The sequence below is a fragment of the Salvia miltiorrhiza genome, chromosome 1, assembly GCF_028751815.1.
Source record: "Salvia miltiorrhiza cultivar Shanhuang (shh) chromosome 1, IMPLAD_Smil_shh, whole genome shotgun sequence".
In the NCBI taxonomy this organism is placed as follows: domain Eukaryota; kingdom Viridiplantae; phylum Streptophyta; class Magnoliopsida; order Lamiales; family Lamiaceae; genus Salvia; species Salvia miltiorrhiza.
The window spans coordinates 27,269,079-27,413,257 of NC_080387.1; the positions used below are offsets into that span (position 1 = coordinate 27,269,079).

The window sequence follows — 144,179 nt, forward strand, 5'->3', positions numbered from 1 at the left end:
ATCTATATAATACTCCCTCCGTCCATGAAAGAACTTCCTAGGAGGGAGTGGCACAGGTTTTAAGAAAAAATATTATTGAGTGTATTGAGAGTGGATAAAAGGTAATTGAGTGTATTGGGAGTGGTGAAAAGGTGTTATAATTAATATTGAGAGTTGTGAAAAGTGAAAAGTAAGAGGATTATAAATGGTGGGGTATAGTTCAAAAATAGGTAGGAAGTTCTTTTGTGGACATCCCAAAAAGGAAAGATAAGAAGTTCTTTCGTGGACGGAGGGAGTATATAAAAAAGGAGTTTTTTCTCTCTATTTTTTTTCCTCTTTTTTTCTCTCTCTTCTCCCACCAATTTTTCTATATTTTTTCTTTTTCTTTTTTTGTATTTTTTTTAAACATCGTCAAATTTAATTTATGAAAAAAATATTCATATGCATCTTTAATTTAATATAGTATAATTGTATAAACATCATCAAAAATGAATTTAAAATGAATAAGTTATGAAAATTTTAAAACTTAAAATATTTTATTTTTTCTCTCTTCATTGAAATTTTACAATTTTTTTATTTATGTTTGTGTACGAAAATATTTATTTATTTATTACGACATGTAATACTCTACAATAATAATAATGTGTAATGCTATTTTCATTATCGAATAATTTTTAAAATTTATTTAATAACTATAATTTTCATTACACTTTATACAAAGTTGAAAACTTATATTTTGTATTTCGGGATTTTATTGAATAATTGATGTGGATTTTTTAAAAACACATATTTTGATTTTATTTACTATTTAAATTTATTTATTTAAAGATATCATTTAATTTCAATGTTTTTCGTGCATCGCACGAATGGGCGTACTAGTTAATTTTAAAGCTTTAAATGATTATAATTTTTTCATTTTAAATTTATTTATTATAATTTTTACATCAAATTAAAGATCTTGTTATGATCTCACTAATTTAGGAATCAATTTGTGAGAGAGAAAAAAATAGTAATATTTTGGGAGGGAAATAATAGAATTTCTATTGATATAGTATAAATTACATAAATTATTTATGGGTGGACGAAATTGATAACGAATTTGTGTAAAAAAAATTATAGAATTTCTATTGACCTCTAAATTCGTTATTTCATTGTAATGTTTTAAATTTCATTTACTTTAATTAATTTTTATTTTTGGATCATAACACTATTGCTCGTAATATGAATAAGGAAATAATGAAATAGAAAAATGAAATTTATTTTTCTATTTAATTTTTGTTATAAATATTATATGTCTTTATGATAAATATATATTTAAAATTAAATAGAAATTAATTTTTTTCCATTATATTATGGTAGGAGGAATAATATGAAATTGATATAAAAATAATTTTAAATCGATATATTAAATTTCGAGAAAAAATCGATACAATCTTCATCCCTAAATTTCGAGCAATAATCGGATATCTAAATTGTTTATATGAATTTTCATGGTATGGAGGGAATTACAAAATTAAGGAGGGAAATAGTATGAGGGATAAAATAGGCACATCAACAAACTCCTACAAAACCATTTTTCACTCACTAATGCTTGAACCCATTTTTTCTTAAAAACCGGCAGTTGCTTAGAAAGTGTGTTTGATATATAAATTGAGATAAAGGGTGATAAATAAAACTTAGACAAATATTATCAGGGGAGGAGATATTAAATTTCCCAGTGGAACAGTAATATAAGAGCGGGTCTCTCGCTTAATGCGAGTCTTCTTGTTAATCAATATTGCTATCAAACGCTTAGATAATATATGATTATTTATCTATCTTGCTTTATCTAGGGCTATCAAACATAGTGGCTAAAAATCACTACCCTAAGTAGAATTTAGGATCCGCATGATTTATGGTTAACAAACCCACACCGTTAATCTTTAACTCGTATATGGTGTATATAAGTTACTAGTTTTCATTTTAAGAAAGGTTTGTATATTAACCATATTATATATATTTTTAACCATATTCTATATAATATCCCTTTTAGGGGTACTATATATATCCAAATTTGAACTACACTTTGTTTACATGGACACATACAAATGCGAACGGAGACAATTAAAAAAAAAGCGAAGGAGTCATATATAAAGACATTAGTTTTGAGAGAAAAAAAAATGTGCAAGGGCATTAATAAATTCAAGTGAATCCCAAACTTATGCATATTTTGATTTTTTGAGATGACCACCGCGCGGAACACAGGAGCGCCCGCCCCCGGCTTGGCATCCGCCATCTGCTCCTCGTCTTTGACGTTACAACACCGACAATAACTCTGGCAGCGATAGTGGCAAGAACAAGAAAAATCACAGCAGAGAAGAAAATTTCGCAGGAGAGAGAGAGAGAGATGAACATATACTTCATATATTCTTTCGATTTATTCAATTAATTGAGTTCCTTTTTTTTATAAAAAAAAAAAATCAAATATAAATTTGGTTTGATGTTTAGCAAAAAATCGAACCGAAAACCGAATGCACACCCCTAGGCAACAATGGTGAAGGGAACAAGAAAAATCACAATAGAGAGGAGAAGAAAAGTTCGCAAAAGAGAGAGAGAAAAGAGCAGATCACAAGAAAGAGAGAAGAAAAACAAATCCAAGTAGAGTGGCGAAAAAGAATAGTAGAAAAGAGAGAAAAGATAACAGATAGCAGAAGAGGGAAAAGATGAACAATCATAACGGGAGAGGAGAAGGATCGCACGAAAAAGAGAAGATGAACATATCACAATAGCATAGAGAGAGAAGATGAACATATCGCAGTAGAGAGTTTAAAAGGAATCACAGGAGAAAGATGATGAACAATAAATTAAGATAATAGATTTAAGAATTATCCACACACTTTTGTTTGCTACATTATGCATAGTTATAGTATTACTAAAAATTGCGAAAAAAAATTCTTTACCATCAAATATTTAAGGGACAATAATACCCCTTTGTGTTTTAATCCTGGAAGATTTTGCCTTGTGTCGCATTTCTAGTGTATCCACATAAACACAATATGTTATCCAAATTTGGATCTATATACTACTTAAAGCTAAAAAATCTACATAATCTCACCTGTGTGTGTGTGTGTATTGATTTTCGAATGTGATTTCTGATACTATAATACATCCTTGTTAAAAGTATTGATTTTACTTCGTAAACAAAAATACTAAATGCGAAGATAATATAGTTCCATCACTATTCTATAGTTGAGTATTAATTTCAGAGTCGTGAACTATGTAGTGTGGCAATTGAGTCAATCCATCGGTTTTTCATTTCAAACAATAAAAATGAGTTTCATTCCGAAAACTAAAGCTAACCCAACCAGCACAACTTTTGTCCTACAATTTTCTGATACTACAACCAATAATTACGTTACTAACAAGAAAACTCTGCCAAAAATTGTTACCTTGCCCTTGAAACTGCTTCGTTCAGTTCCTCTGGTGATGATTGGAACAGCTCTATATAACGACTCCCAAGCGTCATCCTGTCCTTTGCCAATGCAGCTTTAGCATCTTCTGCAGTACCAAACTCCACGAAAGCTTCTCCCGTGGGCCTCCCCTCGAAATTGAAGGTGATATGGATCGAGTCTTCAGACAAAGTGAAGTTCTTGAAGAAATCTATTATATCATCTTTGCCAGCCGAAAATGGCAGTCCCCTCATCCGCAGTACGGGTGTAGGTTCACTAGTATCTTTCCCCTCGAATGATTTTGACATCAACCTGATTAGAGAATGTCGCAATTTCACTCATAGTTCTCATGGTATTTAATAGCAGTGTCACAAGTAGACATAACTAAAAACCACAAGTCATAAAGCAACGGCAGAAAAATAGTTCAGAAATGTTCAAACATAAATCAGCAAGTATGAACCGAAAATAAAGCAAAAAATCACGAACGATTTTAATAGAGCCAAGGGAAAGTATTCCAGAGTATGATGAGTATCTAGCATCACACATCATTCATTAGAAGGACCTGTTTTCAATTAATTTACAACTTAAAATGTTGACATTAGAAACTACGGAACTTCAAATGCACATCTCATGTCATTGAGAGCTGCATTACAATTCAATTTCTAGTCTAAAAAATCCTACTAGATGTCAAATCATATATGGTAAATCCACCATCTTACTAACGATATGATGTGCTTCAGACTTTAAGTAAACAAGAAGTAGCTCTATTGTTGTGTAGTCCAAGACAGGTATGCGAAAACATTGAGGTAGTGAATACCATATACTCCCTCCGCCCCCCAAATAACTTTCTAGGAGGGAGGGGCACAGGTTTTAAAACGAAGTTGTTGAGTGTATTGGAAGTGGTGAAAAATTGTTATTATTAGTATTGGAAGTGGTGAGAAAAGGTGTTATAATTAGTATTGGGAGTGGTGAAATGGTGAAAAGTAAGAGTAAATGGGGTATTATTAGGGTGGGGTAGTGTCCTAAAATGGAAAGAGAAGTTATTTGAGGGATGGCCCAAAAAGGAAAGTTAGGAAGTTATTTGAGGGATGGCCCAAAAAGGAAAGGAAGTTATTTGAGGGACGGAGGGAGTGAATTATACTTTCCAATACCAAGGTATTTTACATTCCAACACCAAGGTCTTAGAGGGAGGAGTCACACCTAAGTAGCAATAGTAGACATGACACCAAGGTCTTAGTTGCAATAGTCGTAGTACCAAATCCTAGAAGCATCTAATACTTGAACTAAGGAGCCAACATTCTTAAAGAACTCTCATAACATCGAAGCATCTTATAAAGGTATGAGCATCGAAGCATCCAATACTTCCAACCTTCAGTTTGACTGACCATAACTATGAATTCAGATATAACTAAAAATTGAATCAATCTATTAAATTCATAAATGTAAAAAAATTTCAATATAAACAGAATAATTGAAACTAGTACATGCAGCAACATTTCTCTATATCTTTCCTTCCAATAAACAAGTAACTAATACGCCAACCCATTTATAGCATATCATTAGCAATGATATCCATAATACCACCCTATAATGCCCCAAATTCTTTATAGTCGCAGACATCACCATTGTCGATTTGCATAAATTAAACATCTATTTGTAACTTGCAGCAGAATTCAAGAAATGAACGTAATTTAACTACACCATTTAAGCATAAACAGCTTACTTATAATTTTCGAACTGTGGCTGTCATTCTTTTCATAATTGTATAATTTGCATCTATAAGCCGGAAATACTGAGTTTATTAGAATTGTACTCCCTCCGTCCCACTAGAATTGGCACACTTGCCTTTTTTGTTTATCCCACTAGGATTGACACTTTCCTAAAATGGTATGCGGTCCCTACATTCTCTACACACATAAAATAAGTGGACCCTACCTACTTTACACTTTTAACCCTTTATTCTTAATTTCTGTGCCCAACTCAAAAGTGCCAATTCTAGTGGGACGGAGGGAGTAATAAATAGATGTCAAAGTCATCAATGAAGGACCTCGAAAGAACAAACATTAAAACCTTCAAGCCACATCAAAAAAACACATAAAGGTGCACCCAACAAATAATACTAGTATAGTAAACTTCTATTTGTAAATTTGCAGCAGAATTTCAGAAATGAACATAATTTAATTACAACAGTTAAAATCAGAATCGGCTTGATAAGAATTTTCCATCTATAGATGCTTTATAAACTAAATACCGACTTTATTAGCTTTGCAATGTATCCTGAATGTTGCAATAAAATAGATCTTAAAGTCATCAAAGAAGTACCTGAAAAGAACAAATACCAAAAACTTATAGAAAAGTCCAGCTAACAAATAATACTAGTTGTTGAAGCAGAACTATGCTGATAGGATAGATGGATATTGCATTTTGTATATTAGGAAAATTTCTAAATCATCGCACCTTGAGGAATATGTCCAGGAAATGCTAAAAAGATGAAAATAACTGGCAGAACCACAGGCGAGTTTAATTATCTTTCAAGAAATGTAAAGGAGCAAGATATAAATAACCATATTATTCAAAATATTCGACAGTAATGCTTTCTTAAGATAATGAGAGAAGTGTTGGTCTAGAATCTAGATCAAAATTGTGTTTGCAATCGATCACATATTTAATTAAAGGACCCTAAGGTTATCAGAATCTACAGACCAAATACTCCAGGATATGGTCACTTGGTCAGTACAACAGTTGAGCCGCACAAACTATAAAAAGTTGCCCTGATGGATACAGCATGTGCATGTTCCAGAATCCACTGTGTCTGGTTGGAAAGTGAGGCTTCAGGAACTAGTCTTACATGCCAGACAATGAGAGCAAACATGTTCAAGATATGCATATTTAACACACCCAAGAGCAATAAGACACCATTTATACAAGTTAATTTTTACTAACAAATATATTTAACACCTAAACATTAGAGAATGAACATTTCCCAAATATAAAATGAGAAAAATAAAAGGGTTAGGGCTGTTACCGGCCCCTTGAAGCAGCTTCTTCCAACTCCTCACGTGATGCAGGGAAAAGCTCTATGTAGCGATACCCCAAGGTCATCCTATCCTTGGACATTGCAGCTTTCGAATCTTCGGGACTTCCAAACTCCACAAAAGATTCTCCTGCTGGCCTCCCCTCGGAATTAGCTATTAAATGAACTTTGTCTTCTGACAGATCAAAATCTTTAAAGAAGTTAATAATATCCTCCTTGGTAGCAGTAAACGGCAATCCTCTCAACCGCAACACTCCTTTAAATTCTGACAAGTCCCTCTCATCAGTAGATCTTGCCCTTGGGGCACCACGACGAGGTGAACCACCAGGAGCATCAAAAACTTCATTTGCAATAGCCTTGTAGTATTCCTCTTTCCTGCTTCGGAAAACCTCGACATATCTCCTACCAATGTTTTGCCTATTCCTCTGTAAGGCAAAATCAATTTGAAGTGGATATCCCAATACACAATAAGCTTCTCCTGTAAACTTGCCACCCTTGTGAACAAACAGAACATCAATAACATCTAGACCATGGAAGAAGTCAACAATCTCAGCCTCTGCGCAATCAAATGGAAGGCCTCGAAGCCGGACAACAGGAAATGGTGGTGGAATATAAGAATATGCAGGAGGAGGTGGAGGTGGAGCATCATACATATAACTTGGACCAGGAGCTCCATAATATGAAGAACCCTGATCCATTAAACGCTGCCGTTTGAAACCCATTTCCCTTGCATCACCACTATCAACGTATTTACTTCATATCCAAAACAATGAAAACATTCACCAGGTCAGCCAGATCATTAAACCATCAATGAAGATGACAGAGAAAATTGTAGTGCTGAAACGATGTTATTTTACACTGAATTATTAAGTACTAGTTCAAAGCACAATATTCTAGCTAGTATCGGAATCTTGATACTAACGATTCAAACAACAAGAGACAATGAACAGATAGCAAACTCGCAAAAGACCAAGGAAAGATTCTCAAGTAAGAAACCATTATTAGGCAACGCTGGTAGCAACTTTCTACCCAAAAAATGGAGTTTCTAGTAAGACAATATAACTACATCTATTGCAATTCAAAAAAAAAAAGGAAGCACTATGATGCCACTAAAAGAAACTCAAGTGACAAATAAATAAACAAGATGACCGTACGAATAATTAACCAAAAAACAAAACCTCTCCAGCAAAACTCAAATACATAATGAGATTGGCAAGAAAAAAATGGCAAACGAAAAAAAAGGAAATACAAATTCATAAACATAATCAGGCTTCGTACCGAGAAAATCCAACGGAATCAAAACTTTTGGATCCAAAAATATTTTTATCTAAAATAAGGATTAGATGGCAGGAGTATCAAAACAATTGAGCTGAAAGTTAACCCGAATTCAGAACATTAATTACGATAATTAGTTGAGTTTTTCTCCGCTCCTTACCCTCTGTAAAACATCGTTTCCACACGGACTGAAGAAAAATAGATGCGTGGATTTTGCTTAACAAAATCTGGTGACCTAACGTCTGCGCTGTGTGCAAGTCGACGCGGACAGGGAAATGGTGGAAAGCCCTTTTCAGGAAAAAACGTCGTCGTTGTGTGAAGTTATTTAGCTTTATCGTTCTTGAATTACGTTTCTTTCTACTCTTCTTTCTTCTATGCGTCTTTTCCCCCTTAAGTTTGATTGATCTATTAACACAAAATAATACTCCCACCTTCCATTGAAGCTTGGGCAATTTCTTTTCGGCTCCTATTTTAAAGAGTTAGTATTTTATGTGTTAGGTCTGGTAGGTAAAAAAATAAAAAAATAAATAAATAAAAAACTTTTATCATATAAGAAAAATGTTTAAATTTCGTGGAACGACTCGAAAAAGAATAATGCTCAAATTTTACGGGACGGATGGAGTATTATTTGTTGTAAGTATAGCATTTAATTAGACATAAATAAAAAATTAATGAATATATTTTTAATAGATAAAAGCTCTCATCATAAATGAAATAAGTGATTGAGATTAAATTAAGTGTGGATTATGATTATTCTTTTTATAAATAAGAGTATTTATAAAAGAAAAAATATAAAGGTACATGATAGGCTCATAGTTCTAAAAATAAAAATGTTACGCTTTTGCCAGACATCAAAATTAACAAAAGTGTAATACTTATGACGGACTGAAGGAATAAGACGAATATGTTGTTCCCTTAGATGCATTGACCTATTAGGATATTTTGAAGCTCTTGATTATTTCTATTATTTGAACTCATTTTGTTTGATTAATATCCTATTCAAGGATGATATTGAAAAAATGATACTCTTGAGGATAAAAATACTCAATTATGTATCTTATCAATCATGCAAAGTAAACGCCCCTAAATGAGATCTTGTGCTAAGAAAATTGTTTTACGAGTTTTTGGGGGTTTACGCGTGCTATATTTTTATTTTTATTTTTATGAAAACCTACGTATATTAAATAAAGAAAAGAAGTGGGAAAGAAATTACAAACTGAATCTTAGGTATATCCAAGTGGGGAGTACAACTACAGCAGCAAAAAGTCGAAGGTGGGGTTGGGGTGTCCTTCGAGCAAGGTAGTCCAACAGGATAAGGGACAAGATATAAGAGCTAAAATACTAAAAGGGTCACATACCCTTGTCCATTATAAAAAGGCATCCATGTCCTTGGTGCAGTAGGCGAAGGTTGGTATTTGTCGAAGTATCAGCAAATCCACCAAGTGTGTGGTTGGAAGTTCATGACAATAATGTAATGTGTCAGTTACCACACATGGAATGCAGTGCATACATGTATTTGTTCATAATACTCGTGTTGAATGCAAACGAAAAATCCCCTTAAGTGCCAACCATCCAAAAGCATGCTTTCAAGAGTGCACAAAGAAGATAATGTGTTGGAAGTCCATTGGTAACCAATACCAAGGCCCTACAAAAAAAAATTGAGAGTAGAATATATTCCATACTAAACTAATGATATTTTAAGAGATTAAAGGGTTTTGGGCGATAGTACCCCAGATTGATTTGATCATAAGATCTCCCTTTATAGTGCCTAATCCTATGTGAGCCCGGACCTCCTCCAAAGGATAGAGGTCGTAGAAGCAAGTATTCATTATCTTCTTAATATCAAGCATGATCTTGCTGATAATTAATTACTCATCTTAAATATTAGTTTGTTTCTTGCATAAACCATATATGATTGTCGGTGGCATGTAGTCTGAGAAGCTGACCTTTTTGTACAATCGTCGACCCTATTTTCTTATTTGTTAGGTGTTTAATTGCACTAGGCAGTATAGACATAAGGTGGTTCAGTTTGAGTCATTCACGTACTAATCTCCAAATTTTCTCTGGAATAGAGCGCTTGAAGAAAAGGTGCTCATGCGTCTCTAGTCCAGTATTACAAAGGTTGCACATGCGGCTAATGTTAAGATGTTCAAGTTTATCCACAGTCTTAAGTCTTCCTTGTAGCTTCATCCATAAGGTGATGGAAAATTTAGGCGGTATGTATTTCTTCCAACCTCCTTTGCTTCTCAATAATTCACAGGTCGCCGTTATAACATTGTTGTTTCCCGATTGGCTGACTTGTTCATTTTCTTGCGGTACTCTTCCTTCGCATTTTTGGATAATTAGATCTATAATGTCTAAGATATTTTTAATCAATTGTGAGTCACCTTGCTGTTCAGTAATGCTCCATAGGTCCCTTCATTTGATAAACTCTTCATCAATCCACAAAATTCATAAAGAATCTGTTTTGGCTTGAATGTTCCAAAGTGTTTTCGCCAGCAATGCTTTGTTCCATACCATAAGATCTCTAAGTTCAAGACCTATTTCACTCTCGATTACAAACTTTTTCCAAGCAATGAGGTATGAGGTAGATTTCTAAGTAAATTTTCGAACAATGGTATTGATTCGGTCAGCCACCCTGGCCGGAAGGAAAAAAATTTGGAGCTAATACCATTCAACCCCTTGTAGGATGGACTTAGCGAGCTCAACCCTACCTGCCATAGAGAGGTTTAGATTAGTCTATTTATTAATAGAATGTGAAATTTATTAATAAAAGGAGCAAATTTTGATTTACTAAGAGTTTTTTTGTCACAAGTGGAACCCCAAGGTATTTAGTTGGAAATGTACCAAGTGGAAAGCCAAATAAATCTAAGATATATAGATGTTAATTTTTCCTTTGAAAATATTAATTTCTCCCGAAAGTTCCCAATATTGTGGATCCAAAAAGAGCAACAATTCCTGACTTTGGGTAGTGGATTTTCCGCATCAGCAGACGCACCATTAGCATTAATCGCCCTTGCGTCATTGTGGTTCTCATTGAGATAACAATATTTCGTTGGGGTGTTTACTTTTAGTCCTCTTGAATCTCCTGTAGATAGGTTAGTCATAGCAAAATAACAAGGAAAAAATGGAGTGTAAAATGCTGGTGATTTTTCTAGAGAGTTAGGATCTTTTATCTCAAGTTTTTCCTCTTTTTTTATAAGAAATAAATAAAGATAATTACAACTTATAATGTTTCGGTTACACAAAAGAAAATGTGGCATGTTCCTTAATAATTCTTTTCGTGAATGGAAAGTCAAGGGGGACGGAGTGATTGGTGAAGGGTATTGATATTGCAGTTTCTCGGTTGTGGCTTCCAATGAAGCCCAAAGACAGATTACCACAAATACCCAAATTTTAAGACCTGCCTCATCGGGTTAACGGCATGGGAAGTTGCCTCTGACAGCAAGCAGAATTGTATAAAGCCTTGAAGACGAGTCGATCCCCTTACAGATGGAGTAATATGGTGATGGGTACACTCAGGTGCAGCCAACACTTGGAGCGACCTTTGGGCAGGCAGCCTGACTCCAGGGAATGATAAGCCAAACCCTTATCTTACAAACATTTAAGAATTGAACTTGAATCTTCGTTGTGATTATGAAATGATGCAGCACATATGATTTTGATGATTATGAAATTGATTCCAATCAAGATTTGGTGTTAGTAGCTTTCACCAGAAGTAAAAATCAGGAAAGAGATATAAGAGTGGTCTAGAGAGAAGCACCAGAGCTTAACCAGAGAAATCTCAACCACTTACTCCTGGAGAGTAGGGTAAGAGAAGGATATGAGTTTTGTTTTGCGTGTGCTATTGTTGATATATTGATTTGATTCGCTTAAGAGTTGATTAATTTGAGTTTGTTTGCTTATTTTGGTGTTGTATGATTTTATGCTCGAACTAATAAAGACGTGGAAGATAATTAAGTCCGAATTGAGTTTAATGGTCTTGATAAGAATTGAAACCGTCTCGATGCGAGTTTGTGAGCGAAAACAGATGAAAGATTGAACTTAAAACGAGATATAACATACTGAAACAAAAACATTGCGTAGTATTGTGGCATTGTACCCGACACTCGCCCTCTCCCGCCACCACCAGAAACTAGCGGCCGCCTAAAGCCAATGCTCCCTCACTCTCACTCTTAAATATACTTGTGCCTTGATTCACACTGTGAAAACAATTTTAGATTTTTTTTCCCACCACTTAGAATATAAAGCCATTTACTTCACTTTTAATTTCTTCCTGAACGCATAAACAGTGATAAATTCATATTGTAAATGGGATCAAGATTGTTGTTGGAGAAATATTTTATTTCAATATTCATCATTCCATATCTTTTTTATTCAACCAATTCTCACCCGTGAGTTTGTTGTTAATGCTTGAATCTCCAATTGCAAATTAATTAGAATTGTGCTATTAATTTCCATGGATTCATTTGTTCGATTAATTCCTTTTGCTGACAATTACTTTTCTTCGATTAGTTAATTAGATAGAATAATTTCATGCTAGATATAAAATTCCATGTTCAATAGAATTGGATTAGCTTGAAACCATATAATCATATAGTTAATCTGATGCACTCTAGTTCCAGGTTTCCTTATTGTTGAACTTTCTCATTTCTCGATTTCATTGTTCACAATTTAGATTCATTGCAAAAGTTAATTAAGTAGTTGTCGTAAATTAATTATTTGTTTTGCTTAAATTTATATAATTGAATTATTGCTTCTATTATCACCTAGTTAATTTTATCGCTTTCGTTAATTTTGCTTTAATAAATTAGTTGAGATACGACAAACCCAACATGGGATTAAAGAGTTTTAGGATTTTATTATTTTATATGTGTAATATGAATGATTTTCCTATTGAGCCTTCCTCGAAAGTACAACTTGAGTTAGCTTATTCCACTACAATTGACCTCGTGTGATTACAAGTCAATTCAATAGGTGTTTTGAGTAAAAATAAATTTTGACACCGTTGTCGGGAAAGGCTTTAGGTGATTGTTTAAGTTGCTTTGTTTTTGTTGTTTACATTTCTTTTAGTTTTCACTTGGTTATTTCTTTCCTCTAATGCCTTTGATTTGTTTGTTGAGTGTTTTGTATGCTAGGTCGCTGAAGCCTTAAGAGGATACCAGTGCCCTTTTTTGGCAACATCGATCGACTAGAATAAGAGTTCAAGTCAGATTCCAATTATTACGAGGAATCCTTATTCGAAGGAAGCACAAGAGAAGAAGTTGAGTCCACCTCTGATAGAATTGAGATGAGATATAAGAACCCTATATATATAAGGTACTTCACTCAACTGGTCATTGTGATCAAATCATCCGCTATAGTCCTATTGATTGTAATCCGGAACTATGAGTTGAAGCAGAATCACTACAACATGTTACTATCTTACTATGAGATGCCTAAGGGAGATGCTCTCATATTCATCCGAGATTTTTGCACGGTGGTGTAGACCTACCCATTGCTCGAGTTATTTGAAGACCAATTCAAGTTGAGATGTTTCTCGTACACCTTGAAGGATAGGGCTGGAACTTGGTTCCTATCACTACAGCCTAGCTCGTTGAACACATGAGGTGACGTCTGTGAAAAGTTTGTGCTCAATTACTACCCTAATCAAAAGACGCAAGACGTGTTGACCCAAACCATGAACTTCACTTATGGGATAGATGAGTCGTTCCATAAGGCCTGGGAAAGGTTTTTGGAGCTCCTTCAACAGTGGTCCCACCATCATATGGCTTCCGAGATGTTGAGCCAGTTATTCTACGACGAGTTGTTGCAAACCTCCCAGTTTATAGTGGACAACATCTTAGGGCGAAACATCATAGTGAAGAGAGTCGATGAGCTAAATCATATTTTTGAGACTCTAGCTACGAGTTCTCAATAGCAGTCCACTCGAGGATGAAGAGCAGAGGCAAGTGTAGTAGCCCCTAGCTACGAGTTGAAGAAGCAGATGAGTGACGTAATAAAAGAGATACAAGAGCTCAAGATAAGCAAGTTCGACACCTTTACTAGCCGAGAGCCCATGGCTGAGATGTGTGATATCTTCGGTGTGTACAGTTATGGGGCAAACGAGTGTCACCGAATAAGAGAGCACACCTATAAAGAGGGAGCAAAAGTCTACGTTACACAATAGTTCCAGCCAAACCAACAGTAGCTCAATTCAGGATGGTGAAACGAGGCGAGTTCGGGTTGGAAGAATCAGAATCAAGGAAACCAGCCGAGAGTAATATGTTGTGGAGTGGTGTTTTATAAATGAAAAGAAACTAGTATTTTTTATTAATGTACCAAGTTGACAAAAATGACTATTTTTCAAGAATGAAGAGAGAATCAATTTATTTCAAGTCGTACAACTCATCTCGCACTAACTATATCTAACATATCCTCATCCTGAAAGTAAAATCGTATATCACATTTATCTTACCCTATCTTGTAAATCTTAAGCATTGTGTGTCTGATGACAATGCGTTACAATCTTATAACTACCTACCAGGCCATGTGTATTCATTGTCTGAAATGGTGGCAGCCATGTCTTCAAAGACTCTCACATCTTGAGATTCATCTCTAACTATAGTAGACATTTGAGACATCCTAAAATTCTCCAATTCAGTAGCCACTTCTTTCATAGTTGGTCTCATTTTTCCTTTGGGATTCAAACATCTCTGTGCAAGCTTCGCAACTAAAATCACCTCTTCCTTTCTACCTTTCTGCAAAACTTGAGGATCCAAAATAGCGTCAAGACAATTTCTTACCATGCACGTATGAAACCGAGTAGCTAGGCCTCTTTCTTCTTCTTCTTCATCAAAAGAAATTGGCCTTTGCCCAGTAAGAAGCTCGACAAGAACCACTCCAAAACTATAAACATCACTCTTTTCTGTAAATTTACTCGACTGAAAGTACTCTGGATCTAAATATCCAAACGTCCCTTTAACCATGGTAGTTAAATGGGTTCGATCAGAAGCAATGGACCTTGAAGTTCCAAAGTCGGACACTTTGACAATATATTTCTCGTCGAGGAGGAGGTTACTTGACTTGATGTCTCTGTGATAAATAGCTATCGAAGACGCAGAGTGCAAATAGGCCAATGCGCCGGCTATATCTGCTGCGATTTTCAGACGCATGTTCCATGGAAATGGAAACTCATTATTTGAATCATGTATGAGATCATGAAGGGTGCCGTTTGGCATGAATTCATAAACAAGCAGTGGAACCTCCGTCTCCAAACAACATCCTAACAATCCTACGACATTCCTATGATTGATTTGAGACAATATGGCCACCTCATTTATGAACTGTTCCACTTGGTTCTCCTCAACCAACTTGGATTTTTTCACTGCCACAATTTTACCATTGGATAACATTCCTTTGTAGACAGTGCCTTGCCCTCCATGTCCAAGGATTCGGTTTTCATTAAAGTGATCAGTGGCTATCTCCAACTCTTTTGCAGTGAAAACTTTTGTTTTTCCAAGTGTGCCTTCATTTGTTTGTTGGTGCAAGAGAAGGCCACCATTTCGTTTGAAGAATTTCTCTTTAAGCAATTTTTCCCTTCTCTTTTTTAATTCTTTATACAACCAAATGCACATTGAGAGAAGTAGTAGAAATCCTAATCCTGAGCCCATACCTGTATATAAAATTACAAACCATAAACATATAAACATGCAAGTCAAGCTTATTGAGTTAAATTAAAAGTCAATGTTCAATTTTAAATTGACTTCAAAACAATTTCAATGGAAATTTTGTAAATTAAGGAGAAATCAATGTCATCATGTATGCAAAATTTAAAATGAATACACAAAAATTAAATTACTCCTACATTAGCATCTCAATTAATCGCCACTAATCTTTATTCTGAAATAGCGTTTGGTATATATAATTGATATCAACTCAATTAGCATATAAAAAATTATAAATATTGTAATAAATACAATTTTAAATTAATATATTTAAGTTGAATATAGAAAAGAAAAAAAAACACAATAATAAAACTGATATTATGGAAAAGTAAAAAAAATTAAGAAAATAAAATAAGTTAAAAGAAAATATACATAAATAAAAATAAAAATAAAAATAAAAATAAAAATAAAAATAAAAAAGATTTGAAAATTAGATTATTCAAAAAAAAAGGAGAGAAGATGGAGAATTTTCTTAAGTTTTTATCTTTAAATATAAATAAATTTTACATTTTAAATATAATATTTATATAAAATATCAAATTAAAGCTCTTGTCGTGTTCTTTAATTTGATATGTATATTAAATATTATAATTAACCGAATTTCAAAATTAAAAAAAAAAACAGAAAAATAAGAGGATGAAGAAGAAGGAAATAAAAAGAGAAAATATAGTTTACAAATAAGCCTTCAATTTTGTTATAATCTAAAAATTGCCACTCAATTTTGAAATTGACAAAGCGAAAGTTGACTTTTTAATATGTTATTGAATTTTTATTGTTTATTTCTTCATATATATTTTTTTCTCATTTTATAGATAAAACACTTTCTTCCATTTTCATTTAATTATGTTTTAAATAAAATGTGTAATATACATCTTCAATGGAAAATCATAAAATGACATTTAATTAAATAAATGATATGGAAAAAAAGGATTTCAAATAAACAGGATATGGTAATTTAAAGCTTTAACATATTAAATAATTTATATTTTTAAATAATCATATTTTCCTTAAAACTAAATCCTTTTTAAACATTTCTAATTTTCTTTGTTTTCCTTCTTAATTTTAATATTTTTATTTTTAAATTAATATTTCTATTCATTTTATATAAAATTTTCTACTAGGGGATTATGTAATTATTATAGGATAGTATAATTTATTTTTAGAAACACTAAATCAACTATAATCTCATTTAACATATTTAGATTTTTTTTATAAAAAAAAACTTTATTTAGTTATATATCTTTATCTATTTTATTTAACTATAATTAATGCCATATATCACATGGACGAACATTCTATTAAAATGAAAACAAGAATAGATTGTTACCTATCAAGATTATCATCTTGGTCTTGGATGGCGGCAGCTGAATGCAACGTGTGCCATCTTTTCTCCCATCACCAACATACCCTTTCGGGCATGAGCAGTGATAAGAGCCTGGATCATTGATGCAAATTGAATTTGAAACGCATGTATTACTTGTATTATCCGTGCATTCATCAATATCTGCTCCATAAAAAGCATTACAAAACATGCAAAATGTCACTCCAAGTTGAAATTACTTCTAAAAATGTTGAAACTCGATCGATTCATTAGTTGTATTAATGCTTCCCATAAGCATTAAACTGTAAGGGTGTATTATCTTTTATTATAAATTTATTAGGACAGATAAAGAAAGATGAAATTTTTTTATCACATTTTAATGGTCCCTATCTTTTTCATCTCATGTTTTTTAAGGTGAAGAAAAAAAAAGTTTATCCTATTTTTTTCTCGTATCCTAAATGGAAAAATATTATCACATCAATATAATCATCATAATGTTATCATGAACCGAAAAGAAAATAAGACAAAATGAACTTCTCAAAAAAAAAAATTATGTCTAGGAAAAAATTACTCATCCAATAAAACATGTGAAAGGAGTGGAAAAATGATGCAAACAAATGTTTTCCACACTTTTCCATAAAATAAGGTTAAAGTAAAGAAAATAAAACAATAGATCAAGTACTAACCATGACATCCTGGGCTAAGGTAAGCGTAGCCTTGGTATCCCTTGGAGCAGTTGCAGAGGTACCCTCCAATGCTATCATCAAAATCAATGCAGTCGGTGTTATTCTGACACACATAATCAGTCGGATTCAATCGTGCTTCTTTGCAATTCAGCGTACCAATTCTCCAATCCAGTGGGAACACATAATTTATCTGTGGATCATCACTTTGAATCTGTGTTGAGTTATTCAAAATGGGGTAAGTTGCTTGATAATAGTCATCCTTGCTTCCAAGGAAGGCATAGCTGCAAGAGAAATTGGTACGTGGCCATCGCCCACTGAAGTCACTCAAATTCGCTTCCAGGTAAGAGGTGCCTGCAAGTCAATGATACAGAATGTATGCTTCTTTATACATACAATAAAGTTTCATTTTTATATATTATTACATTGATTCTTCCTTTTACGACGATTGAAGACTACAACTTTCATCTGACTCCCTTTTTAAGATTTGATAAATTTATTACAATTTTGAGGAATTTTCATATGTAAAAGGATTCATTACTCATAAACTTATTTTTATTTGATAGGAAAAATAAATATTTTAAAAGACTGTGTGATGGTAGATTTGAATTTGAGAATTTAATTTGACTTCAGGCATAATCGCTCTACCATTAGGCAAACACTTTTAATATTGAACTTATAAAATGATTGTACGTACTGACCTGATCCTATAAGTAACACAAAATATATGCTGAATACATGTAGAATTGACTACAATCACTTTATAAATTTAGTGCAAGTTGATCTCACAATTTTTATAATAAGAAGTTTTTATTTGAACTACCCCTCCTTTCTTATCTTATATGAAAATAAATAAAACCTAAGTAACATATAAGTTGGAAAAACTATTCTTTTCAGACGGAAATTAATGTTACAAGAAAATACTTTGTTAAATTATGTGTTGAATATATTACCTCTGGGAATGGGTGCCCTGCAACAGCCATTGCCGGGCCAATACTCAGAAGTCCTAGTTGGACAATATGCGTAATAATCACCGGAAGAAATTTGATTATTTTTGCAGACGGTTGCGCAGAGGCTTCCAACAAAAGTTCGATTGCCATGTCGAATCGTAGCCATTATGATATCATCGCATCCAACGACGGAGATCCAGCTATCTTCCGACAACGTGAACTGAGTTCCCGACAAGTCAATACTCAAGCTTCGCTCCTCTGTCTTAGTGATTCCCGGTTGAGATTCCGACCAATTGTAGCAAGCCAGACCCAACCTTGGATAGTCCACCCACACCCGTGATGAATCCAACCGGCTGATTTCAGCCTTCAATATAGAGAGGTAGGCTTTTGGAGGGTTGGTGGAGGTATTGCAAAATACTTCAAATGATGCCTCCAAATAGCAATTCCGCCCTATTCCGAATGGAAACTGAATCGACACTTCTCCACACTGATCTTGGCATCCGTATCTGGCAACTGAACTCAGAAACACAATTGCTGGTTCATGAAATAGAGACAGAGTTAGAAATATTGCGTCCATGAAAGAACTTTCTATTTTTCTTCTTTGGGACGTCTACGAAAAAAACACATTCTCACCATTCTCAATTTCCCAAAACACTTAACAACATTTTTTTTAAAATCTGTGCCACTCCCTTTAAGAACGGAGGGAGTGCCATATTATGAATCATGAAAAATAACAGATATGCATAAAGGGAATAAAAGAATAATACTAACGTTGGCAGCCTCCCGGGAGGTAAGGATTGCCCTGGTATCCTTGGGCACAGATGCACTGGTATCCTCTACTGACGTTAGCAACATCAACACACACACTCTTGTTATCCCGGCAGGCGTAAGTAGCGGAGTTGAGCTTCGCTTGGCTGCAGCTTGCGGAGCCGGGGATCCAGTCCAGCCGCACCACGGGAGGACTGGTGGCGGATGCCCAATTATCATTCTGCAACGCCGTTGAGTTATGGAGGTACTCAAACGGATACTGAAATCCGGTTTCATTAGTATCTGATACCTCCTGGATAAAGGCGAAGCTGCATGGGAAAATCCTTCTGCGTTGTACTCTTATGCTCAAGTCAATTAATTCTGCTCCCACTATACCCGTGTCTGTGAGCCAACATCATAAGTAAGACCTCATTTTCATATTTTTAACATTTTTCGGGTTATTGAAATTTATGTTTGCACATATATATATATGCTCGTCTGGTAAGAATGTTCTTACGAATAAATTGATAAAATCTATGTATGAATAAGACAATGTAACGCACGAATAATAGTATTCAATTAATATGATGAATTTTTGTTTTCTTCAGAATTCGAACACATGATATTCATGCACGGCCTCTGCATTGCCTTATTTATAGATTTTATTAATTTATTCGTGTTATTCTCATTTTTTGCACTTTAGTTTTAATTAATATCATTAGTAAAATTTGAATATCTTGCCTTCAAGATTAATTTTGACCACATTTAGCCAATATTCTTACTTGATTATTTCTTTATTCCTATATATCTACAGAGAAATGATCAATTAGAATGACCAAATGTAATGTACACGTACGCAATGACTTCGTACTATGTATATCATATATTTATATTGAATAAATAATTGCAGAAAATTAAAATAAAGGCATTTGATTCTTTTCATATCAAAATTAGCTAAAATTAATGTTAGTGCTGAAATTGAGTTGATGGCCAATATTTGATTTCCATTATTCTCCATTCCACACTATATACATACATATATATTATAAAATTGAGAATTACCTCCGACGATCTGGGCCTGGCAACATCCATGACCGAGCGAAGTGGGATCAAATGGGCAATACCCGACGCCAGCTGTTTCCGTCTGGTCTTCGCAAAACGCGGAGCAGCCGCCATTGGTGGAGGTTCCGTTGAACTGCAAGACGGCGTCGTCGCAGCCTATGGCGGTGAGCCTGTTGGTGTACATGGACAGCGCATAGAGAGTCCCCGTCAAGTTGAGAGTCGCACTCTCTCTAGTTGCGTTTTCACCTTGATAGCAAACTGAGACCAAATTGGGGTACTTGACCCGAACATAGGTCTCATTTATTTCGATAACTTGTTTGCCGATGATGGAGAGGTACGCCTTCGGAGGGGTGGTGGAAGTGTTGCAGCTGATGTCGAAGGACGGGTCGAACGAGCAGTTCGACCCGACTCCGAATGGATATGGAATCACTAAATCCCCACACTTCTCTTCACACCCACTTTTCGCAATTAGGCCACCAGAAATTGATGGTGAAACAAGGGCGACAAAGACGAAATGCAAGATGGAAACTGGGTGTCCAGGCATAATGGGTATGTTTCAGAAAAAGCCTTAATTAACTTATTTATGTCTATAACTAAAAACAAGTGGACATTGTCTAAAAAGTCAATTTGAATACTGGAAGCAAGTTGGGTTTCATAAATGAATCTTGTTTCAGAAAATTAATGAAAAAGATTCAAGTTCCTATATTTCGTCTTGACTTTTCATTTTTTATAAAGGGATAATGTTTTTTTTTTTATAATTATTATAAAGGGGTAATGTTGTGCTGTCTTCACTTGACTTCTTTTGTTTTTGTTTGTCAATTTGATTTTGAAAATATCCCAATTTGCCGACTAAAGTTCATGTATTCGTCATAATTTGCTCGTGTACGTGGATTTGCTCAAAATTAAATACGAAAATGTAAAGAGAAAAGAGCAAACCCGCAAAAGCTAAGGGGCTAATTGGCACAAATATAAATCTACTTGAATTTGTAATTTTCATATTTGACTTGCAATTACAAAAACAGGTATCATTCATTTAATTTTTGGGATAAATATCATTTTAAACCCCAAACTATTTTCGCGCTATCAATTATATCCTGAACTAAAATAATTTTTTAAACCTTGAACTATCAATTTTGTATCTATTATACCATTCGTTCATTTTTTTTAGCTTCAAAAATTTGACGTGGCTCATCGGATACTACAATGTATTTAGAATCATTCTTTTTTTGACCTATATTATACAAAACGACGTGATTATATGCATTACTCATTAAAAATTCAAAGGATGAAAAATGAATAAATGGTACAATTGATACAAAATTGATAGTTCAAGATTTTAAAAATTATTTTCAATAGTTCAGGATATAATTGATAGTGCGAAAATAGTTTAGGATTTAAAGTGATATTTACCTTTTTGTAATTAGAACATCCTTAAAATTTTCAGCTATAAAATAAAGTTATTTTATTTATTGATAAGTGGCAGATGAAAGGGTTCCAGTTTCAGACAGGGTTCTAACTAGGATTATTTACTTTGGCAATTTATCCTTAAGTCGGGAAGAATTTAGACTTATTATATTGCTTGGATTTTCAGACTTATTACTGTAAGTTAATTTTTTATTGCTTTAGATTAAACTTAAATTTTATGATTCTACTACAGTATTTCTTATTTCTTTATTATGTTCTTGTTGAATTAATTATAGTTTATGATTTGTTTTGTTGCCTAGATAATTAATGTCTTTGTTGCGTGTTTATTTTATTGAATTATTGTTCTTTCTCTAGAACCCTAACTTAGAATTATATATTTATTTGCCTCTTAGTTCATATGCTTTCATCTATTGTTTCTTCGTATTTAATTCTCGCCTACATAATTTTATATGTTTTATTTTAGTTACGCACGCATTATTTAATAAGAGCCTAAGTGTCAAACCCAATCTATTATTTAGAGTGTTTACGATTTTATTTCTTTCTGTGTGTAACACGAGTGAACGCCCTGCTTGGCATTCCTTGAAAGTACAATTTGTGTTAGCTTACTTCACTAGAATGACCGCGTACGATTGCGGGTCAATTCAATATGTGTTTTGAGTTGAGTCAACATGCATATGATAAAATTACATAAAGAGATTTATTATATGCATTTGTATCAATCTAAATTTTGAAAACCATATTCTTTGGAGTTGGAAATACCACATTTGAATTTTGAGCATCATCTTGTATATATGGAGCTTGAAGATTATAACTTACTTGTGAGTATCATTTTGTCTAGAATTTGTGAAACTATAGTTAAGTTATGAGCATAATCTCGTCTCAAACTTTAAACAACATCGTCAAATTTGAAATCATATTCAATCATATATATATATATATAGTTAATTATTTAAGTAAATACATCTATATATAAATGTATTATATATATACATATTAATTTGTGAGTATGATGTGATAAACTTAAACTAATACTCCCTCCGTCTCTGAAATAAGTTCATCTTTTTCCATTTTGGGACGTCCTCCAAATAAGTTCCCCTTTCTTTCTTTCTATTTTTGGACAACTAACCCGCCACTAATAATACTTTATTTATTCTTACTTTTCACTTTTTCACCACTCTCAATACTAATTATAACATATTTTTCTCCACTATGAATACACTTTACCATTTTCCTTAAAACCTGTGTCGTCCCCAAAGAGGAACTTATTTTGGGGACGGAGGGAGTATTATATAATAAAATAAAATATAAATATAAATCTTTTTTAGACATGAAAATTGATTAAAAATTTAGAAAAAAATAAGAATGAATGAAAATTGAAGAAAATTAAAATAGAGTGATTATACGGCGCCCCGTAGGATATGATTTATTTTGCTATTATATACTCCATCCGTCCCTGAAATAAGTTCATTTTTTTCCTTTTTGGGACGTCCCCCAAATAAGTTCCTATTTCTTTCTTTCCATTTTTGGACAACTACCCCACCACTAATAATACTTTATTTATTCTCACTTTTCACTTTTTCACAATATCTCAATACTAATTATAACACCTTTTCACCACTCTCAATACTAATTATAATATATTTTTTTCTGCTATCAATACACTTTACCACTTTTCCTTAAAACTCGTGCCGTCCCCAAAGAGAAACTTATTTTGGGGACGGAGGGAGTATATATATATATATATATATATATATATATATATATATAGATAGATAGATAGATAGATAGATTGGGCATAGACATGTATTTTATTTATTTATAACATTTAGTTGAAGAATATATTTTCTAAAAAATGAATTGACATTTGAATTGATTGCTTTTCGTGGATTAATTTATTAGTATACTTTATTTAAGTTTTAGTCACACTTGGATCAATCTCAATTAAGTGGGTATAAGGATTCCTATTTTGGATGCCATCATTTTATTAAGTTAAAGTTTCAAGTGAAAAAAGGTGAATTGTGAGGCATGATGAGTTCTTGTTGGTCATTGAGTTTATATATAAGAAAAGTTGATATGAGGTTGGGAGGGATTTCAGACGTTTGAAAATAGACGAATGGAAGTGCTAATGTGTTTTAATTTGGTTGGGTTCCGATAATCAAATGGATATATAGGATTTATAATTAAATGGATATGTTGGATTTATCTAATAGTTTTATACAATTATTTAATAATACAAACGTTATCTATTAATAGTTTTATACGATTATTTAATAATATAGATTTATCTATAAATTTATATGATTATTTTAGTTTTTAAATGTAAAAATTGATTAGAAATCTATAAATAAATAAGAATGAATGAGAATTGAGGAAAATTAGAATGAAGTGATTATACGATGTCACGTAGGATAAGATTTATTTTGCTATAATGTAAAAATTGATTTTAGTTTTTAAATGTAAAAATTGATTAGAAATGTATAAATAAATAAGAATGAATGAGAATCGAGGAAAATTAGAATGAAGTGATTATATGATGTCACGTAGGATAGGATTTATTTTGCTATAATGTAAAAATTGATTAGAAATATATAAATAAATAAGAATGAATGAGAATTGAGAAAAATTAGAATGAAGTTATTATATGATGCCACGTAGGATAAGATTTATTTTTTGCTATAATATAGATTAGAAATATATAATAAATAAATTAAAATGAATGAGAATTGAGAAAAATTATAATGAAGTGATTATATGATGCTATGTAGGATAAGATTTATTTTGGTATAATATACGTAGGATTAGGATTTCGGGACGAGCGAGAAGATTTTCACAAAACCTTCCATCATTTTTTCGGAACAAATAAATTAATAAAGAATGTAGAAAGTATGCGGTGAAGTTATATTAAGTGGACTTTTTATTGGGTCGCAGTTAGTGTGCTGATTGTAACGCGTTGAATCTAATGGTTAAATTAATAGCTAGAGTAATTGATAATAGTATTTATTAATTAAGCAATTTATTTTTTGATTTGACGTCGTAATTGATAAGATTTTGAATCAACTATGGCAAGAATTTAAGAGAATATGGAATCGCTTGTCTTCAAAGTTCAAACGTTCAACTCATATCTAATATTATTACTTAGAGCATTCATGTGACCCCATCCACGGAGTAAAGAGCTTACTCAATGAAGTGGAGGACCACTTATGATTTATGAGTAAGCACTCTATATTGAAAAGACTCATCTCATCCACTTATTCATCCGATCGTCGTGGATCTACCTCTTGAGGACATTCTTCGTGGCGTACTCTATTGATCATTCTATTGAGCTTGGCGTTGGTATTCGCCATGTACTCTTTGCATTTGGGTGGAACCTCCGAGCCTTGCGACGCCGAGCCTTTCGCCGCTCTTGTCAGCCTTCGCCATTTTGTTTTCAATTGGGCGGGAAGACAAGATTTTCTCGCCCGAAGTCAAGGTGGTGAAGCCATTGTTAGGGGTTCCTCCCCTAAATCGGGATGGTAGTCGCCGGTAATATAGGGGGTCCAATTTGGGAGTAGTAGTCAGGATTATTCGGATCCATTTTGGTGGAGGAAATTGAAAGAGTTTGGGAGATAGAGGATGAAGAGAATTGTGGGTGTATGATTTTGTTTTGAGAGATAGAAGATGAAGAGGATTAAATAGAAAGAAATTTATTTAAATTAAAAAGAAAAAAAAAGCAAGAGTTCCTCCGGAATTACAACAACAACAACAAAAAAAACGGTTGAATACAAAAAGGAAGAAAAAGAAAGAAAGAAAAAAAGCAATAGTCGAATGAAGTTTTAAAAAATCAGATTTTTTTTAATAGGCGCATGCATTGCACGTGCCATTTAAAAAGCCGGATGAGTCTTATTCATATTTTCGAGTAAGCTAAACTCCACATTAATTAGCTTACTAGTACACCCGCTCGTGCGATGCACGATGATAATTAAAATTAAATGACATTTTATACATATTTTTAATATGAATATCATGCATAACTTATAGTTAAATCATACATAAATATGAATAAATATATACATGCACAACAATAATTGTATTTATGAAATTATAACTAAATGATAAATATAAATTATAATGGAAAAATATTTAGATTTCAAGTCGTACGAATTTTAAAATACTTTTTATATACAACACAATAATCAATCATACACAATGTAAGACCATAAATTAAAATTGTAAAAATACATTTACGCAAAAAAGATACTTACAAATATCAAATTAATAATTTAACTGTTATTATCTCTATAATAGTAAAATACAAATGGTTATAGAAATATTTTCAAGAATAATCTCAATTGTTAAGTCTTCTACATGTTCTGATCAAATTGAAAAAAAAAAAAAAAACAAATTTTAAGTGCACTTTATCGCAATTTTAATCCTCTTTATTTGGAGATTGTAAGTGCACTATAAATACAATTTACATCAACCTCAATTCCTTGAAGTTCTTCTGCATCGTGCATGCAATGCACTCATATTATTATTAGCAAGGTCTTTTACCTGAAAGGAGAAATACAATAAGTTAGCAAACGTTATATAAAATCGTCATCCAGCAAAATTGAAGTCCAACGCTTTATTCAAGAAGGAAAGGTAGTAGAGCTTAATTGATTAAATTGAAGTCCAACGCTTTATTCAAGAAGGAAAGGTAGTAGAGCTTAATTGATTGATGGAATTAAAAAATTAACATGTGTATTAAAAAAAATTAACAAATTGTGTTTGACGGCTTACACAGATTAAAATGCACATATCTTAGCATCAAAAGGCAAAAAAATCTTCGATCAAGCATTTTTTTTTTTTTTGGATTATTGCAATCAATAGCTTAGAAAACCTTATAATAATTTTTTGCAATTTACACATAATCATTCACAAACAAAAGTAGATATGATGACCGTATGCGAACACATATGACATTTCAAGAACTCCACCGGTATTTTTTTTTTTTTTTTGATCAGTAAAATATAACTTTTATTGAAAGAAAAGAAATCAAGGCATCAGGAATTTGTCATGCTTAAACTTTGTCACCGGTATATAACTCCACCGGTATATAAAATTTGTCATGCTTAAACACAAAAAAGTGAGAGTGAGAGAGAAATTTAATGCTCCAAATGCTAAATGATGGAACAACAATAAATAGAAAATTTCTAGATTTGTAGGAAGGAAAGAATGAGTAATGGAAACAATGAAATACAAAGAATAAATTTTTAATATTTCTCAAACATTAAAAATTGTAGAAAACGAACAAATCTTAATACAACAAAAGAGAAACTGAGGTCAAAGTAACTATATGCCAGTCATCCTATCCAACATGCAATTATGAGAATGAACCTCCTCATGTACATCACCAGTTGTCTGTTCGCATAAAGCATCAGTTAAACAGCAATCTCACAAATTAGATAATACAAATTGTTTATGAAATATCCTACATGATAGTTTTTTGCTAACACAATCATATCATAAAAATTAATTTATCACAATAGGCATAAAAAAATGACGGTGGAGGATTTATTGGCAAAAAAAAAAATTCATAAACATTTGAGGCCTATTATAGAAAAAATCAACATCATTTCAATATCTCAATCTAATCGCATCACTATATCATCAATAACTTTTATCAATGAAAAACAAAGAACAAAATAGCATGAAGATTCGTCAGAAAAATACACGTATTAAGTTGCAAAGATAAAAAAAATCCACAGATAAAATTGAAAGCATAAAACCTCAAAAAATTGTGAAAAACCTCAAAAGTCCACCAAAATTACTTGTAAACTTCACGTAAAACATTAAAATCTTATATTTAGCAAAATCAAGAAATCAATCAAGAATTTTAAAAAATTAGATAAAATATAAAATAAATAGAAGATGCCTGAGAAAGAGGAGTACAATGGTGGCAGTTCAGCTGGAATAGCACTGCAAGGCGCTAGACTGGTGCGGTGGTCACCGGCGAGGTCGCGACTCAATAATGTGGCTGATGAAATTCGATCGAAGCGGCACTAACAATAACGATGTTCCAACTGTGGATGACATGTAACGGCAGCGAGCGGAGGCCGGAGAGGCCGAACATGGGAGCGTGTGTCGCTCAAAGAAGTGAGAAGCAGCTGTGTTTTGGAGAAAGACAGAGTTGCAGTTGCGGAAAAATTATAATGTAATGGGTTGGTTTTTTTAGAGAAGATAATGGGTAGTTTGGTGAAGAAAAGATAATGGGTAGTTTGAAAATAATGGGTTGTTTAAAATTTTAAGAGAAGATAACTGACTAATTATCTCAAAGTAATGGAAGTCAACCACGTTTTTTCAAATTGCATATGATTATTGGCGGTAAAATGTTGCCGTTAGAACTGCTGCTTTATATATAATATAGATTTGTCGCTTGCCTTACTCGAGTAAGGTGGAACGAGTAAAGGGATGTGGATGCTCTTAGGAGTAAGACGGTACGGTGTACCTTCCTAAATTTATCATATATTATATCTTACTTTTTATCTCCAATATAAAAAAATTTATATTTTATTTTATTTTTAATTACGGTATACCTTAACTACATATGAAATTTTCTAGTCAATTTTTAGCTTTCGTGATTCACGAAATCGATCTCGTTTGAATAAAGTTTTTACATAATGGAAAATCTAAAAAAATCAAGAAAATAAGTCATGTTACATACCATAAAATTAACAACAAACTGTTCAATAATAGTTTAGCCTCATAGTCAAAGTACCTTACGATTGAAATAAAAGTCTGCACAATTGAATAACATTCTTTTTCTACGTTGATACTTTTAGAGATCCAATAATTGAAATAAAGTAACTTGTTATACTATATTAACACACACACACATATATATATATATATATATAAATTAAGTAATTTTATTTATATATTCATAATGAAATAATATTTTTATTATATTTTTATTTTTTATATGATAATTAAGTCAATATCTATTATATAATAGAAAGAATTCTAAAAATGTTTTCACGCGCATTGGTTTAAACCATTTATAAGTTAAGCTCTTGGACCAAAATTTAAAAATATACCCCCACTCTACACAAAAAATTCTTACAGCTAAAAATGAAATTAGTTAACAGGCATTCTCAAAAACTGAAGTCCACTCTTTCAAAAAGAAGAGGCCGAAAATTTATGGTCAATTAAATCGTGCTATGTAGAAATTATAAATTAAATATTAAATTATATATTTTATATTTTGGAATTAAATTATAGGTTAATAGCCGCTAAATCTATGAGGAATTTTCATTTTCTGGTATTTAACATGACCCTAAAATTTGACATCCAAATACATCAATTTGTAATTTAGTCTGATTTTTTCCAAGGCGAGAAGCTCCGGCCAAATTGAAACTGACGTGTCTCCTATGTGTCAAAATTGAAACTGACGTGGTTTTATGTTAATAAGTTTTTTTTTTTATTTGCGAATTTTAAAATGAAACGACACCGTTTCATTGTACAGTCAACTCTTCTCAAACTTCTCTTTCTCATGTTCCAGTTGTGGTCGACGGATTTAGGTGTTTGGTTTGGAGGGTTTGTTGGGGAAAGCCGATGGATGAAGAAGGTTTACCGGGGGTAGGCGGCGAAGATCATGGAGGAAGAAGATGGGTTCGACGACTGGAAAATAGGCGGCGGAGGTCGTGGAGGAAATAGGGTTTGTTGGGGGAGAGGCGGCTGAGGAAGGAGAACGGTTTCGGGCTGGAAAAGAAGCGGCGGAGGTCGTGGCGACGGGGAATCCGACTCTCTTATCTCTCTCCGCATCTGGGCTTAGGAAAATTCGAGTTAGAGTTGGGGAATTGGGTGTTTGGTTTGGAGAGTTTGCTGGGGAAGACGGCAAAGGAGAAGGGTTTGCTGGGGAAAGGTGGCAGAGGCCGTGGAGGAAAGAGAAGGGTTCGCCGGCGGAGGTCATGAAGGAAGGAGGGTTTGCTGGGGGAAGGCAGCAGAGGTCGTGGAGTAAGGAGGAGTGTTCGTCGGCTGGAGAACAAATGGCGGAGATTGTCGAGAAAGGGGAAGGTTTCGCTGACTGGAAAAGAGAACAAAGACTCTAGCTTTGCCTCGCCGGGGAGGGTCTGCCGCCCGTGAATTCGAGTTTTGGTTTTGGATTTTTTATTTCAGTTCTGGAAAATCAATTTGGTGAATTCGAGTTTTGGTTTTGGTCGTGGAAGAGAGACCAGATGAGGAAGAAGGTTTGTTGGTTGGGTGTTGTCGAGGCGCCGGCAAATGAGGGTTTGCTGGTGGGGGAGGGTGGCGGAAGGGGGCTCTGCTAGTGGGGGAGAAGTGGCAATGGTGGTGGTCGAGAGATGAGAGAGAATGATGAATCTATGAGAGAGAGAGTGGTGACGTGTGAGAGAGAGAGAGAGTGGTGTGTGTGTGTGAGAGAGAGAGATGATGGAGTGTGTGTGTGTGTGATGTGGTGATTCCGGCTGCCATGTTGACGTTCCGGCCGCCAAATCAGATTTGATTTGGGCGAATTTATAATTCGTGGGAAAATTGCAAACCAATTACAAATTGATGTATTTGGATGTCAAATTTTAGGGTCATGTTAAATACCAGAAAATGAAAATTCCTCATGGATTTAGCGGCTATTAACCCTTAAATTAAATATAATTCTAAGATTAAATAGATATATAATTAATATTTAATTATGTGGATTTATTGACCAATCAGAAGTTGCCATGTGTCAAATTCTGCATTAAAGAAAATAAATCAAAATGATCCAATAAGATCATGCCACCTCAGCCCTAGGCCCAAGATTCACGGGCTCAGGCTTTAAAGTCCAATCCTAAGCTTCCTTAATTAGCTTTTCCTACAACTATAAATATGAGATGTAGGAAGCTCATAAGGACACACACAAATCATTTGAGAGCTCAAGCATTGAAGGATAATTCACTACAACGAAGTCATCTCCAACAATCAAGGTGTTCTACAAGGAAGTCAACGAGTTCTTCATCAAATTTATCAAGTCAATATTTAATTCAGAAATAAGGTGGAAGCCCTCTGGATTGACGTCATCAAATTTAAATTCAAGTAATCAAATCAAATACAAATCAAAGGAGATCAATAAGGCATACTTTCCTCCAAAGATTTCAAGTAACATTTGAAGAGGATAATCGGAGGATCAAGTAGTGATTCGCAACCCGCAACAAATTCATCTCAATTCATATGTTTTGAATTTGTACACATTTTTGTATTTCATTAAATTGAATACATTAAAATTTGTGTTTACTGTTGGCGTTTGACTTGAGACCCATCAGAATGTTATCACCGGGTATACAAATGAGTACTTTTACAACTCAAATAAAATATAAAAATTTAGACTAAAAGAAGTAGATGAATTAGAAATAAAACAAATTACAAAGACGAAAAGGATCAAACTAAACAAATGCCGAGTCGAGAGAGTCTCTTCCCGTAAGAAGAATTTCGCCCTGGTAGTGCTCACGGTTTGGCGATTATTCCCCAAAGGTAAAACGACAACGTCTAGTTTGAAGTAGCACCACAAGTCGGACGAGCTCCGACGAACTGAATAGAATCAAAAACTGAGCTATAGTATGGAGTGTAGAATGCGTTTTTAGAGTTTGCAGAATTTTCGTGTGTAAAGAATGCCATGCTCTAGTGATGAGGGGTAAGGTCCTCATCAGCGCAGGACATTACACTTAACGTCCATTGATACATGATATTTATTATTATGTGTAGAGAAAATTTAATAGCGCAGGTGAACGATGAACTCCGAAGTAATAAAGGCGGATCGCACCTGAGCAGCGCATGCCGAAAGTCTATTCAAGATCTGCGCAACACTTTAAAGACACACCTGCACAGCACCTCGAAGGAGAACTTACACAGACCTTTGAAGAAGAACCTGCGCAGTCATTCGAAGGTGTACCTGCGCAGACTATCAACTACTCTCCATTAAAGACGAAAAAACTACAGGATTGTTAAGAAATGACAATCAAGGGTGACAGTGACACCGGGAAGACGTTCGTGCATGAAGAGCGCGTGAGAAGGCTAAAAAGACCCTTGTACCCGTTTTCCCTTGTAATGTCTATAAATACCCCATAGTCTCTTGTAATCGGATTATTCTCTCCAAGTCATAGAAATATAAAAAGTATTTTGTATCTGTAAGTATTGTGCTCCAAGAAACCATTTCGTCTCTGTGGATTCGCACCATTCAGGTCCTTCTTCATCTCATTGTATTATGATTATTGAGTCGATCAATGTAGACTTTATCAACTGGCGCCGTCTGTGGGAATTTCTGTGCTAAGGCGTGAGTTTAGATAGAGGTCTGTGCTTCGTCCTTCTTGTTCTTGACTGGGAATTTGTGATGTTCAAACATATTTCTGGGGTGGATTTCTTGATATATGTTTGGATTCATGCTTTTTGGGGTTTTCTACGTTTGAGTTCACACATGTTGTGCTGGGATCTTTCTACGTGCTATGTTCATAAGACGATGGGTTCATAGGATGTGGGATGTTTAACATGTTTTTGGGGTGGATTTGTGACATTAATCTTTTTTATGCTTTTTGGGTTTTACGCTTGAGTTTTGCGCATATTTTGTTAAGACTTTCTTACATGCTCTGTTCGCGAAATGATGTGTTCATGGGATGTGCTGAAAGTGGAAGTAACATTCATGCCTACTGCTTCTTTCTGGTGAAAACATAAGAGTAATAATGCGATTTGTGGTGTATATTCAGTTGAAAGTGTTGATGCGCAATTAAGCCCTTTTTTCTTTGATGATCTATTTACTAATGTTGGTTCTTTTTGGAGGATCATTTGTTCATGTATAATATGTAATTGTGGTTATGATCTCTTGATTGGATTGAGGAAAATGGTTGGTAGTTGCTGAGGCTAGTAATTAATACTTGCTTTCCTTGTAGATGATGTGGAATGTAATTAATATTTTGGGTTTAGAAATTGCATTTTCAATGGTGGATGCTGGAACTGTTAATTAATATATTGTTTGGATGTCCAAAAATTCCTGACGCGTACTGCGTATCATAGATATACAAGGGATTTGAATTTATTACAACCTAAATGTATTTTATTTGGAAAACATTTAAAAAGGGATGAGTGTTTGGGCATCCAAAGTCTGACAGTCTCTTGAGCATGCAAAATAATGTCAGGTTTTAATTTATATGACTTGACAAATATCATCCATCTCGCATGCTAACCACCACCTTAATTGCTGCATCTTATCACAGAAGAAGAAGCACGACCTCTATAAATTCAATTCCAACAAAATCACTCACCTTCTATCACAAAAAAAACGTTCCTCTCGTGTTTCATTTGTAATATTTCTTCTTCCCTATTACTGACAATGTCGCTCTTTGACGTTGCCCCGCAAACATGATTTTTGTACATCTACAAATGGGATGCCAAGGAAGATGCTTTGTTACTCAAGTGTCTCATTGAGAAGATCGACGAATACAAGCCATCACCACCGCAACTTTCCCCGCATGCTCTTATATTTTCTATGACGACGCTCAATTCCAAGCTTAAAGCTGATTTCACGCTACTAGACGTGGAAGAGCGTGTTGATTTTCTTCGTGATCGCTATGTCAGTTTCAAGTATCTACTCAATCTGCCGAAAACCGATTGGGATGCAACGTCTAACGTTCTTCACACCGACGACGAAGTGTGGAAGTGACTGTTCAAGGTTATTATCATCTTCGATTGTGTTTTCGAAAACCCATTACTATCTATCTACACTCACGACATCAATTTAAACTTGTAGGAAAACGTTTTTTAAAGTATATCACCACAAGGGCGAACCCTAGTGGCTTCAACTATGAAAGCTCTTTGGACTTTATGACGTGAAGGACGAGGTCTGCCACATGGTTATTGTGATAGAGGACTCATCTCGTGGCAAAAAGAATGTCAAGCATGAAAGTCTCGATGACACATTGTTGGAAGACGAAGTAAATTCGCCTATGCTAAAACCTAAACCAAATGTATCTTGTAAATTATTTGTAGAAGATGCATGCTCTAGTGTGTCTCTGGGTTTTCCAAATACATACCCGGCTCATGTCTACGTCCCATAGTCTCCCATAAAGAGCAAGTTTTGCGGCACCAACGGGATCTTGCTTTCCTCTAAAAATGCCTTTCCCAGTAAGCCGAAGGAGAACAAGAAACCCGATGCCGGGTATGGTGGGTGCTCATGTGCTTCATCCTCGATCACCTTTTAAATAGGTGTCTTGGCGGTAGTTACTCTTTTTTGTGGACTTGTGTTATTTATAATTATGTAGCGTATGTTGAATCTCAATGCATAGGTATTGTCGCAAGTTTTTATTGCTATTATTCATGTTTGAACTTGGCCAAGGGAAGAACACTACATCACCCTCTTTTGTTAGAATGTTGTTTCATCAACATTGGTGATGATGCCATTTTATAATTCGAAGTTGCAAGATCCCCTATGTTTCAGCTTATGAAAATCTAATACTTATGCATTTCATTCTGAGACTTTATTCTACTCATTAGCTCAATATTTTAAAAAAAAAAATCCACCACAAACACAAACTTCAAAAATATTTGTTGAAATTGGTAGATCATATATTCAAAATAATGGCAGTATGAAGTAATGCCAAACATAATTAGTTTACATTAGTCTGCAAACAAAAGCCAAAATCAGCAAACAAAACACATAATTTAATGTTCAAATAGTTACCAAATCAGTAGACATAGCCGAATTTCAAAAGAACAAAACCACAAAGAACATGTCTCACAAGATTAAGAGTTTGAGGTAGTTAATTTTGAGAAGAATGCTTAACTCATTCTATTTGTACTTCTCCCCGAGAAGATAATAGATGTAATTGGCCTTTGCTTCCTCCGACAAACTTGTAAACACATCAAGGCGCTCCACTTCTTTAGCAAGCAAGTCGGTAACTTCAAATTTAGCTTTCTGAGTTAGCCCCGAGATAGAGTTCAATTGTGCGAATACCTCTTTTCTCGCCTTGGATATGTCGAAGTCGTAGCCCATCCTACTTGCGATGGTTTCCAACTTTTTATCAGTGGTTCGGTTGATCTCAGCCAATAGCTCAAACATCCCATCTAGCCCCTCGTCGTGCTTTCTTTTCTTGCTCACACTACGGACTTCAACCTGTGGTTTTTTAGTTTGGCTAACACTATCATCGTCTTCGACGTGCTCGAACATTTCATCAAACGGCACATGGTAATCACCATCGCTTTGTGGTTGGCTGAGGTCAATATTGCGATACATTTTATGCACTGCCTCCATAAGGTCTTCCACAACATCGCCTGTTGCACGATCATTTCCAAAAAAAATTGTCCATTGATCTAAGTAGGTCCAGCTCTTGTAACGCATCAACTGTGCGTTACCATCACACTACAATGTGCAAATTCAGTGAATTAGAAATATTAGACAAGATGGAATGCATTATAAATAAAAAAAACAACCAAATACCTTCACGATCGCTTCCCATTGTTCGTCGTTACAATCGATCATATGGGCGCCGTTCACGTTGAATCCCACTCCACTCCTCTTCGACATTGTACACAATGAGTTGTAGTTCTTCTTCCATGTAGTTACTTTCGAATTTATGTGCGGCATTCCCTTCAAATTCGTCGTCGAAAATTCCTTTTTCATCGCCTCTTCCAATTTGTTCAAATATCCCTCGCGAAATTCATTGTCGGATTTCCAGCCTTGCGCCACCAACTCCTTCAAAGCAGCTAACAAAATCTCTTCTTCCCTCAATGACCAACTACGACGCGTCTTGTCGGTTTTGTTTATCCGACCACCGCAAACAAGTCCATTGTTGCCTGCTATATTTCAGCAAGCATTAAACCAATGTATCAAAAACAAAACAACGGTTTGACTGATAATAAATCGTTCAACTAATCAAATAAAGCACAAATCATTTGCAAAACAATAGCACAAGCATCAAACCAATGTATCAAAACCACAACAAATGACTTTTTTTTAGAAGAACCAAAACAAAGGACTTGCTGACAATAAATAATTCTACCATCCAACCAAAGCAAAAATTATTTGCGATGATGTAGCACAAGGGTTCTCATCAATTTCAAACATAACATAATTCCCCTCCCCCCTAAAAAAATGCAAAATAATGAAGTTTGCAATAAAAAAAGGATTAATAGCCAGAAAATACACGAACTTTTACGAAATTTGCAAATTGCACATGACCTTCAAAAATAGCCTCAGAATACATCATCTTTTAATTTTGTTGCAAATTGCACACGCGTTGACCACCACCTTGATCGGTGTTGACGTGACACCGGAATTTTTAGACGTGGACTCACGGCATTCAAAACGACGTTATTTTGAGTAAGTATAAATAAATAAAAATAATAAAAAATAAAAAAAGAGGAAAATCGCCTTTTCTGCTCTCTTTTTCTCTCTATATGCAGATGGCCGCACAACGGTGCCACCTCGTTTTTCATTCACCGGCGTTGGTGCCTAGCACCACCGCCACCTTTTCCAGACGCACCACCGCCTTCTTGCCGCACAACATCAGTGTCGCCCTCTCCACCCTCCCCCCCAAAAAAAAAACCTAATTATTTGGAAATTAATTTTGAAACTGAATATGCAAATCTGGAAATCGATCTTGAAATCGATTTTGAAGATGTCGTTGGGTGGTGGAAATCGATTTTGAAATTGATTTTGAAGCTGACGTTGGGTGGTGGAAATCAATTTTGAAGCTTGTGGAAATCGATTTTGAAGTAGGTAGAAATCGATTTGGAAAACGATGGTGGTGGAAATTTTTGTGGTGGTTGTTATGGTGGAGGTGAGGTCGGTGGTCTTTCCTTGCAAATCCGGTTGGTTTGGTTGGTGGAGGAGGCGCAAACTGGGTGGTGAGGTCGGCGTCGGAGAAGGGCAGTTGGTGGAGGCGGCGCGAACTGGGTGGTGAGTGTTGGATTTGTATACTGAAAGCAAGAACGTTTTATGCTTGTATACAATGTTTCCTAAGTTCACTATCTAATCTCCTATCTGATTGTGTTCATGATTGCATATGTATGTTCTTTATCTCTGTATAAGTAGATTATATGGTGTGTTGTAGATCACAGAAGACCATATAATTGGAATAACCTTAAGAGATATAACATGATCACAGCCGAAATAACTCTAGGACAAGTTATTGGTTTAGGCTGCAGTGTAGATGGAAGTAGTTTGTCTTGGCTACTTGTCTATACTGGTACGTCATTACGTATTGATAGGACCACAGTTTGAGATGTATTCTTCTATCTGACTTAAGTGAAGAATCAAGATCTCGGTGACTTATAAATCTTAATACTAATAAGTATTCAGATATATATGTTAACTCGTATATCACTTTGACTTACTATGGGTGAAAGTTATATACTAACTCGAGTACTCTGTATCTTGGGTGATAGCGGTTAATATATGATATTTGATTATCTGTATTAGTACCCGTATCCGGTATAGGATAATGACATCCCCTTAAGGAGCTCAATAAGGTTTATTACGCTAAACCCTGCAGGTTGATTAAGTTCAGGCGTAATAATAAAGTTTGAGTGGTACTGCTTAAGGAATTATTAAGAGATTAATTAATTTAAGCTGTCAGAGCTCTAATTAATTAATGGATGTCGGATATTTTAAATACGGAGATTTAATAAGTCTAAATACAAGCCCCGACTCATCACCGGCAATAAAGGGGTAAGTCAGTATCGGTTCTCTAGTGGAATGAACTGATATTTATAAATTAATTATGGTCTGGGCTGACCATAGATAAATTAATTTATTTGAGGCCCATCTTTATTCCTTGTATCTGGTCCCTGGGCTGGCCCAATGTCTCCTAGCCCTAGAAGAGACAGAAATCGTCCCCCTCACTAAAGAAGCGCCCCCTACGTATTTTAATTCTATTAAAATACAGCTGTCAGCTCTCAGGAAAATACACTGATAAAAATTAGGGTTTTTGAGAGCAGAAGGGGGCGCAGGAAACGTGAGGTGTCTTTCTGTCTTGGGAATTTCCATAGCTCGTTGTCCATCCAATGTTGGGAATTGAGCGGGATACAGTCGAGAAGATCAGAGCTGGAGTCAGATTTTCGCAGGAAACCAAGTTCTGGCAGTCTCCGTAAAACGGCCATAACTTCCTCCACAGAACTCCGATTCAGACGAATTAGGCAGCCACGGAAAGCTCTCTCGAAGACGAAGAAGTCGTATTTCTGGGCGAAATACGATTTGAGGACGTTTGAGGCTTCAAACGAAGGCTTGAAGCTGACTGGTCTATTCAGATACGAATCTGCGAATTCTTCAGGTATTTCTGAACTCCAACGTGCAGCTGTTAAATTCATAGGAGCATGTTAGGATTAATCGTTGTATGATAAATTAATAATAACCAAGAAACGATCATCGGGCAAAGCGGAACGTTAATTCAGTTTAATATTCCTTCAATTGGTATCAGAGCCCAGGATTAATTTCTTGGCTCTATTATTAATTTATGTACGATTAATAATGTGCGTTGTTTTAACTGCTGTTGTTCTTCGTGGTTCGTTGATTCGTGGGATACGTCGTTTTGACGTTGTAATTGTTTTTCACCACGAGAAAATCCGTGGTTAGATTAGGATTTCAAATTGTATTTGTTTTTCCTTTGTAATCTGTAAAATCTGAGAAACAAGACGAAGATGACGACGAATCAACAACGAGGGATGGTGTAAGGAGGACGCACGGGACCAGGCACGAGGGGCTGCGGGCGCCGTTGGGCAGCGCACGTGCGGGTGTTTGCACGCCGTGCGCAGCGCGCCCAGGCCGGCGCCGCGCGGCCGCTGCTGCTCTCGGTCCTGGTCGTGCGCTGCAGGAAAGGCGAGGCGAGGCGAGGCGAGCTGCTGTTGTGCGGGTCGAGCGAGGAAGAAGGCTGCAGTCGGCAGGGGCTATGCGCGCCCGGGGCCGCGCCTGCGCGCCCAGCGGGCGGCGCACTGCCGCTGCTGCTGTCCACGCCGAGGGGCCTGCTGCCGATGCTGTCGCCGTGCGCCGAGTGCTGCTGCTGGAGTCGGCGAGGGGCGAGGGCTGGGTGTGCTGGGGCCGTGCGCACGCGTGCCTGCCGGCTGCGTGCAGCGCGCCCAGCGCCGCACTGCTCGGCCGTCTGCCCGACTGCTGCTGCGCGCGCTGGTTTACCCACGCCGGGGACGCGCTGCTGCCGAGGCTTGTGCTGCCGGAGCCGAGCACGAGGAGGAGACGGGCGGCGGGGCAGCCGCCGCTGTGGACTGCTGCTGCTGGCTGGAGGCGGCGGTGCCTAGAGTTTTTTTTTTCCAAACCCTAGGTGGCCGATTTTTTCTCAAACCTAGGGGGCCCAATCCCTAAAATCAAAGACGGGCCTGATGAAGATGTTTGGGCCAAGTTTTACGTTTTTGAGCTTTTCTTTTCTGTTCTTTGTAATAGAATAGATGTTGGGATTCCACGAATGGGTCACGAAGAATTTTAATTCTTTATTTCTGTTCGTTGCATGTCGTGGTGTTAATCCCTTATGCTCTTTGCATGCTGTTTTGTCTTTGCTTGTTAATATGTGTTTATTAATTGCGCTTAGACAAGCATGCTAGGTTTATCATTCTCTTAGGCATGTTTTAGAATTCTGTTAGCATGTTTTACATGTTGCGTTCTAGATGAGCATGTTTAGGATTATGTGTTGAGCATGATCAAACCTTTTGAAAGAAAAAAGACTAAGCTTAATAATTTTATGGATGATTAAAAATTATTTAGATTTCCACAAGCGGTCTCTAGACAAAGTGTTTAGCAATATGAGTAACGGTCCAGCCCACGTGGCTTACTTCGTATTTGTTTTTCATAAGTTTGTCAGATGAGGTTTCTATAAAAATATTTAAATCCATTAAAGTAGTGGGAGTTATGCAGTAACGGTCCACCCCACGTGGCTTACTTGTATAATTTTCACGAGTACTTTAGAAGATGGAATTAAATAAGATAACTAAGAAATTAAATTGAATGCGGCATGGTCCGAGTGAGTATGTCAAATTCGAAAATTTAATTTCAAAGTTAGATTGTGGTTATTTTGAAATAATTTTTATTCTTAAAATTATGTAGACCTCCACATGCGGTCTCTAGACAAAGTGTTTAGCAATATGAGTAACGGTCCACCCCACGTGGCTTACTTCGTATTTGTTTCTCATAAGTTTGTCAGAAGAGGTTTCTATAAAAATATTTAAACCATTAAAGTAGTGGGAGTTATGCAGTAACGGTCCACCCCACGTGGCTTACTTGTGTAATTTTCACAAGTACTTTGGAGAATGTGGTATTAAATAAGATAACCAAGAAAATTAAATTGAAAGCGACATGGTCCGAGTGAGTATGTCAATTTCGAGAATTTAATTTTCAAGGTTAAAATGTGGTCATTGCTTAGATATCATATCAAGTACAATGCACAACTCCCCCACAGAGTCCCTTCTTGATGATGATATGGTCTAGTTAAGGTGCCAACTATTAATTTCTTTTGTCAAAAGGTTAAGTTGACATGGAAATTAAATGACTAGGTGAATAGTCTGGTTGAGGAGTTCGTGTGTAACTGTCCACCCCACGTGGCTTACATATGGAATTCTTTGAGCCGTTGGAGGTTTCACTAATATTGTTTTATCAAAAGGTTACAATATTATTGTTACGAATTATGTGCTTTATGTTCGTTACTTTCAGATATGTCTATGTCTCCTGTTTCTTTATTCTTGCACAAAGTCTTTTAACCGGTCCACATATATAAATGGTAACGCAGTTTTGGATTTTTATCTTTATCACAAACTAAACACAATTTTTGTGTTGCCTACTACTCCACATTCTTATGGTCTGAACAATGAGTCAACTGATGAGAAAAAGGAATTACATAAAAGGTGGCATAAGACGAATAATGTGGCTATATGCTATATTATGAGTATAATGTCACAAACCTTGTAGCTCCAACATCAGGGCATGGACGATGCTATTAGCATCATGCTGAATGTCAAGAAAGTGTTCGGAGAGTTGGACTGAGCTGCTCATTTAAATTTGATGAGAGTAATCTCGTTATTTTTATGAGTGAGCACAGCTCAGTGCACGAGCATGTCATGCAAATTTTGACGGATTTGACTTGCTCAGTGGGAGTATCGACGGTGAGGCAAAAGTCGATATTATCCTGAACTCTCTTCCCAAGTCTTTTAATTAAGAACTTCCGCCTCAATGCTGTTATGAGCAAGAAAGATACTTCTTTTGAGTTACTCTAGTTACGGCTAAGGAAGTTGTAGGAAAGAGATGTGCAAGCACTTGTTATTGCCAAAGGTGAGCCATCTTCTTCGTCGAATGACGGGAAGAAGAAGGGTCCAAGGGGCAAGAAAGACAAGGGGAATAGTGGGAGTAGTGGTGTGATAAGATTGAGTATTGGAGATTTCTTATTTCAATACTCAAGGCAAAGGGTTAAGGTACTTCACTTGCTATAGTAACTGAGACATGTCAGCTCGTTTTCTACTCAGTTGTGAGTAGTGGATAACGAGATAAACTGATAATGATTGTTGCACCTTGCATGGCTTTTAGGCTGACAAGGAAGCTGAGAAGTGATGAGATGATTGACTTCATAGGCAACGTGACTAGAGTCGCAGTTGTTGCAATTGGAGACTGGTCTTTAAGTACTAAAGACATAGTTTAATTTTTGAGAAGTTCCTTATCATGTTCCAAAAATTTTGAATAGATGGATCTTATGTCATTTTTGATAGTGGTGTTTCTATCAAAAGAAATGACAAAGTTGTCTATTCTGGTATTTTTGAACATCTCTCTTCATACTATAACTTGTCTTCAAAATACCTTTATATTGCATTTACATCATCGAACAAAAGAAAGAGAATAGTTAAGGCTAATCTCTCATGAGGATCTTACACATATATTGATACCCTAGAAATAGGTCACATCTATCTTAACAGGATCCAAAGGCTCGTGTCTAAATAAGTACATTAGATTCAATCCAGGTTGTACTATTTGGAACCTGCGAATCCTGTATAGAGGAAAAGATGGAGACCAGGTCATTCATGGCAAAGGGGATAAATGGTCAATAATGTGTTAGGAATGATCTTTTCTGATTCATTGTCAGTGTTTGGGATTCCAACCCAGTTTACTACACCGTGTAATCCCCATATAAGATGGTGTGGTGGAGAGAAGAAATAGGTCACTCTTGGAAAAATATGTTCGATGATGAGTTATGCATCTTTGCAATTAGTCCTAAAGAATCAGAAGGTGGTTATTAGCAATGACACACGATTCTTAGAAGTGGGCTATGTGAATAATCACTAATCCAAGTCAGATAGTGTGCTTCAAGAAATTGAAGACATTAGACAGGCGATTCCATCACCCAAGCCAAGTGTGCAAGAGTTTTGTACCACAAGACACTGCACGCACTGTTGACACACATGTGCCACCACAGATCCATTGTAGTGGGAGGGTTGTGGGAATATAAGAGAATCGACCCAGACATCTACTTGGAATTAGTGGAAGACGAGAATGTAGATTCCTGGCACGCCTCAATGGAGCAATCCATTAAGAATATGGGTGTATACTAGAAAAATCTTGCTACCAGGAGGCAATAAAGCCTTAGGTTGAAAGTGAGTATACAAGATAATGACAGGCCCGAATGAGCAAGGTCGTAGCTTCCGAAGCTAGACTGGTGGCGAAAGGTTATGCCCAGTGTAAGGGTATAGGTTATGATGATATTTTCGCCAGTGCCATGCTCAGAACATTCGGAGCATTTTACCCATAGCAGCTCACTTAAACCATCGAGGCCTGGCAAATGGATGTCATATACATTACCTTGGAAAAGGTAAGGACATCCATGTGCAACAACCTGAAGGTTACGTGAGGGAGGAAGAGAAGCATCTCGTGTCAATCGCTCTCGTGTCATCAGTGATGTGGTTTATCTTACTTTTTATGTAGATAATATCCTTCTAATTGGCGACAATATGGAGCTATTGTCAAGACATAAAGTAATGGTTATCCGAACAGTTTCAGATGAAAGACTAAGGAGGTATAGTATACATCTTTGTGATCAAGGTTATAAGGGATCACTAGAAAAAGATGTTGGGCTTATCTCGAATGTCTTACACTGATACTGAGAATACTCGTTTTAGTATGAATACCGCCAAGAAAGGATTGCTACCTTTTACATATGGCGTTCCTTGATCTAAAGACTATGTCTTAAGATGCCTGTTGAGGTTGAGGAAATGAAGGCAGTATTCTACGTTTCCGCAGTAGATAGCTTCATGTATGGATTACTATGTACGAGATCTTACATTTGCTATGCAGTTAGCATGGTTGTAAGATATCAGCATAGTCCTAGTTAAGGACACTGAACTGTGGTAAAGTATATTCTCAAGTCCATGACTAGAGAATAAGGATAGTTTACCAGTTAGACAGTTTAGTTCCCCTTTTGGATTATACGGTTTCGGATTTCTAGGCTGACCGGAACAAAGAATAATTACCTCGAGCTATGTGTTTTCCTTGGGAGGTAAAACCTTTTGGTTTGACCACTACCTCCAGGGTCTAAGAGTGATTCCTAGTTTGCGTGAGAGCATCACCTTCGTGGTACCTCAAGTGCAGTTGCAAACTCTAAGGAATCCTAGAACCACAAGGGGACAAACACATGGAGAGTAAGTACCAAGTTATACGATTATTCGTAAATCGAGGTTATGTGCTCAAAGAATAAATTCTAACATATTGGAGAAACCTATTGATCTTTTCACAAAAAGGCTTATCGCAAATGGTCATTGAAAGATGGGAATGCGATTGATGCCACCCACTTAGGAAACTTTAAGTATAAGTGGGAGAAGTGTTAGGTGATTGGTAAATAGACGCATTGTATACTAAAAGTTTGCTTTAGTATAAGTGGGAGATTGTTGGATTTGTATACTGAAAGCAAGAACGTTTTATGCTTGTATACAATGTTTCCTAAGTTCACTATCTAATCTCCTATCTGATTGTGTTCATGATTGCATATGTATGTTCTTTATCTCTGTATAAGTAGATTATATGGTGTGTTGTAGATCACAGAAGACCATATAATTGGAATAACCTTAAGAGATATAACATGATCACAGCCGAAATAACTCTAGGACAAGTTATTGGTTTAGGCTGCAGTGTAGATGGAAGTAGTTTGTCTTGGCTACTTGTCTATACTGGTACGTCATTTCGTATTGATAGGACCACAGTTTGAGATGTATTCTTCTATCTGACTTAAGTGAAGAATCAAGATCTCGGTGACTTATAAATCTTAATACTAATAAGTATTCAGATATATATGTTAACTCGTATATCACTTTGACTTACTATGGGTGAAAGTTATATACTAACTCGAGTACTCTGTATCTTGGGTGATAGCGGTTAATATATGATATTTGATTATCTGTATTAGTACCCGTATCCGGTATAGGATAATGACATCCCCTTAAGGAGCTCAATAAGGTTTATTACGCTAAACCCTGCAGGTTGATTAAGTTCAGGCGTAATAATAAAGTTTGAGTGGTACTGCTTAAGGAATTATTAAGAGATTAATTAATTTAAGCTGTCAGAGCTCTAATTAATTAATGGATGTCGGATATTTTAAATACGGAGATTTAATAAGTCTAAATACAAGCCCCGACTCATCACCGGCAATAAAGGGGTAAGTCAGTATCGGTTCTCTAGTGGAATGAACTGATATTTATAAATTAATTATGGTCTGGGCTGACCATAGATAAATTAATTTATTTGAGGCCCATCTTTATTCCTTGTATCTGGTCCCTGGGCTGGCCCAATGTCTCCTAGCCCTAGAAGAGACAGAAATCGTCCCCCTCACTAAAGAAGCGCCCCCTACGTATTTTAATTCTATTAAAATACAGCTGTCAGCTCTCAGGAAAATACACTGATAAAAATTAGGGTTTTTGAGAGCAGAAGGGGGCGCAGGAAACGTGAGGTGTCTTTCTGTCTTGGGAATTTCCATAGCTCGTTGTCCATCCAACGTTGGGAATTGAGCGGGATACAGTCGAGAAGATCAGAGCTGGAGTCAGATTTTCGCAGGAAACCAAGTTCTGGCAGTCTCCGTAAAACGGCCATAACTTCCTCCACAGAACTCTGATTCAGACGAATCAGGCGGCCACGGAAAGCTCTCTCGAAGACGAAGAAGTCGTATTTCTGGGCGAAATACGATTTGAGGACGTTTGAGGCTTCAAACGAAGGCTTGAAGCTGACTGGTCTGTTCAGATACGAATCTGCGAATTCTTCAGCTATTTCTGAACTCCAACGTGCAGCTGTTAAATTCATAGGAGCATGTTAGGATTAATCGTTGTATGATAAATTAATAATAACCAAGAAAAGATTATCGGGCAAAGCGGAACGTTAATTCAGTTTAATATTCCTTCAGTGAGGACGGCGACGACAATTTTGAAGAAGAGGACACGGTGGTTACTGGAGGAAGAAGCGGCACCCCTTATCTTGCCGGATTCTGGAAATGGTGACGGCGGTGCGTCGTTTTGATATTCTTCAAAATATCAAAACGACGTCGTTTTGTCCACGTGGCTTGCCAGTGTGTAAAAAAATCCACGCGTAATGCCATGTAATGTTAATACTGTCCACGTCATCGCCGGTCAAACTTAAGAGCTACCGGAATTTTCGCCGTGTGCAATTTGCAACAAAATTAAAAGGTGATGTATTCTGAGGCTATTTTTGAAGGTCATGTGCAATTTGCAAATTCCGTGATAGTTCGTGTATTTTTCTGGCTATTAACCCTTAAAAAAACTACCAATACTGAGCATGCCAAACTGCTCGTAGGGAATTCCACATAAAAACATTCCAGAAAATAAGATGAACCCAAACACATTTTCCACCAGTTATTCAATCAATCCAAATCTGAATACGAATATCACAGATAACGTTTCAAAAAAAATAATGATAAATTACATTATGATGTTTGATCCATAAAGCAAGTTTCATTGTAGCCTGAACCCCACAAAAATAAATCACCAATGACAATCATAATCAACGACGACTACTTCTGGAAGCAAATGATAACCTACCTTGAGTCCCTGAACTCATGATCGGAGCTGCACAGTTCTTCGTCGACCTGCGCTTTCACCACCTAAAACTTTTTGAATTCCGAAGCCCTAATGTGTTAGCGCAAAAATGGATCGCTGATATATAAAAAATCCTGGGCTACGCGTGGGTTAATAAAAAGGGTATGTTGGTCCAAAGTGATTTAATGAAGGGATTTTTGTGTCTTTTTATCTATTAATCTGATGTTTACTATTAGCTACTATACCAAACTAGAAAATAACGTGGCTAATTAATGTACAAAACACAGAAAATTGATAACAAACTCCTTTAATCTGCGGAACGTATCCATGAGTAATCTATCTAGTAATAACCGTTCTGTTGGAAATTGGTTATGAGTAACCAATGTTTGATAATTTTCGAGTACCGAAAACATATAATTTAGCAGAATTAAATGGCACATGATCGATCTACGTTCCGATTAGATGATCGTAGTATATTTATTTACTCAAAACCGATTTTCGGTGAGTGAGAAATAATTATTTAAAGTTGGGTACTTGAAACATGGAGTTGTGGGAAAAGATAAGCATTAAAGAAGAATTAATGCTTATCCCACATTATTTTGTGGATGATAATTAAAACATTATATAAGTTATTACATCAGTGCATGTAATAAAATTGTGTGCACAAGTGATGGGTTGCAAAGCCCATACGCGCGCGCCGCCGCCGCCTGCTCGGCCTCGGTCCCCGACCTCGGTCGTAGACTTGGATCTTGGCAATTGGTTCTTGGGCTGATCTTTGGGTAGCTCCCAATGGACCAACGATTTCTCGGTCCAAAGAACGAGGCATTGGGCCTCCACGTGCACAAGGGGCTCGACCTGACGGGAGGACCCGTTGGTCTCCCAACTAGAAGCTTCCACACCTCTGTAACTCCCGTCATTATTGGACGGAGGGAGTTACAACGTAACTGCCGTAATTATTGGACGGGAGGGAGTTACACACTGCCGTCATTATTAGACGAGATCCTCCATAAGTGGACTGTGCCTATAAATAGGATAGCCACTCCATGCATCCAAACACACACAAAATCTGTATTCCAGTATCCGCATACTCTCTGCACTCATATAGTTCAGAAGTTCTGTTCTCGCCTTGTTTCAGTTCGCCGGAGCTCATCGGTTTGCGGTGCTGCTACCCACGAGACGAAGCCGTTTTATCTTTGGAGACGACACGTCAAACCGTGAGCACTACCGGGACGTATCTCGTCTTGCGAAAAGAGGATCCTCCTCGACTCGGCTGTCTTCCTGGTTTCTTTACTATTGTAATTTAAATACAGTTTCTTTTGTAATCTCATCTCCTACTTTTCTATACAAACTATCCCCTAGACCACAAAAAAAAGGATTATAAAGAAAATCGCCATTATGCCATGCATCATAAGCAGCACGAATGGTGAAGCTCGTCTCGTTCTCCGCCGGTGTAAGCGGCTCGTTATCCGTCAAGTATCCTGCGTACCCCAATGTCGTGAGGTAGAAGAACATCTTTTGACGCCAACTCTTGAAGTAGGTGGCACAAGTCATCCTCGTTCCATTCGTCGAAGTCCTTCTCGACGACGTTGGCATCTTGCTTTGCCTTCTTCTTCTTGGGCTTGCGGCAGTCTTTCGCCAAGTGGCTCGGTTTGCCACAGTTGTAGCAATCCCCTTCGAACTTGAGAGCAGGAGCTTTGCCTTTGCCTTAGCCTTTGTCCTTGGAGTTAGGACGCCCACGTTTGTTGGAGTTGGACGGGCCACCACTCTCCAACAAGTTAGCTTTAGCCTCAACTTGGCCCTTTCCCTTGTTATCGAGTCTCCTTTCCTCGCATTCGATGCGGAGCCTAACGATCAAGTCATCGAACGTCATCCCCTTTCGCTTGTGCTTGAGGTAAGTCTTGAAGTCCTTCCAACTTGGGGGCAACTTGTCAATCACCACCACCACGGTGAAGGAGTCGAAAACCACATGTCCCTCGGCGAGGACATCGTGCAAGATAAGTTAGAATTCTTGCACTTGTTCGATGACGGGCCTCGAGTCCACCATCTTGTACTCCATGTACCTGGTTACACAAGTATTCTTAGTACTAGCATCCTTTAGCTTGTACTTTTTATCTAGTGCCTCCCACAACACTTTGGAGGTCTTTACATCAACATACACTTTGTACAAACTATCCCCTAGACTACCTAGTAGAAAAAAAGGATTACAAAGAAAATCGTCATTATGCCATGCATCATAAGCCGCACGAATGGTGAAGCTCGTCTCGTTCTCCGCCGGTGTAGGCGGCTCGTTGTCCGTCAAGTATCTCGCGTACCCCAATGTCGTGAGGTAGAAGAACATCTTTTGACGTCAACTCTTGAAGTCGGTGCCACAAGTCATCCTCATTCCATTCGTCGAAGTCCTTCTCGACTATGTTGGCATCTTGCTTTGCCTTCTTCTTCTTGGGCTTGCGGCAATCTTTCGCCAAGTGGCCCGGTTTGCCACAGTTGTAGCAATCCCCTTCGAACTTGCGAGCAGGAGCTTTGCCTTTGCCTTAGCCTTTGTCCTTGGAGTTAGGACGCCCATGTTTGTTGAGTTGGGGGCCACCACGCTCCAACAAGTTAGCTTTGGCCTCAACTTGGCCCTTCCCCTTGTTATCGAGCCTCTTTTCCTCGCATTCGATGCGGAGCCTAACGATCAAGTCCTTGAATGTCATCCCCTTTCGCTTGTGCTTGAGGTAAGTCTTGAAGTCCTTCCAACTTGGGGGCAACTTGTCAATCACCGCCACCACGGTGAAGAAGTCGGAAACCACATGTCCCTCAGCGAGGACATCGTGCAAGATAAGTTGGAATTCTTGCACTTGTTCGATGACGGGCCTCGAGTCCACCATCTTGTACTCCATGTACCTGGTTACACAAGTATTCTTAGTACTAGCATCATTTAGCTTGTACTTTTTATCTAGTGCCTCCCACAACACTTTGGAGGTCTTTACATCAACATACACTTTGTACAAACTATTCCCTAGACCACCTAGAAGAAAATTTTTACAAAAAAAATCGCCATTATGTCATGCATCATAAGCCGCACGAACGGTGAAGCTCGTCTCGTTCTCTGCCAGTGTAGGCGGCTCATTGTCCGTCAAGTATCCCGCGTAAACATGTTATGGCGATTGTTATATATCATTGATATAATCGTCATAAATATATGGTGATAGTTACAAGACATGATATATAGATAATCAAGTGTGGGGGTGTTTAGCCAAAGTGCAAGTGCCTCCATCCAAACAAGTAACAATTGGTCCTAAAACAATCTATTGTATCTTTATTGGGTATGCACTAAACAGCAATGCACATCGGTTTTTGGTTCACAAGTCAGACATTCCAACAATGACTGTGAGAATGACAATGGAATCAAATAACGCTGTTTATTTTGAAAATATCTTTCCTTGTAAAGACAAGGAAAAAGAAGAAGCTAGTACTAGTAGCAGTACTAGAGAAGAAGCTACTAGTTCTGATCCTGTTGAGACAGAGCCCAGTTTCAACAATGTCAGCAATCGCAAGACGAGATAAAGCTTGCAAAGTGGGAGGTTTTGGTTTGTAATTGAACTTAAGAATTTCGTAACCTAAATACCTTTGCTGGAGATGTCGATCGGACCTACGAACTCCACCGAGGTTGCCAACGCCGCCGCCGCTGGCTCTACCACCGTCTCCGCCGCAGCCGCTTCAACCGTGGCGTCTGCCACCACTGTTGCTGCTACCTCCACCTTTAATGGTGGTCATTTTGGTGGTCCAACACCACTTCCTTTCATGTTTGGTGCTAACCAAACAACTCTTGGAGGACAAAGTTCCAAGCAAGGAACGGTTGGCCAAACTCCGTTTGGGTCAACGTTCAGTTCCACTTCGAGTGGTTCCATTGGGTCCATGTTTGGACAAACGGTTGGGGCCTTCGGGACCAACGTGATGGGCTATGACCACATGGTGGGGTCGGTGCCAACGCAACCACCAAGGGCGAATGCAACCGCCGACAATCCACCGAAGTTCTGTGGCACCGACTTCAAGAGTTGGCGTCAAAAGATATTCTTCTACCTCACGACATTGGGGTACGCGGGATACTTGACGGACAACGAGCCGCCTACACCGGCGGAGAACGAGACGAGCTTCACCGTTCGTGCGGCTTATGATGCATGGCATAATGGCGATTTTCTTTGTAAAAAATTTCTTCTAGGTGGTCTAGGGGATAGTTTGTACAAAGTGTATGTTAATGTAAAGATCTCAAAAGTGTTGTGGGAGGCACTAGATAAAAAGTACAAGCTAAATGATGCTAGTACTAAGAATACTTGTGTAACCAGGTACATGGAGTACAAGATGGTGGACTCGAGGCCCGTCATCGAACAAGTACAAGAATTCCAACTTATCTTGCACGATGTCCTCGCCGAGGGACATGTGGTTTTCGACTCCTTCACCGTGGTGGTGGTGATTGACAAGTTGCCCCCAAGTTGGAAGGACTTCAAGACTTACTTCAAGCACAAGCGAAAGGTGATGACGTTCGAGGACTTGATCGTTAGGCTCCGCATCGAATGCGAGGAAAGAAGGCTCGATAGCAAGGGGAAGGGCCAAGTTGAGGCCAAAGCAAACTTGTTGGAGTGTGGTGGCCTGTCCAACTCCAACAAACGTGGGAGTCCTAACTCCAAGGACAAAGGCAAATGAAAAGACAAAGCTCCTGCTCGCAAGTTCGAAGGGGATTGCTACAATTGTGGCAAACCGGGCCACTTGGCGAAAGACTGCCGCAAGCCCAAGAAGAAGAAGGCAAAGCAATATGCCAACGTCGTCGAGAAGGACTTCGACGAATGGAACAAGGATGACTTGACGGCGGTTATCACAGAGGAGGTCAACCTCGTTAAAAACCAAGGTGCTTGGTTTATTGACACGGGCACAACTGTGCACGTGTGCTCCGACAAGAGGTGCTTCTCTACTTACAAGGCTATTGAAGGGAGGAAGCTAAGCATGTGTAACCAAGCGTTGTCGGAAGTTGCCGGGATTGGTGATGTGGTACTCAAGCTTTCATCCGGCACGGAGAAACCTTGAAGGATGTGCTGCATGTTCCGGACATCCGCAAGAATCTCATCTCGGGGTCCATACTAGTTAATAAGGGCTTTAGACTAGTGTTGAATCCGAGAAAGTTGTTGTAACTAAGTTTGGAAAGTACCTTGGTAGGGGTTTTCTCACCAATGGGCTTTTCAAGTTTAATATTCAGCCTGTCAAGCGTGTAATTGGCAAACCTATAAATGAAAATGCTACTACTTCCTCTTACTTGGTTGAGTGTTGTGATTTATGGCATTGTAGATTAGGACATATTAATCTAAATGCTATAAAAAGATTAGTAAATATGGAATTACTAAAAATAAATGAATTTAACACTCAAAATAAATGTCAAGTTTGTGTTGAAGCAAAAATGACGAAGTCTCCGTTTCATTATGTTGAAAGGAGCACTAAACCTTTAGAACTAATCCACACCACCAACGTGTGTGATCTAAAGTTTGTGCAAACTCGAGGTGGTAAAAAATACTTTATCAATTTTATTGATGACTGCACAAGGTATTGCTATCTTTATCTTCTAAGAAGTAAAGATGAGGCTATTGAAGCTTTCAAGAACTTCAAAACAGAAGCCGATAATCAACTTGATAGTCGAATTAAGATGGTTCGAAGCGATAGAGGAGGAGAATATGTTGCTCCGTTTGAGGAATTATGCAACGCCAAACCGTGAGCACTACCGGGGCATATCTCGTCTTGCGGAAAGAGGATCCTCCCCGACTCGGCTGTCTTTCCTGGTTTCTTTTCCTATTGTAATTTCAATACAGTTTCTTTTGTAATTTCATCTCCTACTTTTCTATTTCATTGTAACGACGCCCGCAAGCTTGTAATCCAACACATTCTAGTATATCAAACGTGGCCTTAGTATATTATTATAGATTTAAGTTTTGAGATTATGTTCAAAAAACTGCCGCCATTATTGTCTCCAATGGGATCAAGCGGTGCGAACTCATGTCTACAAACAGTGAGGTCCAGGATTCAAACCCCACCGTTCCCCCTCCCCCCCAAAGTAAAATAAAAATAAAAAATTGCCGCCATTATTTTAGTTTTCAGCTTGAGTTAATTTTTTTCTTTCATTTTATTTGTGTTTGTATACGGTATTCCAAGTAATAAACAAATTATTCAATCCAATTGTTGTTTGATTTGGTTCAAAAGGAATAAGTTTTTAAGAAATTTATGTTTTTATTTAATGCACGGTTTTTAGAAAATGATTAATTAATTTTAGACTTTAAATTTTATTTAATGAATAAAGAAATACACTTTTTTTATATTAACAAAATAAAATAATAAACAATCCCCTGAACACAATCTTAAACATGTGCACCTCACACATTTTTCACCGAATTTTCTTCTCTTTAATCTCCGTACAAAAAAACTACGTACCATAAATAATGGGACGGAGGGAGTATTATATAAAAAATTACAAATATTAATTAAAAAAAACTACTTCTTCTGTCCCACTAAAGATGACTCGTTGCGTTTTGGATCGTCCTATTAAAGATTACTCATTTCCATAAAATGCAATATTTGTGAAGAGTTATGCATTTTTGTGTGAAACTTTATGCATGGAAATATGCGTTTCAAAAAATCTAAAAAAAATTAACAAAAAATATTTTAAAAAATGTTTTTTTAATATTTGATTTTTTATTTTATTTTACTCCTGCATAGATTTTGCATTGGAAGGTCTCTGCCACGTGTCAAAATCTTGGTGCGACACATGAACAAAATGTGTGGTCCAAAATTGATACTACACATTACCAAGCTATATATATATATATATATATATATATATATATATATATATATATATATATATATATCATCAAATAAGTCACTAAACTGCACGTAGAGAACGAATTCAAATTTTTTTTGTATAAGGGAATCTTTAAATACCTCAATTTTGCCACTTAGGGGGGTGTATTCGTTCAGGAATTTTGTAGATTTTTAAAATCTCTGAATTTTAAAAATCTACAGATTCCACACAGATTCTTCATGTATTTTGGAATTCTAAATAGATTTTGAACGGATTTTGTAGGAATTTTAACAAGAATTTGACGCGATTTTTATGGATTTAAAATCTACCATTCCAACGCTCGTTGGAGTTAATTGAGCGTTGGGACAGCTCCCAGCGATCGCTGGTGCCAGCGACCGCTGGCTTTATGCGGTATAAATACATAGAATAAGCCTTGCTTATGCTATTAGTTTAAATTGCCAACGACCGCTGGACAGAGTTAAACAGGCCCAACGATCATTTAAAATACAATATAGAAGTAAATGGTACAATCATTTAGTGTAAATGGTACAATCATTGAGTGTTTCAATTGAGAATTTATTCTTACTGTTCAGTTGCTTCAGGCACAAATTCCTTGAAAATGAATATATTACTTACTACTTCCATGTCAAATTACCACTAAGTGCGTGGCACTTATGCAAGAGACGTCTACTAGATTACGAGGACAGAGTTAAACGGCCCAGCGATCACTGGGTGCTAGCGGCCGCTGGCTTCTTCGAGCCACGATCGTTGGAACCCAGCCGGCGCTGAAATATGAAATCTTTCGAATTCTCGTGGTTCGAGGTCGGATTTGTTCATGTGTATTTTTTGAATGAAATCAATGAAAATCAGTCCAATTTTAAAATCCATAGATTTTTAAATACCTGTAGATTTTCATAGATTTTTAAAAGTCTGAAACGAATACCTCTGGATTTTTATAGAATTTTAAAAGTTTTGAGCGAATACCTCTAGATTTTCATAGACTTTTAAAAGTCTTGAATGAATACACCCAAGTTTTAAAAGTCTGCAGAAATCTATTAAAATCTTGAACGAATACACCTCCCTTAATTGATATCTATGGATAGTTTCGTGGTTAAAAATCACTATCCATTTAGTTCGTGAGTATGAATATGGATAGTCACTATCCGTACCCGATTGTCATCCCTAGTCACGAAAGTGAGAAACCATGGATGCAAAATAGTAATAAAAAAAAAAAAAACGAAAAAGACAAAAAAAAGAGAAGGAAAGTGAGAAATTAAAACTTTTTTTCTTTTTTGAAGCGACGACAAACTAAAAGTTAGGATAGATTATAAAATCCTGGCCCAATGATAGTATTTTGTTGGAAATATAAAATGACAAGCAAAGATACGAAAGAAAACTGACAAGCCAGAATATAAAATAAATTGTTTTTTTTGGTCTGTGCTGATATTAAATAAAGTTAATAATGTCTTATTTAATGGATTTGGCTTTGCCTAACAGCCAAACACAACAAGTGGCATGCGGGTACCGGAAACCACGCATATATATTAATTCAAGAAAGCTTAGTGAGATAAAGAGAAGTCACAGAAGGGGGAACGGGGGAATTCAGGAGAGAGAAACTCAGAAAAGTCTCTGCACAAGAGCTTTTTGACTCTCTCTTTCTCTATTCCCATGGCGGACGATCTCCTTCATGTGTCAATCCTTTCACATTTCGTGTTTTTGGTTTTCTCGGTTGAGTTTTGACCACATTTCCAAGCCATCATATGCAGAATCCCTAGGATCAAAATTATTCCAGGTGCCCTCTCTGTTCCTCCGATTTTTGGCTTCCATTGATTGTTATAATAATAAATTCTTATCAATAAATGGATCAATTCTTATAATAATCACTTTTCCTCCTAGATTTCTCCTTTTTCTTTCTTTGAAATTTTAGATTTGATTTATACAATCTTCTGAAATCTAAGAGAGAATATGGAGGTTGGATGTGAATCGGTTTTTCATTTTTTCCTGAATTCGGTTCACTAGATAGATGTTTTGAGAGCTCTCGTCTGATTTGGCTTGTTGTGTTGTGCAATTTTGTCAGGGTGGTGTTAAGGAAGGGCAATCTTCCTCTGCATCATGGGAAACTGCTGCGTGACTCCTTATAGTCCGTCTGAAAAGAAGAAGAAGAAACACAAGAATAAGCCGAATCCATTTTCCGCAGATTATGGTGTGAGTCGTGGATCTTGGGGAACAAACAAGCTCGTCGTGTTGAAGGATCCAGGAGGCCATAACATCAAGGAGAGATATGATCTCGGGCGTGAGCTCGGACGAGGCGAATTTGGGATTACCTATTTGTGTACTGATGTGGAGACAGGGGAGAAATACGCGTGCAAGTCGATATCGAAGAAGAAGCTAAGGACTGCAGTCGATATCGAGGACGTGAGGAGGGAGGTTGAGATCATGAAGCATATGCCTAAGCACCTAAATATTGTGAGCTTGAAGGATACTTATGAAGATGATAACGCCGTGCATATTGTGATGGAACTGTGTGAAGGTGGCGAACTGTTTGACAGGATTGTGGCTAGGGGGCATTATACAGAGAGAGCAGCAGCGGTTGTGATGAAGACCATCGTGGAAGTTGTTCAGGTTAATTTTTGCATCCTAATGATCGTGTATTGATTGCTCGATTCTGGAGTTTGTTATTTGTTTATCATCTGTGAAATTCATTTCTTCTGCTTTGGGCTATGAACTAGGATATGAAATGATGCGAGCATACTGATTAGAGTAAGCCAGATTTACCTTCTACTATGTCAAAAACTTGATTCAGCTGTCAAAAGTTACTGTGTGCATTTGCAATGAGAGCCATTTTTTTTTTTTGTAATTTAGCCTGCTGCTTTTTTAAAATGCCTATTATCTGAGTTTGCTACCTCTTAAACTGCTAAAAGAAAAAAAGTTAAATAGTTGTATCATATATTCATATTCTTGTTTGTCGTTGAGTACCTACTACCTGCTATCATGTCATCAATGGGGTTCAGTGTCAAAAATTTCCGGAAGGATCTGAATTGCAACCTTTTCTGTAATTCTTCTTCCTTCTGCATTATAATGCCATTCCCTGAGTTCTCTTACCTTTTTGAACTGCCGGATTGGAACCTATGATGGAGTCATAATTGATTCTAGAATGTTCAGTGTCAAAGCCTTCTTCTCTTCTTGTACACATGTATTAATTGTGTCTGGTTAAGTACTTAAGTTCTGTATTTTCTACATCCACTGGTGTTGCTGTCTCTGGAGCATCAATTTATTTCTTTTTCTGTGTTATGTTGTTTTCAGACATTTGCTTCAGCATGCTTTACGTGTCCCACACTTAGTGATTTCCTATTGCTTCTATATTGTGTTCAGGTGTGCCACCAACATGGAGTCATGCATCGTGATCTCAAACCAGAAAATTTCCTTTTTGCAAATAAGAAAGAAACGTCTCCTGTAAAAGCAATTGACTTTGGGTTGTCAGTTTTCTTCAGACCTGGTATACACTAATTTAAGTGTTTTCCTATGCCAAGTTAATGGATTCCATTTAAATTTATTGTCTTTATTTTATTGGTCAGGTGAACGTTTCAACGAAATTGTGGGGAGCCCGTACTACATGGCACCTGAGGTTCTAAAACGCAACTATGGACCAGAAATTGACATTTGGAGTGCTGGAATCATCCTTTATATTCTGCTTTGTGGTGTTCCTCCTTTCTGGGCAGGTTGGTTATATCTGCTCTAGTCTGACCTTTCTCTATGTCCAGCGTTAAGTGAGAAAATGCTAATTGGGCCTAGTTGGGAATGGTTTAATAGTTGTTTAATTTATAACGGTGCTTTCAGGATCCTGATATTGTGCCACATGGTGTGCAAGTTTAGTATAGTACAATATCTTGAACTTTCAGTCTCACTTTAATGGTGTCACCATGGTTGCCTCTGGAATCTTATCCTGATACAAACATAGATATAGGTGTGCTTGTCTTAGTGACATTGGTAACAAAATTCCAAAAGTTTATATAATTTCCCTCTTGAAAGTCTTCCATCGAGGAAAGAATGTAGTAGAATTTAAAGGTTGAGCAGGCAAAATGATAATGTCCCCTAGTGGAGGTGGAACCAAATTAAACTCTCAAACAATTTGATGACCCGGCATATGTCAGTCAAACTTCATAGCAATTTCATTAAGTTGCTCCTGGACTGCAATAAAGGTGTATGCGTCTTGATTATGGATAAAGAAGTGTAAGTGAATTAATACAGTTATTACAATTATATTCACAGTACAAGTTGTAACATTTGCACATTTGCAATAATGTTAACTTGTTAAGGCCATCTACAATTACCCTTACTGCTTAAAGTTTCAGTTGGTCATGGCTTGCGTGTGCAATATCCCAAATTTGTACATACAGGAGTCATATGAAGTGGTTTTATCATCCTTAGCTTCCACATAGCTTCCTTATAAACCATATAGGTTAATGTGTTGCTCTGCTGGTTTAGCCAAATTCATATTCTACTCATGACTCATGATATGGCTCTTTATTTCCTATTATTTGAGAATATTCTTAGTCCTAGCCCTGAAACTGTACCATTAATTGCAAAAATTGATCTTTTAAACATAAATGAGGATTTAGTTAAAAAAAAAAAAAAATTAGCTCCACCTGCTAGGATAAATCTCCAGATATTTGCTTCTAGATGAGGAATTGAGGAAATGTTTACATTTGAATCTGGTGTAAATGAGCTAAAGTTGGCCATTATTTGCTTGGTGATCTCTTTTATGCTCATGTTAGCTTATGAGACATATGTGCCATCTTTCTTTCCTTCTACTTAAGCTTCTCACGTGCATATGCTATGTGCAGAGACCGAGCAAGGAGTGGCTCAAGCAATTATTCGATCTAATCTTGAGTTTAAGCGAGACCCTTGGCCTAAAGTTTCAGATAGTGCCAAAGATCTTGTAAGGAAAATGCTTGATCCCGATCCTAGTCAACGTCTTTCAGCTCAACAAGTCCTTGGTAATGCGAGCTTCAAGCACATCCATTTTAATTATCTCAGTTGCTAATTTGTTCCTACACAAAATGAGACAACGGAACATGCAGTATAGTATTATAAAGTATATATACCTTTAATGCAGAGCATCCTTGGCTGCAAAATGCAAAGAAGGCACCAAATGTCTCCCTGGGTGAGACTGTGAAAGCAAGGCTGAAACAGTTCTCTGTGATGAATAAGCTCAAGAAAAGGGCTCTAAGGGTACTTTAATTGTTCCTAGTTTATTACTCCTTTTCCCCAAGCAAACAATGTCGAAGGAAAGAAAATTGAATTAGATGGAAAGGATTGGGGAAACCGGGGGGGGGGGGGGGGGGGGGTTGGAGAACTGGAAGTAAATGAAACACATCCTAGCACCTTTCTGATGTCCTTGCCTCATTGCATATGTAGGTCGTGGCTGAGCACTTGTCCGTGGAGGAAGTGGCTGGAATTAAGGAAGCATTTGATATGATGGACTCGGGGAAAAGGGGCAAAATTAACCTTGAAGAATTCAGAATTGGTCTGCACAATCTCGGCCATCAGATCCCTGATGCTGATGTTCAGATTCTAATGGAAGCTGTAAGGATTATATGTTATCGAGTCTCTTCGATTCTTTTATGTATGGTAACATGATACGCTGCAGGCCTTCACTGCACCTATGATTGCATATCTCTTCCCTCCTATGATTTTTATATCTCTTTCCTTGATTTCCCAAAATTTCTTCATTAATCAATTTAAAAATCCCAATGCCACCCTTTTCTGTTTGACCACCGTTAAACATTCGCTTATGTGGTCTAGCCCTCATACCATAGATGTGCAAGCAACTGCAGAAAGACAGACTAATGAGGATTTTCTGGAGCAATCTACCATGCATGAATATGAATATATTGTGGAGCTAATCTGATTATCTAATTGGGATAAATGCTAATGTTCCATTTTATTTTCTAGGCTGATGTTGATGGAGATGGAACTTTGAATTATGGTGAGTTTGTTGCTGTCACTGTGCATCTCAGAAAGATGGCCAATGATGAGCACCTTCACAAAGCTTTTGCCTATTTTGATCGTAATGAGAGTGGGTATATTGAGATTGAAGAGCTCCGAGAAGCTCTGAGTGATGATGATGATGGCAACAACGAGGAGGTTATCAATGCTATCATGCATGATGTGGATATAGATCAGGACGGGCGAATAGGTTACGAAGAATTTGCTACAATGATGAAGGCTGGTACAGATTGGAGAAAGGCATCGAGACAATATTCTCGTGAGAGGTTCAACAGTCTTAGCTTGAAGTTGATGAAGGAAGGGTCTCTACAGTTAGCTAACGAGGGTAGATAAAAGGCTTTGTAAGTGTTCCCCCCAACCACCCCCACCCCCACCCCCACCCCCCACGCCCCAGTTTTTTTGGCCGAGTTTTCCATGTTTCTTTGTCGTTGTTACTGTTATACGCTAGGGATGAGGCACGCAATGTTTCCGTATACGCTTCTGTAGAGACTGATTTTTCTGTAAATAAACTCGTCATTTTTGGTCTTCATATGCTAAATGCTTTTGTTCTTTACATTTTACTAACTGCCAAACATTTTCAGGTTACATGGCCGTAAATTCATAAACAATTAGTGAACTTTTACATATTCTATTAAATTGATGGATAAACGTTCGAACATTGATGGTTTTTAATATATATATATATATATATATATATATATATATATATATAGAGCTTCAATGGAGAATCATATATATGGGGAGAATAGAGAATGAAAATGGCAAACTTGTAATATCAGTTTTAATGAATATTGTCATTATCTATTTATTTTTGGTAAGATATTTTTTAAAAACATTTTTGGTAAGATATTATACATCCATATCTTTACATCTCTTTTATACTAAATTGTGTGTTGTGCATATAATATATGCTAAATATTTTATGTCAGTCAGAAAAATTTAAATATTTTATTTTTATTGTTCGTAATTTTTTTACGCTTATTCGAATTGTTTTATGTTAAAAAATTAGGGTAGCAAGAAAATTTGAATAGTTTATTTAGACGTTTCTGATTTTTTTCACGCTTGTTCGAAATATTTTATGTTAAATATTTTAAATCTATAAATAGCAAATCACTGTGTATTGTAAAGGCACGGGCAGTACATTCGAACAACTAAGTTCCTTTACGTGTTCTTCATCCATTCTTCCGATATTTTGTTTTTGAGAATTACTGGCACATTAGGAGCGCGTCACGTGGCAGCAGCCTCTCAAGACCTTCCAAAGCTTTTCAAGGCAAAAAACACGGAGGGGTAATAATTTTTTTTTACTAAAAATTCTTTTTTTTTTTCGCGGCCGTCGTCAAAATTATGCATATAATTGTACACCAATATGCATAAATATAAACCCAAATATGCATAACGTTGGATAGAATTATGCATGAGAAAGTATCCGTATGCAAACCCTCTGGTATCTATCGCTGTCGAATAATGCTATGCATATTTGTGTGTAACGGTATGCATATTTATGTTTTCTTTATGTATATTCGTTTTGAACTATATGCATAGTCCGCTGGTCATTTGACGGATCATATTCTTTCAGATGAGTCACATACTGAAACTTTTTCATGCATATTTCTATCCAGCGTTAGTCATATTTGTGTTTAACTTTATGCATATTAGTGTTCAATTATATGCATAATTTTGACGACGGCAACGAGAAAAAAAATAAAAATAAAAATAAATATTTTTTTTTTTTAATTTTCAAAAGACCATTTTACCCCTCCGTTTTTTGCCTTAGAAGGCTTTGAAAGGTCTCGGTAGGCTGCTGCCACGTGGCGCGCTCCTTGTGAGTCACGTGACTTCATTGTGTGGTCTAGATTTAGACCTATATACTATGAGGAGAGTGGATACTACATGATCCCACCCATATATATATATATATATATATATATATATATATATATACATATATATATAGATACATATATATATATATGTATATATACATATATATATATATATATATATATATAGGGGAGGGCTAGAATAAAAACACTCTTAAGTGTATAAAATATAAATGATTTTCAGCCCTTAGATCATCAAGATCTATGGTTGATTCGTAACCCTTTTGGATGAATTCGTGGTCCTGGGTTCGAATCCCAAAGGTAGCAAAAATTTATTTTTCACAATTCGTAACCATGTTGGATGAATTCGTAACCCTGTTGAATAAAATTCGTACATTAAAAAACGTTTATATTTATATTTATATTTTAAGAAGTGTTTTTATTGTAGCCCTCCCCTATATATATATATATATATATATATATATATATATATATATATAGAAGATCCGTAGAGAACGGAGAACAAATATAAAGTTACGAATAAGTCTATAATTTCGATGAATAATCAATGTATCTTATGAATAAGTTTTGACCTGGATTCGAATCCTGAAAAGGGCGGGATTTTATATATTTTTTCTGTATTTTTACTGAATACACATATTCATTAGTTATGTGATATATTCGTTAAATTTATAGATTTATTCATTGTTCTCCGTTCTCTACTTATTTGTAGTTATCTACAGAACCTAACCATATATATATATATATATATATATATATAGGGGTGGGCTACCGTGAGAGCACATCTTAAAATAAGAAATAAGAGCAATTTTTAATGTATGAATTCGCTGTATAAAGATATGAATTGTGAAAAATAAATTTTTGCTACCTTTGGGATTCGAACTCAGGACCATAAATCCATCCCACAGGATTATGAATCAACCGTAGATCTTGATGATCTAAGGGCTGAAAATGATTCTTATTTTATATCTTAAGAAATGCTTTTATTTTAGCCCATCCATATATATATATATATATATATATATATATATATATATATATATAATTATGATTAATAAGCCACAATTAAAATTATTAGAAGTTAAAGAGAAATAGTCCCTCCGTTTCATTATAAATGTCCCATTATTTTTGGGCACGTAAATTAAAAAATATGTAAAAAATAGATAAAGTAGGTTGGTGAAAATTATTTAAGTATTAAGTATAAATAGCGAATATATTATCAAAAATGGAATGAGACATCTCATTATGAAAAGTATGACATTTGTAATGGGACGGTGGGAGTATACATCATGGAACAACTAGAACTATCCAAATTTAATCTAACTAAATCAATCCAGAAAAGCAAAACATATCTTTTTTATTACGCAAATTCTTGTGTGCTCCATGGAGCACCGTGCTCCATAACACTGACACTTGCATTAAATAACACTAACACTAACACTATCTTGAAATGACACTAACACTATTTTATTTTACAAATGACACTATCATGTTATAGTGTTAGCGTTAGGGATGTCAATGCAGCCCGAAACCCGTGGGCCGACCCGAATAACCCGACAAAATTAGAGGGTTAGGGTTGAAAAATCGCAACCCGAAAAAACCTCCAGCCCGATTAGCCCGCACCCGACTAACCCGGAACCCGATAGGGCTAGCCCGAAAACCCGATGGGCTGGCCCGGTGGGCTGACGGAATTGTGACTGATGCATCCAGTTATAACTTCTGCTATGTTTAGATATATGGTATTTGCTTAAATATATATATGTAGCCTCATTAAAAAAAAAGTGAAATTAATTAGTTAGAATATATATGTGTGTGTGTGTGTGTGCAATCTCATTAAAAAAAGTGAAATTAATTACGGATTTTTTGTAGAAATTGATTATTAGTATCTCATTAGTTAGAAATTAATTATTAGTATCTCATTTTAAAGTGATACCAATTTTTTTTTTTTTTTCTGTCATTGAGACGTGCATGGCAAATCCAGCAATTATTCAGTAATAATCCAGATTGATTCTAGTGGATTGATACATGTTAAATTTTACTATCTCATTTTAATATAATTTTGTTTATGTAATCTTGAATATCTTATATTTTTGCATTTCATGCTTTGCTATATAATTTATATCTTTAATATCTATGTATATTTTATACATTATACATTAGATCATTATGAATAATAAAATACAAATGATAATTTTATTTTTACGCCCTTAACCTGATTAGCCCGATGGGCTAGCCCGAAACTCGAAAGTTTAGGGTTAGGGTTGAAGATTTACAACCCGAAAAAATCTCCAACCCGATTAGCCCGCACCCGACTAACCCGGAACCCGATAGGGCTAGCCCGAAAACCCGGTGGGCTGGCCCGATTGACATCCCTAGTTAGCGTCATTGCGCGACAGCATTATTTATATAACATGATAGTGTCATTTGTAAAACATAATAGTGTTAGTGACATTTCAAGATAGTGTTAGTGTTAGTGTCATTTCAAGATAGTGTTAGTGTTAGTGTTAGTGTCATTTAATGCAATAGTGTCATTTGTAAAACAAAATAGTGTTAGCGTCATTTCAAAATAGTGTTAGTGTTAGTGTCATTTAATGCAAGTGTTAGTGTCATGGAGCACGGTGCTCCATGGAACACACAAGAATGCCTCTTTTTATTATTGTAGGTAGGGCTGTCTAATTGGTTATCGGGGTTTGGATAATCCGTTAACCGAACCGAAATTTTCGGGTTTGGGTATCCAATAACCAAATTTTTTGGTTATCGGTTCGGTTTCGGGTATCATTTTTAGAAAAATTTTGGGTATCGGTTAACCCAATAACCGAAACGGGTTAACCGAAATAACCGGAAATTATTTAATATATATATTATATATATTTTAATTATTAATTATTACTCCCTCCGTCCCATAATAAGTGGCCACATTCTTTTCGGCACGGAGATTAAGAAATTGAGTGTTATATGTTTTAATAGAGTGTGGCCTACAATTGTTGACCAAATTAATGAGTAATTGTTGACTTAATTAAAGTAATTTTGGCATTTGTAGAAAGTGGCCTACAATTGTTGACCAAATTAGTGAGTAATTGTTGACTTAATTAAAGTAAATTTTTGCCATTTTTAGAAAGCAGCCACTTATAGTGGGACAGACGAAAAAGGAAATGTGGCCACTTATTATGGGACGGAGGGAGTAATTCATTAATTTTTTTTTATAAATCGAATCTTAGCTAAAATAGAATTATGATATTTTTAAAGTATTAGAATAAGCTTTAGTTTAGTGGATGAGTTGTTTTGTGTATTTTTTAAAAACTAAGGTTCAAATCCTCTATCTAGCAAATTATTTGAATTTTAATTTTTTAAATGAGTATTTCGGATACCCAAATAACCGAATTGGGTAATCGAAGCGGTTATTGGGTAACCGAACATCTAAAATGGTCGGGAACGGTTAGTAAAATATGGCAATTTCGGGTTCGGGTAACCAAAAATTTGGATATGAATAACCGAACTTGAACCGATCGACAGATCTATTGTAGGTACTGATCCCTTATGGTAAAGGTGATTAGATTTTAGGAAAATCACAAAAAGTTTAAGAATTAAAGAAACTTTCGTCAGTCCCAAATATAAAGAAATCAACCACACAGATTAATCATCTTCAGCTTTTGTAAAATCACAACTTGGGAGTTAAATTTTTATAAAATAAAATACTACCAATTCAATATATGACTTGTCCTTTCTTTGCTGGAAGTAAATCAACAGTTAAAGTAACAATCTCTCTTAATTATATTCGAAGTTCAACTGAATTAAAAATAGACTTAAAATTTAGTCCAATCAAAGTATTAATATCAGTCTCTCCACAAGGAAGATCGAATTTCATAAAAAACGCACAAATAATTAAATCTTCATTTATTTATTTATTTTGTGACAGTCGAACATTTGGAGAAAGAAACTTAACTATTACTCCACAAATTCAAACTCAAACCAAATACTCAACAAATTCGATTTTTCATAGGTTGAATCAAAATTGTAATTCAAAATACTCCATCCGTCTCAATTCAATAAGCCATGCTTCCTTATTTGGACGCTATAATTCAATAGGTCACTTTATAAAATGGAAAATCAATACATAACAAATATCATCATATAACTCATTATTTACACCAAATGTCATTGAACTTCACACATTTTTTTTCTCTCTCTTCTACTTTTTGAACACATATATCCTCAACAAAAGATGTTTTCACTCTCCGGGAGAGGTTCAAATAAGAACCACTAAATAAAATTAGAACAGAGAACCATTTTAAACCATTCGATCATCAAGATCTACGGTGGATGCATCATCTTGGTGGATGAATGCAGATCCTGGGTTCGAATCCTGAAGGGAGCAAAAAATTTATTATTTTCGGATGCATTAAATTTAATAGCGAATGCATTAATTTATATAGTAGATGCATTGATTTTAATGGTTCTTATGTTCTCACGATAAGTGTGGTTCTCACTATAACCGCACCCTTCACTCTCCTATTTTATTATATATTATTCGTTTATTAACATCCGTGTCCAAGACTTGTGGCCTATTGAATTAGGACGGAATGAGTAATAAATAAAATTAAGATCATATCAGAATTCTTTCTTTTCCCAAAACCAATTTTGTATCTTCTAAACCTTGAAATGTAGAGAGATATACTTGAGAGTTTCTGCTTGGTGTAGAAAGAAGAAGAAGAAGAAAAATAGTAGAGTATAAAAAGCTGAAGAATGAGAATTTTTAGATGATCAGTTTGCGAAATCATCTGCGCAAGTCTTCAAAAAAGAAGAAGAATGGTGAAACGGTTTTCCACACGATTTCCTTGGTAGAAACCGCTAATTTTATAAGATTTTTTGAACTGCTTCTGTGAACCGCTATTATAACTATTTATCATATATTTAATCAAATACTGATATATTATCAGATAAGCTTAAATAAGTCACCAAATTCAATTTTTCATTCGTTGAATCAAAATTGTAATTCAAAATAATAAATAAAATAACATAAAAACTTAAGTACAATCGGGTGTACCGTACAAACATGTTGACCCGCATCTAAAATAATACTCCCTTCGTCCCGCTATTAATGGCCCAATTCTTTTGGGCACGAGTATTAAGGAGAGTAAAAATAAGGGAAAAAGTGAGTGTGGTCCACATAATTAGTACTCCCTCCGTCCACAAAAAAAACTCCTACTTGCCCTTAAATTTTTGTCCACCAAAAAAACTCCTAATTTGCTTTTTGGACAATTATACCCTCCCTTACTTTTAAAATTACTACACTTTTACCTATTGGGCCCACTTTACTCTATCATTACTTATGTAATTAGTCACCCTTAAACTTATTATTATTATTATTATTATTATTATTATTATTATTATTATTATTATTATTATTATTATTATTATTATTATTATTATTATTATTATTATTGTTATTATTATTGTTGTTGTTATTATTATTATTATTATTATTATTATTATTATTATTATTATTATTATTATTATTATTATTATTATTATTATTATTATTATTACGACTATTATTATTATTATTATTATTATTATTTTATTATTATTATCTATTGTTTTGTGTTGTTGTTGTTATTATTGTTTATTTTATTCTTAGTTTGAGTGTTGTTGTTGTTTATTCTTTCTTCTTCGTCTTCTTCTTCTTCTTATTATTATTATTATGTTATTAGTATTATCCTATTATTGTTTATTATTATTATTATTATTATTATTATTATTATTATTATTATTCTTATTATTATTATTTTTTGTTGTTGTTGTTGTTGTTATTGTTATTGTTATTGTTTTATTTATTATTTTATTATTATATTATTATATTATTTATTATTATTCTTTTTTATTATTGTTATGATCTTAGTTATATTCTTATTATATTATTATTATTATTAGTTTATATTATTTTTATTATTATTATTTTATTGTTTTTTATTATTCTTTATTGTTATTAGTATTATTATCCTTATTATTGTTATTGTTTTATTATTATTATTATTATTATTATTATTATTGTTATTATTGTTATTGTTATTATTATTATTATCCTTATTATATTATTATCCTTATTATTGTTATTATTATTATTATTATTATTATTTTTATTATTATTATTATTATTATTATTGTTGTTATTATTGTCATTATTATTATTATCATCAAATAGCTAGTGAAAGATTAGTAAAAGTAATTACAATACATAAACACTATCCTTTTAGTCTTTTACACCACCTTTACACCACCTTTTTCAGCTTTCTTAGTCTCCGTGCCGAACCCCAAATGGGAGTTTTTTTGGTGGACGGAGGGAGTATTTCAATTAACACTAATTCTATTATTATTGTGATGACTAATAAAGTTGATTAAATTTACCTTTTCATTCTTTTCTTTTTTTCATAATTCAATTAAAATTAATGATAATTATTAACTGAATAAAAAAATTGAATTCTCAATTCAGCAAAATTTATTTCTGCCTTTAATTGAGAGGCGGCAGATTCATTAAACCTGTTGAGGTGGCAGATTCATTTAAGCAAAAATTGAGGCGGCAGATTCATTAAAAAAATACTCCCTCCGTCCCGGTTTTTGGTATCCAGTTGAGAACGACACGAATTTTAATAAAGTGATTGATGTGTTGTGAGTGGAATAAGGGTCCTACATTTTATGTGAGAGTTAAAATAATTAAAGTGGAGTAAGGGCCCCACCTACTTTTACCAAAAATAGAAATGAATACTAAAATGTGGGACGGCCAAAAAAGGAAAGTTGAATACTAAAAGCTGGGACAGAGGGAGTACTTGTTGACCGAAAATACAAACTGAATTCAGGAACTAAAATGACGCCACTATTTCAACAAATCTTCCTTTTCAGGATGCGGGTCAGGGTCTAACGGAGGATGCAACCTAATTATACGATATACTCGGTTGTACCTAAGACTCACCTCATAAAATAAAGATGATACCAGAATTCTTCCTTGCCCTAAACCAATTTTGTATTCTTTTAAACCTTGAAAAGTAGAGAGATATATTTGAGAGTTTCTGCTTGGTGTAGAAAAAAGAAGAAGAAGAAGAAAAATAGCAGAATATAAAAAGGTGAAGAATGAGAATTTTTAAATGATCAATTTGCGAAATCGTATGCACAAGTCTTCAGAAAAGAAGAAGAATAGTGAAACCGTTTTGCACACAATTTTCTTAGTAGAAACCGCTAATTTTATAAGATTTTTGGAACTGCTTCTATGAACCCGCTATTATAATTATTTATCAGATATTTAATCAGATACTGATATATTATCATATCAGTTTAAATAATTCGTATACCTAGTAGTGTTGCCGCCGGTTCAGGAACCGCCGGTTCCGGGCCCGAACCGGCGGTTCAGGGTCGAGAATCCGGCGAACCTGAACCGGCCCGGATGAAATGTAAAGGGCCGGTTTTCTGACCCTGAACCGGCGGTTCCGGGTCCGGGCCGAAAACCGGCGGTTCCGGGCTTTTTCCTTTTTTTTTTCAATTTTTTTTGTATTCTTTTTTATGAAATTAAATGATTTGTGATGAAATGTCAAAATTCTAATTCAACTTAAATCTTAAAATATATAATATAAATTACTTGTGTAGAAAATTTAATGATTGTGATGAAATTAAATGATTTATGTCATATTTTTTTCCTTTTATGCAATTAAATGATTTATGTCATATTTTAAAATTAAATGACTTGTGTAGAAAATTTATATTTTATAAAATTAAATGATTGTGAATTTGTGATGAAATTTCCAAATTTTAATTCAACTTTAAATATAAATTATAAACATGTGTTGAAATCGAAAATATAAACATATAATAGTTTTTATGTCATATTTTTAAATTAAATGACTTGTGTTGAAAATGTATATTTTATGAAATTAAATGATTTGTGATGAAATTTCAAAATTTAAATTCAACTTTAAATATAAAATATAAACATGTGTTGAAATCGAAAATATAAACATGTAATAGTTTTTATGTCACATTTTTAAATTAAATGACTTGTGTTGAAAATGTATATTTTATGAAATTAAATGATTTTTGATGAAATTTCAAAATTTAAATTCAACCTACAATATAAAATATAAACATGTAATATCTTTTATGTCATATTTTTAAATTAAATGACTTGTTGAAAATTTATATTTTATAAACATGACAATTAATATATTTTTAACATAATATTTTGTTATGTCATCTTAATTCTTAAGTAATGCTTGCGCTTTTTTTTTTTATTAAATGACTTGTGTTGAAAATTGAAATACAATAAAAGTACAATAATTCTAACACATTGACAATCAAAATAATGCATAAAAATTGAATTTATTCTATGTATACAAAAAATATTATAAGGATACAAATTACAATCTTCAAAATTGAATAAGTAAACAAACTAACACTAACTAAATAACTAATTCATTACAAGTTTACAATAAATTCCGAAAGAGAGTTGTCTAGCAGGGGGGGGAAAAAAAATTAACGGCTTGAGCTCAATTTTAATATAAATATTAAAATTGAGTGGCCTACGTATCTTCATTGAATAATGAAGAATCAAAGCCCACGTAGTTCTTTTACCTTAACTTACCTAATCGTAGTCCTTGACGGGCTCGGATCGTTCGGACTCGGTGAATTCATCGTTTGGGCTCTCGTCGGCTTGATCCCATTCATTCTCTTGTTGTCGCAACTCGGCTTTGGACCAATCATCAAGCAACATGGTGGCCTCCATGTTTCGAGGATCCATGTTGCTTCTTCTTTCGTCCAAGACAAGCCCACCAACGCTAAATGTTTGCTCGACGGAGACCGTGGAGGCCGGGACTGCGAATAACTCCTTGGCCATGGTGGCGAGTATGGGATATTCCCTCTCAGTGCGTGGACCACCATCTCAAGACGTCAAATTGTATACCACCTACATTTTTTAAAGCAAATGTACTAGACAAATATATATCTAGCTCGTTAGTAGTATAGCTCCTGTGTATTCATAAATGAATAAGCGGCTTGAGCCCATTCGTTTTGATCAAAACTACTTCCTAAGGTGGAGGAAGCCATATTGACCTTGTGAACTAGAAGTGCCACTTGAAGAGTATGAGGGGTTTGCAAGCATATATTTTTGTTCGTAGTCATTAAACAAAGTTCTAAGTGTGTTATCTATTCTATGTTTAATATCATCTAAGTTGAAAAGGTACCATTCTAGCATTTCATTGTTTCTTAATCTTGACTCATAGATATCTCTAAAGGTACCATAATAAATTTCTAATAGACGATAAACACCACTAATTTTCATTGTAGGATCTAAAATCTTAGCAATTAAAAAAACATCGGGAATTTCAAGAAAATATTTAAGCCACTTAATGATCATTTGATATGATACATCCTTCAAATCGTTTTTGTTATAACAATCATTTAAAGCAATACCAATAAACATGCAATGTTCTAAAACTTTAATACTAGTACAATAATAAACACCGGATAAATCCGTGGTAGCATTTTGAAAAACCTTTAAAAGTTGAAATAAACTACCACATTGTTTCCAATAAGAGGGCAATAAAAGCAAGTTAGCCTCGGGAGTTGTTCTAAAAAAATCACATAAATGCTCAACATGTTCCATGGTAGATGCAAGCATGCCAAATGTTGAATTCCAACGTGTAGAAACATCTTTAACAAAATTTGTATATCGAATTTTTTTGTGACGACAATATTTTTGCCATTTTTTGCCAATAGCGGCTTTTCTATGCAACATATTAACGGCTTGTCTAATGGAATCAACAGCATTATTAATAAGAGTATAAACATCTTGTACACATCTATTTAAAATATGACAAATACAACGAGCATGAAAATACCTACCTTCAAAAGAGGGTGCGCACGCGGCAACTAACTCGGGAATGGAGGCGGTGTTGGCGGATGCATTATCAAATCTAACCGAAAATATCTTGTTTAAAATGCGATACTCATTTAAAATAGAAATAATCAATTGAGCAATGTTAGTAGCATTATGTATTTCATTAAAATCTCTAAATGCAATTAAACGTTTTTGAATTAACCAACATTCGTCAACCCAATGACAAGTAATACCCATATAAGAATATCTTTGGAAAGAATCACTCTATATGTCGGAACATATAGAAAAATTTTGATTTGAATTCTTATAATATTTTCGTAAACCACGTTTTCTTTCTTCGGCTTGTCGCCGAATACTTTTGCACATAGAAGTTCGACCTATTTTTTTGGCGGCCGGATTATAAGCATTTTTCATAGTATGTTCAAAAGTAAATTTATCGGCATGTCTAAAAGGCAAATGCTCCATTGAAACATAACGAGCCATGTAATCTCGAGCATTTAGTTGATCGAATTTCCATAAAATATTACCTTGTTCATTACCATGTCATTCGAAAGCTTCGGGATGTAGTTGAGTTTGAGTTGTATGGATTCCAAACTCGACAGTGTGTTGTCTCTCCATGTGCATTATGAGGGTGCCATAACCCCCTCCCGATTTCCATTGATAAGTAGCGTTGCAATAGTTGCAATAGGCAATGAACCTCTCGGGAGCATTTGGAGCATCATTTGGATGTTTAGGAGCGGGTTCCCTCCTAAAATATTTTGTGAAAATGTTAGAAGAAAGTGATTTACTCTTACCCTTACCCTTACCTCTAGTGGGAGGGATTTCCTCCTCAAAGTTGTGACGTGTTTGCTCGGCTTCCTCCTCCGCCTCTTCGTTACGCAAAGTACGTGCATATTCTTCATCCTCCGCTTCTTGAAGTTGCCTAGAATATGCTTCACCCGCCAAATCGGCAGCCTCCCGGCGTGCGCCAGAAGGTCCTCGTTCAACTGGCACTTTCACCCTTCTCCTAGAGGATGATGATGGAACTTGAACATTTTGAGTAAACTCGTGAGAAGTGGGAGTGCTATCAATATCTTCTTCGTGGTCGACATTGATAGACTTGCCATGGTTACCACGACCATGAGACATGATAACAAATAAACAAGTAGAGAAGAGAATATAGATAATAGAGGTTAGAGAATAATAAGCAAGAACAATAAAGTAAATGAGCAAGTGAGTGTAGTGATAGTGTAATTGAAATATATAATATAGTATAGTATAGTATTTAGTACTTAATAGTAGTACTAGTAGTAATATAATGTAAAGCAAGAACAATAAATTAAAGGAGCAAGTGAGTGTAGTGATAGTGTAATTGAAATATATAGTATAGTATTTAGTACTTAATAGTAGTACTAGTAATAATATAATGTAAAGCAAGAACAATAAATTAAAGGAGCAAGTGAGTGTAGTGATAGTGTAATTGAAATATATAGTATAATATAGTATTTAGTACTTAATAGTAGTACTAGTAGTAATATAATGTAAAGCAAGAACAATAAAGTAAAGCAATTAAGCAAGAGATTAGAGAATATCTAAAGAATTATAGAGCAAGAGCAATTTAACAAGAGCAAATGAGCAATAGCAAAGAATGGAGGAGAATTGGAAGTAGAAGAGAAGAGAGTGTAGAATTGTTAATATAATGAGATGAGTTTGAAGGTGGAAGAAGGGGGGTATTTATAGATAAAATTGGGTGGGGGAAAATGTGAATTAGATAAAATTGGGTGGGGGGAAATGTGAATTATAATTTTGAATTTACAAAAAAAATATTAAAAAAAATTGAAAATTTTGAATTTTTGGCTAAAAGAGCCGGTCAAGAGCCTAGCCATCCCCCTAGCCTGCGCCCTACGCCCCTACCTCTGCCCCCTGCGCGCCTCCTCCTGCCAGCCAGCCACCTGCTGCCTCGAACGCCGCGCCAGGAACCGGCGGTTCAGGGTCGAACCGCCGGTCCGGACCGGCGGTTCACGGGCCTCTCCAGCTTGAACCTGAACCAGCCCTGCGCTACCGGCGGTTCGGCCCTGAACCGGCCCGCCGGTCAACGGTTCCGGCCCGGACCGTTGACCGACGGGCCGATTCAGGGCCGAACCGCCGGTTCCGGTTAGCCCTTGGCACCACTAATACCTAGCCCGTTAACACAAATCAAGGCCCAAAATTATATATAGTGTAAATTAAACTCTCCTAGGGCTCAAATTGAATATAACTAAAGACTTCCTCTGTTCATGAAAGAATTTCCTAGGAGGGAGTGACACAAGTTCTTAAAAAAAGTTGTGTTGAGTGTATTGAGAATGGAGAAAAAGTTGTTGAGTGTAGTGGAAGTTGTGAAAATGTGTTGTAATTATAGTTCAAAAATATGTAGGAAGTTTTTTGTGAATTTCCTAAAAAGAAAAGGTAGGAAGTTTTTTAATGGACGAAGGTAGTATTTATTATCAATTCAATTATCAAAAACTGATCTAGACTAGGGGTGTAAACGAACCAAGCCGCTCGCGAACTATTCGGGGCTCGGCTCGAAAAAAGCTCGTTCGAAATTCGTTCGTTTTCTAAACGAGTCGAACTCGAGCCCGAATCCGAGCTCGATAAAATTATCGAGCCGAACTCGAGCCTGTGCATGTTCAGCTCGTGAGCTCGCGAACATGTTCGGCTCGAACCTATTCGCGAGCCTATTCGCGAATAGGCTCGCGAAAATGTTTGCGAATAGGCTCACGAATAGGTTCACGAATATGTTCGCAAATAGGCTCGCGAATAGGTTCATTAAATAATAATTTTATATATTTTATTTGTTAAATATCTTTAAAATAATAAAAATAATACTCATAATAAAAAAAATTACTACTAACTTGATAAATTATCTATTTGTTAAAAATAAATTATAAATTATGATTCATAAATAGTCTAGTAATATATGAACAAATATAATTTTTTTATTTTAATGAAACCTTAATATATAAATAATTCGAACCGAGCTCGAGATAAACGAATAATTAACGAGCCGAGCTCGAGCTCGAGATAAACGAATAATTAACGAGCCGAATTCGAACCAAACTCGAGCTTGGTATTATATAAGCAAGCCGAGCTCGAGCTCATTTTTAGGCTCTAATTCGAGCTCGAGTCGAACCAAATCTTCATGAACCGAGCCCGAGCCTGGAGGTATTCGGCTCGGCTCGGTTCGTATACAGCCCTGATCTAGACGCAATTTCGGACTCCTGAAATCCTATACACATAATATCGAGAAATAAAAAATAATAATAAAGAAGACTATTTTTTCAAATTTTAATAAATCATAAATTATAAAAAAATTAATAGAATGTGGGATGTTACAAATGGGGTATTTCGTGTGGTTGTTTCATATATAATAAAATTATATATTTACTATACTTTATCATTAGTGGACCACAACACTTTTATCACTTTAGTCAACTACCCTTATATTTCATCCACATCATCTTTTTAAGCTTTCTTAGTCTCCATGCCCACGCCAAAGTGGGGCTTTAAATTGTGGACGGAGGGAGTATTAGTTTATAGGGATGTCAACCCAGCTCGAAACCCGCGAGCTGGCCCGATTAACCCGTCAATCCGAAAGGGTTAGGATTGAACATTTTCAACTCGATAAAAATTACAACCCAACTAACCGAATAGCCTAGCACCCGATAGGGTCAGCTCGACTAACCCGAAACCCGAATACTTAACATAAAATATTTAAATATAAAAAATTAATATATATATATATATATATAGGGGCGGTTATTCAATAAACCACTCTTATTTTAAGAATTACGAACCAGCAAAAATGCATGAATTTTATGTATAACACGCATGAATAAACTGTATAAAGGCATGAATTGCGAAAAATAATTTTTTGCTACCTTTGGGATTCGAACTCAGGACCATGAATTTATCCAACAAGGTGATGAATCAACTGTAGATCTTGATGATCTAAGGGCTGAAAATGGTTCCTAATTTATATTTTAAGAAGCGTTCTTATTTTAGCCTTCCCCTATATATATAGGGGTGGGCTACCGTGAGAGCACATCTTAAAATAAGAAATAAGAGCAATTTTTAAATGAAGGGCTAAAATAAGAGCATTTCTTAAGATATAAAATAAGAATCATTTTCAGCCCTTAGATCATCAAGATCTACGGTTGATTCGTAATCCTGGTGGATGGATTTATGGTCCTGAGTTCGAATATCAAAGGTAGCAAAAAATAGCTTTTCACAATTCATACTTTTATACAGCGAATTCATATGTGTTCTACATAAAACTCATTTAAAAATTGCTCTTATTTCTTATTTTAAGATGGCCCACCCCTATATATATATATATATATATATATATATATATATATATATTAAAAAAACTCATCCAAGGATGAGGGGTTAGATAGACCCCCAACCAGTAAATAAATCAAATCAATTAGTATCTCATACATGACGCTGCCCAAAATGTTGCATCTTTATATATTTATTATGTAAGTCGATGTTGAAATTTTACTATTTATGCGTGTATTTATTTATTACAAATATAATATTGTCAAGAGAAATACTCACTCCTGTCCCAACGAAGATGCTACATATTCCTTTTGGATCGTCCCAACGAAGATGCTACATTTCTAAATATGGAAAAAAATAAGAGATTTTAATTACATAATTACAATTAATTAATCACTCCCTTATTACCTTGTCTCTCCTACTTTATCACTTTATTACTTTATCACTTTATTACCTTATCTTTCCTAATTTATCACTTTATTACTACACTCTTAAAATACTAATCCACAACTCCTTAAATCCCGTGTCGAAAAGAAATGTATCATCTATGCTGGGACGGAGGGAGTATATTATTTAATTTTTTAAAAAATAAAATTTTGAGCTCGACTAACCCGATGGGCTAGCCCGAAACCCAAACATTTAAGGTTAGGGTTGAAAGTTTCCAATCCAAGTTTTTTTCAACCCGATTAATCAGCACCTGAATAACCCGTAATCCGATAGGGCTAGCCCGAAATTCGGTGGGTTGGCCTGATTGACATCCCTATTAGTTTAGACAAACACGAGTTATCTGATCAATATATCATGCGGAATTCGGTGGACTACGAAACTCGCATTTATGAAAATCTTTTGAGTAATCCTCACATCTATGACTTGAGTCAAGCTGATGTGGTTTTGATAAATAGTTTGGACATGTGCAATTTGTGATGCGTGAGGTCAGCTTCCTGAAAGGTTTGACAAATAAAGCAAGACTGATTCTAAGTACAAATTGTAAAAGTACAATCAGTTTTCCTTTACTTAAGCCTCAAATAGCTTGACCTCGGTGAGTCTACCGAAGTAAGAACACAAGCATCAAGAAAATAAAAGAAAACTTAAGTACAACACACAAATATTTTTACGTGGTTGGGAACAACACCTCCTACATGCCACGAACCTCAGGGTAATCCTTTAACCTTGATTTAGCAATTTTCGACATTGCAATCCCGTTACTTAACAATTTACATGGTTGCAGTCCCGGACTTAGCAATTTCTACGGTTGCAATCTCGTTAACAATTTACGTGGTTGCGATTCCGTCCTTGAAACTTTTTGCGATTGTGATCCCATTACTTCACCTACTTTCAGACTTCTCACTTGAAGCTTGCTCGTTCACTTCTCCTTACTTCTTCACTTCGTCCTCACAACTTGGTGAGAGGTTACAGAGTTGGGGGGAAGAAGGGTTGATCCAACTAAGTGAACACACTGTTACAATAAAGAACAATTTTTATTTTTTAAAGATCAGTGTGTTCAGTGCTCGGCTTAGGATATTTACATCGAAAACGCCTAGGCTAGGAACTACAAATGTATTCACAAGTTATGAACTTGAAATTTATAATGAAGATCTAGTTTCTATTCACGATAGTTTGCTGCTTTATAAGGATGTATCCTAACAATACACAACAACTTCATGTTTTCCACCGCCACCACCACGCATCTGATTCTTTCGATATATATATATATATATATATATATATATATATATATATATATATATATATATATATATATATATGATAGAGGATAGAGTTCTATGGAGACCATAAAAAATTCGAAGAACGAAGACCAAATCCTATGCGTCGATCTTGGTATATCCAAGGGTGATGATTCATCTTGTGAAGATTTGATATTTTCGTTAATTGTCATAAATATAGGCAATCAAATATTTTATTTATGGAATATTAGTTTGATGAAGAGTCTGTTACGTGAATAATGCATCCACATATTATGTTCATTGATATGTTCATAGAAAATACTAATAAACATACTAATGTTTGTTGATACGTTCGTAAAAAAATAAATGAACATACTAATTTTCGTTGATATGTTCGTAAAAAATAAATGAACATACTAATGTTCGTCGATATTTTCGTAAAAAAATAAATGAACATACTAATGTTCGTCGATATTTCCGTAGGAAAACAAATGAACATAATAATGTTCACATATTATGTTCATTGACGGATCAGGTCCCAGAACAGGAAGTATCAGAATTTTTTAGATTTATTCAACGTGATCCCAGATTTCAATGGATTTAATCAACCAATATTTAATTACATCAAAAATCAAATCAGGAAATTATATGAACCGTTAGATTAAGCAAGATCGACGCACAAGATTTGGTCTTTGTTCTCTATATAGGGGAGTGGTCTCCATAGAAGCTAACCCTATATATATCTATATATATATATATACATATATATATATATATATATAGGGGAAGGCTAAAATAAGTACACTTTTTAAGATATAAAAATAAGAATCATTTTCAGCCCTTAGATCATCAAGATCTATGGTTGATTCATCATCCTGTTGGATGAGTTCGAATCCCAAAGGTAGCAAAAGTTTATTTTTTGCAATTCATAACTTTATACAGCGAATTCATATTCATACATTTTTCATAGTTCTTATTTCTTATTTTAAGAGGTGCTTTCACAGTAGCCCTCACACACACACACACACACATATATATATATATATATATATATATAGAGAGAGAATGGTTCAACAGAGAAGCTAAATATAGAGAAGGGTTCAACAGAGAAGCTAAATATTGTGGAGAATAGAGAATTCGTAAAATAAAAACGAATAGATCTATAATTTTAATGAACAGATCAATGTACCGCATGAACAACAATTTGCCCCGGGTTCGAATCCTGGCGAGTTTTTCTATATTTTTACTAAATACGTCTGTTCATTACTTATGTTGATCTGTTCGTAAAATATATAGATTTGTTCGTTCTCTCGAAAAAGATAATTCTCTGTTGAACCCAACCCTCTGTATATATATATATATAGGGAGAGCTAAAATAAGTACACTTATTAAGATATAAAATAAGAATCATTTCCTTCAGCCTGGGACTCCAGCTAGGTCAACCAACCTTCGACTTCTTTAGTAAACTTCATCACCTTAGAATACTTGAGATATTCATAAGCTATGTTTTAATCATCAGCAATGTTCCATTGTTGGGTTTTGCCATTTCATAAAAACATAAAATTTTCCCCACACATGCATTGATGAAGTCTTCATTTTTCAAAATATGATTCAGCCCCTTTTACGATTAGGGGGCGTTTACTTTACATAATGTATTATATGCATGATTGAGTATTTTTATTTTCAAGAGTAGGATCGATATCTTCAATCCCACCTTTTTCATGGGATAAGAATCAAACAAAACTAGCTCGAATCATAAAATTAATCAAGGGCTTTGAGATATCCCAAAATTGCAATCCATCAAAGTAAATAAAGGATTAATCTTACTATTTTTATCTATCAAACTTAATCTTTCAAAGTAAACGCCCCCTTAAAGTAATGGTCCTTCCCAACCAACCGACGTCTCTAGTCATTGATTGTTCTCTCTTGGGTGTGCCCAATTTTTTGTGCAAACCCTAAGCTTAAATTTCACCATTCGATTTCGTGATTCATAGCAAAGCAATATACAAATAATTCAATTGAAAAGTCGTGTCCAGGATTACACATAATTCATAAATAGAGATGACAACAGATCTTTGACCCGTTTCAAATTTGTGGATCCATATTATTTTTTATACTTTAGGTCTTTTAAAAATTTAGATATGAGTCCCTCAAAAAAAATTTAGATATGAGATTTAGATCGCATTTGAACCCTAGACTTAAATATCGAATCCAAAATTGGGTTTGGATTTTGAAAAATGGAGCTGGTCTGAAATCCAACCCCCGCAAACCTATTTATATATGTCATTTTTTAGTGTTCATCTAACTTTATAATTCTCGCTTCAAAAACAAAAAACTTTATAATTCTAATATTTTCAACTGAACTTATATAATAAAAACTATAGTTATTTTTCTCTATTCATTGGAAACTACAAACAGTGGAAACAAGATTACAAGAAACGTTTCATTTTCGGGAGAAAATTATGGATTCGGATCCAAATCCGAGAATGTGGAGGATATGGACTCGGGTCTCATTTTCTTAGGCCGATGGATGGAAAAAATGGGATCTAGATTTGGATCTAGCAAGATCCGACCCATTTACCCATCCCTGCTTACAAACACAGTCTCTAGTGTTTACATGCTAATAGCATAGCCTATGGGGACCAGTTCAGCTAGAATTAAATTGTGTTGTAGCTCCCCACATGCTGATGAATCAAAATTCCAGAATAACAGAAAGTTCTAGGAAAACATAGTTAGCCTTCAGGCATATTTCAGATGTACATAGTCTAAAGAATGATATATTATAAACTGCAATTTCCTTTTCCAAGAACATTAGGTATGTGATTGATAGACATTTCATTCCAGTGGCCTCACTATATTTACCAAAAATCCTTGCACGAATTATGGTGATGATCAAACAAAACTCAAAATCTCATCAAGAGAGCTGCACAAGTTAAGTTGACCCCTAGGCCGTGACGTAGGATGACCATTTTCTCATAGAGCGCCAGGGAAGTAACATATTTAAACATGGCAAATTTGTGGTAGGAGATACAATCATGTTGAAGAATCCCCGAATGTCATTAGCTGTCTAAGAGCCGTTCTGGTTTGAAGCTGCAACAGGAAAATAAGTAAATAACTTAGCTAACAGGAGAATTGAAATATTACTTTACCAGGATAGTTTATTAGTCACCTTAACATCCAGACAAGGGTCATTCACCATATTCTTTAGTTGAGCTACTATTCCTGCATTCCAGAATTCCGTAACCCTACCACATGCACCTGGACTGCTCGGATGAGTAAGATTTACAATAGCCCAAACAGCAGCTGTACGTAATCGGCTGTTACTACTCTGCAAAAATCTGACCAATATTGGCTCTGTATTATCACCTGCCTGACCAAAAAGTTCACTCATTACTGCTTCCCTGTGGTGCTCATTCCCAGAAGCCACGTTGCTGAGGACAAACATACCCTACATGGGAAGAAATCTGTTCATGGTTTATATAGTACGAAAGACAGCCAACACAGAAATCAACATATGTTTCAAGAGGGAGTTTAGCTAAGATTATTTTAGATTATAAGCTCCACCAACTTCTAAGATGTTTCAAGAGTTTATAAGATGTTATGTCATAACAAGTTATAAGTTGTTAAAAGTGTTTGGATAATTGAGCTTAAGTTAGAGAGAGGATGCGAGTTAAACAGCAAATCCAAGTTAGAGAGTGAAAATTGAAGAGAGATGAAACTGAAAGGGTATATGGTTATTTTTATAAATTGATTGTTTCTCACAAGACTACGAAAAAATAAGTTGGTGTTCAGGAACTTATTTTGGAGAGTTTATAAGTTGTTCGAGCTTATTTTCACAGCTTAGACACTATTCAAGAATTTATTTTGCCAAACATTTCTCAAGAGCTTATTAGCTCTTATAAGATCAGAAGAACACCCTCTAAGTAAAAGCACCCTCTAAGTCAGGTGAAATTTCACACATGCAGCATGGGCTTTTTGCCCAGTATATAGACCAGAATTTTCTGTTTAGAGCATCTCCAACAGTGCACCAATTTTTTTTCGTGTGTTGCATCATCCACCATGCACAAAATTGGTGCAGTTATTTATTTTTGTTTTATATTTCTTAACAGATACCTAACAACTATTTTCCCATTATTTATATTTTTTTTACTCGATTTAACTAATAAAAATTAAATTGTAAAAGTAATTATTAACAGAGATATATCGTGAAAATATTTAAGATTTTTTTTTGTAAAACAATATGTATCACATAAAATACTAGGAATTCATATGTACATTACCCTTCCTGGTGATACTCTAAGGCACTTTTTGACACGAAAGATCATGAAAATAGTATTCTAACTTCTAATCCTATAATAATAGTATTTCTTCAATTTTCTATAACATTATATTTCCTCCTTCTAAAGCACCCACTACAAAAGTTATTGTAAATGACTTTCATCTGTAACCTAAGTACCTAACCTATCAAGTTTGAAAATATTGATATTTTATTCATAAATATATAAATATATATATGTATATATATATTAAAACCTAACCTGGACACATATTTATTTATATTTCTACTCAGTAAATGTTATTAATACTTTAATTTTAATGAGCTTAATATAAAAGTATGTATTTACAAAAAACTATAAGTACATATGGGATCAAATAAATTGATAAAGTAATTTTCTGAGGGATGTCTTTTAGTATAAAACATGATGCAAACCATTGGAGACCATTTTGATTCCAAATGATCAGACATGCTCTTCCATTACTCTTTGTTTACATTACCATATAATTTATAAAGTATAATTAGGCAGCTAAAAGGTTCATGAGGATCTAAATATCAGGTGAACAGGGGAGGACGTCCTTACTTGAACCAGAACTTCAGCTTTTACATTGTTCCGCATTTGCCTTCCTATAGAATGCAAGAGAAGAGCATCCTCCCCAAACACATAATCGACTGAGTTTGCAGTGCCATCTACGAGATTGCAAACAAGCGCCAAAACTTGCTCTTGGACAGAAGCCTCAGGGTCTTCCATTAACAATACATAATGGATGGTCAAACAGCATATCAAACACAATATAGGTTCATATTATGTGACTTTGAGTAACAATTACCACTAATGAGGCTTGCTAACGTGGACGTTGATAGTTCCAGCAAAATCTCTTCTTTACATTGGTTGTTTCCAAGGAACGTGAGATTCTTCAAGGCCCATACGGCATTGACTCTAATAGCGGATTCAACAGACTTTGAAAGCAGAACCAGCTGTCTCACACCACCACATTGTGTGAACAATGATTTATCTGCATTGAAATCAACCACCACATTGCTTATAGCCCCCAGAGCAGCAACCTGAAAAAAACTCAGAATCAAGGAATATATATTTCCAGTTTATAAATTGGTTTGAGAGCGCACAAACACATGCAGAGCTTGTATAATCAAGTTGTGTGCATTGCATAAATTATTAAATAAAAGAACTTTTACTACTAACAGAAGAGGTATTTAGTGACAGCGGAAATACCCATCTCATCACACATACATTCTCCAGAAAAGTGATTGTATACCTGACAATATCGGGTGAGATGTGAAAATATGTTATAAGATATGTCAGGTCCTTAAGTTGGTTGACAAGTGGCACATTGTTATCCTCTAAAAAGTTTGCAGTAGGGACATTGCATACAAGATGAGTACAATAGCAAGATTCGCTTCCACAGGAAGCATGTTTAAGTGTTGTTGTTTCACTTCTTTCTCACAATAACTAATAACATAAATCAAATTAACATATTTATGAGCAACCATCGCTGTAAAATACCTCCGATAAACAATACACTGATACTGTAATATAATTGCTAGCTTCTACACCATTTCCCTGACTTCACATTAAAATATCACATTCAAGTTTCAACCATTCCTGGACTTCAAGTACTTCCTTCAACAAATCAATTCCCATTATTGACCCTCTTTTCATATGTTCTCCTCTCGTAATAATGAAAAATGATGACAACATAAGAAACCTTTATACTAACAGTATTTATCAAGGACAGGTTCACTAGCTTCATTGAAATTAATGGATGACATGCATGGTATTATATAAAGGACTGAACAATCACATGGTGCATGAAAGAAAAAAAAAAAGCATTTCTAGCTTATCTTGCGATTGTTTATAGCAACAAGAAGAAGGAAAGAACAAAACCATCTGCCTTTGACTCTGGAATAGAATCTAGACATCTCCTTCTACTCAATGCCATAATATTCTCAATTACATAAAAGAATAATCATTAAGGTTCATAGAGATACTTGACATCTGTTACTGTCCTGTATGCACGGATCCGATGAATCAACTTATCTTGCAAAATATTGTCACGTGCTTTTCTGTTTATTGTAGAGATGTGGAGTTGAATATTATTGGCAAACTAGCTATGTGCTTTTCCCCCTCATCCTCATTAAAACTTGCATATGCACCATAAGTAAAAAAACAAAAGATACTTTATATTACTCCACAGAACTATACTATAAACCAGTCATTCCCATAATCTGAATATAGACAATGAAGTGTACGTTTAAGTAGCATAGCGGCCTATAGTAGGTTTAAGGAAGATACTTTTTTCTATTGCAGCAAAACAAGTCTGACCTTGCGTGATAAAGATACTTGAGCACACTTGCTATAATCTTTTTACTACAAGAAACCCCTCATGCCAACTTATTCAAACTATAGTATGTTCACAAGATTAGTTATCTCTAGTATTTTAGAGTTAGCATTTATGGGGGAAGAGATTCTCGAGATAGTGGTGTTCTAATAGGCTCTCAAGGCGCTTAGCATCATCAAGGAGCCACGCGGACACCCCATTTTCGCACTTTGACCAGAATATCACCCCACTTTAGCACCAAAAGCCAAACTTTCTCATTTTGACCAGAATATCAATGGGCCACCAGGATTCACAGACTCCGTTCAACCACATGAACACAACGAATTCCTACTGCAGGCTCCTACAGCATTACCTGATTCAACCTCACTTCATTTTCTACCTCAAGATGTCCCGTACTCATTTGGTTTGAGTACAAATTTAAAAGATGCATAGAAGAGATGACCACTGAGTTTCAGTTCGAATTTATAAAAAATATATTCCATAAGTAAATCTTCAAAATTTAAAAGATGCATAGAAGATATATTATAGCTTACTGATTTTAATATATAAATTAAAAAAATTACACTGCTACTCTAGTATTTTAAAATTTGGGACTTATGGGGGAAGAGATTCTAAAGAGAGTGGTGTTCTAATAGACACTGAAGGCGCCACATGGCCCTTCGTGGTGCCACTTTAGCGATCAAACTCATCATGCTTCCAATGATCAAATACACAGAAAAATAGCCAAACTCACACACTTTTACCAAAATATCAATAATTCCTAGCACAAGCTGCTTCAACAATAGCTGATGTAACCTCACTCGTTTTGTATCTCAACACATATGTACTTGTTTGGTTCGAGTCAAAATTTAAAAGATGCGTAGAAGGGATGTTCTTCAATAAATTTCTATTTCGAATTTATAAGATATATATTCCATAAGTAAATCTCCTTATGGGAGAATACGAACTTAGGGTGCTAGGAATGGAGGCATTTTGTTTTTCAGAAGTTGGCTCCAACCAATACAAGAAGGAAGTATGGATGTGGGTATGTACCCAACTTCTATAGTGAGAAGCCAACTTCTCGGCCCCAGAGAGTGTTAAAGAGATGAGAGAGTGGCAGACTAGCAGCCACGAGGCCCGCCATTGGTTCGCGCTGATGCAGGCCTGCCTGCCTGCTAGACATTCTTTTATTTATTTCTCTTTTCTTCTTATTTTTACATTCATTCTTTCTAAAAATCGTGAAATTTTGCTAACGATACAATATTCAATACGCATATCAAATTAAAGATCATGGCCAGATCTTTAATTTGATATATGATATGAAAAAAATGGATATAAGATGTTAAGTTATGATTATCTGAAGTTCAAAATAAAAATTAAATTCTCTCATCCTTTTTTGGCATAAACTGATTTTTAGTCTTTATTTCGTTTTCAAATTTTTTTCTCATTTTTCTCATGGATTATTTTTCTTTTTTTTTCTTTGCAAGATCAATGGTTCTTTTGTTATTTTAAATTTATTTCCTTTCAACTTTTGGATTTAGTCCTTTCAAATTTTGAGTTTTTAGTTTTGTAGTTTTAATCATTGAAAATATGTTATTATTTTAATAAATTACAACTTTTTGAAGTTAAATTAATTAACTATAAAAATATTATACATAGTATATACATAGTATATGACAAAACACCTATAAATATAAAATTGTATTGGGTATATTAGTGTGACCTGTATAGAAGTTGCTTTTCTGGTACACTACTACAAAGATAAATTCAAAAAAAGCTGGTGGATTTTAACTTTTGATGTGGCACAGATGTGGTGGTTAGAAGTTGTTGTGCATGGTTACAACCACCCTTATTTAGCCACATAGCGTAGCTTGCAACCTGAATACATAAACTGAAAACTACATTGTTACATTGTTTAGATTGAAACCTAGGCTCTAATACCATTTTTCAACTGTGGATTGAATTATTAGGATAAATAGAAGAAAATTTGGTGCAAGCCTAATTTGGAGTGGCAATAACGAGTGATGGGCATGCATGTCAGCAAATACTAACACTAAAGGCTGGACTGATCTGGACTAACATCTACAATGTTCCGGTCATCAGACTCATCACCTGCTCTAGAAATTTCCAACTCATAAATGGTCAAAGGCATTGGAAAGCCAACTCATTTACTTTCCAATCGTATATTATCCATTCTCAGATTCCAAATATTCTAACTGTTATGAATGTTCAAAGTTACTCTCAGAATAAGAGAAGTCTTATTTAAGGATGTTGATTTTCATTAGGCAGAGGAGTTACATATTTTCATTAAGTTTAATCATTGTGACCCGCAAACTTCATCAGCCTTTAGCTTTTCTAGAAAGTCCACAAAATTGGCAGATCTGATTCTATGCTGCCTCAATATACAACAACTAGCTCATCAAGTTTCTTTCAACCAGAGCTTAATCAATGACTTATTCCAATATATTGTACATCTAAAAAGATTCCCATCTTCTTAAAGGATGTCATTACAATGCATACAAGGAATCTGAACTCAGAGGAGAACAAAATATACCTTCTCAGAAGTAAAGGAGCTACCCAATAGTTGAACTAAAGGAACCACAATCTCTTCATTCATAAAGGTACCTGCACTCAAACTCTGAAAAGTGATTTGTTAGCAAATTCCAACACGAAGGAGACACAGAATAAATAATTGATCTATTTCACATGGCAAACCTTGACAGAACGAGAAACATTCTTCAAGAAAATGCAAGCTGCAGCACGCACTTCAGCACTATCATGAACCAATGCTTCCGTAACAGACGCTAAGACCTGCATGAAAGAGTAGCCATATACTATTAACTATTGAAATTTTGAACCACAATTGACAAGAATTGAGCATCTTCAGAATTGACACATCTGGGAAAGTAAGATAGCCAGTAAATAAACTATTAAATAAAACATTCGAGGATTATATATCCTCCCCCCAGCCCACCCACCACAAACTTGCTTCTCTTTGCAAGAACCCTTACATTTCCTAAGCTTGCCACCTCCCTCTTCTACAAGCTTTGGAACTTGATGAAAAGAGAACAGTGCAGGCTTGATCATGCAGGATTTTAGCATACCACATAACAACTGCAGAAAAGGAGCCAAAAAGTATTCGATGGAAGAAAAGAAAAGACTCATGAAGAGCTCATAAAGGAGTGAAAAAGTTAGGAGCAAGGACCAAAAAACGAAAGGAATTAGAATTAACAAATTTTAACAATAAATCAAAGGGAGCTGATGAGAATTTATAGCTGATGGATTGGCACATAATGAGCAGAGAAACATATTTCCTCCCCTTGGTTTGCTAAAGTGTGATTCTCAGCTCAAATCCTCAACTGTCTATAGGAAATTTTGTTTCAGCCACACAAAGATGATAAAAGGGGGCCTTGGAGTAAGATCAATTCAGAAGGTCCAAAGCATGTCTGTTCTCTTTAGCACTTGATTTCTGTTACTGTTTTGGTCTGTGTTGTGCTTTCCCATTTTCATTATTATTGAAATACTTTTCTACAACCAGGAACCATGTTGCAGAATTATATCAAGTAAGGATGCGTCTTCATCTTTAACAGAACAATTGGGACACAAAAAATTGACGTAATTAAGGATGAATAGCTATCAATTATAATCAATGTCAACAAACAGTAACAAAATGATCAGCCCAAAATATTACTCAACTTCTTAATTAACCCAATAAAAATGACTGCAGGTTTCTTGGAGTCGTGCATGGCTAAATTCAGATGAGCACATCTGCTAAAGAAGAGAAAGAATAGGTACATACAGTATCAAAAGGTCAAAAGATAGCAGGAGCTACCAGAAGATTAAAACGAAGGTTCCAATGGAACCACTAACCTTTAATTTAAGGACCCGTTCTCTGCAGCATTCCAACTTTGAGCAAAGATCAGACAGTGCTAGAAATATCCCTTCAAAACGTTTGGACCTGAATGAACCTTTATTTAAATTTTCACATAGCTTCTCAACAACATTTGCATTAAATGCTAGTTGATGCAGATCTTCTTTTTCAGAAATCAAATTGGACATCACAAAGGGAGCTTCATCACCAACTTGACCAGGGTCATCAAGGAGCTCAAGTAATATCAGCACCAATTTATATTTAACTCCTGGTGGATCTTGAAGACTAGATGCTGAAGCATTTCTTATATTGATCAAGCACATACAGGCTAATAACCTTGTCCGGGGGCACTTATCCTTCATCAGCTCTATCACAATACTTAATTCCCTTCCATTTTCAGGCACTATGAACCTTGATGCAACTTCTGGATTATTCTTGATTACTGCAGCCAGAGATTCCAAGCTAGCATCCCGCTGAATTAGAGAACCTCCAAGAAGACCAACAAGCCTTTTTATAACTCCAGCTTCACTCAATACCTGCTGCTCGACAGTGGTTTGGCATGAGTGCGTGATGATGCTTGCACCAAGACCAGTAACATTCTCATTCTCCCCGTTCAGTAGTGAAAGGAGGAATTCCATATTTTTTTCTTGAAGAAAATCATAATTTGGAGCCAATTTTGACTGATAAATCATTTTAAGAGCTCGGGCACTAGCATCAACAACCTGCAGCAGAGGCTCCAAGTTTATTGATCTTCAGTAAAAATTGCATGTAGATAAAGTCATAAGGATACATTAGAATTTTTGAAAATTCTATGGTGTTTGTGACATTATACGTTGATCATCTCATCCTATTAGTATGATTGATTGGAAAGAAATATAATATTGCATTTAAAATCATACTGGAAGAACCAACGTGGTAGCTACAGAAGCCTGTTCTTTGTTCACATAAAACTTAAACGCATAACCGAATCAACCAACAGTTCCTAAAAATTCAACAGTCTAGAGTAATCACCAAAAACATATGCATGAGTATGATATGATAATTCCAGCTACAAAATATTAAATCAAGCTGGATTCCGCAATGTAGTAAGATAAGTTTAAGAGCAAATTAGGGCTAATATCATAAAATTGAGTTGACATTAGTGCTAGCAAAGTCTAAGCTAATAAAAGATGTACACCTCTTCACTAACTAGACTAATAAGTAAAATAAGATTAGATATACGATGTGGCAAACTTAACTCATATCTTACGCACATAGTTTCCTATATACGATGTGGCAAACTGATTATCACTTTAATAATAAAAAAAGAAGAACAAAACTTAGATTCAAGCATTTGAGCCAGGTTGGTGTAGACATCGTAGCAAAAGCTTTTTTATTGCAAGAAAAAGGTCACAAATACAATTGATCCATCTTTCTTCTTATTCTTACAAAGATAAAAAAGACGAAAGCAAATAATATATAAAGGAACATATAGCTCAACTTTTCATTTCCTTAAGCTTTTGCTTCGTCACTTAAACCAAAAGGAAAAAAAGAACAGAAAAGAAAAAAGAAGAACCATGCCTTAGGTCCTAATTGAGATTATCTAAACTTTAGCATCTATCATACATAGTTCTCACTCTCAGAGGGATTAACCCAACAATTAGTTGAATTTCCAAATTTAGGCCACATGTTAATTCATTGCTCTCTAGACACATTGGAAAACAAAACTCTTACTTGAATATATACATATATATAGCGCAGAACTACAAGTTCATGAATTCCAGAAGAATCAAGTAAAGAAGTATACTTTCTGATTTGGATGGGAAATAAGACTGAACAAAATGGGAAAAGCCCCGGCATCCAGCACAGCCTTAACTCCAGTATCCAATCCGCATGCAAAGCTCCCGATAGCCGCTGCGGACTGGATCAAAAACGACTCATGGAAGTCACGGCAGTCCCCTCCGCCGCCTGAGGCGGCGGCAGAGGAGGCCAGAATAGCGACAATAGAAGGCACGGCGCCGAGCTTCAGGAAGGCCAGCTTTTTTGTGCGATTTCCAATTATCTGGTTCTTCAAGTCCCTCAGAGCTTTCAGCTTAGCCTCGTATGGTGCCTGCGGTAAGCTCAGCCTTCCGATCAAGTCCTCCGGGCGGCTGGAATTACTCGAAGCCACGGAGGCCGGCATCGCCGCGGATGGAAAATTCACCGAGGGGATGGAAGTTTGAAATCTGACCCCGCCGGAGGAATGCGACCCGGAGCGGCGACGGCGGCTGCAGCGGTGGCGGAGGAGGTGCGGTGATTGTGGTGTGTGATTGTGTTTGGGCAGAGATGATTGATTATTTTCTTTGGTTCGTTTTATACAGTGCGTGTTTTTTCTATATTGCTTTTGCTTGGGATTTGAAATTGAGTGGAAGACTGTAAATTACCGTACAACCGATTTATTTTATTCTCTCATTTTTATCTGGGTAATTACTAATTAGTGCATAAATAAATACATTAATTTAAAATTAATTCTGATTATTTATATAAATTTTAATAGATATTAAAAAATACATTACTTTATTAATCTGAGCAAATTTAACATGAATTTATTTCTGATTAAATTAAAGCTAATTTTGATGAATTAATTGTAAAATTTGAATGAATTAATTTTGAAATTAATTCTAAAAATAATGCTATGAATTAAACTCAAACATAACACTAAAATTTTCATCTTTCTAATGACATTAGCAGCAAATAAAATGAAATTCTCCTAATGTCGACATCTCAATTTGATATTTGTTCAATTTGAACAGAGAAATATTTAAATTTTAAAGAAATGATGGCATTGAGATGACGTATCAACAATGTTGTTTTTTTGTAAACGTCTGATTTGTCCACAATCGACATTCCGACGTGCCACATCGGAATGGGTTAATTTTGCCACATCGGTTCAATTTGAGTAAAACTTGAATTCGCATCAAAATTACTATAATTAATAAATGGGTTAATTGCATCAAAATATCTGACATTTTCCTAAAATTTGGTTTTTTGACAAACTTTTTAATTGTAGCAAAAATTTTAGCTACGTTTCAATTTATTGCAATGTTTGTCCCGCGTATATTTCCGGCCAAATCCATGCTGAGGTGGACCTCCGTAAAACTTAGGTGGCATGTCGTGCCGGGTAATGAAACATTGTCGTCTCAAATCCATTGCAATAAATTGAAACGTAGCCAAAATAAATTGGCCGGAAATGAATGGATTTGGCCGGAAATATACGTGGGACGGACATTGCAATAAATTGAAACGTAGCTAAAATTTTTGCTACAATTAAAAAATTTGTCAAAAAACCAAATTTTGGGAAAAGGTCAGGTATTTTGATGCAATTAACCCTTAATAAATTGATACTTTTTTTTACACTTTTTAAAATTCATATTGAAAATTAAAATAGATCCAAAATTAACGTATTTATGAGCTAATAATTTTTTTCCCCTTCTCTTCTTTTTATTTTTTATTCAAAATGGAGATGGGAGAATGTAATTTTTTATTTTATTTTGGACAGCAAAAAAACTAAGCTACTTGAGTTACTAGATTATGACTTGACTTGATAGAGGTAAGTTAACGATGAGCATTTAATTGATTCCGTTGCAAACTTAACCCAAGTTCTGAAATTCGATGCTATGAAGTGGAACGCTCATATAGCACTTTCGATGAATGAATTTACGCAAATTCTTGGGTGAGGTTGACCTCACCCTATGAGACGGGTCGGGTCGGGTCGGGTCGGAGCGCGGGTTTGACGGGTCGGGGCGCGGGTTTGACGTGTCGGGTGGGTTTTGGGCGCGGGTCTGGGATACCAGAAATAAAGTACACATTCTCATTAATAAAAGTAATAATTATTGTGAACAAATGTAATACTTTAGAAACATTACATTTCATCATATCAATAGTTACTTTTCCTCAAGACAATGATTATTTGAATTATTATTTGAATTATTTCATCATATCAATAGTTACTTTTCCTCAAGACAATAATTACTTGAATTATTATTTAATTTTTTTTCTATATTCTATTTATTTTCTCCGTTATTCAAAGTAATTGTTATTATAATGAAAAGTAATTATTGATATGCAGAAATGTAATGTTTTGAAATTATTACATTTGTTCACAATAATTGTTACTTTTATTAATGATAATGTGTACTTTATCCCAAACCCGCGTCCAAACCCGACCCGACCCGACCCGTCTCACCCCATGAGGTTGACCTCACCCAAGACCAACTCATGAATTTAGGTTGTAAACTGGAACATAAAACTTGTATACACATGCATGTAAATTATATTTTAGATTAATCCTACATCTTATAAGTTATAGTAAGCAGTTTCTAGATGCTACTCCAATATTGGCCTATAGCACTTTCGATCTACACACAGCGCACAATTATGATTTATGTGGATATGAAAAAAACTGAAATTTTGTTGTACTTCACATATTAATTAGATGTTTTTTAATTTATTAATATTAAGTGGTTTATAAATGTATATTTAAGTTGTCCACATGTCGACGACTAATAGATGCATAAGCTTGAGTTCCATCGACGCCAAAACAAAAAACAAAACTGTAATCGTCAGAATTCTACGCTTGTGGATTCAAAAGGACATGTCAGACAATGAAGGCATAAAAATAATTGTAGTCGACGAATGGGTAAAATTTTCAAATTAATCCACTTTCATTTATAACTTCATGTCAATCAGGCCAGTGCCAGCAAATATAAACCTTAAAAATAGTCAAATAGATATTAAATTTTATTTTATTGGAAACAAAAAATCAATCTTCTAAAATGATTATTTACGTATCTTTGTCTAAGTTATGTGATGAATTAGTTATACATATAACTTGCTTTAAGTATATGTATTTTTAAAATGAAAAATAAAGATTGAAAATTAGAAGTGTACCATAAATATTTAAATTTAAAGTTTTTTTAGAAAATGTAATTTCATTTTACCTATAAATAACGTTATGTAATGCTCATTATGTAATTGTACCATAAACATATCAAACATCAACTTAATAAGAGGGCAAATATTGATATTTGAGACATATATATTATTTATTTGAGCATTTATAGAAAGATGCTCGACATTTAGAAGTTTTTTATTTATTTAAAAGTTATATGTATATAAGATCAAATATAAACATTTTCCTTTAGACGAGTACTCTTTTTCCTTGATAAGGCTTTTTCCTTTTGGATTTCCTTATTGAGGTTTCAATGAGGCTCGTTCTTTAATCTGCTTTACTGTGCTTTCAAGGGTTTCTAGGTTTTTTATTTATTTTCTGATAAAAGTTTATTTTAATTAATAGCAGAAGCAATGCCACTCTTTTTCTCTATTTTCCATTCTCTTTTCTCCTCTTTTTTTTTAGAATCTCTTTTCTCCTCTTAATTTGCCATTAACATATCAAACATCAATTGCAGTCATGCTTCACGTAATTCTGTTTCTATATTTTCCTTTCTCATTTTTTCTCCTAATTTGTCATTAACATATATATCAAACACCAACTGCATTCATGCTTAATCAGCGAGTGTTTCCTCTTAATTTACCATTAACATATCAAACATCAACTGCACTCATGCTTCACGTCATTCTGTTTCTATATTTTCATTTCTCCCTTCTTCTCCTAATTTGCCATTAACATATATATCAAACATCAACTGCATTCATGCTTAATCAACGAGTGTTTCCTCTAATTCTATTCATGCTTCATATTTCACTGAATCAGCCTTTCGATTATCTCTAATTGATTATCTGAACTTTTGCAGGAATAAGAAGCCAATAATCAGCCTGTCATTTGGCTACTGCGGATTATAAAAAAATTTCAACCATAAATAATGGTTTGAACGCTCTAATTTTTTACCTCACACAAATTATTTACATACAGATCAATTGCAAATTCCCCTTCATCTTTATCTTCCTTCATCAATTTTCAAATTTTTGGAGGTATGTTCTTCACTGTTATTTAGTCAAGATCTTAGATTTGTCAATTAGGATTTGTTAATCTTTATATTCATGTGATGTGTTTTGTGTTTTTATTTTCCTTTTATTTAAAGATCTATCATATGGTATTGCTCACCAATTGTTCGATAAAATGCATGTTTAAACAATTATTCACGTAGATGTTATGGATCACACAATGTACATGGATCCAACTAAGAAATGAAGGTTAAGGAAAAATTGGAGTTCTTCAAACCAAATCAGTCACAACTATAAGATTTGTGATCTATATTCTTTTACATTAGATTAATTTACATATACAACTATTTATTTTTACGGTTATTTCGATTTCTTATGGTAACCTGTCGTTACTTATATGTTAACAGTGTATTTTGATGTCGGTGATCCTATTTATGAGTATGAGTATTAATCTAAGGCACAAATGTGGTGTGGGGAGAATGTAGAGAAAAATAAATCGTCAACCCCAAAATTCTCTTTATGTTGTTTGAAAGGCAAAGTCGTCCTTCCACTCCTGCAAAACCCCCTCAGTTGTTGAGTGATCTTTTGGAGAATAGTCACAACAAGAGCAAGAAATTTATCGAGGAGATTCGTGCTGACAATATGATGTTCGCATTTACTTCGACGGGTGGAAAATTGGATTATTCCATTAACAAAGTGATTATTGTTGCATCCTCCATTATATTAATGATTTATTTTTTTCCGTTAAGTTAGTACGTATAATACACAGAACTTTGCCAATAAATATTAATATAATATATTTAAATTAGTTCCTCAAGACTAAGCTTAGATTTTCTTTTCTTTTCTTACCACTTGGTTCATGTTGATTAGAATGGCTGGAGTTCATGTAACGATGGAAGAATTGCACAAGGCGTCAAAACACATATTTTTTAACCTCAAATGGAATGAAAGAATGGGGGTGTTAGAAAATCTTGATCGCATACAATTTTTATGGCTTAAAACGGAGGAATATGGACGACAAGTTTGTTATTACGAGGATGCACTCAAAGTGCTTAACTCCATACCCAGGATCACTATTACACAACTTATGAGATATATAATCGGATGGTCGTAGAAGACCGGGGCGCATTGATAAAATAAACTTTTAGCATTTCAAGTTGGCCTTGGAAGACAAGTTTAGGGATTTATATCTCGGGGTCCATGTGATAGATGAAAACTATCATCCAATAGAAATAAGTGATTCGGTGGAATAGCCATTCTAAGACGAGGATGAAGTGATGGACTAATAGATTAATTTTTATGATTGATTAGAATTCCCTTTCGTATCTTTTTTTTAATAAGTACTTTATCGTTTTTTATTAAGTACAAAAATCTGGAGAACATTATATATCACATGTTTAAATAATTTATCCACGTAGATGTTATGGATCACACAACGAACATGGCTACGACTAAGAAATGTAGGTTAAGGAAAAATTGGAGTTCTTTAAAACAAATCGGTATGAATCAGTCACAGCTATAAGATTTGTGATTTATATTTTTTACATTAGATTAATTTACATATATATATAATGTTGGGAACCTTGTGGAATATCCTAACCCTTGTTTTGATGATACCAAAATTCATAGGACTTAAATGTAATAGACTAGAATCGTTTTGAACTCAAGTGTTAGAGTTCGTTTCTAGTTTAGTTGCGGTGTTGAAGACTGAAGACTGAAGACTGAAGACTGAAGAATGAAGACTGAAGACTGAAGACTGGAGTTACCAACTGAAGTCTCAGTTGAAGAATCAGTTGAAGACTAATTATTTAATGCGCGCCATAGACTGATACTAAAGTCAAGTATCAGTTGAACATTCCTCCTAGGACTGATCTTCCAACGTTCAGAGGAAGCCACGTACGCTCAAAGTACAGCCGCATTAAATGCAGAGATTTCTCAATATCTTATCTCTGCAGAGGTCATTCCTATCTGGTGGCTACTTTTCAGAGATATCATATCTCCTGTCCTTCAAAGAGAGCCGTTTCCACACAGACAAGGAACCTCGAAGATTGAAGCCTCAGCCCAAATTCGAATTGCTCTCCAACGGAAGAAATCTTGAGGACGATTTACGCCAACGGATCTATTCAAGAGTTCTCCTACAAATAGCGCTCGAGGATCACTTCAATCTTCACCGATTCAACAACATAAGCTGAAGCTCTGCCGAAATAGCTACTCAGCCTAAAGCTTAACCACTCAAAGCTTGAATCGAAGAAGAGAATTCCAAAGCCAAAATCAGTCACTGTTGATTACATACATTCTCTTAGACCCTAGGCATATATTCTGTGTACCCAGAAGCCAAAGGTCAAACTTGCTTCAAAGAACTTGTTCTTTGTAAGTATAGTTGGCACTCGTTTAAACCTCTCCCCCATAAGAGTGTTTGAGTGACTCAGAGTTCAGGAAGGTACTCTGAACTCTGAAAGGGAAGTCTGAGCACGAGGTGTGCTTAGCAGGGAAACCCTACGCGAGTTGTGTAGGTGCTGAAATCCTATACGAGGTGTGTACGTAGGTGGGGAAACCCTACGCGAGGTGTGTAGGTGCTGAAGAGAGTTTATCTTCAGTTTACGGTTTGCAGTGCACCAGACAAGCACTTGCGGAGTGGATTGTTGGTTTGATCAACCAGCCGTGGATGTAGGAAAGAGTTTTTCCGAACCACGTAAAAGTCTCTGTGTTATTTACAGCTTTCAGTTTTACATTCTTAACTGTGCTATTCCTATTGATAAAACTGAACACTGACTAACAGCAAGAGAAACCCTAATCCAATTATCTGCTCCACTGAGGCTATTTGAAACTAAGTTTAATTTCCGCTGCGTATGATATCAATCTGACTGAACTATCCTCTGATAGTAAGAAAGAGAGATATCATCTCTATCGTTGCAAACACGACTGAAGCCCTTACGTGGATCAGTTAAGTTCTAGTGACTTAACTGATAACTCTTTACTGAAGAGCTTTCAGTATCAGTCGTCAACCCTGTTGGTCAAAACTATTTCGGTTAAACAGGTGTCTGGTTTGCATGCAAAGTTTCTTTTCTATCTCTGACTGAGATCCATCTGATTGAGGTTGGTAGATAGTCAAAAATAGCCTATAGGTGTATTCCCCCCCCCATACACCTATTCGAGACCCCCCGGACCTAACAATTAGTATCAGAGCAGGTTGTTCGCAAGAACTATCTGTCTCTGACTAGTTCCTACTTGAACTAGATCATTTCTTAAAGGTCTCGAATAAGTTTTTACTCTTTCTTATTTTTGTGCTTGCTATTTGCTCTATCTGCTGTTATCTGTTCTCTCTTTTTTTTGATGGAGACTAACCACAGCAGATTATCTTCTCTACCTATGTTTAGTATTGAAAAATACGACATATGGAAGTTTCGGCTTGAAAGCTTCCTCACCGCCCAACATTGCAGAATGTGGGAAGTCATCACCAGCGGTCCGATCATCATCACCGAAACTGTAAAAAGGGTTCCTAATGACATCCGTAAGGAACCTTACGATGAGGACCAGCCCAAGTCAAAGGCAGACTTCACCACAGAAGAAAGGAAGCAAGATGAGTTAGACAACCTCGCCAAAAGCATCATCTCCGGCACTGTTCCCGACAAGCATGTCATGAAGATCATCAAGTGCAGAACAGCAAAGGAGATGTGGGACATTCTGGAAAGAATGTGCGTAGGTTCTGAGGAAATCAAGGAGAATAAGCTGTCCATAGCTTGCCAGAAATTCGACTCCTTCCACATGCTCAAGAATGAATCTGTCGAGGAAATGGAACAAAGATTCAATCTTATATTGAATGAAGTTCAATCCATTTCCAAAGACAAATACACTTAACGAGAAATCAACCTAAAGATTCTTCGAGCACTGCCACGTGGAGAATGGCAGATCTACTTAGTCGCTCATCAGCATAAGCCAGGATTCAGTCAGCTCCCGACAAACAAGCTTTTCTCCGATCTCATGGCAAATGAGTTCGACCTTATGAGAAATCTTGGTAACAAGAAGGCTGGAGGATCAGACGAAGATGGTCCATCAACCTCAAGAGGAGTTGCACTGAAGGCCTCGACCAGAGAAGGCAAGAAGCAGATCAAGGAGCCAACGGAACTCAACCCTGAGGACTTCTTCAGTCAATATGCCTTGTTGACTGACAGATTCAACAAGATGGAGTCCAAGTTCCGGAAGTACAGAAGGTTCCACAAGCGGCACTACAAGGGAAAAGAAAGAGAAGGGGACTCCAGACATTCCACAGATCGAAGCGGAGAAAGGAAGTCAGCCGCTTACGACATCAAAGAATTGGAATGTTTTGGATGTAGAAAGAAAGGGCACTTTCGACATGAATGCCCTGATTTGACTCCAGCTGAGTGCAGGGAACTGAAAGCGAAGAAAGATCGCAGATCTTCGAAGAAGAAAGCGATGGTTGCTGATGATGCTGATTCTTCCAACGACACATCAGAATCTTCCGACTTCGACAGTTCCAGCTCAGATGATGAGAGCCGAGCCCTGATGGCCAACGAATCAGAAAGTGTAGCTGACAACAGCTACGACAATGGAATGAATGGCCCAGAGGTAAAATCTCTCACAAAAACTCCATATACTGATAACTTCCTGATGCTTTCAGGAGACCACTCAGAATCTGGAGATAGCTCATCCTTTGAAACTGACGAGTTCGATCAGCTCCTGACTGATCACTGTCAGCTGAGGAAAATGTTCGAAGATCTCCTCAAGCAGAATTAGAAAATGGACAAGGAGATCAATGATGAACGAGCTAAACATTAGACAATCATCTACTTTCCGGATGAAACTTGTCTTGATCAGCTAATCTTGGAGAACAGCCGACTGGAAGAAGAGCTCAGAGTCTCCAACTCAGAATGTGAAAGAGCATCTCATGAAATCAAGAGGCTCAATCACAAGCTGGAAGAAACAGTCAAGAACTGCATGATGCAGTCTCCCATGATGAGCAACTTTCCATCGAAAGGACTGGTCAACAGCATCGGAGGAAAGGTTGCAGCTGCCAAAGGAAAGGATATCATGATCATCTCTAAGAATGATCCTTCTGAAATCACAACCTCAGAAGAATCAAGAGACCATGATATGGATGAAGTTCACAAGCGCAGACTGATGGCCAGATCAAATGTTCCACCTCCACGAAGCTACAGACGAGCTAAGGAGGCTCCCAACCAGATCATCTTATTGAAAAGGCTGGAAAGCATATTTCAGTAAAAGATCCGGGAAGGAACATCAGGAGCCAAGAAGAATCTTCCTCATCAATCCAGGGGGAAGAAAGGCCACATCAGTCAGAAACTGACATCCTCAGTTCAGTTTCAGAAGGAACAACATCCATGGAGATCAAGCAATGCTGAGTCCAGTCGAGCCATGCCACTTCCTTGACGACAAGCCACTGGACGTCATACAAATCTCCATAAGTCTGCAAAGACTAAAGTATCTCAAGGAAGATACTTCGCCGAGCAAAGAAGACCTCAACCACTCATCAGACAGAACTGCTACAAGAGTGAGGCCTTCAAAAAGATTTCTCAACAGAAGAATGCTCACGTGCCACCTGAAGCGCCAACGACATCGATCAGACATCCAACAATGCGCAAAAGATCAGCCAGACCAATTCTGAAGCAGATTTGGGTTCCAAAGGGAACTCGAACTAACATTGAAGGACCCAAAGTTTGATTGGGTGCCTGAAGCAACTCTTCCTTGTAGGTCAATGTCAGGAAACATAAAAAGAAGGAAGAGGCCAAAGCTTCAATCAGAATGTGGTATCTGGACAGTGGCTGTTCGAAGCATATGACGGGCTACAAAGAATATCTATCCCAGTATGTTGAGAAAGCTGGATCCAAAGTTGCATTCGGAGACAACTCGATTGGAGAAACAAAAGGCTACGGTGTGCTCAACATGGGTAACGCCAGTATCAGTAATGTTAGCTTTGTTTCTGGTCTTAAACATAATATGTTGTCTGTGAGTCAATTTTGTGACAGTGGTTTCACAGTGAAAATCAAAAAGGATGAATTCACTGTTAGAAACAATCAGAAGAAGGTGGTTCTGAAGGGATTCAGACAAGGGAGTCTCTACGTCGTTTCTTGGGAAGACAGCCCACCAGAAACGTGCCTCATCAGCAAGAGCAGCTCGGAGCTCAATTGGCTATGGCACAAGAGACTCAACCATCTCAACTGCAAGACGATCAACAAACTTGCTAAACATCAACTGGTAGGAGGTCTTCCTTCTATTGTATTCCAGAAGAAGCAAGAATGTGAAGCATGCCTCAGAGGAAAGCAGACGCGGACGTCATTCAAGTCAAAGACAGGACACTCCTCTGGAAGGATTCTGCATCTACTTCACATGGATCTGTTTGGCCCGATCACTCCAAGAAGCTACAACGGTAGAAAGTACACCTTGGTAGTTGTGGATGATTATTCACGATATACTTGGGTTATCTTTCTCTTCAAAAAGAAGGAGACACTGGAGGAACTGCCAAAGCTGCTGAGAAGACTGAGCATTGAAAAGGAAGTCAACATCATCAGCATCAGATCAGATCGTGGGACTGAGTTCCTCAATACTGTCATTCGTGAGTATTGTGATGAACAAGGAATCAGTCATCAAACTTCTGCAGCAAGAACTCCACAGCAGAATGGAGTTGCAGAAAGAAGAAACCGGTCTCTAAAGGAAGCAGCCAGGACGATGCTAGCCGAGTCAAAACTCCCCTTAAAGTTTTGGGCCGAAGCAGTCAACAACGCATGCTACACGCAGAATCGCTCCTTCCTCACTCAGAGACATGGAAGAACTCCATACGAGTTATGGAAAAACAGAAAGCCATCGATTGCCTACTTTCATGCTTTCGGTTCTAAGTGTTTCATACACAACAATGATAAGAAGAGGTTGAACACCTTCGATAGCAAGGCTGATCCAGGAGTCTTCCTTGGATACTCTGGAACAGAACGTTCAAGCAAAGCCTATCGAGTGTTCAATACTCAAACTCTTTGTGTAGAAGAAACACCTCATGTGATCTTTGATGAGTCTACAGATGGTTTCAGGGAACAAGATGCTGAAAAGGGTGTTCAGATCGCTGAAGGTTCCAAAGCTGAAATTCACACTGTCGAGCCCTCTACTGTCTTGGTGTGGGGACCTGGCAAAGATGAAGATACTGAGATGCTTCAGTATCAGAAGATCAACCAACAGTCTGAAGTCCAGACTGGAGCCAATACAGATGGCATCAGTTAAGGGGGAACTCCAGTTGCTGAAGTTCAAGTTGAACGCACAGAAGCCGCCCCAGCTCAACTCACCCCTGCTCCAGAAGGTGCTCAACATCCCAGAGCTATTCTAACCGAAGAAGCTCCACCATCCCCTGAAGAAATCAAGAAGTATCGAAGATGGTTTGAACTCCACTCTAAGGAGAACATCATTGGAGAACCATCAGATGGCGTCAAGACTCGAAGATCAATGTGCAACCTCGTCTTCGACATCAACCAGAACTGCATCAACGAAGATAAGAATTTCAGCTGTTTCTTATCAACTACAGAGCCCAAGGATATTGAAGAAGCTCTGAAGTCCACTGAATGGGTCATCGCAATGCTAGAGGAACTCAATGAATTCAACCGGAATTCAGTTTGGGAGCTTGTGGATCGACGAGACGATGCAAAGGTGATTGGCTTGAAATGGATTTTCAAGAACAAGGAAGACAAAGAAGGAAACGTTGTGAGAAACAAAGCAATGCTTGTGGCTAAAGGATACAGTCAAGAAGAAGGAATCGACTACGACGAGACATTCGCCCCAGTTGCTAGATTGGAAGCAGTCAGACTCTTCTTAGCCTTCGCAGCTCACAAAGGTTTCAAGGTACACCAAATGGATGTCAAGTGTGCATTTCTTAATGGAGTGCTCACAGATGAAGTCTATGTAGAACAACCTCCTGGATTTGAGGTTGCTGGACCAGAAAAGGTGTACAAGCTGAAGAAAGCGCTCTATGGGTTGAAGCAAGCACCAAGAGCGTGGTATGATACTCTCTCTGAGTATCTGATTGAACAAGGCTTCAAAAAGGGATCTGTGGACAGAACTTTGTTCACTCTCAAAGAAGGAGAAGATCTCTTACTTGTTCAAATTTATGTCGATGACATAATCTTCGGATCCAAATCCGAACGCATGTGCAATAAGTTTGCTGACATCATGACGAACAAATTCCAAATGTCCATGATGGGAGAAATGAATTTCTTTCTCGGATTGCAAGTCAAGCAGACCAAAGAAGGAATACTGATCAGCCAGTCCAAGTATGCCAAGGAGCTGATAGCTAAGTTCGGTATTCAGCACATGAAATCAGTCAAGATCCCAATGAACACAAACTGGAAAGTTGATCCAGGTTCAGAAGGAAGCTCTGTCTCCTCGAAGAAGTACAGAGAAATCATTGGATCTTTGCTGTATTTGACTGCGAGCAGACCAGATATCGCATTTGCAGTCGGGGTTTGTGCAAGATATCAATCAGATCCTAAGGAAGCTCATTTGGATGCAGCTAAGCGGACTCTGAGATATCTCAAGGGCACACCCAATTTAGGATTGTGGTACCCAGCAGACAACGACATCAAGCTCACCGGATTTTTAGACTCCGACTTCGGTGGATGCAAGCTTGATCGCAAATCAACCTCCGGAACATGTCAATTCCTAGGCAACAAGCTCATCTCTTGGTTTTCAAAGAAGCAGACTTCAGTCGCCACCTCTACAACTGAAGTTGAATATGTTGCTGCCGGAAGCTGCTGCTCACAAATCCTGTGGTTAGTCCATCAACTAAAGGACTATGGGATCGAAGAAAAGGAAGTTCCTATCTATTGCGACAGCTCCAGTGCTATTGCAATCTCCCAGAATCCAGTTCATCACACCAGAGTCAAACATATCGAGATTCGACATCACTTCATTCGTGATCATGTCGAAAAAAAGAATATCTCTGTGGAATGGATTCCCACTGCTATTCAGAGAGCGGACCTGCTGACCAAGGCTCTTCCAGAAGAGAGGTTCAATGATCTATGTGCAAAGATCGGCCTCATCAATCCTGAAGAGTGATGCTGTGTTTGAAGATTTTCTCAAACAGTCATGCTGACTAGTGGTCAACCAACTGCTGCTTCTACGATCGCCGACGTGGAAAGCAATAAAGTCCAAATGCTCATCTGAAGAAGAAGTAATCCTGATGATTCAACCAGGATCACGTGGTATCAACTGACTACTATGTTCAGTTGATCAGTAAGTATTTTAAATGCTTACCTTTTCAAAAATCAGTTATTTCAGTTTAGAGCTTTAAGTGTTTTAGTTCAAAACCTTTTCTCTAACTGATCAGTTTCTTTCAAAAACTTTAACTGATTGTTGGAATTGTTGGAAAATGGAATATCCGAAAAGGACAAGATTTTTATAAAGAGAAAATCTGTTTTGATTGAACTTGTCCTGATCTTTTTGCCAAAAATCCTTCCAACCTTTTTGCCTCTGCAATAAAATTTCTTGAAACGCTCATTGACATGACATATGTAATGATGCCTTTCAAAGTCCCTCGCAGTGACGGCGGACGCGAAATTTTTCTTCAATTGCATTTTAGGCACAGTTTTCGAAAAACCTTTTCATCTTCTTCATGGTTCACATCTTGTCTATTTATACACCATGCTGTCTTCACGTTTTTTTTTCTGCATCAACTAACAACTCTCCACAGCCTTCACTGTGAGCAAAAGTTTCAATTTTTTCAAAAGTTGCAGAGAAAAATTGTTCCGACTAAAGGAGAAATCTATGACTGCAAAGTCATGGAGTGGAAGAATGACACTCATAGTCTTGGTCTACACCGGACCCTTCCACTGGATCTCAACGTCTCTCCGGCGTCAAAGTTTGCTCTACCCTCACTTGTACCAGCGAAGCGAGTGTCTTCCATCTTCATGCCCGGTGCATTGGTTTGTAGTACCTGTCTGAAAAAGGACAGACTTCATCGTCTTCACCGAAAAGCTTCTTGCTCTTTGTGGAGAACCGATGCGGAGCAACAACAATGAGCTGGAACTCATTGTCAACCGGCGCTATGTCAACAGGGAGACCCTCACACTACTAGAAAAACGCTCATAGATAACGGATAAAATCCGTTATCTATGAGCAAAAAAACCGTTGTGTATAGTGGTGTTATCTATTCTATACGTCATACACAACGGTTTCAAAACCGTTATGTATAGTAGCATAGATAACGGTACGATGCGTCATACATAACAGTACGTATCCGTTATCTATAAAGGTTATACATAACGGTTTTTCACCGTTATGTATTAAGATTTTTCCGTTATGTATTAATTTTTTTTATACTTTTTTTATCATAGTTAACAGTTTTTTGCACTTTTTATAACGGTTTTAACCGTTATCTTTGATAGAATACATAACGGTTTTTCACCGTTATGTATTAAGATTTTTCCGTTATGTATTAATTTTTTTTTTATCATAGTTAACAGTTTTTTGCACTTTTTATAACGGTTTTAACCGTTATCTTTGATAGAATACATAACGGTTTTTTGCACTTTTTATAACGATTTTTTACACTTTTTATAACGATTTTTGCAGTTTTTATAACGATTTTAACCGTTATCTTTGATTAGAATACATAACGATTTTTTGCACCTTTTATAACAGTTTTTTTGCACTTTTTATAATTGTAGTATATTTTTAAATTTTAGCAATTTTTATAAAACGACAAAATGATAAAATCAACAATAACAATTTTATATATCATCCAAAATATTCATACCATCCAAATGAACCAAGTATCAAGTATACATCATCATTGCATATTCGATTCAAAATTGAAAGTACCAACTATCTTATAGCTAAAACAAAAATCTATCATACTATGTATTCTAGCACTAAGTCCTCAAGAACTAGTTGCTCTTTCCTGAAATCCTTCTTCCTCATGAAAGTAATCTGCAATAGAGATTTAGTGAAAAATGAAGAATGACCGCTACCTTCAGAATTATTATAGTGACAAACTAAAAAAATAGGCACCAAGAGAAACCAAAGAGAGGCTTACCCCACGCTGGACTCGATTGAGAATTTTTCCAATATCTAGATAACCTTCAGGAGAGAAAGTAGCATGCCATTTCCGTGCACTTAAAGTTCTGCCAGACTAATTCATGTAGAGAATCACAACCAAACATGGAAAATATAGTAGGAGTAAAAAGGAAATGTAAATGTGAAAATGAAACAGTAAGAAGCTGCATATTAACTCCACTATCCTTGCATCCTTGACATGCTCAATATATTCCCATGAACCACACTATATCACCAGAACAAATGGCTTAAGAGAAGAAAGTATAGGAGAGTAGGAGACAATCACACTCTTCATAAAATCACCCTGGTCAACAAGGCATTTCATAGTTTCAGAACAACTTAATAAGACCATCAATTCAAACTGATCAAAAGACTGCCATTTTCTTACATTCTTATCAAATTGAAGCAATGAAACAAGAAATTAGACCTCAAGCATAAACTTACTTATCACGATTCGCAGCAGCTTTATTCCTGACTTCCTTCATTTTTTCTTTATTATTCAAAAGAGCCACGATAGCTTCCGCTTTTTTTCTCACATTGATCCCGACATCCTTTCCACTTGGCTCCACATACTCAAAACTTGCCAGAGACTGGATAATATAAAATGAAATGAGGAGGACAGGAATCATATAGTGATACAACTTAAAACCTCTACCAGCCAATAGCCTCTAGATGTTTTGCTATGTTATAAAGTATATTAGTAAGAGTTGGTCAGGACTGAAGATACATACAGAAATCTTAAATGTATGTTCTATTATGTCATCAACAGCACGTTCTGATCCATGTCCCACCAGATACTCTATGACGGTCAACGACTATCACCGAAAAAAAGAAAGAAAAAAGAAGTTAATCCTCATTGATCTCAAAGGCAATAACAAGGAAATGAAAAGCTTACAGACGAAAGTAAAAGAAAAGAACAAAGATGAGATGTTTGTTCATTTTTCCCTGAACAAATTTGATGTTGGTACCTTGTAGACAAAACGCCAATTCTTGCCAGTCTCAGTCAATCTTGTCCAGAGGACATTCATTACCATCTGACATTCGGTGCTGCACAATATGCCATCAGATGAGAGGAACGAAAGCAAACGGGAGAGGATATTTAAGAAAATAAGAAAATAGCCAACTTTTGACAATTTTGTGAATGAAAGGAATGGAAAGTACAATTTCTTTGTAGCTTGTGCTATTTCTGACAACACTGTGCCATGAGGACCCCAAGGTTCATCATCCGTAGCATCCAGAACCTAAAGTAAAAGACAAGTCAATAGCAATCCATATAGAATGCTGATTTTAGGAAATCACCAGTGATTGGCAGCACAAAAGATGCATGTTCGATAGTCATCCAATTGAATATGGTATTAACTCGTCACTTCAGGTATAAATTATTGCACTAAAGTTCAAATTGTAATGTAGAATGATGATGTTTCAGGTGAGCAAGGAGTTCTTTAACTGAATGGGCAACTGGGTATGCATGAAACAGATTCTAAAGGCACATTCGACAACTGAATATCAACAGGAGAAACTCATAACATCCAAAAGATATGAACTAGACTAAATACTCAATATGTTTTAAGGCCCCTTAGAATCATACACGGTCCAAAAGAACAGCATGATTCATGAAGTTATACATTATTTAGTACCAGATGATCAAAAGGGTCCTTGCTTTCTCAGCATTCAGCTCTTAACCACATTTACCAAACAAAACAAAAACTTCTAGTTTGGTTTGACGATAAAACAACAGCATCAATTGAATAACATAAAATCTACGGGGTACACAGTTAACACTAGAAAACTCGTGCTTAAATATCATCAGAAGAAACTCAATATATCTGAAGATATGAGCTAGTGTAAGCATCCAATATGTTTCGAGGCCCCTTAAAACTACGCATGGTCCAGCAATAGCATGAATTAAGTATTACTACTAAAAGTTATTTAGTATTATGACCAAAAGGGTACTTGCTTTCTCAGCATTCAGCTCTTGGCCTCATTTACCGAATAACACAAACTACTACTTCGATCTGATAGCAGAACAACATAATTTAGGGGATTAACTATTAACACTACAGAAATCAGCTTCTAGCAACTTAAAACATCAGGAACGGGCACTAATATCAGTACACAATCAACTAAATCAGCTGAATTTACTAATTTGATTAACTGATCCGACACCGATACAGCACAAAACACATATAACCGACGAAATTGAGCTTAGGAAGTGGCGGAAATCACTTCAACATATTAGTGTTACCTTTTGTTCTATCTCTGGAACCTTCAACACCTTCAGATTCACCTCCCTCTTTCTGCATTGGAACGCAAAAGAATTGAATAGCGCATCCTTTTACAATATAAGATTACTAAATACTCGAATCGTAAAATCGAGAATTAAAAGCACATACATTTCACGGACAGTTTGATCAAAAACCTTCATGAAATCCATGGCTGGATCTGCCCGAAGATGAGATATACAGATCGAATTCTTCAATTTGATAAGATATGTGTATTGCGGAGATGTGACGGACAAGGAACAGCTAGAACCAAGGAACATATCCATTTGGGAAGGATAAAAAGTTGAAGCTAAATATATACTTAAAATATGAAGCATATGTGTATGATAGCACACTTTCTCCTACTACATGGAAACATGAAAAAGAAGAATTGCATTTGGAAGAAATTTATGCTTGAGACAGAAATCATACAATTCTGTAATATGCAGATAACCATCAGTAGGTGTTAAATTATGGTAGATGACACCCGTCCAATTTGTAGTGCATGGATCCCCTCTGTTCCAGTTGCAAAGATTTCTATACGGATCAGTGAAACTGTTCTTGATGGATCGCAATGCATTGACTGTAGATATTGAGTTTTAATGTTGATACAGTTATTGCTAAACTGAGTAAGAATCACAGTCAATCAAGGAACAAACCTAAACTTAAAAACTGGCACAGACAAATACACTTACACCTCAGTCATCTTCAAGCACTATCATGGAAAATCGGAATAGTCTGAAGCAAACTTCCACATTTATATTTTAGGAGTTTACAGTTAACAATCTATAGCAATTGAGATGAAAGTTTCAAACTTGGTGCATTGCTACACTAGGGTGTGCTTAGAGTTCACTATTTTAGTCCATATAAACTTGCCCATGATTATCATATGATCCCTATATCTCTATTTGTTGCATAACTTACATGCCAAATGTTTCTTTCTTTTCTCCTTTCTTCTGCCTTGTCACATTGAGAGACAAAGATGCTATTTGAGGTCTCATTGCAAGAATTAGTCGAGAACTAAGTAAGTATGGGTGGTCACTTTCAAGTTTCAACTAGTAAGTCTAGCAACCATAGGTTAACCAAGAACAACCCAAGGAAGCTCAACATTCATATTAAAGTAAAGAATAACACATCCCACCAAAACAAACATTCAAGGTGATCATTCTATCTCAGTTTACTCCCTCCTATCGCTCGAGTCACACCAACAAATTATGTTCTTTATGAAAGCAGTAAATAAGAAGCATGAAACTTTTAAGTCTTTGAGCATGTATACTTGTTCATATGAGGAATACCTTTTACAAATAGCATACACACGGAGCTCGGAGGATCGACGGAGGCGGCAGGCCCTCACCTGCTCAGCAGAGAAACGTAACAGCATCGAGAGATTGGGAAAGAGTCGAGAGACAGCTAGGACTCAGTTTATATTCTCCTCATGTGTGAGGGAGATCTGTTCATGAGGGTGAGTGAGAGAGGTAACGAAAGAGCGGAGGTGACAACCACTCGCCCGAATCTCGAAGACCATGGCGGTGAACGATGTTCATCGACATTCCTCAGTCGGCGGCGCCAGATTCAGAGAGAAGAAGAGGAAGAGAACGGATGAAGCCCGACCATTCGCTGGTCCTCCAGTTGTAGCGGCGGCGGTATTTCTTTCTATGAAAACTAGGGCTCAAAATTGGAAGGGAAAGGGGAGGAGAAAGCCTTCGGCATGGCGGCATCGACAACGCCGAAGAGAAGGGCTCTGCGTTGCCGGATTTCAGCTCAGGCGGCGGCGATTCCTGATTTGGGGAGGAAATTAGGGCTCCCCTTTAGTCTTCATCCGTGATTTTTTAGAGAGAAAAATGGATGATGGGAGGTACTAGTCGAGGAGCGGCGCCCTCGGCCGGATACGGCCTCGCCGGAGCCGGTGGGAAGACGAACAGAGAGAGGATTGCGGCGGTGAGCGTGATGGAGAAGATAGAGAGAGCCAGGTCCGATTTGGGGAAAATTTGATGGGGGTTAGGGTTTTGATTTTTTATAATATTATTAAATATTAAAAATAATAGATAACGGTCTTAAGACGCTCATATATAACGGTTAAAATAACCGTTATAAAAAGATGTTCATAGATAACGGTTGGCATAACGGTTTTGTAGTACCGTTATGTATGCAACTAATAGATAACGCATAAACATAACGCATTTGTTCAAACCGTTATCTATGCATTTAGACAACACTACATAGATAACGGATTTTCGAAAAACCGTTATCTATTCCTAAAAGTGCGCTCATACATAACGGTTTTTGAAAAAAACCGTTATCTATGTACTGTTATGTATGTAAACTTTTGTAGTAGTGTCACAATCTCCTCTGTTTTGACAACCCCTCATCTCTCAAAACCTCTGCTTCTCTTCTTTTCTTCCTCGTCATTTCTTTCTTCTTCCTAACCTCCTTCTAAGCCTTCGCCTTCTGCATCCCCATAACCCCAATATCTTCCTCATGCGAACTTACCTTCGCATGTTATGTGCTTCCTTCTTTTGTTCATCCTTCTTTTTGATGTTGCCAAAAAGGGGGGAAGGATAACAATCTAATGGACTTAAGTAAGGTTAAGCAACATGATCATCCTTCATCCGATGATCATGAGGAAGATACGCCAAGAGGAAGAGACCTCAATTCAACGAAACACAAGTGAGAGTGGAACAAGCTTAGGAACATGAAGACACGAAGACAGAAGATGAAGATCAAGAAGTTCAAGGCGCAGCCAAGCAGACTGCTGGAGTCCATGGTTTATCCATGATGTTTTCTTGTTTTTCTTGTTACTCCAATGTAAGTCTTGCTCTGTACCTCGACTGATGGCTTATCAGTCTTTTTAATGAAATGAACTTCTTATTGATCTCACCCTGAAGACAATGACTCCTTGTCCAGGCTCTGATTTATGGTTTTTCTGTCTTCTTTAAGTTCTGTGTTTAGAACTGTTTTCGTTCTTACTCTAAGTACAAGTGGTTTAGGTTCTATTGTTAAGGGGGAACTGTTTTCACCCCTTGTCTAGAACTTGTACTGAGAGCTCAGTCTTTTTATTGTCTAGAACTGCTGTGTGGTTTTGGCATCATCAAATAGGGGGAAATTGTTGGGAACCTTGTGGAATATCCTAACCCTTGTTTTGATGATTCCAAAATTCATAGGACTTAAATGTAATAGACTAGAATCGTTTTGAACTCAAGTGTTAGAGTTCGTTTCTAGTTTAGTTGCGGTGTTGAAGACTGAAGACTGAAGACTGAAGAATGAAGACTGAAGACTGAAGACTGGAGTTACCAACTGAAGTGTCAGTTGAAGAATCAGTTGAAGACTAATTATTTAATGCGCGCCATAGACTGATACTAAAGTCAAGTATCAGTTGAACATTCCTCCTAGGACTGATCTTCCAACGTTCAGAGAAAGCCACATACGCTCAAAGTACAGCCGCATTAAATGCAGAGATTTCTCAATATCTTATCTCTGCAGAGGTCATTCCTATCGGGTGGCTACTTTTCAGAGATGTCATATCTCCTGTCCTTCAAAGAGAGCCGTTTCCACACAGACAAGGAACCTCGAAGATTGAAGCCTCAGCCCAAATTCGAATTGCTCTCCAACGGAAGAAATCTTGAGGACGATTTACGCCAACGGATCTATTCAAGAGTTCTCCTACAAATAGCGCTCGAGGATCACTTCAATCTTCACCGATTCAACAACATAAGCTGAAGCTCTGCCGAAATAGCTACTCAGCCTAAAGCTTAACCGCTCAAAGCTTGAATCGAAGAAGAGAATTCCAAAGCCAAAATCAGTCACTGCTGATTACATACATTCTCTTAGACCCTAGGCATATATTCTGTGTACCCAGAAGCCAAAGGTCAAACTTGCTTCAAAGAACTTGTTCTTTGTAAGTATAGTTGGCACTCGTTTAAACCTCTCCCCCATAAGAGTGTTTGAGTGACTCGGAGTTCAGGAAGGTACTCTGAACTCTGAAAGGGAAGTCTGAGCACGAGGTGTGCTTAGCAGGGAAACCCTACGCGAGTTGTGTAGGTGCTGAAATCCTATACGAGGTGTGTAGGTGGGGAAACCCTACGCGAGGTGTGTAGGTGCTGAAGAGAGTTTATCTTCAGTTTACGGTTTGCAGTGCACCAGGCAAGCACTTGCGGAGTGGATTGTTGGTCTGATCAACCAGCCGTGGATGTAGGAAAGAGTTTTTCCGAACCACGTAAAAGTCTCTGTGTTATTTACAGCTTTCAGTTTTACATTCTTAACTGTGCTATTCCTATTGATAAAACTGAACACTGACTAACAGCAAGAGAAACCCTAATCCAACTATCTGCTCCACTGAGGCTATTTGAAACTAAGTTTAATTTCCGCTGCGTATGATATCAATCTGACTGAACTATCCTCTGATAGTAAGAAAGAGAGATATCATCTCTATCGTTGCAAACACGACTGAAGCCCTTACGTGGATCAGTTAAGTTCTAGTGACTTAACTGATAACTCTTTACTGAAGAGCTTTCAGTATCAGTCGTCAACCCTGTTGGTCAAAACTATTTCGATTAAACAGGTGTCTGGTTTGCATGCAAAGTTTCTTTTCTATCTCTGACTGAGATCCCTCTGATTGAGGTTGGTAGATAGTCAAAAATAACCTATAGGTGTATTCCCCTCCCCCCATATACCTATTCGAGACACCCCGGACCTAACATATAACTATTTGTTTTTACGGTTATTTAGATTTCTTATGGTAATCCGTCGTTACATATATGTTAACAGAGTATTTTGAGGTCGGTGATCAGATTTATGAGTGTGAGTATTGTAAGGCACAAATGTGGTGTGGAGAGAATGTAGAGAAAAATAAATCGTCAACCCCAAAATTCTCTTTATGTTGTTTGAAAGGCAAAGTCGTTCATCCACTCTTGCAAAACCCCCCTTAATTGTTGAGCGATCTGTTGGAGAATAGTCACAACAAGAGTAAGAAATTTATAGAGGAGATTCGTGCTGACAATATGATGTTCACATTTATTTCGATGGGTGGAAAGTTGGATTATTCCATTAACAAAGTGATTACTGTTGCATCCTCCATTATATTAATAATTTATTTGTTTTCCGTTAAGTTAGTACGTATAATACACAGAACTTTGCCAATAAATATTAATATATTATATTTAAATTAATACACAGAACTTTGCCACTTGGTTTATGTTGATTAGAATGGCTGGTGTTCATGTAACGATGGTAGAATTGCACAATGCCTCAAAATACAGATTTTTTAACCGCAAATGGAATGAAAGAATGGGGTGTTAGAAAACCTTGATCACATACAATTTTTATGGCTTAAAACGGAGGAATATGGATGACAAGTTCGTTATTACGAGGATGCACTCAAAGTGCTTAACTTCATACCCAAGATCACTATTACACAGCTTATGAGATATATAATCGGATGGTCGTAGAAGACTGGGACGCATTGATAAAATAAACTTTTAGCATTTCAAGTTGGCCTTGGAAGACAAGTTTAGGGATTTATATCTCGGAGTCCATGTGATACATGAAAACTATCACCCAATAGAAATAAGTGATTCGGAGGAATAGCCATTCTAAGACGAGGATGAAGTGATGGACTAATAGATTAATTTATATGATTGATTAGAATTCCCTTTCGTATCTTTTTTTTAATAAGTACAAAAATCTGGAGAACATTATATATCACATGGTTAAACAATTTATCCACGTAGATGCTATGGATCACACAACGAACATGGCTCCGACTAAGAAATGAAGGTTAAGGAAAAATCGGAGTTCTTAAAAAAAAATCGGTATGAATCAGTCACAACTATAAGATTTGTTATTTATATTTTTACATTAGATTAATTTACATATACAACTATTTATTCTTACGGTTATTTAGATTTCTTATGGTAACCCGTCGTTACTTATATGTTAAAAGTGTATTTTGATGTCGGTGATCTGATTTATGAGCGTGAGTATTGTAATGCATAAATATGGTGTGGAGAGAATGTAGAGAAAAATAAATTGTCAACCCGCAAATTCTCTTTATGTTGTTTGAAAGGCAAAGTCGTCCTTCCACTCCTGCAAAAACCCCTCAGTTGTTGAGCGATCTTTTGGAGAATAGTTGATTTATGCTTAATTGTTCTTAATTTGGGGGTTTGATTGTGCTAAATTTGAGCTAAATATTCTGGAAATTGGTGCGTTTATGGGTTTGTTGATGCTTTGTAGGGGCTTTTGATAAAACAGGAGGAAGAATGCTAAGTTGGAGTTTTTGGATCAAAAATTACGTATTTTGGGCTTAAAGTGGTGCCAGAGCTGACGGCGCATACTCTGCTGCATCGCCAAAGTTGACAGAGTTGAAGTCCATTCGTCAGAGTGGATTTCCCGTGCTAGAGCTAACAATTCTAGAGTCGGCAGAGCTGAATTCCAAAATCGACAGAGTTAAAGTTCCAGAGCTGACCAAGTGGAGTGCCAGAACTGGCCAAGCTCGACAGAGCTGAATTTCATATGCCAGAGCCGACTAATCCAGAGCTTAGCAAACGCTCCAGAGCTGACTACTTCTACAGAGCTGACTTCTAGCTCTGCCATGACTCGCCAGAGCTGCCAAGACTTGCCGAGCAAGTTATCCAGTGCAATCCCCTGTGCGCGCATGCTGCCTTGATGTTTATCTTTTAGGCCCAGTTTGGCTGGGCTGTTTTGAGGGATTTTAGGGTTTGATGAAGGGGCAGTCTATATATAGGGCTTAATGTTCTTCATAAAAGATAATTCTTTAGCCTTCGGACCAAGATAGCTTCGACCTTAGGCATCAAAACAATCTTAGTTTAATTCTCGTTTTTCATAGTTCTTTAGTTTTCATAGTTTTCGTTCTAAGTTAGTTTTTAATTCAGTTCTAGTTAGTTCTTCGTTTAGAGTTGTAATCAAGTAACAGATTTGCTTCTCGAGACGATTTCGGTATTTTTTTTACGTTAATTCCTTGCTTTTACTTTAATTATGTTTTGCTTTCAATTATGTAATTTCGATCATGTTAGTTTAGATTAGAAGTTTCAATTAAAGTAGTTTAAATTCTTAGCGTAGTAGCATTTAATTTCGAGTAGCCTTTACTTTATGCTTTTAATTCTGCCTAGGTTTAATAGTTTATTTCTGCTTCGTATTTATGTTTCGTTTAATTCTGCCTAGGGTTTAATAATTTATTTCTGCTTAAGTTTTTATGCTTTGTTCTTTTCTGCCTAGTTAAGTTTAGTTTTACGTTAAGTTTAATTTGCAAGCATTAGTTTAATTCTTTTCTGCCTAGTTAATTCTTAAGCTTAAGTTTCTAGGTAAGTTTAATTCCAAGCTTTAGTTTAATTTTACAGTTTTCAATCCGATCTTTATTGCTTTCTTGTGATACAATTAGAAACCCTTTAAGATCTTCCTTAAGAGATGACTTTGGGTCAACTTACCATTGCTAGAGTGTCCTTGTCCTATTGCAAGTCAATCTAAAGGTGTTTTAGGTTGAGTCAAATTTTGAAAACAAGAGCAAGAAATTTATCGAGGAGATTCGTGCTGACAATATGATGTTTGCATTTACTTTGACGGGCGGAAAATTGGATTATTCCATTATCAAAGTGATTACTGTTGCATTCTCCGTTATATTAATGATTTATTTTTTTCCGTTAAGTTAGTACGTTCCACAGAAATTTGCCAACAAATATTAATATATTATATTTAAATTAGTTCCTCAAGACTAAGCTTAGATCTTCTTTTCTTTTCTTACTACTTGGTTTATGTTGATTAGAATGGCTGGTGTTCATGTAACGATGGTCGAATTGCACAAGACCTCAAAACACAGATTTTTTAACCGCAAATGGAATGAAAGAGAATGGGGGTGTTAGAGAACCTTGATCGCATACAATTTTTATGGCTTGAAACGGAGGAATATGGACGACAAGTTCGTTATTACGTGGATGCACTCAAAGCGCTTAACTCCATACCCAGGATCACTATTACACAGCTTATGACATATATAATCGGATGGTCGTGAGAAGACCAGGGCGCATTACTAAAATAAACGTTTAGCATTTCAAGTTGGCCTTGGAAGACAAGTTTAGGGATTATATCTTGGAGTCCATGTGATAGATGAAAACTATCACCCAATAGAAATAAGTGATTTGGAAGAATAACCATTCTAAGACGAGGATGAAGTGATGGACTAATAGATTAATTTTTATGATTGATTAGAATTCCCTTTCGTATCTTTTTTTAATACATACTTTATCTTCATAATAGGGCCCCAGAATTTGTCTTTGAAGTATAACATGATAAACCCTTGCTAGCCATTTTGAGCCGAAATAATTCTTTCATTAAACCTTTCTGATGGTAGTGACTATACTTAAGGGAAGGGAAATTTTTGCTCTAAGTAAAAGAAGCATGGTATCAAAAGAAAAAAAAAATTCTGGGCACAAAAAAAAAAGAGGATAAAAATATTCTGCCAAATCGAAGAAATGTTTGATTCCCATCATTTAAAATCAGGGGAATTGAAGGGAAAATTGGTTAGAGCTTAATTAAGCAATATTGCCGAGTATGGGTGTTACTGATTTAATTACTGAACCAAATTATCCCACCTTTACTCCGTATGCCCCATTACAACCAATTAAAGTCCCTTTGATGAGTCGTGTCAATTCATCTCTGTTGAAAGTCCACAATCAAACTCTTGAGTGAACTAGCACAACATAGCACGAGTGTATACACTGAGCTATATACTTGAGAGAATGAGAAATTGCGATCACACATTATGCATATTCTGTAGTAGCCCGCTATTTTATTTTATGATTAAGATTAGTAAATGCGATATTTAAATTATTGCATCCTCAGTTATTTTTAATCCAGTGATTAATTTCCTGTTAAGTTAGCCTAGATATTTGAATTTAATGCAATTGCATGTTATGATCGCAATCGAATTATTGAGCCAGTCAATAATTTATAATTTTAGATTTATAACTGACTTAGTAAAGTCAAGTTTTTTTTTTTACTTGCAATAGAAATATCATTTCTATGTATTTACCTTTATCACTCGAGTCGTGGATTTATTTCAGCTTGTGAAGTGAATTAAATCTACAGATTTAATTTAGATTTATTCTACAAGTCACGATGTTAATGGATGAGAAGTCAGCAATCAAAATATGAGAATTTTTAGAGTATTTTGTATTTTTAGCAAGACCCGAGATTAATAACATATATAGATTTACCAACAGAGAATGATTTATTTTATTCATCACATCACAACTTTACAACTTATTATTCACTACATCCCTATTTCCTACCTACTACATCAAGAAAACAAACCAAACTTCCTACCTACTACATCAAGAAAAGAAAAGGAAAGGCATGCGTGTGGGAACAAAATCAGCCATTTTAGTAGACTACTCAAGTATAGCCATTAATGCACTCCTTCAAATAAACATATCAGCAGCAACTCTCTTCCATTTCACTTCTCATTTCCCCTGCACTAATAACCCACGTGAAGGAGGAACTCCATTCATTGCTCTTCTGCCAAACTTTAGAGTGTATCTATCCACTGATTCAATCACACAGCAGCCACCCAAACACAAGGATCCACAGGTATATACTAAGCTCCCATATTCAATCCATTAGCATTTCATCCAACAAGCATGATCAGTTAATGAATACTAAGTATATAATGAGTATATATATGCATAAGGGGCTTAGCAATCACGAAGTCAGTAAGAATTTCTATGATATAGAAACAACTACATGTTTAGTTTAATCTCTTGCATAATCAAATAGGAAACAAGATGATTTATGGGCTGCACCAACTGGAATAACACTAGAAACCAAACAAATGGATTTTCGTTTAGAACACCTTAAACCTGTGTGAGTGAGAGACTTGAAATCGGACGGAGGGGAGGCTGCCCTGTTCCGCCGAACCGAAGAGCGTCGACGGAGGCACAGCTCTGCTGCTCGCCGGATGCGGTTAGAGAAAAACCCCGACGACGACCACAACTCGCTGATCCCAAGGTCGGCAACGCGACGACGCGGCGACCTTCGCTGCTTCCAGAGCAACAGTCGCAGCGACAACGTTCACAAAGGAAAATAAAAATCGGCGGCGGCTTCGGCTTCGCTTCCTGGGAGAGAAGGGGACAGACGATGGGTCGGACTTCAGGAGGCGGCGATGTCGCCGTATTTTCAGAGCCGAGGTGACAGCGGCAGAGCACGGCTCGAACCCACCGACTCCGGAGGGGCAACAACAGGCGGTACCTTTTCCTTGTCGCCTTAATGAAACATCGAAGGAAATGGCCGCGGTCACCGATGAACCCGGCCACGCCGGCAGCTGAACAAAGTCGCAGCGGCATCGCGGACGAAATTCTCGATTCTGCTCGTTACACGTGAAGAAGATAGGAGAAAGGGTCGCCAGCCGGATAGGCTCGGCGGCACCGACGCCGACGGAGCAAACAGGCGGACTCGACTGATTTGAGAGGATTTTCGACATTCTGAGAGAAGGAATTTTCGAATCATTGTTGAGAGAGAGAAGAGGGTCGACTGAAAATGAAGGAGAGAGAGAGAGAGAGTAATTCTTTTGGGCCTTGGTGTATTTTATTCTGGGCCACTTTTAATTGACTTCGGGCTGAACCTTGATTTAAATCAAGCCCAATTGTTTTGTTAAGGATGGGCCTGCTTTACCTTATTTTTCATTGGGCCGCAGCCATTTTTCCATTTTGGGCTGAGTTTTAATATATTAAAAGCCCAACTGCATTTATTAATTGGGTCCTTATTATTTTCTATTGAGCTGAGAATTATTAAAGGAATTGAGCCTCACTCATTCTATCTATTTGGACTATTGTATTATATTAACTAGGCCTTGTTTGATTTATTTATTTGAGCCCAACAATTCATTATTTATTCATTGGGCCAAGATTTATTTAATTACTTAAGCCAATGAATTATTTCAATTGGGCCGTTCATATTAATTATTAGGCGCACGGCCTTATGTCGAGCCTTTTAATTATTTAAACCGACAACAGTACTTTCTCCTATTTATTAAGCCCGATTGAGTTTTACGAGAATAAAAGCGAGTAAGTCGAAGTATTTATTTATTCGTTTCTATCGACTACGAAGAGCGGGGTTTATTTAATCGGCGGAGTAGAACACCCTGCAGAGAACGAATTAATTTTAGTTAATTATCCGGCTTCACGAGACGAGACTTAGCTTTAGTTTAAATCCAATAGCCTGGATTAACAATAGAAATTCCCCGGTTATTATTTCAGAATAATAATTCATGCATAAGAGGATCATGCATTGTTAATTTCATATTCTCATTATTTGAGGATTTTGCTCGAGCAGTATCTTATTTATATTCTCGTAATAAAGGTCAAGCACAAGATTAATAATCAGACAAGGAGCTACTGTACCACAGAAAGTTTCTATCAGGTGGGCATTACTTTTACTATACGTATAGAGATCCCCTGCGTGTCGTAGGCCTCTTATACGAATGAATGCATGTGATGATTTAACTGTTAATTTCAGTTTTATATATCTATCAAACGAGTTTAATGCTACCTTTGAACAAGTTAATTCGTTACAAATCTTTGAACTAGAAAATATTACAACTGTTGTCTTGCCATAAAATGTTTGAATTTTAGTATGATATCTATCTGATGTGGCTTTGCCAGTTATGTAATCGAATTCGGGTCTTGAGCAGTTGATAGCTATCCTGCCAGGGCTAGTGTACACCAGTGACCGTGAGTCATCTAGCGGGTTGGCCGGTCAAGTGACCGTGAGAGGTGGCCACCTCTCCGGCACAAAGTTCCAGATATGATAGATTACAAGAGAACTTAGACTGCAGTCGAACTTTAAGAATCACAAATGAATTTAGTAAGCTTGGGCCTTTTAGCTAAAACTCCCTTGCTGTACTGTTTATGATGGCATGACAATTTAAAATTTTGAAGCATGTATTTTTATACTTAGGCATACGTCCCACTGAGTACTTTTGTACTCAGCCCTGCATATATTTCTAAATGTGCAGGTTGAGCAGCTACCGATGGTGATGAAGTGACGAGCGGGACTCTTTTGTCTTATTATGTATTAATGAACTCTAGGGATACATGTCTTCATACATGTAATCAGAACCTTATTCCGCTGCGTACTCAGAAGTTTTATGATATTTTGGCTAAGTCGGAGTTATCCGAACTTACTAGTTATTTGAGTCTATACGACTAAATCTCCGTTATATTATAAATATCCCTTTTGTTAACAATGATGAAATGCGATCCTTCCTTGTTTGATTATTCCCCTTTCTACCCCGCTTCTAATCTCCCTCCATTAGTCACGGTTTCCCCGGCTTAATTATCCTTAATTAGGGCCGGTCGTGACAGAATGGTATCAGAGCAGGTTTATTTGCTCTGAACCCTAGAGTTAACCAATTTTTCTAGTATGATCACTAGTATATATGAGTCAGTCAACCAAAGCTCATCACTTCATCACATCGTCATGCTCAGCAAGAAAGAAGGTGGTAATGATTTTAAAACATTGAGAAGTTCACGTTCTATATGAATGTACTGATGCTCACATTCAAGTTTTATGCTTTATTGATTGATTAGATAACTCAATGAACTTAGATGCGTTAAGAATGCATGATCACTGTTACGAGAAGAACAATAGAAGCTAGAAACTCAATTATATTTCACTATAGCTATGGTGAAGAACTAAGAAAGAGAAAGAGATTCCAATGAAAACAGTGCAAGCGGAGTGCCACGCACGAATCACTGACGCAGACATAGTTCTTCATTCAGGTTGTTCACGCGAGACGGAGCACCTAATCGACTATTATCTTATTCGATGATAGTTTAAGTATGATATTGCTTATAGCGATGAGTGCGACTTATGTAATCAATTAGCTAATCCCTAATAAGCTGAGACTCACTTCTAGCCTCGATTATCACTAGCTATGGCTTGAGGATAACCTTCATGATTCATGTATGAACTTCAGAGTTAGACTTACGAGGGGTCAAAATGCTTTGTATAATGATGTTATAGTAATACGATTAGAATTGTCAGCTTATAGTTTCAGATATTCAGAAGCTTCTTATAACAATTACCTATTGCATTAGACGGGAACACCATGGAGAATTCCTATTGATTACGATCACCTGCTACGAATCGAAAAGATGAGTTGTGGCATAGGTAATTAACAATTACCAACCATTATGATTAAAAAAAAAAATTACGCATTGTGTAAGATGGTTCAGAGTTCAACAAGAGCCAAAGTATCGATAACGACTTTATACTATTAGGTATACATACCTTAGCCTATTAGAGACATTGCCCCAGTTAGAACGTCTTGGATTAGACATTTAGTTTAGTAACCAGAATGAAAGCGTTGACTAAGGTCATTCCATGACTTAATATTATGTGCGGTGACACATACTTTGTAAAGATGCTAAGAGAAGCAAAATCTATTTTCTTGTGAAAGGTCTTTCACAAGGGCACGAGAGAGTGCTTCAAATTACATGGTTGGAAACAAGCATTTGAGAATGAATGCAAGTATAAAAGTACTGCATTAAGATCATTTAGAGGAAGATTGTTGAGTAAGCTTGATTACAGTTGAGAAATCTTACTTCGCATATAGAAGATTTTGAGGAAGGATGTCGGTTTTAGAAATCAGACTTCAAGCTTGAGAATCTCCCAAACATTCTCAAGGATAGATTTTGAATATTAAGAAGAAAGTGGAGACTTTAGACCAGAAGTATCTTTTGCAGCCAATGAACAGAGAGTCACCATGTTCGGAAAAGTATTCTGTGTGACTGAGAAGTAATTGTGTTGGGCATGGCCAGTCCACATGACTAAAATCTCAGTAGTCGTCATATATGGGTTTCTAAACCTTTATATTTAAACTTTCATCTGAAAAGCCAAACAACTTCAGACTATTAGGTCATTTCGTTTCGACCTTTTAGTCAATTCATTTGTATCCTATGGTTATTCCTTTTCAGTTGTTTGGCAATTTGCCTAAACACTTTGCCTAATTGTCATTTATGATTTAACCTTTGTGACTTAGTAGTTGTTAGTAGATTTTATTTGACCTAAAGATAAAAGGGTTATCCACCATATTAAATCAGTCAGATACTTATGCTTTGACCCAAGGGTCAAGCACGTGATGTAACTAGACCATCTCTTATGGATATTGGTAGAACGTTGTTGTGTATTCCGGAAAAGATTGTTCTGATGCTTTTGTATACCCCTATGTTGGCTTAGTTATTTTGACTAGTATTAGTACAGAAACGATGGTCCACAAAGTGTTCCGTGAGCAAGTTCTCTTGTGATGGCTTGATAGAGAGTCAGTTCATCGTGTATAGTACTAGATCAGTAGATCTAGATTCAATGTTAATGAAACAGTCCTCATTGATGCAAATTTTCTATGTCTATTTAGCGAACTTATCGGTCTTTTATGGAAAGTTACTTTCGCCACGTGTTACTTATATGCTTGCATGTGAAAGAGTGCGAGCAAGATTTGAGTATCAAGAAACGGTTTACAGAAGTGATGATATGCATTTGTATGTTTACAATGCATTAATGACTATATGTCAACTCATCCGTATTCCACCCAATAAGGGCGTCCAAGTAGAGGATTAAGAATTATATGGGATGATGAAAATGGCCCAGTACCAGGGCCAGAACAAAACATAACCCCACCATCCATACAATCAGAATGTGGAATAGACAAACAAATTTCTATGTTAAAACCTATCTGTCTTCAGTGGGATGGGAGATTCCGCGGAGGCTAAGATTTGAGTATGAGCTATTGAGTGCATCTTTAATTTCTTGCGCTACCCAAACCAGGAACGTTTTACTTGCGTGTCCTTTCAGCAGATCTCTGGTGGGAAGCACAAAGGAAAACAATGATAGTCGAACAATTAGAAAATTCTACGCATGAACATTTTAAGACGAGATTATATGATACGTATATGTACCTAGAACTATCGCGAAAAGAAAGAAATGGAATACTTCAATATAAAGTAGGAAAAGATGACGTTAACTCAGTATGGTAGAATGTTCTGCGACATGTCGAGATATGCGCCAGAACAAATGGATACAAATGAGAAAATGACTGAGAATTATGTGTTAATCTAAGGCACGAGATCAGGAAGGCTTAGGCAAGACAGAGGGATTTATTTACATAGAATCGTATAGCAGAACGATAGACATTCAAGCAGCAATGTCGAGAGAAAGATCAGTAATGATGCGTATGCCAACACCTCAACATGCACAAACTCAGAACTTTTGAGGAAGAATAAAATGGAATAGCAGTAACAATTATAAAACGGAGAAGACGCCATGGCAGAAACAATCATCCCAGCAACAAGGTTACGCAAGCCAGGGTACTCCTAAACAAGTAGGGGATAACCAGCAGAGGATCCTGCCCCGCCCAAAACAAAAACCATGGGAGACTCTGCAAAACTAGTAATGATGGTTGTTGTTGCACAGCAGCTGGAAGGGGCATTATGCAAACCGTTGCCCGAAGAAGCAACAAAGGACGGGTCTCACGCTAAACTCGCCTATTTAGGCTTCGCATTTGCAAGCAATCCAAGCTTTGCCCCAACTACACCAAGAGTAGTAGCCACACCAACAACAACAATAGCACATATGTGCTTGAATTTAGAGCTGAACATAAAATCACTCAAAGTCGTAGTGAACAACTCTTATGTTATACCAATGAGAGACGTTGACTTAGGAAAGGATTGACTAGCTGTGAACCAAACCAACATCCTTTGCAAAACAAGACAAATTTCTTTTCGACCCTTGTAAAGAACCTGACACGTTTCCATGGAATCAACATGGACAAGAGGGAGACAATCATCTCCACCCTTAAAGCAATGAGGATGATGAGGAAAGAATATCCAGACTACCTTGTGTATTTGCACGGAGAACTAGGAATCGAGAAAAGCATAAGAGATATGACAATCATATGAGAACTTCCAGATGTTTCCCAGTGATTTCACCGGGGTGCACCCATTTTTTTTTTAAAGAAGAGAAATGACACATTGAGAGTGTGACTAGACTATAGAGAGTTGAATAAGGTGACACTCAAGAACAAGTACCCTTTGTCGTGGATAAATGACCTTTTCGATCAGCTCAGATGAGCAAGTGTGTTCTCAAAGATAGATTTGAGATTTGGATGCCATCAACTAAAGATTCAATCAAAAGATATACCTAAGAATGACTTTCTGAACCAGATATAGCCATTATAAGTTCGCAGTGATGCCATTCGGATTGACCAATGCATTAACCGTTTTCATGTAGCTCGGGAATCAAGTATTTCATCCACACTTAGACAAGTTGTCTTAGTTATCATAGGCGGTGATTTGATCTAATCAAAGAACAAGAAAGATCTTAAGGAACACCTGAGGATTATCTTAGAAACGATGAGAATGAAATGCCTTTATGCCAAGATTAGCGAGTGCGATTTTCGGCCCGATGAAGTCACATTTCTGGGACATAATGTCTCATTAGAAGGGATCTTAACATGAAACAGAGAAGATGACTAGAACCAGTTAAAGATTAGGAATGTGGTATTAACTGCCAACCGGGCGAAGTTAATATTGTAGCTGATAACTTGAGTTATAAAACTCAATTTAAGTTGGGATCTCTCCTCACCCAAGAGGAGGAACTCATGAAAGATTTTTTTTTTTTTGTAGAATAAAGTTTAGAAGTTGTTGATGACCACCAGAATCAGTAGAATGGATTATTGTCACGATGGTAGTAACACCCAATTTTTATTAAAAAAAAAAAAATAGAAGCGCAAAGAAATGATGAGACCTTGGAGAGAATACATTATCAATAGGAATAGGCAAGCCTGGACGCTACCACTAGACGTCGGATGCTGCGTTAATGATTGAAGAAAGATTGTGTATCCCACACTATGAGAAACTCAAAGATGAGATAATGAGCGAGGCTCATGACACATCATATACTAGCCACCAGGGAAGCACAAAATATACCAAGACTTGAATGGACAAATTCTAGTGGGAAGGTATCAAGAAAGATATAGCTTCACTTGTTGAGAAACTCCTAGCATGCCAACAAGTCAAGACCTTGCACCAAACACCGTATGGAAAGTTACAGCCATTGAAGATTTCAGAGTGCAGGTGGGAGCACATTGGAAGAGACGTAATAGTGGAGTGACTCACGAAATGCGCTCGTTTTGTACCAATACTGATCGCATACGGATCAGACAAACTAGCCCAATTATATGTCTGAAAAATTATGCGTTGCACGGCGTGCCCGTGTCAATTACTTCAAACAACGATTCGAACACCCAGACTGTAGATGAACTTGCATAAGGAATTAGGCACAAGATTTAATTTCAGTGCTATCTTCCACCTACAAACAGATGGACAGTTTGAGATAACAATTCAGATTCTCGAAGACGTGTTAAAAGTAGTAGAACTAGACAGAAGTGGGAGTGAGGAATCAATGTTACCATTGATTGAGTTTGCCTATAACAATAGTTATCAGGCAAACGTCGATATGGCGTCTTATACGGCATTATGTGGAATAAAATGCAAATCACCATTTTATTGAGATGAAATAGGTGAAAGGATAATTTGAGGGCCAAACATGACTGGCGAAATGATTGAGATAGTTTGTCATATTAAGAGAAAGAATAAAAGAAGCACAAGATAGACAGAAATCGTATGCTGATACGCGTCGAACTAAGTTAGATTTTAAAGTAGGAGGCAAAGTCTTCCTAAAAGTATTACCCTCCAAGGGAATAACTAGGATTGACGTAAAAGAAAAGATTACACCACAACTTGTGCGACCATATGAGATTTTAGAAAATAGGCCCAATAGCCTATAGATTGGTGTTACCGCCAAGTTATGAGAATGTCCAATGTTTTCCACATATCCCAACTCAAGAAGTATGTTTTGGATCCAAATGACGTGATCCACCCAAAACGAAATGATCCTTAGCCTAAATTTGAGCTATGAAGAAAAGCCAAAAGACATCTTGGATCGTTAAGAGCAACCGCTTAGAAACGAGTTCATCACTTTGGTGAAAATCCATGGAGACACCATGGATAAGAAGAAATTACATGAAAGCTTGAAGGTAAGATGCTAGAAAGATATCAGAACTGGTGCGATAATATGCAAATTTCGGGACGAAATTTTGTTAAGGGGGGTAGTATGTAGTAGCCCGCTATTTTATTTTATGATTAAGATTAGTAAATGCGATATTTAAATTATTGCATCCTCAGTTATTTTTAATCCAGTGATTAATTTCCTGTTAAGTTAGCCTAGATATTTGAATTTAATGCAATTGCATGTTATGATCGCAATCGAATTATTGAGCCAGTCAATAATTTATAATTTTAGATTTATAACTGACTTAGTAAAGTCAAGTTTTTTTTTTTACTTGCAATAGAAATATCATTTCTATGTATTTACCTTTATCACTCGAGTCGTGGATTTATTTCAGCTTGTGAAGTGAATTAAATCTACAGATTTAATTTAGATTTATTCTACAAGTCACGATGTTAATGGATGAGAAGTCAGCAATCAAAATATGAGAATTTTTAGAGTATTTTGTATTTTTAGCAAGACCCGAGATTAATAACATATATAGATTTACCAACAGAGAATGATTTATTTTATTCATCACATCACAACTTTACAAGTTATTATTCACTACATCCCTATTTCCTACCTACTACATCAAGAAAACAAACCAAACTTCCTACCTACTACATCAAGAAAAGAAAAGGAAAGGCATGCGTGTGGGAACAAAATCAGCCATTTTAGTAGACTACTCAAGTATAGCCATTAATGCACTCCTTCAAATAAACATATCAGCAGCAACTCTCTTCCATTTCACTTCTCATTTCCCCTGCACTAATAACCCACGTGAAGGAGGAACTCCATTCATTGCTCTTCTGCCAAACTTTAGAGTGTATCTATCCACTGATTCAATCACACAGCAGCCACCCAAACACAAGGATCCACAGGTATATACTAAGCTCCCCTATTCAATCCATTAGCATTTCATCCAACAAGCATGATCAGTTAATGAATACTAAGTATATAATGAGTATATATATGCATAAGGGGCTTAGCAATCACGAAGTCAGTAAAAATTTCTATGATATAGATACAACTACATGTTTAGTTTAATCTCTTGCATAATCAAATAGGAAACAAGATGATTTATGGGCTGCACCAACTGGAATAACACTAGAAACCAAACAAATGGATTTTCGTTTAGAACACCTTAAACCTGTGTGAGTGAGAGACTTGAAATCGGACGGAGGGGAGGCTGCCTTGTTCCGCCGAACCGAAGAGCGTCGACGGAGGCACAGCTCTGCTGCTCGCCGGACGCGGTTAGAGAAAAACCCCGACGACGACCACAACTCGCTGATCCCAGGGTCGGCAACGCGACGACGCGGCGACCTTCGCTGCTTCCAGAGCAACAGTCGCAGCGACAACGTTCACAAAGGAAAATAAAAATCGGCGGCGGCTTCGGCTTCGCTTCCTGGGAGAGAAGGGGACAGACGATGGGTCGGACTTCAGGAGGCGGCGATGTCGCCGGATTTTCAGAGCCGAGGTGACAGCGGCAGAGCACGGCTCGAACCCACCGACTCCGGAGGGCAACAACAGGCGGACCTTTTCCTGGTCGCCGGATGAACGCGAAGGAAATGGCGGCGCGGTCAACAGATGAACGCCGGCCACGCCGGCAGCTGGAACGACCGGAAAAGTCAGCAGCGGCATCGCGGACGAAAATTAGGGCTCGATTTGGGGATCTGCTCGTACAGCGGTGAAGAGAGGATAAGGAGGAAGAGGCAGGTGCGGCCACGCCGGACCTAGGCTCGGCGGCAGCCGACGCCGGTCGGAGCAAAGACGGCGAATGAGGCTCGACTGATTTTGAGAGAAGGAATTTTCGACTATTCTGAGAGAAGGAATTTTCGAATCATTGTTGACAGAGAGAAGAGGGTCGACTGAAAATGAAGGAGAGAGAGAGAGTAATTCTTTTGGGCCTTGGTGTATTTTATTCTGGGCCACTTTTAATTGACTTCGGGCTGAACCTTGATTTAAATCAAGCCCAATTGTTTTGTTAAGGATGGGCCTGCTTTACCTTATTTTTCATTGGGCCGCAGCCATTTTTCCATTTTGGGCTGAGTTTTAATATATTAAAAGCCCAACTGCATTTATTAATTGGGTCCTTATTATTTTCTATTGAGCTGAGAATTATTAAAGGAATTGAGCCTCACTCATTCTATCTATTTGGACTATTGTATTATATTAACTAGGCCTTGTTTGATTTATTTATTATTCATTATTAATTATTAGGCGCACGGCCTTATGTCGAGCCTTTTAATTATTTAAACCGACAACAGTACTTTCTCCTATTTATTAAGCCCGATTGAGTTTTACGATAATAAAAGCGAGTAAGTCGAAGTATTTATTTATTCGTTTCTATCGACTACGAAGAGCGGGGTTTATTTAATCGGCGGAGTAGAACACCCTGCAGAGAACGAATTAATTTTAGTTAATTATCCGGCTTCACGAGACGAGACTTAGCTTTAGTTTAAATCCAATAGCCTGGATTAACAATAGAAATTCCCCGGTTATTATTTCAGAATAATAATTCATGCATAAGAGGATCATGCATTGTTAATTTCATATTCTCATTATTTGAGGATTTTGCTCGAGCAGTATCTTATTTATATTCTCGTAATAAAGGTCAAGCACAAGATTAATAATCAGACAACGAGCTACTGTACCACAGAAAGTTTCTATCAGGTGGGCATTACTTTTACTATACGTATAGAGATCCCCTGCGTGTCGTAGGCCTCTTATACGAATGAATGCATGTGATGATTTAACTGTTAATTTCAGTTTTATATATCTATCAAACGAGTTTAATGCTACCTTTGAACAAGTTAATTCGTTACAAATCTTTGAACTGGAAAATATTACAACTGTTGTCTTGCCATAAAATGTTTGAATTTTAGTATGATATCTATCTGATGTGGCTTTGCCAGTTATGTAATCGAATTCGGGTCTTGAGCAGTTGATAGCTATCCTGCCAGGGCTAGTGTACACCAGTGACCGTGAGTCATCTAGCGGGTTGGTCGGTCAAGTGACCGTGAGAGGTGGCCACCTCTCCGGCACAAAGTTCCAGATATGATAGATTACAAGAGAACTTAGACTGCAGTCGAACTTTAAGAATCACAAATGAATTTAGTAAGCTTGGGCCTTTTAGCTAAAACTCCCTTGCTGTACTGTTTATGATGGCATAACAATTTAAAATTTTGAAGCATGTATTTTTATACTTAGGCATACGTGCCCACTGAGTACTTTTGTACTCAGCCCTGCATATATTTCTAAATGTGCAGGTTGAGCAGCTACCGATGGTGATGAAGTGACGAGCGGGACTCTTTTGTCTTATTATGTATTAATGAACTCTAGGGATACATGTCTTCATACATATAATCAGAACCTTATTCCGCTGCGTACTCAGAAGTTTTATGTTATTTTGGCTAAGTCGGAGTTATCCGAACTTACTAGTTATTTGAGTCTATACGACTAAATCTCCGTTATATTATAAATATCCCTTTTGTTAACAATGATGAAATGCGATCCTTCCTTGTTTGATTATTCCCCTTTCTACCCCGCTTCTAATCTCCCTCCATTAGTCACGGTTTCCCCGGCTTAATTATCCTTAATTAGGGCCGGTCGTGACATATTCATTACTCTTTGATTTGTGGAATGACTTCGCTGAATGATGCATGTCAATATGATCTGAACCAGATAACTGTGCAAGTCTCGTGTCTTGAGTTTTATTCATTTTCTTTCATCTCTTTTCATCGTGTCTTTGAATCTACCTGCATACTTAAGGGCAAGTATAGTTTAAGTGTATAGGTGTGATGCGTCTTCGACTTTTGGGCCATTTGGCCCTACTTTTTCCCTTTATTTATGTCAGTTCAGGTCGTTGAGGGAGAAAATAATATTGTGGAGGAATGAAGGTCCGGTAAGAGGCAAAGAGGAAAAATATGGTCGGAATGGGCATTACCAGCCCAGATTGCAATGTCATGTTTACCAGCATGGAGCTAAGGCGTAGTACCCCTCAGTGCTTTATTTGAGATGTGGGAATCCCAAAGCACACCCCTGGTATGAGCCAAACCCGAATAAGCAATCTGTTCGATCATTACCAGAAGTAGCAGCCAGCCGAAGTCAGAAAAGGAAAGTAAATCAAGAAGATTTGATGGAAGAATGCAGGAGGATAAAGAAGGAGCCGAAAGAATCTAGAAAATTGGAAGGTTGACTCAAGATTGCAGCTGGAAAATATCTTCAATCGGATCAATAAAAGATTGAGCTAAAGAAGGAAACAAGATCTCGATGAAGATATGGAGCTGGCGTAGCTAGGGTTAGCCCTCTACCATTCTGCAGTATTTAAGAAGAAGGAGAATGAGCGAGTAAGAAATTTTGACTATAAGCCGACCTGTGGCATTTGTTTTGCATCCAAAAAAAAATCTCATTTACATTTTGCTTTTAGTTTATAAAACACTTATTCGCTTTTAGGAGTTATAATTGCAAGGACGATAGTCTCAGGCATTTCGATCCGGGTACTTTGTTGATTATCTATTTCTACTTTGCATTGTGTTTATTATCATGAATTCATTTCAATTTGTGTTCATGTATTTCAATATGTGTGAGTAGTTCTTTTGCTGAGGTTTAAGGGGTGGATATAACTGTTGTCAATATGTAAACATTCGTAAGGCATTTGTGCTTTCGGTTGAGTCTAGTGGTTTCGGATGGATCTGTGTCGAATCATGGACAGTAGGGGCCTAACAGGTGATCTCCATGTCAAGCAAAGGCCAGGGTATACCAGGGCGTGACAACCGATATACCCACAACCGAGTAGCTGAGCAGCGTCAACAAAAAGGCGTTGTAGATTCATAAGACAAGGAAAGGATTGATGGGATACACTGTCCTTTCTTGGTCTTGGGCTTGTCTAGCAACTACCCATCAACTGTGATGAGGCATAAAGCCATGGTTATCAAACGAGAAAATCGACTACTACGCCTTAGCATGCCTATGACCGGTCGGCCTACAAGCCGAAAATATTTGTGCTTGGGAGGCATGTGTCACTCAAAGTGCGGAGTCGGGGATCTCGGGAGAGAAGGTTGGTGAGGGTCATACTTGGAGATTATTGAGTATGACTACTGCCTAAGGAGAAGTGAAGCACTGCCTTGTGACCGGAGAATGTGTGACCTTCGGACCAAGTGACTACAATGGACTCAACCATCCTAAGTGTGAAGTGTAATCTCTTGAACCACCCCAATGTCTTTGGGCCACGCCTTGAGTTTACACGGATCATGGATGGATCTTCAGTATGTCTATGACCGAAGCAAATATTGACAATGATTATGACCTAGTCTAAAACCTTACCCTTTGTTATTTTTTTTATCTTCGTTTAGTTTATTTGTGCAGGTTATACATATTGAGACTTGTGACACCTCAGTTTGCTGTTGGAGAACAAAGTGGTTCCTCACTCCCTGTGGGATTCAACCATATACTTGCTACTAAGACTAATATTTGGTTGTGAGTATAGGAGAGTGATTTGTTTGTCTAGGGCAAACACGGGTATTTTGATCGAACCATACGACGGGTGCGTATCAATGGGGTCTAGACATATAGTGTCTTGGATGATATTGAGCTCGTCTGGACTGTTTCTTGTCTTATCTCCATGGTTGTTGCTCTCTTCTGAACTGAATTGGCTTCAGGTTCTGGTTACTCTTGTTCTTCCTCCTGGACTGATGAGGAAGATTCTGATTCTTTGCTCCGTTATGTTGATGTTGTTTCAGTCCAGAAGTTCATTCCCCATATTTTGACTGAAATCGGCTCTTCAGTCTATCCTGGAGTATGTGTTGATTGGGTGCCCCCTTTGATCTTCTGTAGTTTTGAGAAAGAGGAATATTCTTGTGTACCATCATGTTTTTCTTCTGAACTTTTTCTTTGTCATAATCCTTAAATTTTTCGGGCGTGTCGTCATCTGATGCTTCAGTTACATCCTGGATCATGATTCATTTTTCTTTTTCAGCGGCAGTCAACTTTCCACTAAGGCTGTTGAGGGAAAGTTGTCCATCAGTGGAGACTCCTTCATGCAGTTCTTGACTACCTGCTCTAATTTGTAGTTGAGTCTTCTGACTTCGTGTGAGACTTTTCTCACATTCTACTATTGATTTCTTCAGTTCAATTTCAGTCTCGTTCAGTTGAGACTGAAGCTTGTTCTTTTCTAACTGAAGAGTGTTGATCCTTGTCCTGAGCTTGTCATTCTCAGAGATCAGTCCATCAAGATAGTTCTCATCTGGATAATAGAGCTTGATTGTCTCCTTCATGGACTGATCTTCACTGATTTGCTTTTCTAATTTCTGATTCTGTTGCAGGAGATTCTCGAACATCGACCTTAGGAGTCGATGATCAGTTATGAGCTGATCATACTCATCGACTTCATTGTTTGAGGTGCCTCTAGATTCTGAGTTATCTCCTGTTATAAAAAATGAGTTATCAGTATTAACAGTTCTAGAGTGGGAGTTTACATCAGGCCCATTCATTCCATTGTCGTAGCTGTTGCAGGAGTTGTCAGCCACGCTTTCGGCATCTTTAGCCATGAGGGCCTGGCTCTCATCGTCTGAGTTGGTGGAGTTGCTGGATCTTGATTCAGTTGAAGATCCAGAGTCTTCAGCATCTCCAGCCACCATTGCTTTTCTTCTTTTTGTACTTGTGATCTCTTTTGACACGAAGTTCCTTGCGCTCTGAGTGTGATAGTTCAGGGCAATCTGTTCTGTAGTGCCCTTTCTTTCCACATCCAAAACATTCCACATCTTTGAGATCGGGTGTGGATGTTTTCTTCTCTTCACTCTTGTCGTTGGAGTGTCTGGGCTTGTACTCATTCTCCTTTTCTTTGTAGTTCATTTTGTGGAACTTCTGGTACCTGCGATTGATAAACACTCATTTTGCATGGTTTTTATGGTTTATATTCTGCGGTTTGAGTCGATTTTACGCCCGTTTTATTATCATTTGGAGTTCATTGACTATTATTTCATGATTTCACGGTCGGGTGTAGTTTTGACTGTTTGGATGCAGAAATGAGTGGTACTGGAGCATGGAGTGTAAGGAATATGTTAAAGAGAAGAGTTTTGAGAGAATCAAGCCCAAAAATCGAGAAAAGATGAAGATTCTGAAGTCGGGATGAAAACAAGCAATTCGGCGGTCAAAGGAGTGGACCGTCGAAATTCGGCATTTTGAAGAGCAAAAATGGCGACCAACTCGGCGATCGCCGAGTTGGCCGCCGAAATCCCTGGACTGGAATTATACTGTGTGGAGGAAAAATGGCGATCGCCTTTTTTGGGCGGTTTTAAGGCCAAATTCGGCGACCAGTTCGGCGACCGCCGAACGGGCCGCCGTTTTGGCCGCGCGTTTTGAAGCCTTTGCGTTTCTACGTTTTTATTTGTTATTTTTTATTTTTAAACTCTTGTTTTACCCTAAGACTATAAATAGGTCCTCTTTTGACCTATCTAGGGTTCCCAAGTTTTATTTTTAAGTTTTATAGCTTTAGTTTTCATTGCTTTTCAATTCTTAGAGCACTGGATTTTGATCTCTGCAAGAGTGAAGATTCAAGCTGTTACATTCAATTACTACGGTTTTATATAATTTAGTTTTTGCAATTGTTCTTTTAATTACTATGTTTATGTTTTATTTTACGATGTCTGGCTAATTCGTTAATCTGAACCTAGGGTTTGTACATAGCTGATTAATTATGTGTTTATGATTTATTAATATCAATTTGCCCTCCAACTTGTGATTCATGATTCTTGGTGCTTAGTTTCTTGTGAATTACGTGATCAATAATTTACATGTCTAGCTGTTCAGTTTGAGTCTTGAATGCGATAATTGTTCAGCCGATTCAGGAATGCATGATATAGTGTTAGCCTTGAGTCTTGAATGTGACAGGTGAAGCTATAGGAAGCTAATCTTTGTGTGCTATTTGGAGTTAGTTTATTCGTTGGAGTCTTGAATGTGAAAAGGGGTAACTTAATCTACATTCATAGGTGTTCGTTAGAGAAGCTTGTGAATAATATAGTGATCTTTCATCAGGGTTGGATTAAATTGGTAATTGAATCAATAGATTAAATGCATGTAATTGATTAGTAAAAGTACATCCCTAGGGTCAGAGTCTTTAATTATTTGAGTTTTCTATCTTACTTTATTTATTTTGTTTTGATTTAAGTCATCTTCTTCATTCTTATTTGAGATTGCCTGAATATTACTAGAGTTTATTTAGGATTACTTAAGGTGATTCGTTATAATAGTCCCTGTGGATACGATACTCTGCTTGCTATTTATGTGCTACAATTATACTGTTTAGTTGCAGTTATTGTTGTTAAGAAATTAGCGATCAACGACCTTATTGAATCTTTCAGTCAATAGTGTGTTTTGACTGAAAAATTTCTCTGGCTTCAGTTCAGTCGATTCATTCGACTGCTTCTTGCATTCCTTCGATGAAGCCTTCAATGCAGCTCCCTTCGATCTTGATGGAGCGTCTTCATTCGATCATCCGGCCTTCTTTATTTCTAGATTTCTTCGGATGTCAAACTCATTAGCTTTGAGGTCAGAAAATAATTTATCAATCGCCAGTGAATTGAATTCGAGCTTGCTCTGATGAGAGGCTGAGAAGATTTCCCAATCTTGTTGTGGAAGAGCACGAAGAATCTTCAAGTTTATTTCTCTCGTTGAGTGTATTTGTCATTCGATATGGACTGAACCTTGTTCAGTATTTGATTGAACCTGTACTCCATCTCTTCGACTGATTCGTTCTTGAGCATCAGAAACGTGTCAAATTTTTGACAAGTTATAGACAGCTTGTTCTCTTTGATTTTCTCTGATCCGATGCACATTCTTTTGAGGATGTCCCGCATCTCCTTGGCAGTTTTGCAGTCAATGATTTTTGTGACGTGTTTTTCGGGGACTATTCCAGAGATGATGTTTTTGGCAAGATTATCCAACTCAACTTGCTTTCTTTCTCTAGTAGTGAAGTCGGCCTTGTCTTTGATTCGCTCTTTGCCGTAGGGATCCCTTATGGGGTCAAGGGGAGTCCTCTTGACTATTTCTGTAATGATGATTGGACCTTTAGTTATGACTTCCCACATTCGGCAATGTTGAGCAGTGAGGTAGCTCTTGATCCGAAACTTCCATGTGTCATAATTTTCAATACTAAATGCCAACAGTGATGAAGATACTCGCTATAGTTAGTTTCCATGGTAGATAGGACAAATAACAGATAGAGAGCGCACTTAGAACATAGGAGACGAAACGTTTTAAAACCCTCTTTTAGAAAATGATCTAGTTCAGTAGAACCGGGTCAAAGCAGTTTGTTCTTGCGAACAACCTGCTCTGATACCAATTGTTGGGTCCCGGAGGGTCACTGAACTGGTGTATGGGGGAGAAATATACCAGTAGGCTACTTTTCAAATTCTTTTGTTATGATTGAAAGAGTGTTGACTAATACTGGAAGAAGTGGACTGAAGTCAACAGTCAAAGATATTTTCAGTTAACTAGGGGTTGTAGACTGATACTGAAATAACTTCAGTATTTTGATTTCAGTTAGGCACAGAGCTTTAACTGATAATCCACGTAAGGCTTCAGTCTAGATTTTTGAAATCAGGTGAATGTTAAGAATCTTACTGATTATCCAAGGATTTATCAATTAGACTAATAACACCAGCAGCGGAAGATAAACTTAAGCAATAGCTTTTGCGATTAGCACCTTGTCAGATTTTAAGTTTTTCTTTGCGATTTATCAGTTTCAGTGAAATAAATAGTTTGTGCACAAATAAAGAAAGTAAATACTGAAAGTGATAAACAACACAGGGTTTTTACGTGGTTCGGAACAAGTTCCTGTTGGATTTGTATACTGAAAGCAAGAACGTTTTATGCTTGTATACAATGTTTCCTAAGTTCACTACCTAATCTCCTATCTGAATTGTTCATAATTGCATATGTATGTCCAATTATCTCTATATAAGTAGATTATATGGTGTGTTGTAGATCACAGAAGACAGTATAATTGGAATAACCTTATGAGATATAAAATTGATCACAGCCGAGATGACTCTAGGAAGAGTCGTTGGTTTAGGCTGCAGTATAGATGGAAGGAGTTTGTCTTGACTACTTGTCTATACTGGTACGTCATAACGTATTGATAGGATCACAGTGAGATGTATTATTCTATCTGACATATGTGAAGGATCAAGATCTCGGTGACTTAATAAGATCTTAATACTAATAAGGTTTCAAATATATATGTTGATTCATGTATCACTTTGATTTACTATGGGAGAGAGTTATTGATGCGTCTTCGACTTTTGGGCCATTTGGCCCTATTTTTCTCTTTATTTGTGTCAGTACAGGTCTGTCCAGCGGAAAAACAAAGTTGTGGAGGAAGGAAGGTCAGTGGAGCGGAAACGAAGGAAATGCGGTCAGAATGGGCATTATCGAGCCCAGATTGCTAAGTCATGTTTACCAGCATGGAGCTTCGGCCAACAAGTACCTCCCCAGTCTAACTTGGGGCATGGGAACCTGAAGTAACCGCCTGGTATGAACCACACCGAAGAAAGCAATCCGTCTGACCGCCACTATGAGAAGCAGACAGCCAAAGCCACGAAAGGAAAGTAAATCTCGGAGATTTTGAAGAAGCAAGTGGAAGATGGAGGAAGAAACTGGAAGGATCGGAAGAATGGGAAAGGTTGACTAAGCTTGCAGCTGGAAGCCATCTTCAATCGGATTAATCAAAGATTGAGCTAAAAAAGGAAAGAAGATCCCGGCGAAGATTTGGAACTGGCGCAGCTAGGGTTGGACCTCGACCATTCGGCAATATAAAAGACTGATGATGTGCAGCGTGCACAAGCTTTTGGCACTTTTGAACTCCTATTTTTACTTTAGCTAATACTTTAATTCGCCGTGTGTGGCATCCAAAACAATTTACGTTTCAGTACTATTTCTCTATTCCCGTTGTGTGTTGCATTTGAACAAGATCGAAGGCTTGAAGCCTAGGTATTATTTATCTATTCAAGTATTCCCTTTTGTTCCATCATGTGTTTAATCTATTTTGCATTTATGAATTCTGCTATGTGTGAGTAATTCTTTAGGTGAGGTTTTAGGGGTGGAAATAATTATTGTTAATATGTAAACATTCGTGAGGCATTTGTTCTTTCGGTTGAATCTCGTGGTTCCGGAAGGATCTGTTCGAAACCATGGGCAGTAGGGGCCTAACGGGTGATCTCCGTTCGGTAAAACGCTGTCCGTGTTAAGCAAAGGCCAGGGTGTACCAAGGTACAATAACCGGTATACCCAAGACCGAGTAGCTGAGCAGCGTCAACAAAAGGCGTTGTAGATCCAGAAGGTGGGGAAAGGATTGATGGGATACACTGTCCTTCCTCAGTCTTGGGCTTCTCTAGAGACTATCCATCAACTGTGACGAGGTATCAAGCCATGGTTATCAAACGAGGAAAGCAATCTCGGCGCCGTAGCATGTCTATGACTGGTCGGCTGACAAAGCTAGAAATGGTTGTGTCCAGGAGGCATGTGTCACTCAAAGCGCGGAGTTGGGGACCTCGGGAGAGAAGGTTGGTGAGGGCCATACTTGGTGAGTAACGGGTATGACTACCATCTAAGGAGAAGTGAAGCACTGCCTTGTGACCGGGGAATGTGTGACCTTCGGACCAAGTGACCACAATGGGATCAACCATCCTATATGTGAAGTATAACCCCTTGAAACGCCCCAATGTCTTTGGGCCACGCCTTGGGTTTATATGGATCATGGACGGATCATCGGTTTGCCTATGACCGAAACGAATGTTAACAACAGTTATGACCTAATCGAATAACCTCACCCATTTGTTATTATTGATCTTGTTTATTTCTCGTGCAGAGTATACAGATTGAGAATTGTGACACCTCAGTTTGTCGTTGGAGAACAAAGTGGTTCCTCACTCCCTACGGGATTCGACCCTACACTTACCACTAAGACTAAGTTCTTGTTGTGAGACGTAGGAGCGTGTATTGTCTGTACTGGGCATACACAAGTATTTTGTCCACACCGCACGACGGGTGTGTGTCAAAATTGGCGCTGTTGCCGGGGAGTGACGCGCAGCAATTTTGTTCTCTCCTCATTCCATTTTCCGCTACTGGTGTATGCGTGGAACTCGTAGAGCTGTAAGAGCATTGGTGTTTGATCCCGATATTGATCATACAGAAAGACGACTGCGCGCAGGAGCACGAATAGCGAAACGCGAAGCTATGGCAGAGGCTGAACAGGCAGATGTCGTACCGGAGCAGACCCTCAGACAGTTGGCATACCCAACTAACCTCAACCTGAGGCCGAACGGAATCACCTTACCCGCAAATCCGTTCGCACCTCGTCGGTATGACATGAAGCCCTCATTGCTTCAGATCTTACCGAAGTTCAATGGATACCAAGGAGATGACCCTCATACCCATCTCCAAGATTTCGAGATGACAATCATGCACCAATCAAATGATGAGCAGCAAGAGTATGTCAAGTTGATACTCTTCCCTTTTACCTTGGTGGACAACGCAAGAAGATGGCTGTATGACCTACCCGAAGGCAGTGTTACTACATGGCCACAACTGCAACAGGCTTTCTTGGAAGAATTCTTCCCAGCAGCATGAGTGGAGCGGATGAGATGGGATATCCGCAGCATCAGGCAAGATGGGCTAGAATCCTTCTACAAATACTGGACGAGATTCAAGAGAATGTTAAGTAATTGTCCTCATCACCAAATCTCTCCAAAAGATCAGGTGGAGAGTTTTGTAAAGGGCATGCGGAGGAATGATCGCAGTTTGGTCCTAGCAGCCTATAATGGATCGTTGATGAGTAAAACTCCGTTGGAGATCTTCCAGCTGTTGGGCACTATGGCAGAAGAATCATGTGATGAAGGGCATGAAAGAAATCTGGAAAAACCAAAGAAAGCTGAAGAGAAGGAGGAGATGTCCAAACTGGAGAAAACGATGGAGAAGAGCATGAACGAACTCAAGGAACTTCTGTCGGGCTTGACTATACCGAAGAAGATTCGCCAGTGTGGCCTTTGCGATGCCACCGGACATCAATCTGAAAATTGTCCAAATTTTGGTGAGGATATTGTTGATGTCAATGCCATTGGAGGACATGATGGGAATCCACGGAAGTATGATCCTTATGCAAACACTTACAATCCAGGGTGGAGAGATCACCCTAACTTTCGGTGGAAACAAGATGGTCAGCCCCAACAGCAGAACAATATGGGCGCACCAGTGCAACGTCCTCAGTATAATCAGAACCAGAATCAACAACAGTACCAGTTGGGACCACCTCAACACCACAACCAGAATCAACATCAACCTCCTTACCAACCACCACATCGGAGAGCATCTTGGGAAGAAGCCATCGAAAGCATGGCTAAGGAGAGTGAGAAATTTCACAATGAAATTCGTGCCGGCATGAACCAGACTAACCAACAAATTAGTCACTTGACTAAAGCAGTGGCCAAACTGGAGGAGAACGCTGGTAAACTCCCAGCCATGGGAATCAACCCCAGAGAACATGCCCAAGTTGTGCTAACTGAGTGTCCTGAGGGAGAGGAACTAGAAGAAGAGCTGTTAGCAGAGGCTGAATTACTTCAAGGAAGCTGGAACAAGAATGGTAAAGGTCCAACTGATGAACAAGTTGGAGGTAGCAATCCAACCGATGCACCCTACCCAGGACACCTGAAACAGAAAGCTAGAGAGAATGAGGCAAGTGAAATGATGAAGATGTTTCAAAAGGTTGAGTTGAGCATACCCCTACTCGATGCTATCAGGCAAATTCCAAAATATGCCAAATTCTTGAAAGATCTTTGTTCAAGAAAAGTCAAAATGGAGGAAGAAGTCCGATACGTGATGGGAGAAAGTGTTTCGGCTGTGATCCAACGGAAGCTACCTACGAAGCGAAAGGATCCAGGGATGTTCACCATTCCATGCAATATAGGAGGAACCAACATGGATAAGGCAAATGATGGATCTGGGAGCCTCCATTAATGTGATGCCATTGGCTGTATACAAGAGATTGAATATTGGCGAGATGAGGGACACCCGTGTGGTCATACAGTTGGCTGACAAGTCCAACGCTTACCCTGAAGGAGTGGTGGAACACGTACTGATCAAGGTTGGGGATTTGATTTTCCCAGCAGACTTCTATGTTCTAGATACCGGACCCGAAACAGGAGAGAATGCCATACTATTGGGGAGGCCATTCATGATGACCGCTGGAACTAAGATCGATATGAAAACCGGAATCTTGACATGTGAGTTCGATGGAGTCCAAGTGGAATTCAACATCTATGAGACCATGAAGAGGAAACAGGCAATGGAAACGGTGGACATGGTCGATGTATTTGAACCCTTGGTACAAGAACAAGGAATTGCTTTCGGTTCCAGGGATACTACAGAGAAGGTGATTCAGTATGGTCTGACTGATTGGGATGCAGAACATATGGAGGATGATGAGATGAAGGAAGCCATCATGGAGCTTTACTCTCTCCGAGAAAGCACTTTAGAAGCTGAGGTGGAGGTAGACCAGAAGATCAATGAATTAATCCAGGAGGTCTATCTAGCTGGGGGAACAGAGGCAAGCAAACCGGAGTTATTGGCTCAGTATGGGCAGAACGAGAAGCTGTTACCTTCAATTCAGAAAGCACCCAGTTTTGGAGCTCAAGCAATTACCTAAGCATTTACAGTATGCTTATTTGGGACCAGAAGAGACGCTACCAGTTAGCATCAGTTCTGATCTAACCGTCGTACAGCAAGACCGATTGGTCAGAGTATTACGAGAAAACAGGGAAGCCATCGGTTGGACCTTAGCTGATATAAAAGGCATCAGTTCCACGGAATGCATGCATCACATTTACCTTGAGGAGGGAGCCAAACCCGTTCGAGACTCTCAAAGAAAGATGAACCCGGTCATGAAGGAAGTGGTATTGAAAGAAATTCTTAAGCTGTTGGAATTGGGAATTATCTATCCCATATCCGATAGCCAATGGGTGAGTCCAGTCCATGTCGTACCGAAGAAATCGGGGATACAGGTTGTGGAGAATGATCAGGGCGAGCTTGTGCCCACCCGATTGCAAACTGGATGGAGAGTTTGCATTGACTACAGGAAGCTGAATGATGCAACCAGGAAGGACCACTTCCCATTGCCCTTTATCGACCAGATGCTGGAGAGATTGGCCGGTAATGCCTATTACTGTTTTCTAGACGGATATTCTGGATACATGCAAATCTTTGTGGCACATGAAGACCATGAGAAAACCACTTTCACCTGCGTATTTGGAACATTTGCATACCGGAGAATGCCATTCGGACTATGCAATGCACCGGGAACCTTTCAACGGTGCATGATGAGCATATTTTCTGATTTGCTGGAGAATTGCATTGAAGTCTTCATGGACGACTTCACCGTATATGGGAGCTCTTTCGACACATGTTTGAAGCATCTAGAGCTTGTATTGAAAAGATGTGTGGAGAAGAGCCTGGTCCTTAACTATGAAAAATGTCATTTTATGGTAAGGAAAAGAATAGTGCTTGGGCACGTGATTTCGGAAAGGGGAATTGAAGTGGACAAGGCGAAGGTTGATTCCATCGCCAAATTGCCCTACCCGACAACAGTAAAGCACATACGAGCATTCCTTGGCCATGCAGGTTTCTACCGGCGATTCATCAAAGATTTCGCCAAGATTGCCCAGCCCATGACCAGACTTCTTCAACAAGATGTGTCGTTTGAGTTTGATGATGATTGTAAGGAGGCATTTACTGATTCTGAGAAGCAAGTTGGTGTCGGCCCCCATTATACAACCTCCGGTTTGGGATTTACCGTTCGAGATCATGTGTGATGCCAGCAACCACGTCGTTGGAGCAGTACTGGGGCAGAAGAAAGGCAAAGAGAGTTGCGTGATCTACTACGCATCCAAAACACTGAATCCGGCACAATGCAGCTATACCACTACTGAGAAAGAACTCTTGGCGGTGGTGTTTGCCATAGAAAAGTTTCGTTTCTATCTTTTGGGAACAAAGGCGGTGGTCTACACGGATCATGCCGCGTTGAAGTATTTGATGGCCAAGAAGGAATCCAAACCTCGACTCATCAGGTGGATCTTACTGTTACAAGAGTTCAATATAGAAATAAGGGACAAGAAATGAGCTACGAACCTCGTGGCGGATCATTTGAGCAGGTTGCAACTGGAAGAGGATGATGGTATGCCCATTACCGATACCTTTCCAGACGAGAAGTTATATTCCATGAGCACCCTAGAGGAAGAAAAATAACTGTATGCTCTAATCAAGCAGGAGCCCTGGTATGCGGATATAGCTAATTATCTGATGACCAAAGAGTTATCCCCAGGATTGACAAGGTTCGAACAACGGAAGTTACTTGTGCAAGCACGATACTACTACTGGGAGGATCCATATCTCTGGAGAACTGGAGCAGATCAGGTCATACGGAGATGCATACCTGAGGATGAGCATGCCGAAATCTTGGACATGTGTCATGGAACAGCAAATAGCGGTCATTTTGGAGGAAAGCGCACGGCCCACAGAATTTTGGAGAGTGGATTCTACTGGCCCACCATATTTGCGGATGCAAGAAAATGGGTACAGAGCTGCCCGAAGTGCCAGATGACTGGAGGTATTACCGCAAAAGATGGGATGCCACAAGTTCCAATCATGCCAGTCGAAATTTTCGACGTATGGGGAATTAACTTTATGGGGCCCTTCCCAAAGTCAAGGAACTACGAATACATTCTGGTGGCAGTGGATTACGTGTCAAAGTGGGTTGAAGCCAAGGCAACCGCAAACAATGATGCTCATACCGTGGCAGGTTTCTTGAAGGAGCAAGTATTCGGGAGGTATGGTATACCCAAAATCCTAATCAGTGATCAGGGGTCTCATTTCTGTAATGTCATTATCAGAGCACTAACTAAGAAGATGGGGGTGACACACAAGGTCACCACTGCATATCACCCCCAAGCAAATGGCCAAGCCGAGATTTCTAATAGAGAAATAAAGAGCATCCTGGAAAAAGTAGTGCACCCCAACCGCAAGGACTGGAGTGACCATTTGGGGGATGCGTTATGGGCATACAGAACTGCTTTCAAGACACCCATTGGAATGTCCCCGTTCCGCTTGCTTTATGGGAAAATATGTCATTTGCCTGTGGAAATTGAACATAAGGCGTACTGGGCAATCAAGCAAATTAATCTCAGTATGACCCTAGCTGGAGAAGCAAGAAAGTTGCAGCTGAGTGAGTTGGAAGAGCTTCGGTTGGAGGCTTACGACAATGCGGTGCTCTATAAAGAGCGAACTAGAAGGATCCATGATGCCAAGATCAGGAAGAAGTAATTCTTGGTGGGACAAAAAGTCCTACTTTTCAATTCACGCTTCAAGATGATGGCTGGGAAGCTTCGTTCAAAGTGGTCAGGACCATTCGTGATCAAAGAAATTTTTTCAAACGGAAGCATTGAAGTATATGATCACAATGGAGTTGATACGTTCGTGGTGAATGGGCATCGCCTAAAGCCCTATCATGAGCTTGCTGAAGTAGAAAAGGAGAAGGAGGAATGCCACCTTCTCGACCCTGAGTACGAGTGAAGAGTGAAGGAAGGTCGAGCTCAAGACGGGAAACAAGAGCGCTTGCTGGGAGGCAACCCAGTGTGGTTACTTCGGTATGGTCTATACCGAATTTTCTTTTCTTTTAAGTTGTTTTGTTTTGTTTGGATGCACTAACTTGCAGGAGAAATGGGCCGGAGGAAGCATAAAGGCGGAGGCCCAGTGGTGATTTCAAACCCACTTTGCGTTGCAAAGTGTGTAGGTGGAGGATTTGGAGTTTTGCAAGCAGAAGAGGGCTAACCGGGGAAGGATGACGTCAGAAAGGCGGATGCAGCAGACTAACATGATGTGACGGAAACGTTTGGGTTTCCGAAGGAAAATTTGAATTTCAAATTTTGGGGAGATTATTCTTTCCTTAATTCGAAAATCTGCCATAACCGTCACCCCCACTTCCCTTAAAACACTACCCCCACTTCTCCCAAAAACCCTAAATCTCCATAACCGCTACACACGATCTTCACCACATTCCACCGCCTTCAATTTCAGTAACTGCTCGTACCACTTTAAAAACCACCCAGTTCCATAATTTCCTACCCAAAACCCTAACCTCTCAAACACCTCCTCAATCCTAAGAACCCGCAATGGCGAAAACCAAAGGTGAAACTGGTTTCGGAAGCACTCAAGTTCCGGCGAAGAAGAAGGCTGCCAAGCCCCGACCTCCGACTAAACGGACCACCAGACGAACCGCATCCGAGGAAACATCTATCAAAGCTTCAGAAGAGCCGGTCGTGGTCAGTCAGACGGAGGAGATAGGGCCAGAAGACGTTCATGTGATGGAGGAGCGTGAGGCAGAAAAGAAGGCAGTGGAGGGAATGGTCAAGAAATCGGAAAAGGCCATTGAGGAAGAACAGGTCACACCTACCCCACCAGTGAAAAAGCCTAGGAAAGCTCTGAAGAAAGCAACTCCCGCTCGAACTGCCAAAGAGCGGGAATCCACTCCGATCCTCCCTACACCACAGGCGCCATCTCTCGAAGAAGGAAAGACGGCGACGGCATCCGAAGAGGGAGAAGAAGAAGGAGAGGAGGCCACCCAAGAGATTGAGATGGAGACCTCCACCCCTCAAAGCAAGGTGGCAAGAGTTGGAGCAAAAAGGAAGTTGGACGTCACCAAACCCCCTCTGCCCACGAAGACCAGACCGGCGGCGGCCGGAAGTAAGACGAAAGGCAAGGAGGTCCAGAGCAGAACTAGGAGAGCAACCCCCGCTGAGAAGGGAAAAAGCAAGCAAGCCGAGGAAGATCCGGAGAGAACTGAGACCGTGGATAGCTCCAGATCTGAGGAGGTTTTGGCGCCAAAGAAACCCACCTCCAGTACAGCCACTACCACAAAGCCAAAACTTGCAAAGCAAAAGGGGCTGATACGCACCACTGCTTCAGGAGCGGTCATACCGAGAGACAGCCAGAGGTATGCCGTCCTACAAAACAGAGAAATTACCCCTTGGTGTTTTCTAGTTACCGAAGCTTTGGAGGACTTGGGGATCAAGGAGAAGGTAGAGGGTTATTTTGAGGGGATTGGTTGGAAGAAGGTGCTGGAGTGGAATCCCAAAGCATACCAGAAGTTAATGGAGGAGTTCATGGGCACTGTTGAGTTTAAGCCCAAAGGAAACTACACAATTGAGACCCCAGGTACCTTGCGGTTCCAGATGCAAGGTAGGATATTCCCGCTCTCGATCAATGAGCTGAATATCCACCTGGGGGTGACTGAAACCACAGAAGTCTACGACGAGGAGTACAAGCAGGCAGAAACCATAGCCACACCGGAGTGGAGAAGTCGGATTGACCATTACTGGTCACTACTGTCTACCGGAAGAAAGTATGTCAAAAACATCAGCAAGTCGAACGAGATTCGGGACCCCGCCCTGCAGATCTGCCACAGGTGGCTGGCCTACAACATCTACGGCCGGCTGGAAGGTTCCAATGTGGTCACCCAACAGGAAGTCTTCTTGTTGTGGTGCATGATGGAGAGGAAAAAGGTGAACTTCGGGTTCACCGTGGCGCTTCAGTTTCAGTATGGGGTAACCCATACCAACAAGTTCCTTTCACTCTGCCCACTGGTGACCATCTTGGCAGAAAAGCTCATTAAGTTCGACACAGAGAGCCCGGACGACGCAGCTCTGGCCGTAAGTCGCCTTCTGGACCTAGGCAGGTTCGTGCGATGGAGGGTGGTCGAGGCAGACGAAGGTGGGAGATACCGTTTGGTGTATCCTGAGGGAGCAGCAGCTGGGCCAGAACCGAGGAGGCCACTAGAGCAAGATGCACCCCGCCTTGTCAGCAGCGAGAGCGTGATGTTGTTGGCAGAGATGAAGGAAGTGAAAGACGAGCTGCTGATGCTGAGCGCGGAGATCACAACCCTGAGGGAGGCTATGGATGCTGGCTTCAAAGCAATCATGAACCGGCTGGATGCGGAGGCGAGGTCCTCCGACCAAAACAACTAAGTTCTTTTCCCCTGAACTCGTAGATTAGGTTTTATTTTGTCTTTTGCTTTTCTTGTGTTAGTGTCTGTTTAATCTGTATATGAGTCGAGTCTACTTGCATTGATTGGTGG

At 37.2% G+C, this 144,179-nt stretch overlaps 5 protein-coding genes and 1 long non-coding RNA gene across 10 annotated transcripts; 1 reads left to right on the top strand and 5 right to left on the bottom strand.

The window, feature by feature from the left end:
- Positions 1 to 3,249: 3,249 nt before the first annotated feature.
- LOC131017686 (uncharacterized) lies at positions 3,250 to 8,101 on the bottom strand. 4 transcript variants are annotated; one of them, XM_057946444.1, is made up of 3 exons: positions 7,877 to 8,101; positions 6,433 to 7,194; positions 3,250 to 3,719 (listed from the first exon to the last, which is right to left on the bottom strand). In XM_057946444.1, exons 1-3 carry the CDS (start codon positions 7,888 to 7,890, stop codon positions 3,404 to 3,406), a joined length of 1,092 nt encoding a protein of 363 aa, XP_057802427.1. In that variant the 5' UTR covers positions 7,891 to 8,101; the 3' UTR covers positions 3,250 to 3,403. The 4 variants fall into 4 exon arrangements, with proteins under 4 accessions (XP_057802427.1, XP_057802428.1, XP_057802429.1 ...); XM_057946445.1 differs by lacking the exon at positions 7,877 to 8,101 and adding an exon at positions 7,720 to 7,870; XM_057946446.1 differs by lacking the exon at positions 3,250 to 3,719 and adding an exon at positions 3,726 to 5,729 and having other exon boundaries at positions 7,877 to 8,077.
- Positions 8,102 to 13,996: 5,895 nt separating this feature from the next.
- LOC131017730 (wall-associated receptor kinase-like 10) lies at positions 13,997 to 20,881 on the bottom strand. The gene is made up of 6 exons (XM_057946449.1): positions 20,186 to 20,881; positions 19,148 to 19,525; positions 18,380 to 18,910; positions 17,430 to 17,780; positions 16,750 to 16,926; positions 13,997 to 15,370 (listed from the first exon to the last, which is right to left on the bottom strand). Exons 1-6 carry the CDS (start codon positions 20,727 to 20,729, stop codon positions 14,232 to 14,234), a joined length of 3,120 nt encoding a protein of 1,039 aa, XP_057802432.1. The 5' UTR covers positions 20,730 to 20,881; the 3' UTR covers positions 13,997 to 14,231.
- A 4,973-nt stretch (positions 20,882 to 25,854) lies between these two features.
- LOC131017739 (uncharacterized) lies at positions 25,855 to 27,957 on the bottom strand. Its single transcript, XR_009099840.1, has 2 exons — positions 27,521 to 27,957; positions 25,855 to 26,140 (listed from the first exon to the last, which is right to left on the bottom strand). It is a non-coding gene; the product is annotated as an uncharacterized LOC131017739 (long non-coding RNA).
- A 25,966-nt stretch (positions 27,958 to 53,923) lies between these two features.
- On the top strand, positions 53,924 to 58,980 carry LOC131017744 (calcium-dependent protein kinase 8-like). The gene is made up of 8 exons (XM_057946466.1): positions 53,924 to 54,234; positions 54,520 to 55,064; positions 55,815 to 55,938; positions 56,018 to 56,161; positions 57,287 to 57,439; positions 57,559 to 57,674; positions 57,861 to 58,028; positions 58,398 to 58,980. The coding sequence occupies exons 2-8, from the start codon at positions 54,555 to 54,557 to the stop codon at positions 58,782 to 58,784; spliced, it is 1,602 nt and encodes a 533-aa protein (XP_057802449.1). The 5' UTR covers positions 53,924 to 54,234; positions 54,520 to 54,554; the 3' UTR covers positions 58,785 to 58,980.
- Positions 58,981 to 78,917: 19,937 nt separating this feature from the next.
- Positions 78,918 to 89,028, bottom strand: LOC131017755 (uncharacterized). 2 transcript variants are annotated; one of them, XM_057946471.1, is made up of 8 exons: positions 88,429 to 89,028; positions 86,642 to 87,364; positions 85,487 to 85,582; positions 85,326 to 85,409; positions 81,263 to 81,497; positions 81,016 to 81,176; positions 79,326 to 79,604; positions 78,918 to 79,246 (listed from the first exon to the last, which is right to left on the bottom strand). In XM_057946471.1, the coding sequence occupies exons 1-8, from the start codon at positions 88,801 to 88,803 to the stop codon at positions 79,190 to 79,192; spliced, it is 2,010 nt and encodes a 669-aa protein (XP_057802454.1). In that variant the 5' UTR covers positions 88,804 to 89,028; the 3' UTR covers positions 78,918 to 79,189. The 2 variants fall into 2 exon arrangements, with proteins under 2 accessions (XP_057802454.1, XP_057802463.1); XM_057946480.1 differs by lacking the exon at positions 78,918 to 79,246 and having other exon boundaries at positions 79,427 to 79,620; positions 88,429 to 89,004.
- A 14,399-nt stretch (positions 89,029 to 103,427) lies between these two features.
- Positions 103,428 to 106,125, bottom strand: LOC131005407 (clathrin interactor EPSIN 1-like). The gene is made up of 9 exons (XM_057932394.1): positions 106,025 to 106,125; positions 105,877 to 105,928; positions 104,793 to 104,872; positions 104,600 to 104,678; positions 104,363 to 104,446; positions 104,076 to 104,221; positions 103,867 to 103,969; positions 103,612 to 103,707; positions 103,428 to 103,505 (listed from the first exon to the last, which is right to left on the bottom strand). The coding sequence occupies exons 1-9, from the start codon at positions 106,063 to 106,065 to the stop codon at positions 103,428 to 103,430; spliced, it is 759 nt and encodes a 252-aa protein (XP_057788377.1). The 5' UTR covers positions 106,066 to 106,125.
- Positions 106,126 to 144,179: the final 38,054 nt, after the last annotated feature.

Excerpts from the sequence above, each read along its gene's own strand:
- LOC131017686 (XM_057946444.1), bottom strand. Across the intron at positions 3,720-6,432 it reads GAAGCTGCTTCAAGGGGCCG|GTTGATGTCAAAATCATTCG; the intron begins GTAACAGCCCTA and ends TTCTCTAATCAG.
- LOC131017730 (XM_057946449.1), bottom strand. The coding sequence starts at position 20,729 with ATGCCTGGACACCCAGTTTCCATCTTGCATTTCGTCTTTGTCGCCCTT. Across the intron at positions 17,781-18,379 it reads CAGGGCACCCATTCCCAGAG|GCACCTCTTACCTGGAAGCG; the intron begins GTAATATATTCA and ends ATTGACTTGCAG. Across the intron at positions 16,927-17,429 it reads CCTTAGCCCAGGATGTCATG|ATATTGATGAATGCACGGAT; the intron begins GTTAGTACTTGA and ends TTTATGGAGCAG.
- LOC131017744 (XM_057946466.1), top strand. The coding sequence starts at position 54,555 with ATGGGAAACTGCTGCGTGACTCCTTATAGTCCGTCTGAAAAGAAGAAG. Across the intron at positions 57,675-57,860 it reads TCAAGAAAAGGGCTCTAAGG|GTCGTGGCTGAGCACTTGTC; the intron begins GTACTTTAATTG and ends TTGCATATGTAG. Across the intron at positions 58,029-58,397 it reads TTCAGATTCTAATGGAAGCT|GCTGATGTTGATGGAGATGG; the intron begins GTAAGGATTATA and ends TTTATTTTCTAG.
- LOC131017755 (XM_057946471.1), bottom strand. The coding sequence starts at position 88,803 with ATGCCGGCCTCCGTGGCTTCGAGTAATTCCAGCCGCCCGGAGGACTTG. Across the intron at positions 85,583-86,641 it reads AACGGGTCCTTAAATTAAAG|GTCTTAGCGTCTGTTACGGA; the intron begins GTTAGTGGTTCC and ends TCTTTCATGCAG. Across the intron at positions 81,177-81,262 it reads GTTAGCAAGCCTCATTAGTG|ACCCTGAGGCTTCTGTCCAA; the intron begins GTAATTGTTACT and ends TGTTAATGGAAG.
- LOC131005407 (XM_057932394.1), bottom strand. The coding sequence starts at position 106,065 with ATGGATTTCATGAAGGTTTTTGATCAAACTGTCCGTGAAAT. Across the intron at positions 105,929-106,024 it reads GATCAAACTGTCCGTGAAAT|AAAGAGGGAGGTGAATCTGA; the intron begins GTATGTGCTTTT and ends GTTCCAATGCAG. Across the intron at positions 104,679-104,792 it reads GCACAAGCTACAAAGAAATT|CACCGAATGTCAGATGGTAA; the intron begins GTACTTTCCATT and ends CATATTGTGCAG.